This window comes from Solea solea, chromosome 12, assembly GCF_958295425.1.
Source record: "Solea solea chromosome 12, fSolSol10.1, whole genome shotgun sequence".
NCBI lineage: Eukaryota > Metazoa > Chordata > Actinopteri > Pleuronectiformes > Soleidae > Solea > Solea solea.
In genome coordinates, this window is record NC_081145.1 from 21841076 (window position 1) to 21966203 (window position 125128).

The 125128-nt window shown below is 40.7% G+C and overlaps 3 protein-coding genes across 6 annotated transcripts in view; all 3 read left to right on the forward strand.

Annotated features, from left to right (window-relative positions):
- Nucleotides 1-1401, forward strand: part of LOC131470118 (zinc finger protein 232-like) — a 2292-nt gene extending 891 nt beyond the window's left edge. For 2 of the 4 annotated variants that reach the window (XM_058645687.1, XM_058645689.1), the window contains exon 2: nt 555-1401. In XM_058645687.1, the coding sequence (XP_058501670.1) occupies nt 555-1213 (659 nt within the window). In that variant the 3' untranslated portion in view covers nt 1214-1401. Of the gene's footprint in view, nt 153-260; nt 354-554 lie in introns of all 4 variants that reach the window. The other 2 variants (XM_058645688.1, XM_058645686.1) reach the window with 2 other exon arrangements.
- A 7337-nt stretch (nt 1402-8738) lies between these two features.
- Nucleotides 8739-45697, forward strand: si:dkey-106n21.1 (solute carrier family 23 member 2). Its single transcript, XM_058644330.1, has 12 exons — nt 8739-9066; nt 19024-19176; nt 23427-23584; nt 25256-25439; nt 26094-26275; nt 28745-28862; nt 32180-32336; nt 34701-34954; nt 37039-37203; nt 39668-39776; nt 43650-43745; nt 43827-45697. The coding sequence occupies exons 1-12, from the start codon at nt 8995-8997 to the stop codon at nt 44003-44005; spliced, it is 1827 nt and encodes a 608-aa protein (XP_058500313.1). The 5' UTR covers nt 8739-8994; the 3' UTR covers nt 44006-45697.
- A 22192-nt stretch (nt 45698-67889) lies between these two features.
- Nucleotides 67890-92168, forward strand: kitlga (kit ligand a). Its single transcript, XM_058646394.1, has 10 exons — nt 67890-68196; nt 87059-87169; nt 87344-87400; nt 87486-87638; nt 88265-88436; nt 89044-89100; nt 89407-89504; nt 89722-89825; nt 90394-90456; nt 90579-92168. Exons 1-9 carry the CDS (start codon nt 68182-68184, stop codon nt 90422-90424), a joined length of 798 nt encoding a protein of 265 aa, XP_058502377.1. The 5' UTR covers nt 67890-68181; the 3' UTR covers nt 90425-90456; nt 90579-92168.
- The last annotated feature ends 32960 nt before the right edge of the window (nt 92169-125128 follow it).

Here is a 125128-nt window from a genome sequence, read left to right on the forward strand (position 1 = left end):
TGAGCATGCACCAAAATTGCCTCTCCGGTCTTTGACCCGGAAGTAGAAGGTGACCATCATATGGCAGTGGTGGCATCTTTGTTCGGACAACACAGCAACCCCAAGAGTCATGCTCCATCTAATATTTGTATCACGATTAACATGTACAGCAGGTAGGAAACACACAGGACCACAGTACGATCCATCTCACCGTCCTTCTCGCTGTTCACTGTTTGTTTTTCTGTGATGTAAAGGTCAACAGGAAATTCTATATGCATTAGTTTATAGGGAGATACAGCGCCACCCATGGAAGTGGAGTCGGGCGTACACGGCAGATAAATCGATTTTCTCCTCCACATGTATACTCGGAATTGGCAAGTTGTCTGATCACCTTTCTTAGTAGGACTACAGCCTTTGTGTTATTCTGCCATAATTCTGTAATTATGGCATAATGGCAAATATCTTTTGTCACACTAAAGTTTCGGATTTTCCATTCCTAATGCATGACAACCAAACCAAAATGTAATTTAAATTTGTATTTGAAAACACATGACTGATGTTTTTTTGTCTTGTAGAATTTGCACCAGTGTTGGCAATTAAACAAGAGCAACTGCAGGAGCCAGAGCCTCTACACATTAAAGAGGAACAGGAGGAAGTGTGGAGCATTCAGAAAGGAGAGCAGTATGAAGGACTTGTGGAGGATAACAAAGCTGACATCACCAACATTCCATTTGTTACCGTCTCAGTGGAGAGTGAAGATGACAAAGAGGAAGCAAAGTCCCCCGAGGTTCATCAGAGACCCACGGTGGAGAACACAGAGGAAGAGTCTGCAGAACAGCAGATGTTTGCAGGCTCAGAAAATGAGACCGATAATAGTGACGATGAGTTAAAGAGGGAAAGCACAACCCAGCAAGGTTCAACTTATACGAAACCCAAAGAAATCCACATAATTGTGGAAAAATCAATTTTTGGCAAGAAAAAGTTTAGTTGCTCAAAGTGTGGTAAACACTTTACCTCAAAGGGGACTCTGCAGAGACACATTAGGGCTCATAATGGAGACCGGCCATTCAGTTGTTCCCACTGTGGAAAGAGATTTTCCCGGAAACAACATCTACAAGAACACGTGCTAATTCATACAGGAGAGCAGCCGTTTAGTTGTTCAGTCTGTGGAAAAAAGTTTCGCTTTAGTGCCGGCATGAGGAAGCACAGGAGAACACACAAATATAATTGCTGAGGTAACGTATGCCTTTGCAAAGACACAGTTAGTCTGGGATTTTCTTGAATCTTGACTCAGAGGATTTTATATTGACATATTGTCTGTGGTCTCCCATGTTTTTAAAATCAAGTCATATTTGGAAATCCTGTGTAACAAATTCCTTCCGAAAGGAAGAAATAAACAGCCTAAACATGACTGAACTAAAATGCTTTTGCTGATTTTTATTTCCATTTTAACATATAGGATTTTTGGATATTATTGTTTTTTTACATTTTTATCTATCAAATTTTGACCAGTATCAGACCGATACCATCCCTGCAAAGAAGAAGAACGTGCTGTAGTAAACAAAGAGCAACAATGGAGGACATCCACCACTTTGTTTAGTTTCTTCGAAGGATGTGGCACTTTTTGGCACTTTTCCCTCAATGGCTTTTTAGCTCCGTCGTTTAGGAGCCAGACCTTTGTGCTTGGTACCCCACCAGAAGGGTGCCAAAAGATAGTATGTGGATCAGTTTTTTGGGTACAATTCTCAATGTTTGACAATGGAAAAGCTATTTATTTTGTGACCTACAGAAGTGAACTGTGCTGCGTGGTGGAAATGGTGTAATGATTGCTACTCCAGAGCTGATGATGTGTAGGTAACGATTACAACCACATGTTTTTTGGGGGTAATATTTTTTACCTTATATGCTCAAGACATTGATCATATAGAACTTTAAATGTTTACTTTTCTTTTTACATTTATTTCTATAATTGTCTAAATGCCAGTTTTTTTGTCCAAAATGTATCCTTGACGATGAGTTTTACCTCCTGATTTTTCTGTTTTCTGTGTTAAAAGCGTCTGAAAGTTTGAAGTGACACAAGGGAGTTGCTACTGCACTGATATGTGCTGTCCAATAAATTCATCACCATCAATTCATTCTTAAAATGGCGTTTTTGTAATTTCTATTTTGACAAATAACGGTTTCTTAAGATGAAGATTTATTCTGAACATTGCTGGCAGCAAAAGGAAGCTTCAATTTTTATTAACATTAAAATATTATTAATCATGACAATAACATGCATTATGTATTTTATTGAAATGGCACCAAGACAAACGCAAATGCAGGATTAGGACCACACACAAGAAAAACACAAAGGCAAAGCTACGAAAACATCACACAAAAGCGAAAGTAAGGGTAAATAAAAGAATAAAAAATACATTTCCAAGTTGAGGGACAGTCACTCTTAGATGTGTAGAACAGACAGAAGGGCCCCATCTGAAGATCTAAAGCTGTGAACTGGTTCATATGGTGGTCAACGTTCATGCTGGGCCTTTTTTTATTTATTTATTAAATATTGTTGGACTTTTATCACAGCAAAGGAGGAGGTTATCCTTTAAACATGAGCCATAACTAGACACTTGTGTCCCCAGACGCCAAGGCGTAACAGATATACAGTACCTCATTGGTATGTTCAGCAGAATACTGTCACTTGTAGGCTTATGATATACTGCCACCTTGTGGATAAATTATGTTTTCAGTTCAATTTCGAGTGAGCAGCATCGACAACTAAACACACTGACTTCATGCTCGATAAAAACAATTAGTTGTCAGGACACGTAATGTGGTGTGACTGTTTTATTAATTGTAATTACCTATAGATTCACGCTGATAATGTTGTTACATGCAGTATATTATTGTTCAAGCACTTTTTCCACTCTGCTCTGCTTTGGATGACTAAGGACGCCCTGTTAGATACAACAAGACTGAAAATAGAGTATTGATGGATGTTTAGATCGGGTTAAAGCGAATGCAGATTTGATGGTTTTGTTATTTATATTTTTTTGCTATTTTTTTGTGGAGATCACAATCTGTTGACGGCAGTGTACTGTACACACCATACAAAGTAAATGTTCGCAGACAGATTTTGGTCATTATAGATCAACAAATCATCAGACTTTAGAAGCCCATTTGAATAATTATAATAGGTCATTTTAATTGTTGCCGGCAACCAAAGGGAAAATATAAAGGAGTGACCGTCCATTTTCACATGAAGGATGCAGCAAATACTGTGATGAGAGATGAAGCAGCTCAAATAATTAATGTAGTTTCATGTAATGAGTTACACTCAGGGTCACATGTAGCCTTATATTGCTCTAAAATTTTGATTTTCCAACCATCAAGTAAAGAAGTATAAAGTATCAGCTGCTCCAAGAGCAGCAGGGCTCTGCCTGAGTCACTGTGACACTCATGACACGTCTGGTTAAATTACCATGAGAAAGGAGTGAAACAGTTTCTCCTTCACTGGACAGGAACAAGGATTCCCTTTGAGAATGTGGGACAGTGATGATAAACTAAATATTCCTTGCTTGTTTCACAAGCAGGGCATCTCAAATTACAGAGTTGAACTCCATATGAATAAATAAAACTGGCCACAAGGTAATGTCACATCTTCACAAGGTTCTTTTGACATTTTATTACATGTTTCTGGCTTCATTTGCTTATTTGTCTGTGAGCAATATTTAAATTGTTGTGGTTACTGTGACAGCCAACTCAATGTAAACACTACTTTATCCCATGACCCAATATTTACATATTTACAGTATTTTGTACAATGTTCTCAATGTTCTCAGTACAACACAAAAATAGGTCTGGCTTTAAACACGACCATTACCGTCCTGGATTAAACTGCTGTTCTTCGTCCTTATATGTATTTAAGGATTTATTTAGGTTAGAAATGTAGGTCAAACAAGAAGGTACATATGAATCATTAGCATAGCAGTAGATGGACACACCATGTTTGTTTAAAAATATGCTCAATTGGTATGATAAGGTATGATGAAAATAAAATTGGTCCCAGGTGTGATCCTTGGGGTACACCATACCTAAAGCACTCTGTTTTTTAAATGCTGCTACAACAAGTCCCAGGAGTAAAGGAACTGAGAACATGTTGGTTTCAGTGGTCATTAAAAAGTCATTAATGGGGTGATAAAATAAATCTTAAGGTCTGCAGTCACATATCCATTAGAGATCAGTAAATCAACACCACATTCACAGTGCAAACCATTTCATTTATGTCATTTAACTTTATACAACATTCAATTACGGTATGTCTTTTACTTTTAACTCTATTTGTCATTTGTCAAAAAATTGGAAAAAGGAAATGTGAATTAATCCAATTTCTAAATAAAGTTTCTTTGATGATATTTGAAGAATGAGCAACAAAATATTCATGTGTCATGTCAGGTCTTTAATTTGCTTTTTCCACAATCCCGTGGCCACAAGGTCCAGTGTCTCACATTTAGCCGAGTTTGTTGACAAAAATGAAATAAACTACCCTCAATTGTGTTTGTATACGTGTATAAATGATTTAATAATGTTTGGTGGTTGTATGTACTGTAGACAAGGGTCTTGTTTTACAGAGACACTGAATTGCACTGTGTTTGAGTCGCACCGCATTGTGAGAGAGTGTGGGGTGACGGTAGCTCAGTGGCAGAGTGAGTTGTGGGTTGTGTGAGTTGTGGGTTGTGGGTTAGATTCCCGGCTCCGCTAGTCTACATGCCGACGTGTCCTTGGGCATGACACTTAGACACCCCATGTGCTGTACATTGCAGCAGTCTCTGTGGAGCTGTCACAGGTCAGCAGCTTCTGTTCCTTTTGTTCTTAATGTCACAGCGTCACAAGGGTCCACGGCTCATCTTGCAAGACTTGATTTATTTTCAATTGACTCACATGTTTCATTAGTCACTGTCAATCAGATCTGACTGTTATAGTGATTAGTAACACAATTTGCTGTTGAGCTTCATTTTACCATAAAGCAACTTTTGTTGCCAACTCCTCTAACTATAGATGTGAAAAAGGTTGTATTTCACGGGACACAAGTTGTTCGTTCTCTTCAACTTTCAGAGAATGATGGTTCAAAGTACAAGTTGTACCGTGCACAGTAATAACGTTGACCCACACACATATTGATTTTGTACTGTTTTATACTATTTAAAGTGGGAAAAATCTTGTTTTACTGTAGAGCTGCACACACGGCATTGATTTCTCACACACTACATGCAGATTTTTGTCTTCTTAATCCATGTACATCCACAATTAATCAGCAGTTTATAGAGATAGTGTTGTTTTTTTGTCACGCCTCTTTGATATTTTGTGTCAATCCCCTCGAATCGCCTTGCTGGTAAAATGAACGACACAAATAAATGCACCTTGTCTTGCCATAGTACAGTAAACCCCTCCCCCCAAAAAAGAAAAGAAGGATTAAGGAGAACAGAACAGAATACAAGCTCACCTTTGTGTCACAGAAGAGATTTCTATCTTTCTATATATACAGTAAGTGTGTACAATGAATTCATGTGACAGCACAATACTTACTTACAGCAAAATAAAAGGTTAACAACTAAAGTCAAGGTCTGGTGACCCAACATAAAGTCAGTAATGTCAAATTGGAATGAAAGGGGACAAAAATAAATAAACCAGTGAGTTAGGAAACACATTTCATGCAGTCACATTGACCATGCTGTTACGTTGAATGAATTAAGGTCAAGAGAGCTCAAGTGATTGTTGTTGAAAATACCCTATACAAAACTATTATAACCTAAGCATGTGAGAAGTTGCCATTCTACGCATGAATTACTGGCAGATTTCATGGGTCTTTGTTATGTGTCACAAAGGTTTTAATGGTTGGTTAAATGTCTGACGGGATTGTATTTCCTCCACATACAATCAAAAAGTTACAGAGTGACTCAAACATCAGAGTCCTGTTGGAAAAGGCTTTCTAATTGTGAGACAATTTCAATGAGAGGAGTCTTTTAACTGGCTATAAAATGACCACTGTTGTCACTGTTGGCAGCCATGTTTTCACTATGAACTATGAACTATCCCTTAAACCTCACAGATTTCACTTTTAAATGGTACTGCGTAAAGTACCTTGATACAAATTGAACTTAATAAAATTATTAAGTTACTTATGTAAAAGGAATATAAGGTGACATAATATGTAAAGAGATTAAAATGGTTAGTGCAATCCAAATCAGAATACTGCATGAGCGTGGTCCGAGTAGGTTCCCAGGTTTGACAAACCACATAAATCTATACCCAGCCTTACACTGTCTCTTCCCAGTATCCACTTTGGCATGTCTGTTGTCGGTTCCTCTCCAGTATCAGCTGCCATTGTTTTAACACATCTCCACTACAGATCCTCATTATTCTTCTCTCTGGTCGAGACATTTTTGAGAGAGGTACCAAGATTTTCTAACTCAATATTTTCAACCTTAAGCAGCTAACTGCTCTGTTTTGTTTTGTTTTTTTATCAGTGGAGCCAGTATTTTTGTATTTATGTCTTAATAATACACATTCATTTCACATTAACAGCTTTGAGACGTTAAGACTTTGCATTATAGGTACTGTCTAAATATTTAAAGATTTTTTTTTACTCTCTCCATTTCTCGAATTTAGTTCAGCACAATAATTTCACTTTTACACTCAAAAATCTGACCATGGTTAGATTCTTTCTTTAAGGTCACATGAAGCATGTGAGCTGATATTAAGGTCCACATAGAATTTAAATTTTCCAAATATCAGGTTGAGAAAAGAATCATGCAACGCTCAGCTGCTCTGTAGCCCAATAGAACCTTTTCTCAGTCACCGTGGCTCTCATGACAAGTTTCCCCCTTCAGACACCGCAGAGAATCGATTTGTCCGTCAAATGGATTCAGCATGTGGCACATTGATGTTTAACATAGTATTCAGGTTCCAAAGCATCTCCAATTGCTAAGTATGCATGGAGAGGGGAGCAGGAAACTTAAGTTCTTAAAAGATTGACACCTTCAACTTCTCAGATCTCAGATATTTAATTATTTCCATTTTTGTATTTAGTTAAACAACAAAGAGAAACTCCAGTGGCTTTACACACCACTGACAGCACTGCAGTCTATATTCCCGGGTCAACTGGCCCTCTCTTCATTCTCGCAGACAAACACATTGGTTTCTGTTAATTTACAAAACCTTCTTATCTTCGTTCATTATTCAACATCCATAACAGCAGTCGTGCTCTTCGTTCCAGAAGCTTTATTAACTTATTTATTAACTCATCCCAAAAGTCCGCACTTTCCGTCGTTCATCATTTTAGTTTTCTGCTGCACATGACTGCAATCATGTGCAACAGACACTAAAACTCAGTTCATTCATTCCACAATTTGCCACTATTGCACCTGCTTTTAACCATTTGTATTCACCACGTGACTGTTATGACTTATTTAATATCGTTTGTTGTTGATGTCCCATTGTTGTGCATGCTTCTTGCCCAGGTCGTCATTGTAAATGAGAATTGGTTCTCAACTGACTTACCTGATTAAATAAAGCTATATTAAAAACATGTCTTTTCTAAATGATGTGTGAAGAACATCAGTATCCAAATCAAGTTCCCATTTAGAGTGAAAATATAGACAAAGCACAAGCATGTATGAGTCCAGAAGCTTTGTGGTTGCAGGCGCACCAGTCAAATCACAAATCTTGACGCTTGAGGCACAACAGGAGTTTGTTTTGCAAGCTACGTCCACACGAGTCACACTCAGTCGTCAGACCTTGTCATTTGTAGAGAAAAGGGTTGTGATTAGACAGGATTATGAAATGTTCCTCTCATAAGCAGACATTATTCAGATGACTCTTATAATCACTGATTATATCAGTCTTTTAATTTACCCTAAAGGTCACATGATGAACCTTGGTTTCATGCTTGGCGTAAATGGTCACCTCCAGGCGTGACGGGGGCATAACACTGACAAGGAATGTGTTTAATTCAACCCGTCTTTTTAATACTGACTTTTTTTCTTATATTGTCTATGCCTGGGTTTATGCCAGACCACTTGGCATTATACCCACAGTATATCAAAGCCACCCTGTGACTGCACACATTTTTTTTGTAATCTGGTTTCCCTCAGAAGCCAGCCACCATTAAGTGAAACGTCTTTTCTCAGAATGAATAAAAATGACACAATGATGTGATTTTTTTGGTGTGTGTGTGGATCATATCTGAAATATCTGAGATAGCTAGATCCTACAGTTTACTGTTATCCTAAACAATTTATTGCTGTAAAAGGTATTACAGTACGGTATAATATGGTCTTCAGTATCACACTGCTAAGTTGTTTTAGATCATTTAAAAAAGATAAACTATATATTTATTCCAAAATGAAAATTGCTAGCATTAAAAAGGCCTGGATTGCACAGAGTTAAATATTAGGTTGTGATTACTGACACTCAATATTGAACCTTATCAAATCAATCTGATAGATTCACACCATGGAATATAAAGTGATACTAACAATGGCGTCATCGTCCCATGTCCAGTTCAGGTGAGAAGATGAAGACACACTCATAAATCAAAAAACTTCTCAAATCCGACTCATTTTCAAAATATCAGAGTAAGATGTGATAAGAGGAGGCCGTCCTTATATAAAGTGTGACAAAAGTAATTCACGTGACAAGTGTGCTTGTCAACTCTCATAGAATCCAGTCGTCACACAACAGCAGGCACATGACTGTAAGTCAGGGTAACTAAAGCCTACGTTCACTCAGCAGCAGACCAGAAACAATTGAGAGTCAGAGAGGAGATTACAAAGTAACTGAGCCTCACTCTTTTTTTTTTCCCGAGTGTGATACTTGGTGACGTGAGGCGGTCGCTCGTATTATCCCCCTTAGGTCTGTGGTCAGTCAGACTTTCACTCACACTGTGTGTGTGTGTGTGCTTGTATACTCGTGTTTAGTCCACTTAGTTCTTCAGAAACAACTACACGTCTTCCCATCTTCTCCAGGATGCAGCTCACTACAGAGGAGAAAATAGAGCTCGGACTCAAAGTGGAGGGATCAGACAATCCTGCATTTGTGGTAAGTGAAGTATAATTTCAGTTCTATTGGACTTTGTGACACAGACAGACATTCAAGTTTCAAATGATGGCTGTGTTTGCACTGAGAGTTGAAACAGGTCACATGAAAATCTTTTGATATGGAAGGTTTTTTTTGTCATAATTATTATTATTTTTGATTCATTTTTGTCTTTAACAACCAAGAGAAAGTTAACTACAGTCGTTTTCACTCTCAGCACTAAGAGCTATTGTAAATGTAAGCCACTGTGGAATGTGAACCAACCAACGTGTGCATGATTTCTTTGAAAAACAAGCTATTTATTTGAGTCAAATCGATTGCACGGTGTGTGTGTGTGTGTGTGTGTTAGTGTGTAAAAGTCAGCCTTGAGTGTGGTCCGAATGGTTCCAAAATCCTTGATAGACAAACTGAATAAAGACTACTCACAATGCACGTGTTTTTTTCACCTGTGTGTGTGTGTGTGTGTGCGTGTGTGTGTGTGTGTGTGTTAGTGTGTAAAAGTCAGCCTTGAGTGTGGTCCGGATGGTTCCAAAATCCTTGATAGACAAACTGAATAAAGACTACTCACAATGCACGTGTGTTTTTCACCTGTGTGTGTGTGTGTGTGTGTGTGTGTGCGTGTGTGTGTGTGTGTGTGTGCAAGTGTACACAGCTGAATCCGTGGTTGACGTTTTCCTCCACATTCCAATTAATGGAAGGATTTGGAGAAATGGGAAAACCAAACAAACAGCACACCATGGACTTGCAGATGTGTGAACGTGTCAGTGTGTCAACAAAGGGGCTCACAGCATCATTTGTTATTGCCATCGAGGTGGATACTGTATAAAATCAAAAGGTGTTGTGTTAGGGTTTATGTAGTTCATAAATCTGTTGGAATTCACAAGAATCCAGATTAAGTTTTCATAATTCATGTTAAGGCTTTGATGTGAAAAATTCCTTAAGAGGCCTCTAAGACTAAATCTCTTCGAGTTGCCTAGTCTGTTTGGACGATGTTGTCACAAAGACACCTGGACTCCACAGGGTTGTAGAGCATGCTGAATGGAATTTTCCCCAAACTCCACTGTTGCACCTGTTGGAAAAGCCTATATTGCATTTCAAACAAATCATATTTGAATTAAACGGCAAAATGTTCATATTTAAAAGCTGAACGCATTGATATTGATGAAAACACTGTTCTAAATGATGTTAAGTTTGAAGCAAATACACATGTGGAGTAGACAATTCAATACTTTAGTGTTGTACTGTTGTTTGGGGTTTTATGTATGGGTGTATGAAGCTCTGACACATAATCACCATGCACTGACTGATAAAATGAGTAATGAGCGTTTCCCTGGCTGTGTGAGTACTCAGCGTGACCACACTTTGAAAAGCCAGAACTATCCCTTTAACGTGTCACATAACAATGAGGTTGCATTTAAAACAAATAAGTGTTGAGTCATCATTGGTAGATTTGCCTTTTTTATTTAACATCCCCTTCCCCTTAATAAACTGCAGTTTATTGTTTAATGTCACAATTTCAGTCTGTTTTTCTTTTAAAGATGTTTTAAACATTTATTTTTTTCTTTGAATGAATTGTGATGCAACACACAGCTCACACTGTAGAAGCCTGGATTACATTTTGTAAATGGGACACAGGGCACATTTTAATGTGGTAAACATGATACAGGCTATATCTCTGACATAATTGTCATGTCCGGAGATTACCAGTGTACAGCCATTGAACCGGAAAGCACTTTTTGTATTTTCTTGCAATTTGGGACAAGAAGGGCTTTTGTCATGGCAGCTCCAACTCTAAGGTAGTCAGGTAGTTCCGATACGGTTGGGGTTTCAAATAACAGGATGGAGACTAAAACAAACTTCATGTAACCTGTAATTGAGGCGAAAAGTAGCTCATTCTGGTCATGGTGCACTACACTCTGACCCATGAGCTCCTCATTGCTTAGTGTAAATGATAATTAACTGAACAAGCGTGAAGCTGGTGAATAAATGGAGTGCAAAAGTTTGGCTCCTCTGATAAATTAAGCTGAATTTGGGAAAGATGTCAAACATTTTTTTTATCAAAATTCCACATGTCACAGATTCAATGTCAATATCAAACAGGATGCTGAAAAAAGCAAATCTCTTTACTGGGTGAAAAGCCAAAGTCAGTACAAAGTAAATCAGTCCACAAACCCAGAGGCAAAACCCAGAATTCAAAAACAAAAGGCACAAAGATCATACACTAGAAACACTTAAGAGGAAAACACTGGCAAATATAAAAGGAACTGAAAAACTGCCAGGGATCAAATCAAGCAGGGGGGGTATATATATATAGTAGAAAAGGGCTGGGGATAATAAGCAACAGGTGCAACCAATAAGGGGCGGGGTTAGAAATCAAGCCACAGGAACGAGAAGACAAAAATGACTATCAAAATAAAACAGGAAATGAATGTTGTAAGTATGACTAGAATAAACAAAAACAGCACCTTAACAGATAATAAGCATTTGTGTTGCGGGATAACAAAATAAAGTTATTCATGAATTTTGTGTATATTGTGTGAGCAAAGTATCTGGAAATCCCAGTAGGATGCATCTGGTGTTTTTTCCTCCACACTTCAGAGTTCATTCTGTCACAACATACCACAACCAGTATGGTGGTTACCGCAAGTAAAATAAAAGAAGGGGCATCCCACAGTGCAGGTGTGTGCAAGCTCTTTCTCACAGCCACTTTCCGTAAGTTTGTATTTATACAGACATTTCCTGCACAGTTCATATTATGGGAATAACAAACCAATCAATAAAAATTTACCCTGGCAACGTAAAAAAAAAAAAAAGTCTAAGGAAAGGTTGACCCATAACAAGAGTGAGGTCAGAATGACTTTTCTGCCTTAAAAAGTACATTTTCATAATCCCTCATCCACTCTTAAGTAAAAGTCCCACATTCACCAAAATAAGACAAGGTTTTAGAATGAGAGACCCGTTTTTGGCACAACATAGGTGACATAATATGATGCATAAAGCCGTTCCTGCAGTGACGTTGAGCCCTGAGCATGAGTTCAGTAGGACATTGGAATGGGGTTGTGTTTTAACATCACTGAAGCACCTCTTTTGTTTTCCTTGTTTGACTGTGCATAAAGCGAACCAATGTGTGTTCTCACGCTTAACTCATTTATCTGTGTCATCGCAGTCGTGACACGGAAGTAGCGCATTTCTTTAGCACATGACACCGTGTGCTTCATACTGTAATTGCTGTGGCCACATTCAGTGGCAATTAGCCACACGTTAATCACCATCAAACAATAAAACCTGCTTGTTGTGTATTGTTTGTCTGTCATCCACTTTGTAGATTAGAATGTTGGAAGATTTTCATTGATTACGTAATGGCATAATGAAGCAGTCGGACCTGTATGTGGAATGAGAAGAACACTGTCTGTTACAGTAAAGGATGAGAAGAGAGGAGGGGGAGATAATCAGACCGTAGTTACTTGGTAGTAGCTCTTATGGCTGTGCTACTGACACACCCATCTCAGAAATGTCTTTTTTGGGCATTTAAGGCTTTCAGTATAAAGGTGTGGGTGCCTTATAGTGGCAGCAGATAAACATTTTCCCAGGTGCACTATGACTTGGGGGCATGGGGAGTTTGCAGCATCGTCAGGACTCAAATGCCTGGGGCCACACAGCATACCCCACCAATAAATACCTGGTGGGAGCACCCCAGGCAACCCCCCACCCCCCCAAGATGATTATCATGCAATCAAATGGCTAATCCTCCTTCCAGATTATTATCTGGAGTTTCAATTGTAGTTTGTTTATTTGCTTAAATTCAAAGTGTCTGAAAAAAAGAAAAAAAGTGGGCAACTTTTTTAAAATGATATCACAATAAAGATATTCATCAATAGACATATATATTATATACTGTATATATACATATACAAATATATATACATATATTGAACTGATTTTTTAAACTAACAGTGCTTGTTATGATGTAGAACAACACTAATGACATATTGATGATGCAAAATGAATCTAATGATATCAAAAACAAGTAAATAACTCTAAAACTAAGTAAATAATAGTGTGGACAACTGTGATTTAATGTTGAATGTAATGCATTTAATAGTGTGACAATTATAACTGAATGTCTTATTACTATTACAAAAAAACTTTGTTGGACCATGTTTTAATTTTAGCAAGATATTAAGTGGTGGGCCGCATGTCATCGATTGGGGGGCTACATGTGGCCCGCGGGCCGCCAGTTTGACACCTCTGCCTTGGAGTCATACAAATTGGTGGTGACACTATTTCTCCTGTATTGGGTGAAGCGCAGCTACATGACCACTAGATGGAAGCAAATTGTCATGTGATCCATGGGACAAACGTCTGCACGCTCTACCAGCTGAGGACTTGGTAACATGAGAGTAAATCAAAGACAGAGGAAATGTGGTGCAGATGTGCCCACATCTGCAGTGTCTGTCTCTGTTGTGCGACTCTGGTGAGACAGATGCAACACAACAAGGTGTTTTCCTTTGAAGTGTTGACTTGAATGCTCGACTCACCCTGTGAGACACAGCAGGTTCCGGAGTGAAGGCTGCAGCATGTGGCGGTTTCCCTTGTCACATGGGACTTTGATGTGACATCTTTAAAATGGAGTCTGGATGTAATCTAATGTGTAATATGTCAGGCATCCAGAGAGAAGGATGGTGCAATAGTCAATCCGCTGTTAAGTATTTGTGATATGATGCAGCATCCTGACACATATGGCTCGGAGTTAGTTAGTTGAGTAACATTTATGAGTCAAAGCACTGGGGCAGCTGTGGCAGAGATATGTCAGAGCGGTGGGTTTTCATGTACTTCTCTGCTAGTCTTCGTTATCACTCTAAGTGCTGTACACTTTGGTCTAGAGAACTGGGTCTGGACATTGTCCACAGCTTGCTGTGTTCATGCATGGCAAATGCGTTGGCAGAGTGTCAAAGTGAGATGTGTTCACAATCTCCAGAGGATCAAAACAAGGCTGGTGCCTGGCTTAAGGATGAAGGAGACAGGACACTTGCCCATTAACCTCGCTGTGGATTATCTGGACTCTCTCCTGCTGACTTCTCACATGAGCTCACTTGGAAATTAGACTTAAATAGGGAGGTAGCAAGGGGAATTTCTGGAAAATGTTTGGAGCAACTTTTGCAGATATTTGTGACATTCTTCACAGTCTTTGAAGAATGTCTGAACTTCAGTGCATGTCTTAAAGCAGGGGGCCCCGCTGGTAATTTAGGAGGGCCACACAGGGTTTCTCTTGTAGATTTCTTTTTTCTGTCCTGGCATTTTCCCTGCAATTATCAGGTTTCCATCTTTTTTGGTTCATATTTGCAACCAAAAAAAATAGATATGCTCTCTGTGGGACCTCTTTGTCAGTGCTGGGCAATAAGAATCATCCTAACACCCCTGTTATGCCATTAAGTCTGACAGTAGAGGACCTTCTGGTAAGCTTAACAGTTACTGGTCAGAGAGATATTAACTCTGTTCTTTGACTTTAGAGCTGCTGGTTGAAAGGCGCAACTACAACGTCTTCTTATTCCGTGTTTGTACTGATCGGCTCGGCACAACAAAAGTGCAACATTCCCACTTTACAACTGGTTGTCTCATATCTTTCAACAGGATCACAGCCATAACTTAAAACACTACATTTCATCATCTTCCTCAGTTCACTGTCCCCCCCCCCCTGCTCCTCAGTGGACTAGATAGCAGCGTTCTCAAGCAAAACATGCAGACAGGGTCCCAGGGGATTTATAAAAAATGATATGTGTTCCATCAGCAGCTATCCACAGGTCTTTTCTATTCCTCTACAGAGGAAGCCCCTTTAATATCAGTTTTCAGTCAGTCTTTCAGCTCAGCTCCTTCTACACGACAATGATGACTGCAGCAATCAACGGAAATGTAACACAATAGCAAGCAAAGTGAAAATCCACTTCAACACCAGTTTTTTTTGTGACTGAAAAGTAGCATTTGACCAGAAATGTCAGTTTTAAATGCCGCATGAAGGAATTATGTGTAGTAGCTACTTCATACTAAGTAATAATGTTTAATATATTATATGTGCTAGTGCTGTGTGAACTTACTAAACTATAAATGTGGTAGTCAAAATGAGCTGACCTATACACAAGACAGAAATATAACCCGGTTTGGAATTGGGTGAAATCTGTTGAAATCCTGTGGGATTTTTATTGTATTTCGTCAAAGGTGTTAAAACCATGGCATCATATAACTTTTTCTTCTTCACACTGTTGTCCCTAAAATCATAAAACTAGCACACAGCAATGTAGTTTCCACAAATTTGACATTTCTTGATTTACTCTCATAATGCGTCACAATTGAGAAAAAAAAAAAAACCCAACATGAATGGTTTTGACTGACTATTGGACAGTTTCACATACATATTTAAGTTTAAATAGGTGGTAAACACACTACAGTTACATTGTTGAAAGCAATAGACTACACACATGTAGGGATAAGTTGCATAATTCATTAAATAGCTTACAAAGTGAGCTACATAAAACAATTGCCTGATCAGCCTGTTAGCATGGTTGCTATAACTATTTCAGCAGTTCCATGTCACCACAACATATGGAGACCAGCTTATATAAAGAATAACATGCTTGATGTGTGCTATAAAGTTGGCCCTTTTTTATTTTACTACTTACTCTTGAGTAATCTAATTGGATACTTTACAAATTACATGTAACATTAACAATTTCACAATGCAATGTAACCGCCACAACACTCCCAGTGAATACCTCCATCACATTTCAAACACTGGTGTTGTCCTTATGACTCACACCCCCAACAAGGCTCGTACAAATACGTTGGAAACTGATCTGTCCCATGTGGACTGTGTTAAGTGGGAAATGACCTGTTTGCGTTCAAAGACAACTCACGGAAAAAAACATTCCACAATACACTTGTTTTTTTATGCATATTGACCAAATGTCTTACTCATGTCACCGCAAAAGCCGGAATATTTACAGGCACATCAAAAGGCTTTATACAGACCGCAAAGAAAACTGATCTGTCCTATGTGACCTGCTTTAAAAGGGAGCTGACCTCTTGGTCTCAGGTATCTGGTGACCTTTAAGGATTACCTGGTCTTAATAGTCACCAGTCACATCTGCCATCGACAGCTATCACTTGTTTCCCAAAGGATGTGCTTGGAAAAAAGCATAGACAGCTGCCTGTCCATCACAGGGATGACACACTAGAGGTCTGGAGCTATTTGTTCACACACACTGCAGAGAATCTGTGTGCGTGCAAGTTGTGGTGGGGTTTCCAAGGTTATGTAACCACTGTTACTACACTGTGACGATTCACATACATAATCCAAAGCACACAATCTAAAATTAGGCTGAATAGTTTATTAATATTGAGAGTATTACACAGGAGTAAGGCTCGTTAAGTAGCATTAAAAATAACGTAATGTTGTCTTTAACTGATTTTACACCAAAAATAATGGATATATGTTAATTGTTTAAACACATGTAAACTTGCTAGGAAATCACAAATGTGCAGTTAACCAAAGTGGGAGAGCAGAAGTAGCACATGCAGTGCGCTTACTTGCACGTTAAAAGTCCAATTTTAGTCAGACTAAGACAGTAATTCAGTTTTCTTAATGCAATGTAAACACATTAGCTCGACTAAAATCTGGCTTGTCTTAGTCAGACTAACATACCTGGTATATGTGATTCATAGTCCGATTACTCCTGTACACCAAAATTTCCTCACCAGTCTTTGACCTGGAAGTAGAAGGAGACAACATCACCGCCCATCTCAACGTTCGGTGTTTGTTTTCTTTCAACGTAAAAGTCAACAGGGAACTGATTCAATAGGCCCTAGCTTATAGAGAGACACAGCGCCACCTACGGAGGCGGAGTGAGGCGAACACGGTCAATGAAGCTGCATGTAAAGTCAGACTCTGCACTTTGTCCAATTGTCTGACTTAGTCAGACAGTCTCTTGAAGTCTCTTTGAAAAATCCCTGCTGCTTGGAACTCACGGTCCCAAACCCACGGTTTGGTGGTGTTTTTGTTGTATTCACATTTATATGTTCTGTTATTTTTTTCTTTACTTTTTTGTACATGGTTAAATGTTTTATCTTGTTCCATCAACGTGCCGTCTATAGGGTATGATTTAAATTAGCCAATGGCTATGATCTGACATATTTAAATGTAAATGTTCTTTAAAATGCAATGTGGGCAGCCCATGGCCAAGAGTAAAGGAACTGGGCTTGTAACCCAGAGGAATTCAGATTCACAGATAGGTGCAGCTGACTGCTCCTGTGCCTGCTAAGTCGTAAGTAGTAATTACGTAACTAATTATAATGTCCCTAAATCATAAACAAATAAAGTTGCAGACTGAGACTGCCATCACCATTCTGTGGTCATAATGACATCACTGCAGGGTATCACCGGGGTGAAAACCCCCCCAAAACAACTGGGAGTGAATGCCAATAGGATCCATTTGCATCGCAGACAAAAGCCAGATGTTTGTGGGTGTTCCTTTTTTTTTTTCTTCTCTTGACCACTGGAAAAGATGATTTTGTGCTATTATGTAAGATGGGTCAAGTAACACAAGTCGGCTGTGTTGACAGATATGAAGTTATGGATGAAAACGTCCATTCTGAGGTGGCGCCAAGCTGACACTGAGTAGTAGGCAGCGTCCACACTGGGAAGCTCAGCAGCCTATTATAGGAGCATGATACAGTGAGGAACAATCACACACAGTCAATCTAGTCTCCTAACGGGGAGGAGGGCAAACAAAACAAACAGTACGAACTAAACAAACAACTGTCCATAATCACAACTCACTGAAATGTGCAATAACCACAACAATAACAACATAATAACATGTGCAATAAAACCTTAAAGACATGTGCAATAAAACCCTGGGCAATACGGGGTAACTGTAGGTGTGTGTGTGTGTACCTATGTGTGTGTATGTATATGTATGTGCATATATGTATATATGTGTGTATATGTATGTATATATATATATATATATATATATGTATGTATGTATACATACATACATACATACATACATATATATAGCATGGGTCATTTACGTTTGTATTTTATCCTTTTTTAGATTTTTATTTTTATTTTATCTTTATTTTTAGCTTATTTTATTCTATTCTAGATTTGATGGTGTTTGGTACCTGGGGTGTTTCTCTTTCCAGTCTCCTGTAAAGTGTGACTCTAATCTTAACAGTGCTGTGTGTTGATGTTGGAGGTGTTAATTTCCCCGAGGGAACCTCCCAAAGGGATCAATAAAGTCGTTTGTCTGTCAACAAGTTAACCCTGGGGGTGAAAAATACGCAAGCACACAGAAAGGTCTCAGTCAAACCAGGGGACATAACTGACCCTCAGAAACTCCATGCACATCTTTGGTAGCGCCTCCAACCTCAGTAAACACTGGGAGTGACTGATACTGAAAAGAGGGAAAACATATCATAGTCCAACATGAGTAACATTGTCTCCTCACAAACAAACATGACATGTGTGGGAGGACCTGAACACAAGCACCACCACCACCACCACCGCCATCAGCATTATCACACACCTCTCCACACTCTATAACTCCTAATTCCACTTCTGTATACTTAATCTTTCTGTCTCTTATCTGAACTACTCTAAATCACCAGCTTTGGAATACACTGAAAATGGAGGGCTTTCTTTGGAAAATACTCAGTTTCAAAGGCACAGGGAAAAAAATAAACATAAAACATTTAGAAACCTTTAGCCCTATAAGAATCTCTGGTATGCTTGTAGAAACATCCAGTGACTGGTTAGAGGTGTGCTGATAGAGAATGTAAATCTGGGAGTCGGTGTGAAAATATGTCTGGACGGAATTCAATCAGGGAATATTGTTTTCTCTTATTTGATCCGACATTGCTGAACTGATGTGTTGTTTGCGTTCGCTGTGCTTCTTCCCAAAGGGTAAAGAGAGTGATGAACAGCCACAGCTGACAGTGGATGTCGAGGAGCCACACACAGAGACTCCCGAGGAGAATGCGGACAAAGGAGTAGATCTGGTTTACTCCCTCAATGACAGGCCCCCATGGTACCTCTGCATCCTGCTTGGCTTCCAGGTAATATTTACGTATCTTGAAAGTTTTTAGATGAATGTTTTTTATTTATGGTTGCACCATGGATTGCATTCCAAAAAAATCTAATCATCTAATCTAATCTTATCATGGCCTGCTTGCTCCACACTGGGCAAAAGTCTCAGGTCTATCAAACAACGTCATCATTTGCATTTGGATTGGAATGATGTGACTGACAGGCGGTCTTATATATCATTAAGCTGCCAATGAGTTTAACTCGTACATCACGCCACACGGCCCGCATACACGGTGGCTAGCGCTATTGCCTCACAGCAAGAAGGTCACCGGTTCAAATCCTGGTTCGACCGGGGGCCCTGTGTGCGTAGGATTTCTCCAGGTTCTCCGGTTTCCTCCCACAGTCCAAAAACATGCAGAGGTTAATTGGACACTCAATATTGACTGTATGTTTGAATGTGAGAGCAAAATGGCCTTTCACCCTATGTCATTAGGCGTTGAGTCAGTTTTCACAGCAGACATTTATCGCCATGAAATAGTAGGACGAACACAGGTTTTAGCAGGAACATTAATTAGGGTTCCACTTTATTTTCTGGATAGAACTATGATAAAATTGCTAAAACAACAATGCTTATGTCCACATCGAGCAGATTCAGGGCAACACTATTATTCATTTGGAGTCATGTCTCTGTCAGCCCCGATGAAAGCAGTGCAACACCGCTCCGTTTTTGACTCCAGGGACTCGCACTTCAACTTACCTGCCAAGCATTTCAGCAGCAGCACGTTGTCTCCTCATTTTTCTTGGGCAGACAGGTAACATTACAGTGATATGTATCAAGACTGAACAGACCGCCAACAGTAGACTAAACAGCAAATATATTGCCAAAAGTTCACAGTAATTCACAGTACAACAATGCTGAAAAATAAAAACTTCAACTGCAAAAGGAAGAACCTTTTCGTGGTAACTCATTTTATATGTTACAAGTGGACACCTTAGTTGAGGGTAGGTGTTCTACACAGACAAAGCACAGACCTACAGTAGGGGAAAAAGACAAGGAAAAAGGGACAGAGTGTAAAAGGTCCCACGCTCCGGTGCTTGTGCGTACATTAGAAAATCAGAAGACCAGAGAGTCATTGATTTCATAAATTCAATACTTATTTTTAATGTAATATTTTCCAAGGCCCTTGGTTAAACAGACAAAGAAAGAAAAACCAGAATGTGTTTGAAGTGTACACTGTATAATACTTCTAACATATTTTAAAGCAAAGTTAATCCCTTCCAGCTGGGACTATGAAACAAGACATATGTCTGTGGAGAGACCACAGCCATACTTATAATTATGGCTGCTTGTTTTCTCTGGTGTCTTATCATTTATGTGCATTTCTTTGAAGTCAACAGACATTGCGGACTGCACCAGAGGTGAGAACAACACCTTAAAATCATAAAGACAATGTGTTTTCGCAGTGACACTGACACTCTTCTGTGTGTTTCTTTCCTTTGTGAGTCCACGGTTGCCCTTGGTTTTTTCGGGCAGTATTTGTGTTATGGTTTGTTGGGTGACATTTGACATGTGGCAATGTGTAGAAACAACATCACAGAATAGTTTGCTGGTAAAATATTCAGAAGCATGCGCAGGTCTTGAAGTTGAAATCATAAAAATGGAGGGAGGAGAGAAGAGGACGGTATATTTACCCCAAAGAAAATAGTCTTTTTTCTCCTCCACCAGTTGGATCCCTTTACTTTTACAACCGCAGCAACTCTCTTTTTTTTTTTGTTCCCCCAGAGGGATGCTCACACCTCCTTGTGTCACCTCACTATTTTTTTATGAGAATAAACTGCATCCGTTTTCCATGTATCAGTGTCATGAATTCTGAGAACAGGGTCATGTAGCACCCAGCTGCATTTATGGTCCTTTGACTGATTATGTTGTTGGCCATGGAGGAAAATATCAGTCATTGGGTCATTTTCAGGAAAACTCTCTGGGTCTTCTTTGATTTTACACTAATACAGATCATTTTATTTTATTATATAAATGTATACCACTGGGGTTGCTGTGCCATTTTAATAATGCTGTTTGAGTGATTCATATACAGTACTTAGATTCCATTTACTGAAAACTATCCACATAGACTTGAAGTTGAAAAGAAGATCCAACTGTAAACCTGTCCTCCAATGAAACGTACATATAGGTCGTATTCAGGAGCGCCCCTAGCGGTTGTATACATGACAGCAACCACTTCCGCCTTAGACACGGTATCTAGTAGCTTCGCTAATGTCGGCACCAGCAGTCGGCTCAGTGCTCTCGCCACTGAGCCTCTTGTATACAACCGGAGCGCGGTGGACAATGGTTTGATTCCTAACTATACCATTTTTTAATATTTTTTTATATTTTTACTACCTACCCCTGCCTTTTTTGCCCTAACCCTACCCTCAGTAACATCGGTGCATATTCGAGTTGGAAAATACTAGTAAAAACATACCTTTACGTCGCATTCAGGGGTTTGAAAAAACGACCCACAGTCACGTTTTCAGAAAACGACCTATATGTACGTAACAGAAATGGTGTGCTTAAAAAGGTTAAGAAGGTTACACTTATTAACTTGCTGGGTTAATAAGTGTGTTAATAACTTGTGGTATGTTTTATTGGGGGCTTGAAGGAGAAGAGTCTCACAGAGTTATTTAACTCTCTCTCTACGGGTACTCCAGTTTTCTCCCACAAAACTTGAGTCCTATGGCGATCTGTCCAGGGTGTGATCCCTAAATCAGCTGGGATTGGCTCCAGCTCCCTTGTTACCCTGTGGAGGATAAAGTGGTAGACAATGAATGAGTTTAGTGTTTTTTAAATCAATAAAAGTTCTTCATCTGTTCTTCATCTAGGACCAGTTTGGGACAGGTGGAGTGGCGTCCTAGCTCCCCTCCTATTGACAAGCTGGTTAAACTGTTAAAAACACCAGAAGCCAAGTTTGAAAAACAATGGATTAATCTAAGCTTATCATGATCCCTGTTGAAGAAAAAACTTCATATTTAATTTAACCACTGACTGAAGCTTTCAAATAGATGTGATGTAATAATCATGTTGAAATGCTTGTCTTTCTTTTGATGCAACTGTACATCGAGATTTATTTCAAGGGTTAACCAGTTCAAGCATCTGGTCATATCTACATTATCTCACACCCTGACCCTGTACTGTTCACTGCTCCCTGGACTCCAGCAGTTGCCATTCACTTCATAAATCACTGTAAACCTGCAACAACAGTGAGCCGGTGGTTATCATTATTTCTCAGCTCAACACCGTCATTAACAGAGATAGTAATGCCTCATCATTTAAAAAAAGAAAGAAAGAAAAAGTACAAATGGTGATGTAAAACATCGATCATAAGGCAAAACCACAGTATGTAGGTCAATCAGTATAGATAACATAACCCCAAACGTACAGTTGAGTTGAACATTGTGTTTTCCTCTTGGCCACCGTGTGAGGGACCGAGCTGGAAGGAATGAGGAGAAACTGATGGATTTTCAATTACCCAAAAAACAACATACAACAGGGGTATAATATTAACCTGCTAACATTAACTAATCAAAATAAGATTCTTAAAATAAGCACGCAGTAAAACACAAGGTCATTTTCTTCCCCACCAAATTTTTTTCCAGACAGTGACCCTTTGGTCACATTTATTGCTTGGCTATCACTTACATGATCACTTTGCAAACACACCGGGGTTTTTTACTGCAGTTTGGACAGTTCACGTAGCTCCTGTCAGTCTGAAATGCAAAAGAATTCTCTCAACAAGGCCTTCATCCTGAAGGAATCCTCCCCGCTTTCCTTTTTGTCATGAAACTGACCTGAGGCATCCCCCCGCTGAGTTATGAGAGTTGAAGGTTTAAAAATACTCCCATAAATCTTGTGTGAGGCCCATCAACATCTGTCCTCATTTTAATGGCCCAGGGTGAGGAGCAAATGTCAGACTACCAAGAAGATGGCAAACAATTTTAAAGCCAGCTACTGACCAGGTCAGGCTGGTTTAAAGACAGATTGACTAATAATTTAACCAATGTGATAAATCATGCATCTTATATCCCTCGGAATCTGTCACTACCTTTGCTGGCCATGAGTCTTATGCTTATTAGCTACTGCTGTGGTTGTCCATTTCATTCTTTTGTATTGTATTGGCTGATGGGAGTGTTTCCCTCTTGTGAAGCCCCTTGAGTTGCATTGCTTTGTATGAAAATTGCTCTACAAATAAAGTGTGAGTGTAACCTTTTTTATTCTCCTCCACAGCATTACATCCTTGCTTTCGGTGGCATCATTGCTATCCCTCTCATCCTGGCTGAGCCCCTCTGCATTAAGGACAACAACTCTGCCAAAAGCCAGCTCATTTCCACCATATTCTTTGTGTCGGGGTTGTGTACACTGCTGCAGACCACTGTCGGTGTCAGGTAAAGTATTTTGACTCTTTACTTTGCCACTGTAAAACTTTCACAGCTTTCTGTAGTGTGGTTTTATGAGGCACTGACACTTCAGCACTGACTAAACGAAGGGTGCCCAAGCATGACATGATGTCAGTAATAACATGATTATCAGTGAGGACACTGAGGGAAAACTGCCTGGAGATTTCACATCACGACATTTCAGATTGAATCCGAAATTGAACGATGTGGTAATGTGAATAAAATTAAACTTGAGTTTCATGATGGAAAAGACAAGATAGAATGGCGAAATATTCTTAAGATATCTTAGAATGAATAGATTTTATGAAGTGAGACCTTTTTAAGTAGCTAAAATCTGTTGCTGACACCTATGTTTTCAGTGCGGGCCATGCATCCCCGCCTCAGCTGCTTGTGTCAGCATCTCATACAACCCCATTTAAAAAAACAACAACAACCCAACAACAATATCCCTTAATTCTAATCCACTGTGCTGTATTCACAACTGTTCAAAGTCACAGCTGAACTCCTGGAGACCCATGTGGACATTCACATAGAGTAGAGGACTATGGGTCAGTCTGAAGCCAAAACCACTAAAAGTGAAAATTAGATTTACCCTTTAGCATAAGTGGAAACAGCACTTGAGTCCAAGACTAATTTCAGTTCTAAAATGGTTTTACTACTATGTCTTATGTCTTGATTCTCCTTCTATAATGAAGTTTTGAAATCCCATTAGAAACATCATGCTATAACCACCTCTATGCTGTGCTTCAGTGCAGCTGCCTCCCACACATATAACAGCAACAATACAGCGCTCCACACCTACTTCTCTGCCCCTACGCACCACTGTATCACTATGCCTGAGCAAATAGCTATAGGGCTTTTGTTTGAGTTTTCCTCCTACGCAGTTTGGCAAAAGCTTAAAGGAACAAAAATGGGATCCCTGCAAATACTTTGACACTGCATAATAACTAAGTCAATAACTGCCTTTGTCGAGCCTTTCAGAGCTGTGGGATGAGGTGCTTTGTACGACAAGATAATAGGAGGATAAAAACTCAAAAGGAATAGAGCCATAGAAAACACCGCAAACACCTACAAAGAAAAGAAAGTGATTCCCACATGCACGAGCCACATTATTTAATGCAGGGTCATGGTAGTCCCAAGTTGAATATAAGTTGAAACAGGGTCTGAGGTATTGTCCGACCTTTGTGTCTAACATATCAATAGGGTGGGGTGGGGCACAATTATATCAAGTAATCAAGCAACAAGAAATAAGGTTATCTAATTTAAATATGAACAAAAATAATGTGTATTTTCACTTTCACAATCCTGAACCCTATGATGAGGAACTCCATTGGCAGCAGTGGCTGTTGTTACTGTGGCATAAGAGCTCGATCATAACAGTTGGCCCTAGGCCTTAACTTCCAAGTGTGTTCACGCTCGTTCGCACTCACGAGGCAAAGTTTGTGAACTAATCGACAGTGCTCATAGTTGCTTAGTACTAAAGTGCAGTAGTTGTGGGGCAGTGAGAGAATTTGGTGTCTGAACTGAGAGAGGTACTCATTAAAACGCTCATCTGTTCCTTCAGGAATTGCTGAAGATCTTCTTAGTCCACAGAGACTGAATACAGTTTGGCCCACTGTCTGAATTCTGACTGAATGTTGACTCCTTTTTAACCTGTAGGTTACCGATCCTCCAGGGAGGGACCTTCAGCTTCATCACTCCGACCCTGGCCATTCTAGCTCTGCCCAAGTGGCAATGTCCAGACCCAAAGGCGCCTGTGATGCTGTCTGTGCATTTACAAAATGCCACCAGATCACAGCTTATGGAGAACTCTGACGAAGTCTGGATGTCACGATTGCGAGAGGTACGTTACGTATTCAGAGAGAGAGATTCTTACCCTTAGCAGGACTCATTTATAACTAACAAATTATAAAATGGAAGTTTGCGGTCAAACATGAAATTGCAAGTGGAAAAGAAACAGACCTCATTGCACTAATGAGTCACAAGTCTTAATACAATGGCACAATAATACAATGGATTTTTGAACCAAGAGTATCCCCATGATGGGATCAGCAGATAATATATGAATCACTCTGACTCAGCATGAAATGTAAGTTTCGCGCTTCAGTGATCATGTTCCCTCAGATATCTCCTCCTCGTCAGGAGGGTGTTACACAGGATTATCTTTCACTGTTGCAATACTTACTGTGTTTCAGTCTCAGATGTCGGGTTTAGAGGTCTTGTCCTACAGTACATTTGCCACAAATATGCAGTTTTACTGCTTTGCCATGCACTGTCAAATACTAATCAGTTTGACAAGACAAGACATCTGTGAGGTTTTTCCCCCTTTTCAACCTCAGCAACCACTCGGTCTAAATAAGGATGCCATAATGAATGACATGGCAAATACATGTACTATACTGTGTGATTTAATTCAGCTTTTTCTCCATCCTCTCAAACTGTAAGCCTCCAGGAACACTACTGACCTAATGGACTTCTTTTACTTTGCCATCTACAGATCCAGGGGGCCATACTGATGTCGTCGCTGATCCAGCTCGTCCTTGGCTTTTCCGGGCTTGTGGGCTTAGTGCTAAAATACATCGGACCTCTGGCTATCGCTCCCACCATCAACCTGATTGGCCTGTCACTCTTTATCGAAGCTGGAAAGAAGTCTGGAGGTCACTGGGGTATAGCTGCTCTGTGAGTAGAAGATGTCTTTACTATGATGTATCTCCTCCACTCTCACAAGTGATTAAAAACAAAAGAACAAATAAAAATCTAGATATACAGTGTGTTGTTCCCAAAGGCTTTGATAAAGAACAAGGTTTTTAGACAAGATTTAAGTAAGATGTACGGTAAGATGTAATTTACCGTACATGAGGTCACTAGGGAGAGAGTTCCAAAGTGTTGGGGCTCTTATAGCAACGGCTCGTTCCCCGTCTTGGGTTAACAAGAAGGGCTCCATCAGCTGATCTCAGTATGTGATATATTATATTTTAAACGTTGGTTGTAGGTTGTGGTCTCAACAAAACCCAAACAAAAAAATACTGTGCTTCATAAAACTGGACAGACAAACAGCAACATCATCAATCTCATCAATCCGATCAGGGCTTTGTAACAGACACGAAAGCCCTGTGGGACTTTCTGACCTGAAGCAAGTCATTTGTTCAGGGTTCGGTTAATTAGTCGCCCTCCCCATCTGTGTTACGCAGTGCTCGTCATGACTCTGTTCGAAAGAAATCAATAATCAATTAATAGCATGTGTAATTCCCGGGTCAAACGTTCTCTGCTCAATCAGCAATAAACCTGCAATAATATGTATCTCTTTTTTCAGGTATAGCTTCATTGGCATCAACGATGGGTTCATACATATTTCATATTCCTAGGAAAACATACGGCACATAATATCTAAATTCATTTAATGTGTATAATTTGTAACTATATACAGAAAATTGTTGTCTGCCATCAGTTTTTACTGAATTTTTTGTTTCATTATCACGGATCTAAATTCACCCGATCTCCACAGCTGCTATTACTGTAACTCAGCGCACTCCATCATCTCTCCTTTCATTTACCTTTGCCCCAGCGCAGGTCAATGAAATGTGTCATCATTTCCCCACTGCCCGTCTCCAGATAATGCAGACTAAAGTCATTACACAGAGTGATTCTAGTGGGTTTTAAAAGGTTCAGCCCATCCACCTCTTGGTGGTAATCAGTCACATCCGTATTAGCCCCCGGTGCTCCCACCCCTCAACCCCGAGCTATCCGGCAGCTTACTGGAGAAAAGGCACAGATCTTATCATCTTAATCCGACCCTCGTAGCCCACTGCAAATAATAAAGACCCTGCCAGTCTTCAAGTGGTCAAACAAATCTTCTCAGTGGCAGCTTTCACTTATGTCAAGAAATAAACTACTTGTATTTGAAGTAGGCTTAGAAATGCTGCCACCCACTGGTGGTGGTGAGATTGCAGAGTGACACAGACACTGCACAGAAGTAATGCTCACAAAGACTTGGCCACTGTGTAAAGTTATGAGATGGTATAAGTACACTGACCCAATGTCAAATTGTATATAAAGCATTGAATTTATGGATTCATACCTTTATATCTCAGTGTATAATATTACCGTACACTATGTCAAAGTATAAATAACATAGGACTGACTCTTTTTGTTGAAAACACCTGGGACAGAGGTTCTTGGAATTCCAGATTCTCACAGCAAAGAAAGTCACAAAGGGACGGCAAACCCATGGATTGAGTGATATCACATTGTCATGTCCTGTCCCTCCACCCCGTCATCACGATGTTGTTTCTGCCCTCATTGGTCATACATCATCGATTCAAAATTCCGTGGAATTAGATCTTTTATTTTTATCCGTCCGTCATGTCATAATGGCCAAAGCAGATGTTTAGAATGATTTTGTGGTCATAAGTTTAATCGGTAAAATTGGTCCAGCAACGCTGCTAAGTGTTTGAATTGGATTTGAATGACCTGCTCATTGTGTTTCATGCACAGCGCGCAGTCTTCGCATGCAACGTGAAGCGTGAAATCCCATTCAAGGGCTGGAAGCTGTGAAGTATCGTGTCCACACATTGTTTTTCTCTGGAAGATGGGCAGGGCGTCCCATCCCACTACAAGTACTCACTTGCAACTTTCACATTTGGATAGATCTGTGTGCTTTGAGTGTGATTGTTTCTGAAGGACAGGTACAGTTCTGGATAAACAGACACTGTCAGAAGAAGCTTTTCCACTTTCTTGGTTTGTCAGGTTGGCTACAGTGGACCCTGACCTTCAAGAACAAGTGCTTTAACTACTACTTGAAGATGCCGCCTGAAAAAATGTTGAGACATTCTGTGCAACGCTGTTTTCTATAGGCATCCTAATACAACTTATACAACGTCTATACACTCATTAAGTTTTTTTTAAAGTGTGGTTTTCGCAGTTTTCGCGCTTGAGTTTCAAATCTGGAAAGTCATGCTGTGTCGCTTACTTCAAGGTGTCAATATAGTCTGTATGTGTATGTATGGACTGGTACAAGCTGCAGACACATTGCCCTCAGGATTAATAAAAAATGACTGTATGCCATGCGGAAGCACATTTAAAGTGCCCAGGACTTAATCTTTAGAACTGTGAATGACACATGTTGCTCTGTCTTCTCATCCCCCACAGGACTGTGTGCCTGATCCTCCTCTTCTCCCAGTATCTCAGCAAAGTCAACGTTCCAATGATTGCATACAAGGACAAGAAGTGGAAGGTTTTCCAGTATCCACTCTTCAAGCTCTTCTCTGTAAGTTTTAGGACCATAAAACCTGTTTATAACCTCCTGTAAAACTATAAAGCTGAATGAAAAAGACATTACAAAGTGAATCCAGTAACAAAGTCAAAAAAGTACTTAAAACAGTCGTAAAAAAAATAAAATAAAGCAAAACCAGAAATAGACTTTTGAAAAAAGACAAGGCAATTCATTTAAATCAGATGTATTACTGACAGTATGTTTCTTTCCATCTCATGTTTTCTACCTCAACATAGATTTTTGCAAAGGAAGTGTTTGTATATCTGTTCTTGAAGCCGCAGTGCAGGAGATGTTGCTTCCATCTTTCTCTACACCATACTATAAAAATACATTGTTCAACAGCAATTGATCCACAGGCTCAGCAGGGACTGAACAACTTGAAAAGAAAAAAAGGAAAGAAAAGAAAATGTACTGTATCCTCGTGTTTGGGAGGCCTGGAAGAGGAAATAATACTCAATTTGATGTTGGGGATAAATGGTGTTTTACAGGCCTTTTGACATGAAACAGCCAGTTCAAATGTATTATTAATCACATCCCTTAAGGCTCTTTACCAAAATAAAACATACTCTTCCTTGAGGTGACAAGTAACACCTGTGTAAAGCTAGTGTTTTATGTCAAAATGGTTGTTGGGATAAGTCTATATACTTATCAACACATGATATAGGTGATTGTTAGGTACATGCCCTACCCCCCGACTCAGAAAGTACCTTACCTCACAAACACAAAGTGAGCACTGACACGAGGAATAACAGATTGTATCCACTTCACAAAAGGCTCATTTACTGAAATATGTACCTGCTTAAGTCTCTCGTGGCACAAAAGTATGTGAGGGTGGCGCAGGACAGTGAGGACAGTGGTGAGGTGTGCAGTTGGAGTGATGGATGGGTTCAAAGTGAAGGTGGGATTACGTCAAGGATCAGCTCACAGGCGAGGTCAGGCAAGAGTCTTCTTTGCAAGTGACATCGTAAGATCGTGAGAGTTAAGGGAAAGGCACAAGACCGCCTGGAGGGGTGGAGGTATTCACTTTGTGAGAAGAGGTATGAAAGTTAGAGGGAGTGCTTGTTGTGTGGATGAGTTTGAATACCTGGCGTCAACCATCCAAAGCAATGGACAGTGCACAAGACAGGCGGAAAGGAGAATGCAGGCAGGGTGGAGCGGGTGGAGACGAGTGTCAGGGGTGATGTGTAACAGAAGGACCAGGATGGAAAGGATTAGAAATTTGAGGGACAGCTCAGGTTGAACAGTTTAGAAATAAGGTAAGAGAGGCAAAGGTTTGGTCACGTGCAGAGGAGGGGTAGTCATTATATTGAACAAAGGAGGTGCTGGGGCAGGCGGAAAAGAGGAAGACGGTGTTGTGAAGGAGGACATGAGGGCAGTGGTGTAACAGATGGACACTGATGTAGGCAGATGATCTGCTGTGGCAACCTCTAAAGGGACAAGTCGAAGGCTGGCACATGATTGACCAGTGTTTCATTTGACTCCTGGTACCGAAGTCCATCAGTAAGTGTATTATTTTGCAACTTCAGTGTTTAAAACCCTTCATTTTGGATTTCCCTATATGACACAAACTTGCTAAACAAGGCAGCATTAGAGCAGCAGCTCCTGTGTCCCCCTGAGCTTAAAATGCAAAAGTTCTCTATGGACTTTGGTGTGATTGATTGACTGGTTTAAATCCCCTGTCAGAAAAGGCTGTCCAATTTAGAGAATACCTGAAAACCGGTTCTCAAGATATATATTTTGTTAAGAGGCTAAAATTCTTTAATCCTTGTGTCCCCAGTAGCAGTCAAATTATCAATGATAGCGAGTGACCATGTCTAAAACTGGTTTCCAGCGAGGTGGTGTGCAGAGGGGCACAGTCAATGCAGACTATGTGTCAGTTGGATAAAAATTAAATGTCAATCTTAGTTATGTCTGGGCAATGGCTATAGGATCACGGGAGCACGCCCCAACACCCGACCTAAAGTGTGTCCTTCTTACCGACTTACTTTGAAAAAGAAACTGAGAACACCAGCTTTGTATCTAATCCCTTAACCACAGGAGTCTTATGATTAGAGATTATAACGTTCAGGTAGAGTTTGGCTGAGGTGATGGCTCAACACAAGAGAGTGTTTTTTTAACCTCTGTTTAACTGCAGATGGGTTTAAGTTAAGTCCACACACACACTCTCACTCTTTTTAACATCCTCCCTGCTTCACAGTCATGCTGTCACATGCTCGATGAGTGTGAGTGTGAGAGTACAACCACAACCCTTGCTGCTCTGTCAAGATCCAAACAAGCACACTGGATGTTTTTCATGGATCGATGATCAATGCAGATTACATTTCTCCCATCAATAAGCAGGGCGCATGCTTCATTCCTCTTTAACAGCAGCCAAAATAAATAAGGTTGGTGGTTTTAAATGAATCTGTTAATCCCGTGATTAAAGCAATGACTCAAAAAAAAAACATTTATACGAATGAAATGCCGGCTCCATTGATAAAAGTATGACAACATGTCAGAAACCTCAAACTGAAGGCAGAGGCCATCATCAACAGCTCTGTGTCAGTTTGGCTTCAGGGTTCAGTCTTCAAAAAAAATGCTTTATGAATGAAACACATTTTAGCAGAATGACTCACCTCTCGTCAAAACTTAAGGAGGGACAACAGAATAGTTATTAAAAGAAAACTATACTCAACTTTTCACGGGATTACGTGTAAATATGGTTTGTGCAAATGTTGCACAATATTCCACAGAGCATGTTGCACTGACTGAGAGTCAAGCTCAATGCAGGTGAATCGCAAATTAAAATAGACTAGACTAATAGGCATTATGTGTTAATAACGTATAATCATGACATTATTATAATAAGTGACGCATTTACAGACGCCAGTGCTCCTCACAATAATGTAAAATGCTGTCAGTGTTCGCTCAGTGACATTGTCTCTCAGTTTCGAGGCTCTGACAGTACATTTTTGAGACACACTTCCAGTGTCTTATTGTGCTTTAATTAAGTCAGGACTCCACAGAGACGGTGTCTCCACCTACAACCAACAGCTATGGTGAACTTTGCTCAGTAACAGTGCTATTTTGTGTGTTTTGCAGGTTTCCACAGTAGTCTATGATTGTCTAACTCATACATGCACCGTACTTCTCAGCATGTAGACACTTTTTTTGTGTTGACTTGCTTGTGTGCTGTGCATTTTACCAGTATTACAAACAGGCGTTCAAGTGAACGACGACCAGACATTCAGGCGTAACCTACGTGCGCGCGCGTTGGCTGAGGTTTCGCTGTTGTAACTGTGTGGTTGTCTCTATGTGATCACATGTTCCAGGCTTTGTTTGGGATGTGTGGAGGATGGCTGGTCTGTTTTCTGCTCACCGTCTTTGACGTCTTGCCTTCCAAGCCCACCGAGTACGGCTACTCGGCCAGGACTGACATCAGCCTGGATGCTGTGACCAATTCTCCGTGGATCAACGTGCCTTACCCAGGTAAGTGCAGAAAGATCCTCCTCCTCTGGATACATAGTTTGTTAAACCTATATCAACCACAAACTTTGAGATATGGTTCAGGAAAGAGAATGTGTGTACTATACGAAAATTCTACAGCTTTTGGACGAGTATGCTCAACCGATTACAGAGACCACGTTTTCAATTTAGCGTTTTCATCATTAGAAGGGTAATATATGGACATGCGGAGTTCAGAGATGCTCGTTTTGATGGTCTGTTTGATGTCAATTTTGGAGTTGTGAATAGTTAAGTCAGTTTTGTGGCTTTTTGATTATTTGCACATGGCGCTTACTGTTTACAGATGGCACATTCATTCATTCATTCATTCATTCAGTCTAGTCCACAGTGATAACAGGAACCAACAGCAGAAACACCACAGTCTTTGATTAAAGAGAATATGCGCAGAACCTTTTTGACAGACTGTGTATTACTCAATGTTTGGGGACTGACAAAAACTACAGCGACAGTACATCCACAGTAAATGTGAATGTTTGCTAGCAAGAGCTTTGTTCTCGAGCAACTATTGCACAAGGCATTTGAAAAGTATTTATTTATTGGCTGATTTATATGCCGCATTTTATTCTGAGTTATTGAATGACTTATGTCATCATGAGTGCGGCTCTCTCTTTTTTGGAGCTGTAAGACAGAAAATAACTACATGTAGAAACAGGCACAAATAAAGTGACTAAACTTTAGCTTGACTTGGCTTGAAAGATTGCAGATACAATCACAACCACCTTGGCAAAGGTAACTAAACATAATACTGGCACCATTACTTCCAAACAGGATTAGCAGTTCTTTGTTTTTTGTTTTTCCCCCTGGCTGCTTTGACTGGAGGACATGAAGCAATGTTGGGCGATCTGTGACTGCCAGACTGCAAGACTGAGTGTTGGTTAACTATTAGAGACATTGGTGTGTGTATCTAAAAGTGAAGCTATATAATATTATTATAATAACAATAATAATAATAATAATATTATTTTCATTATTATTATTATTATTATTATTATTAATAATAAATAATAATAATAATAATAATAATAATAATATTATTGTTATTATTATTAATAATAATAATGATAATAATAATAATAATAATAATAATACTTAAATGCTTGGCATCAAGAGTAGTAGGAGCATCATCAGTCAGCATCATTACCCAAGATGATGTTGAATGATGACATGTGATGACAAGAATGTGGCTGAATACAAAGGGATTTTGTTCCTCCATCAACGAGGACAGTTAAGAATGTTAGTCTCTCTCTCTCTCTCATCAAATCATTATTTTTTTATTCATCAAATCTTTATTTTTAATAATTATTTTGGGTCAAAAGACACATTATTTTGGGTCTAAAAAAAGTAACAATTTATTAAATCAAATAACAAAATCAATTAAGCTATTTGGCTCACTGAAGCTAAATACCACAGAGTTAATTGAGTGATCTAAATCAATGAACGTCAAAAGCATAATGAACATTTTGTAATTTTAACCAATAAAGTTCGGTCTGTCTTTCTTTTATTGTCCCTGCGCGTCAGCTCCCGCTAACACGAGGTGGAGGGGTGAAGAGGTGAAGCCAGCGTAAAGGGCAAAAAGAGGAGCAACAAGAAGAGTGCGCCTTGTAGTTCTATATACTCAGCCAGCAGGGGGCCATTGTAAAACAGAGACAAGGAATGTTAGAAAAGGGGTCGTTAATTCAGTTCTCTATTGAAAATGGGGATACTCTGTTTTAAAACTCTCCATGTGGAGTTCAGGCTTTGTGTCTGCATATAGGCCAGGCCCATGAAGAACAGTGAGAGTACAGGCACAAGCCTAGCCCCCAGCACAGCCGATCACCGATCCCCACTATATTCGCTCAATTGCCCGCCCAAATTATTTTTTGGAATTCAGATCCAGGCTGGATTGGAAGCTTTGGGGGGCCAAATTTGGCCCAAAGACCGCCAGCTGATCCATGCGATATACCTTTCACCACATGTCAAAAATGTACGACCCAGATGGGATAAGTGGTTGCATCTGGAAAACTTCTGGGCCAAGTTTCCATTATGTTTCCATATTTTTAGTTTGTACACATTGTCAAAGTGTGTCAAGAATGGGTAAAAAGGGTAAGTTGTATGTGCTAAGAAATCCAACAATCCATCAACTAGGAAGATTGTATAAATATTAAGGGATAAACCTTAGTCTGTGAATGTTAAGGGAGTAAAGCTAAGTTGTGGTTGGACAGGTGAGGTTTCACTTACATTAAAACAAATATGTACTGTCTTCTCTCGTTACAAGAAAGAACATTCATACAGAGCTATTTTGAAGTTGTATTATGTGGAACCTTAAAAATGCCAACTATGTGCCCACAGGTCAGTGGGGCATGCCCACATTGAGTGTTTCTTCGGTGCTGGGCATGATGGCAGGCGTCTTGGCATCGACCATGGAATCAATTGGTGACTACTATGCTTGTGCTCGTTTGTCCGGCGCCCCTCCACCACCGACTCACGCCATTAACAGGGGAATAGCTATCGAGGGCATTGGCTGCATCATCGCCGCACTGTGGGGAACTGGAAACGGTACCACCTCCTATAGCCAGAACATTGCTGCACTAGGCATTACCAAGGTATGTTTTTTTAATCTTCATGGCTGCACTAATTCATTTGATAGTGTTTATTTCCTTCCCATGCCTACCTGACCAACAGATGTCCAATACTTCCTCTCCTTGAAAAAATACATTTTACATTCATTTAGTCATTTTAGTTTTCTGCAGACCCTGAAAGTCAAAAGCCACCATCCATCCATCTTCTACCGCTTGATCCTCCACAGTCCAATCCCCTGTGTTGTGTGGCCCCAATTAACTTATGCCAATTAATTTAATTTAGTTATGGATTTATATGGTCTATATGCAGTATTATATTTCTGTTTTTCAAATCAGGAAAACAGACTTTGTAGTTGTCATGTTGGCCACAAGAGGCTAGCTTGTATGGGACTAAAAGTCTTCTTTCAGGTCCAAGGTACATGTATTATTTATTGGTTTATGTAACATAAGTCTTTCTTTCACCAAGGGCTGTCTTTTCATCTGTGAAGGTCTTCTGCCAGAGAGGCTTTAGAAAATGAAGTGTAAAGAGTAGAAAACAAAGCAGGTTGTGGTGGATGAATGTGGCTCAACTATATTGTCTGACCTTAGTTTGTCAGAGTTTTTTTTGACTGATAATATAATTGGGTTGCATTACAAACAAGAGGATAATCTTTACAGAAAATCTTTTGCTCTAATCTCAAATATAAACACACAAGGTTTGGGAACAAGCACAGCGCCTCACTCACTTTGTTTTGTCTTGGGTTGTCTGTTCACTGAGGCACAGATCTGTTTGGTTTGGTTTATCATATTTTTATTCACGTGCCTCTTCATGCCTCAGTCTTGACACTTTAAAGGTCAGAGCAAACTCAGGGTTAACTTCACCTCAGCAATTCCCACTGAAAGAATTCCCAAGGCACTTTTTACTGCTGGTGCTTCAACATGGGAAGTCAAATGGACTTTTATGGCCTGAACCTTAAGGGGCCTAGAGCTAGTGTGAGGTATATTCAGCCTCAAATTCTTCCCACATTCATTTATACAAAACATACACATTCATACAAAATGAGTAAATGAGTCTAATCAATTAATTATTTCTGTGACAAGATAAAAAAATAACCTAAATTAAATTAATTAAAATCATATTTACAGGACAGTGACTACTTTGTGTTTTAATTATGAGCTAACAAAAGTCACATGTGAGGTTCCTCAAAGGTCCATTCTTGGGCCTCTTGTTTTTGTCATCTGTCATTCTTTGTCATCTGTCCAATGCGATTCAATCTTACTTGACCCGTTCATAACATCCATTATCAATAACTTTATTATAGAGAAACCTTTATGGAACACAATGAGCAAGCACTTGGCAACAGTGGGGAGAAACAAAAAAACTCTGAGATTTAAATGATATAATATTATAACATCACATACCATAACTATGCAGATAATTCAGTCTAATACACTCTCAGTGCATGGCTACACCCCTCTTTAAACCAATCATAATTTGATAATACCTGGAAGCCTATGTGCATTTTTCAAATGTGGTCTATGGGTTAATGTACATGAATGTGTATATTAATGTAGTCATTACAAAATGCTCTATTATATTTTTTTTTTCAAAGCTAGTCGCCAGAGCAAAGCCACTCAAGTTTGCTGTTCATAAATAGAGCAGAGAGCCCTTCCTTACACATCCTTCCGTACATCCTATAATTTATAATCTTTCAGCATACTGTGTCAGTGAGGGTGCACTGGATCCCAAACTGAATTCTATAGACTGTTCTCACCAAGCCAAGGTGATAATGCTCTTACCTTGTGTATATGCATTTATATTTTATTAGGCTGTTTCACAAGAATGGCATTTCAAAATTATATAGCGCTGTGCCAAGGTGTGTCAGTGCAACATCGTCAAACTTGTATTAAATAAGGGCCTGTCAGACCGCCTCACTTCAAAGCCTATGCACTCTGCAGCCTGAGAATTGTTTTTTTCGCCGGCCATTATGTCTTTACTGTCAAGTTTGATTCATCGCAATCATCACTCTCGGAATTCATTTTATCCCATGTGCCATTTTGGTAAGAAAAATAAAGCTGGCTTCTAAAAATGATCAAACTAATGAATAATCCACTTTTGTTTTCGCCAGGTTGGCAGCAGACTGGTCCTCCAGACAACTGGCATTCTCATGATCTTCCTGGGAATCTTTGGGAAGTTTGGCGCAGTTTTTATTACCATCCCCGACCCAGTCATTGGAGGCATGTTCCTTGTTATGTTTGGAATGATTGCAGCAGTGGGGATTTCAAATCTTCAGGTAGAATCATTTAAATATTTCATCATTTGTATTATGCAACATCATGTCTTTTTTTTTTGGTCTTTTTTTTGGTGGACACATCTGAAGCACATTATAGAAACGTACTCACCCAAGACCCCGTGACGCAAAACATGCTCTACTAAAAAGGTCCTCAAAGGGAAAGTTTTTTTTTGTTTTGTTGTATAAGATACTGACATAATGAAAAAAAGATTGTAGCCACTAAACAAAAGGCTCACCTAATAAAATCTATGCGTGCCTATGTCTACAATTCAGAAAAACTAAACTGTTTTATCTTGCCAGTCGACACCCTTTTTTGCCTGTAAACGAGAATTTGTGCTGCTCTTTAAACCATTCAATGCACCAAAGTCCATAAAGAAATTCAGCATTTTTTTTAATGAAACACAGGAACTGTCAAATTGCCTCCATCAGTCAGTTGAAATGTGTTATTTTGTGACTTGAGTGGTCGATATCCAGCAAAAGACTGTGTCCCCGGTTTACAAACTCCCATTTCCAGTGGCTAAAATGATTTTTTCCTTCCTTTTACCACCACACTTGAAAAAAAACCTGAACTATTCTTTTCATGGCATCTATGGCTGTACGTCAGCTATTAAATACCATACCATTGCTTAAAGTTCCAGTTACTGTCCCTCAGGAGGCTGACTGTTTGAGGCTTACTTGGATGTCTCCCAAGGGTGAGGACACACGGATCATAGTTGTGAAAAAAGTGTAGAAAAAGTTAGCTCAGTGTTTTGTCACAATATATTTATGTATGATTAAAGCAGGAAGTGTGTTACGCAAAATTACCCCATAAAATCATAGATACCAGATGGGAAAAAAACTCCTCTATCACAGCTTTGAGTGGTGGAAAGTGATTTATCGACTACAGTATTACCCTCATATATGTTGTCACAATAGACCTTGGCAAATGATACAGTTTATCAGAAATTAGACAGGATTTTGATTGATGTGATTTAGTTTTGGCTTCAGACAGTAAGAATGTACTGGTAGTGGAGATTATAAACTGTTTTTTAATGAGCATGTAAAACCAAATAAACAAAACCCACACAGCGGGTACTTTGACGTCAATAATAGCTGGAAATCAAAGGTACTTCCAAGATAAATATACTGGAAACAGTGACTCGAAGCCAAAGTTTCACCCAGTGTTTTTGTCTTGTAACAGGTTTCTTTCAACTGTGCCTGTATAAAAAAATGAAACGCGATACTGGGCTTTTTATCCTTTTTCTAATAACTATTGTGTTTGTGCTGAATAACTTCAGCTCCACCGAGTCTAAGTCACTGGTGTCAAAACTTGAAGAAAGGAGGTTTTACATAATGAAGTAACTGTCACTTCAGACGGGAAATGTTAGTATCAGTTGCGACATGCAGAACAAAGTGGGCCTCCCTGGGTGCATGGATGCTTATGAATCTTTGAAGTGCTGTTGTGTACATTATGTACTTGCACCGTCTTACGCACAGGTGCACTCTATGTTGAGAAGCACTTAAGGGCAGATTTGAACAACGTAAAATAAGATAAGGCAATTAAAATCAGCTATCTGAAGAATATATTTGTTGTTTGCTGTGCAACTGGAAACTGAGGTTTGAGGTCTGTTTGAAATAATGAATTCAGATTTACCTAAGAAAGGTTGAGCCACAGAGGATGCACGAGCAGCTTACTTTTCATTTCAATAGAGGATTATATTGTTTATTTCACAATAAAAGCCATGATTCCTGGCATATAGTTGAGTACAGGTATGTTATTTTATTAGTTTACTATTTACAGCAAAGGGAAACACTATATAACACAGTGGCAGCCTCACAGCAGACAACAACACCTGCGTTCTGTGGAGTAAAATGAGTGATTTTGAAAATGGTGCATGAGAGCTAGATGTTAGATGAAGAGAAGAACAGACAGCTTTCTGTTGAAATAAAGTGGCAACCATATTATTAATATAGCATATACTTGAGCTGGCAAAGCTTTTCAGATCAGATGAGCCTTTTGTTAAGTCGTCAAATCTGTTTTTCCTGTTCCTGTCCCCCAGTTGCAAGCATGTTTTCACTGAGCTTGCACCTTCCCACCCCCGACTGCTTTTCAGCACAGGGCTTGCACAGAGCACAGGGAGATGTACGGACTATACGTACAGTATGTCTCACAAACCGATTTAATAATCCCCCCCCTCAGTTTCACAGGACTTCTCCAGCTGAATCAACAAATGGTCAAAACATATTCATTGACTTAGTTGTCCTCATTCTGCCCTGTGTTATCCTATCATGACCAAATGCATGCGAATTCTCCACCAAAATAATTCCCAGGTCCTTTTGGAGTGCAAGATTATTTATAATCACATTTCAGTCAATTTCAAATCACGGACCAACAAAATAATGGTTTGCAACTGAGAGTCAGTTAACCAATTTAGATGAATTATATAACAACTCTCCCCCCTCCCTGTTCCCTTTTTTTCTCCAGTATGTGGACCTGAATTCATCACGTAACCTTCTCATCCTTGGCGTCTCTACCTTCAGTGGACTCGTCTTACCTACCTGGTTTCACTCCAATCCAGGTGTCATTGATACAGGTGATTTTTACACAGACAACGCGTGTGTGTGTGTGTCCGTGCTTTTCACTGTGTACATTGTGATTCAATCTTTTCTGGGCCTCCCGTTGGTAACCAGTAAACTCTCTCCTTCACATAAATGCATGTAAGATCTTGCCATTGACCATTTTGATTTAAGATGCTGGTGCTCTACTGTAGCATCTGGTGGCAGTTGCATGTTCTTAATACAGTATGGCTTTCGAACTATCTCGAAAATTTGATTTTAAAAATCATACACGTGGCTTTTTAATCCGGCGGAATACACAGACTGACTGATACAGAAGAATCAACGTTCGGTGATGCAGATCCGCTGTTAATGATCAGGAATGATTGAATTAGTGAGGACAACAGAATGGAGACTCGTGGCAACATCGGATATGTCCTCGTACCAAAATAAACAGTTTGCCTTGCTAATTAATGCTGCGTGAGAAGGACACAGAGGACATTCGCTGAGAATCTCCGTTGAGACGATTATGTGGAGGGATGGGACATTTCAGGTGGGCTTGAATCTCAGGTTCAGGCTTTTGAAGGTACAGACACATAATCACATACAGGTGCCATGTGAGTATGATCTAAATTATACACACACATACGCACACACATTCTCAAATTTCTATCCATTTCAAGACATTTGGACAGCATACCCAAGGTCTTATCCCTAACCTTAACCATGACCAATCAATGCCTAACCCTAACCTTAATTTGACCACAATTCAAATGCTAGCCCTAAACTGAAACAGTTCCTCCGAAAGTTGCCATATAAGGACCAGTTTTTGGTCTCTATTAGGACTACTGGTCTGGACAAGGTCAGTGTTTATGCCAGACAAGGTTGTACAATCGAGTGGACGCTTGTCATCTTTGTTATTGATAAAACAAAGATATAATCCACGACAGTGCTGGAAAACAGATGCAGACATCCAGATTGTTAATCCTTTTTTCAGAGGAACACCATGGCCCTCTGACAGTGACAGGCAGGTTGTGCTCCCACTGCTCCATTTACAGATTACACTTGAAAAGATTGCAGTGCTTTTGCCAGCCTAAGCTCCTCAGGTCAATGTGTTCCCAAATCCCAGAGGCCCATATGGCAAACATTTGGTTACCTTAAGTCTTTAGCCTAGATTTGAAAGTGGTAAGGAGAGCATTTTTAATTGTCTTACCGGAGCCTGAGTCCTAATAAGGATTTTGATGGTGTTTGCTGAATAGAAATGTGAGTTTTTTCTTAGTCATGTGGCCAGACCTACAGGTCACATGGGTTCAATAGGCTGTTCGGTCTTTAGAGAATACTCAGTGAGGCTTTTCACAGACACACAAGACAGTGTAAAGTGAATTCATTCTGCCCCCAGTGGTTCTCAAACTGGGGGTCTGGGGTACATTGAAAGGAGTGCTTTCTAATAGAATTATTAATTGTCAAATGAATCCAATGGAAATACATGGATTTCTTATTTTTTATATTTACGACTTTATTTTATAACAGCTAACACTGACTTCCATTCATTTCTGTAAAATCTGTAATGTGGTATAAAAACAAGTTGAAAGTTGGTTATTTCGTCAAAGGAGGAAACAGTGGTGTAGAAAAAATGTAAATGACACTAAACAATTCTGGAAAGGATCCCTTTTACATGACAATAATATAAACACACACGTATAAACACTAATAATAGAACCGATAATGCTAATCCAGCTATAAAATTTGAGCAGATTAAGTTAGACCAAGTGAACTTTGACAGAGAAAGTCAGACCAATCAGAGAAATCAATCCCAGGCTATCAGCTAATGATTCCCTGCTTTTGATGACACTGATTGTCTTGGCCACTTCCTATGAAGCCCCATCAAAAGAGCAATCCTAAAGATTAAACATCTCATCCCTGCAGACATTAGACCTTGATCCCAGGAGTCATGTGATGCAAGTGTGTTTTAGGGAAGTGCTAATCCAAAGTTCAACACTGGCATCAGGGCTTGTCTGGTTCTCTTGGGTCTAGGCTGCTTACCTCCCAATCCTCTTGGCTGGAACCCAAGTCAGTGGCTGTAATCTGCCTGGCTGAGATAAATACTGTTGCCCACGAGTCTCTCCACAGTTTATAGCGTCTCATAGCGACACCAAAGAGGAAGCCTGTCAGTGCTCTTTGTAAATAAACTGCTGCTCATCCAGACGTCTTTAGATGTACAGATTGTGAGACTTAAACTCAACCCAGCAGGTGCCTTGAACTTTTGACTGCTACCTATCTTGGCAGAAAGTGTGTGTGTGTGTGTGTACATGTGCATCAATGCATGTCTGCATGTGTCCGTTTGAGTTTTGGGATGACATGTTCAGGGACAAACTACGTCAGCGCTGTTTGCTATTCTTGATTCAATTTTATTCAACTTTATTAGGCCATTTATTACCTAGAGGGCATTATGAAAGCAGGGCACACAAGCATTCACAGAATATTCAATGTGTGGGTATTCAAAGGCCAACTCTGACTGTGGAGACTGAAGTGCCACAGTGGTCCAGTGATTACAGAGGCAGCTCCTCAGACACTAAGCAATTCTCATAAGTCCAAATATCTGGACTCTCCTTTGAAGCCTGTGGCTTAATGTTTTCCATTATCCGAATGGGTGAACACTGCCAGGCCTGACATTTGACCTTTAGGGGAGATCAATCAAAACTACCTTTTTGACTCATGTTAAATGTTACCCTTATCTACCCTTTTTCACTTTGACAAGGAAAGCGAAATATACCACACTGAGCTGCAAGTCCTTGATGTGATGGAAGCATAAGGTCATTTCACACCTAACAGTCCGCCAGACTCGGTACGATTGGGGACTTTGTTCGGTTGGGGGTTGCGACACTCAGCCGGTCTGAGTGTTCCCCTCCTCGCCTGAGGGGGCGCTGCAACAAGAATTACTGAAGGAGAAGACAAGACAAACCATGAACAAAGAAAACTGCATCCTATCGGTCTCGGTTTTTTTTGTTTGTTTTATGCAGAACATACGACACATTTCTCCTGGCTATCGTTCTACGCACGCGCATGTTTTGGTTGTGTTGTACCCACAATGCCCTGCGTTGTAGTCCGCGTCCTGCGTTTGTTTCACAGTTCGGTTGCGCATTCACACCTCCCCAAACAAACCACATTTTCCAAGCAAACGAACTAAATGTCAGGTACATGCTGTATTCTCCCTGCCTGCTGAGGATGGTAAAATCTCCACCAAACAAATGGAGCAGTGAGATTTGTACTGGTGCTCCTGATGGCCAGCTCAACTGTGACAGATGGGCTAATGTATTTGGGTAAAAGAGAGTGAGAGGAGAGAGAAAGTGACAAAAAGAGAGAGTGTTGGTGGGACAGCAGTGCTGCAAACAGTTATAAAATTAAGTAATTGCAAAGATGGAAACACTGCTGTTAGTGTCTGGTTTGTATTTTCTTTCCTTACAAATCTATTGTCTGCAAACTCTCCAGAGTGCATATTTTAAAGAAATATCTGAGACATAAGACATACGAAATTCTTGTGTCTCCATGACATTTTCATGTTGAGGACTTGTTAGACATGTTTTAAATACATGGCTCAGGGATGCAGACAGAAACATTTTGTTATCTGGCCAAGAAATCCAGAAAGCATGTGTGAGACCCATCCAACAGACAGATCGGAGCCGGGCTGGGTATAAATCAGCTGTTATTCTATCCTACTTCTTGGGCCCGGTTGCTGTTAGTTTTAATTTAAGGGAGACTGTATTTCTTTTCCGTTTTAATTGGCTACACTAAAACCTGATCTCTGACATCCATGTGGAAGAGACAAGAGCAAAGAAAAGAGGACACTTCGTCACATGGTAAATGAAAGGTAACACATGACGTTGATTCGATTTGTTTCATTTAATTTGTAGGAATAAAAGAACTGGACCAAGTGATCGTGGTGCTCTTCACAACACACATGTTCATTGGAGGATTCCTAGGGTTCGTTCTGGACAACACTATTCCAGGTCGGTGTCATGCAGAATGCAACTATTAGACGAGCTATTAATCACTTATCAGTCTTATTAAATTTGTTTGTCTTTTTTCAGGTACTGACAAAGAGAGGGGCATCAACAGTTGGCAGGAAAAGGTGCAAGATGGTGGCAAAATGGCTTGTGACCTGTCTTGCTATGATATCCCTTTCTGTAATGGGATTTTTAAAAGGTTCAGATGTTTCCAGTACCTGCCATTCCTCCCTTCTTACAAGACCACCCAGCAGTCTAAGTAACCAGATGCAAACTTCGACTGAAGGATTGATGCTGGCCCTTTGGCTCTTTTAAGCCAAACCGTAGTTACCTAGTTAGGATTAAAACAACATTTTATGTTCAGGTATACAAAAATGTCAGTGTGGGGCTATTGCATTTTTTTTTTATTATTTATTTATCAAATTTCCCAAATGTCAAAATGAAAGTGTAAATCTTTTAAAATTGACACAGCAATTTATTGTTTGCCTTCTTCGTGTATACCTGGGCAATTCAGGCTGAGGTGATGTCTGACCCTCTTTATTACTGTACTGTAAGACGTATTTAATGGCTAAACTAGCAAAGAGCAGTATGATTCACCGAGAAAGGTCCAGTGCATAAAATTTGGGGGTTTCTGAATATGATATCTTGACTATCTGCATTGATGTATTATCTCCAGAAAATTGGTAGAACTGTTGTGTTTTCCTCACCTAAGAATAATACGTTTTAATTACATGGGGAGCAGGTCCTCTTCCATGGAGTCTGCCATGTTGTACCTCCATATTTGTACAGTAGCACACAATGGACATATCGGACTCTGGCTTTACGGGGGAGCTTTTGCATGTTTTTGTGCAGTGGTCTCTCATACACATTTGGATAGGGAGTCTATAGCTAAAGGAAATCATTTGGTTGCACATCCTACACACTGATCCTTTGATAAGAGGCTAAAATGAAGTTAATGTGACTGTAAATGCATGCAGATTTGGCGATTAGGCACAATTGGACACTCTAAATTGACCGTAGGTGTGTGTGAGAGTGGACAGTTGTCTCTATGTGGCCCTGTGATGTCCAGGGTGTACCCCACCTTTAACCCTATCAGCTGGGATTGGCACCAGCACCCTCCGTGACCCTCATGTGGAGGATAAAGTGGTAGAAGATGAGTGTGATTGAGTGAGTGAGTGAGTGAGTGAGTGAACTTGTAAATGATAGATACATACGCACACAACCGCAAACCTGTGGTTCCATTCCATACTATCAGGGTCCACATACTTAGAGTATTCTATTTCAATATCATTTCCTACACAGAACCCAAACCCAGCAGTGTATTTGTGCAAAAGTTAATGTAAGCTGCACGTAGATGTGTAAAAAAAGAACAAACTGGTAATTCATTTTAAAATAAAAGTTACAAATACAGCAATAAGTGGAAAGCTATAATGTGCTATACACCAACCTATGTCCTGTCTTTTGATGCATGAATCGTTTTAATGAAGGCGCCATGCTGTTACTTTTTCAGAAAGGCTCACAATGTCTGTGAGACAAAGTTTAACCTGTATATTACTGTGGTATATTACTTCTCAGCTTGAAATACTTTGTCTAATGCACTTAAGCCATGATGAGAAATAAGAAAAACACATTTCTGTCCAAACGTGTAAGAGTTAACACAGTATCGGTTGTTATGGTTATGGAATGATTTGTGTCCTGTGACCACTGCACCGTGCCCCCAAACCCCCACACATGCTGTACACACAAACATGTGTTTTTCTTATTGTATTCATTTTGCACCAATATTCAGTGGCACAGAACCCGAGTGAGAAATGTATTTAAGTGTCATGAAGTTAAGCCACTGTTGAGGTGTTACAAAAGTGTTGAAACTAACAAGATGTTTTTTTTCCCTCAGTTGTCTAATTACTACCTCAGCAGCAACACTGGCTACATAAACAACATGTTTTTAAAAATGACTTATTTCCTGTCATGTTTTTCAAAGAGCTGTTTTTATTAACACAACTGCTTTGTACCTTTCATTTCATTTCAATAATGTATAATTTTAATCTTTTTTTTTAACTATAACTTTAATTCAGTTGTTGTTAAGTCATTTTGAACTTAATAAAGACTTTCTCTCTCATTTTTACATGGGTTGCTAATATATACTATACTGTATACACTTTTTTATCATATCTGTATAATTGTTTTTACTTGACTATATGTGTTTGCACACCCAATACGAATGCAATGAGAGCAATGAAGTGTAAGTGTGATATGTTTATTTAATCTATATGAAAAGGGACTGCAAAAGGTCCACAGGGTGGAAGTGGACTTGCTTTAGCTACTTCAGTGTTTCCTAGTCCTACTACATGGGGGGACCAGCTCTACCAGGTAATGTACCTGGCGCTTATGCTCATGCTTACATTTTTAATGCAAAATTTGGAGTTAATGCGATTATATTGTGCTTCCATCCAGAATTTATTGTACAAATACTCAAAATTTGAATCAATGTATAGGTGGATAGAGCTAGTAATTAAGGTTTGTCACATACAAGGTTATATCCCGACGGTCAGTGAATTGGATGTAAGATTTAAAGAGGTAGCTACAAATGTTCTATTGTTTTTTGGGGTTCTTTAAATAAGCATTGGATAGTTATCATAGATTTTGTGTGAAAACGTGTCAAGTAAAGCTCATGTTTCGATGTACCTCTATGCTCATGTGACACAGTGTGGAAATTTCATTATAAGCATCCTCCTCTTAGCCCGTTGAACTATTCACATAACAGCGGAGCAGGAGGTTAATTGGGTTAACGCAAATGCTAAGACTAGACTTCTTAGGGTTAAGGGTTAAAGTAAGGTTAAGGAAGTGCAGAGGAAACGATTCCACCCAGGTGTAGCAATAAACAGGTGTGTAACTGTCTAGGTTTGGATGTGAATTAGCTCCTGGGGCTGAGGAGGAGCCTAGGTTTGCAGAGGCCCACCCTGACATGAGGAAGGTGTTTGGGGTTAGTGAGTTTAAAGGAGCATGCGCTTATTGGAGTCTCCATATAAGATCATGCTTGCATTATTTGGTCTTGCTCTTCGTTTCTTCAATCCTTCTTCCTTCCTTCTCCTTCTTTCTATAGTATGATATATCTGGTTGTGCGTTAGCCTTTTATCAGACAGTTATTTGATCTCTAAAAGAAAGATCTGGGAGATCAAACGGTCTTCTCCGCTGATCTCTTCATCTGATCATCTCGCAACGAACTAGAACATTTAATCCCCAGTGGTATTCGATGTCTATCTGCACATACCTTTTCATGAAATGAAGACACACACTTCAGATAAAAAAACAGACTATGCAAAACACTGATATCTCCAGATGAACTTGCTCCCCCACTAATTTTAGTGTGTGGCTGTAAGCGAATATGGCCAGAAAACCAAGAGCCAAAAGTACGGGGTTTTTGATTTCATACACACATGAATGATCATTCTACCACAATTTAAGTAAGTGTCTAGGCTATTTTCAGTGTGGTCTGTATAGTAAAAACCTAACTAAGAGGCTATTTTCACCGATATATATTTAAGATAGTCGTCTAGACTTCCAACTTGGTTGGCATGGCATCTAACTTGATCACTAAATCCTAATCAGGATTGAAATGGATGGACAGATGCGCCTGCTCATCAAGTTCAGAGACACCTTTGGCCTCGAAGAAGTCTCTCAGGGCATTACCTGATTACTGATTTATTTGTCACTAGAAACGTGACTAATCGTTGATGTGTGCAAGTGTTAATTGAAATTCACTGCCATATTTAACTGAGACCCGCAGATCACGGATTACAGCAAAAGATGGTACATGTGTGTTTCCTCATGCTTAAGCTACTTTATGCAGCTTTACTCCAAGGTACACCATATTGAATTAGTCTGCCAGGCCCAGAAGGCTGGAGGCTATTATGTATCAGTCAACTGGGTCATGATGGAGTGTTTTCTTTTCCCTCGCATTTACATTTATGAACATGTTATTGCACCTCCCACAAAAGTATTCACTTCGGTGTTCACTTCTGAGAATATTAAGTACTCAACGGAGCACAAACATATTTTTAGAGGTTGCCAGGTTACATTTACACATGGTCAACTCTCATTTCATCATGTGAAAAATATGCATTGCATTGCATTCAGTGTGGACACACCATTTCATTTATAGGGTTTGGGTTTTTTTAAGGTTTTTTGTTGTTGTTAGTTTTTTAATAGCATTGTCTCAACACTGACACAGTCAGTACAGGACCATGGACAGGGCCACATTGGACTATGAATAACCGACGTTTAAAGGGGGGATATTATGCAAAATCTACTTTTTAACCATTTCAATACTTATATTTGGGACTCTGGAGGCCCTACCAGTCGCCAAAGTGTGGAAAAAGAATACTCAGTGATGTTTTCGTCGTTTTATATATGAAGCTAATGTGCCGGATAAAGTCAGCAAACGTGTGTTCGTGTGTTCGCACCTCTTCACATCAGACTGCGGCCAGCGGTCGCCGTATTTAGTCAACGACCGTATTTCACCGACGTACAAACACACACATTTTTAAGAAAAGGTCACATAGAGCTCATAACTGACCATTCTGACACGTCCTAATTCAAAATATTTGTTCAGTACGTCCTCCACGACCGGAGCACAGACAAATCAACAAATCATTTCGTCCCACCGCTGGCTGACAGTTACACAATATCTTATCAAGTTACGGTGCAGCATAAACAACCTGCAAATTACATTCATAAACATACCTCACCTACGTTGCATTCGCATTTTTGCCGACAATTATTTGATTCGATTCTGTTTTCAGAACAGCACTGACAGTCCCCTCTTTACGCTGGAAAAATAAACTGCCAAGTGTGTTTCTCGAGGAAGCGATGCTGGATATGCAAGTAGGCCACCATTAGCTAACACGTGAGCCATAAAATGTATGCGCCTGTGTCTGGTATTTGGCCTGGTTGTAAACTTTACAATACAAAATGCTATAAAAGGTGTCGCCCATTCACATGTGTTTTACTGCATTTATTGACTCTTTACAAAGTATTTTCTAAGAGTTTCCTAGCTGGGGTTATTCATGTGAATAATAGGAGTAAACACAAGCAGTGGCGGCTTGTTTGGGGCTAATACTACAGATGTGTTAATTACATTGTCTCTACAGCCAACAGCTTGAATCAAGCGCATAAGACATATATTTTCAAAACCCGGCTCCTTGCTTGTGGCCAGATCCTCTACTTCTCACTTTGGACAGAGGACAGAAATCTAATACTCAGCATAGCCAAAACAATTTTGAGGGTGATAAGTGTTTACCATTCTACCGGTTAGACACTGTGTAAAGCACTGCTACTCTAAGTCTGAAGCTGCACGAGTGGAAAAGGTACATGCTAGGCTTAGATCACTGTGAAGTAAACTCATCGACCCAGAGTTGAAAAGTGTCCAACAAGGGATCATCTGTTCCAAGCCACCTGTCCCTAAGGCGACATGCTGATCAGCCTGATCTTATAGGTGGAAAGCAACATTTAAACAGGTAGATGCTTTTACTGTGTTCATGTAGCGGTCCTGTCTAGCCACATTTCTTGGAAACAAATTCGTTTTTATCAATTGCCCAAAGTTACACCTGCAATTGTTGATTATGTTTCATTAAAATTGTCATCAAATAGCTCTGTATTTAACTTTTACGCATTAAGCAGACATTTGTTTTATCCAAAGCGAATAACAAAAGAGGAATAAGCTACAAAGAAGAAGTCTTGGAAAGAAATCCACTTTCTAGTAACAGTGGACGGATAGAGGTGAGAGTGCAAGTGCAGAAGGAGATTGTGCAAGGGGAGGGGGGGAGGGTAAGTGCTAGGACAGAAGATGCTCTTGGAAGAGCTGGGTTTTCAAGAGCCTCTTGAAGATAGACAGGTTCTGTATTCTGACACCTATCACTGATCTGCTGTGTTTGCTCCACAGTGATCTGACGGTAAATCTAGGAGGAACTAGTATCACAAAACACTTAATCCAGAACTCCACAAAGACGTGGTTCACTCTCTTGTGAGGTAAGGCTGTTCATCTGTGTGGATGTGCCAGAATCTTCTTCAGCTACACAAAGAGAAAACAGAATTTATTTTTGGAGCTAAGCAGGAAAGAGTCAAAGTTGAGTCACTCTGTTTAAAACCCAAACATCAAGGAAGAAATCCTGGCTAATATCAGCAATGTCCAAACGTCAACATTACTCATGGAAGCTTTGAAAACACATTTTAGATTTCACGTTCAGTTGTCAATCTTTTTATTTCATCTAAACATCACAATGGTAGGTTGTTAAAGTGGCGTTAAAATTCCCTAATTCCTTTGCCAACCTGGGTCACCATGAAAATTAAAAACATCCTGCCTGCTGAAAAGGAGTCGCTGTGACGCCTCAACAACTCAATCAAGTGTGTACTTACAGTAAAAGGAGGCCAGCTTTCTCCCATGGCAGATTCTTGACATTTGCACCCTTTCAAAGCTTTATAGATTTTTAAAACATTCACTTTCATCTTTGCTGAAGCCTATAGACAGGGCTAGCCCAGGCTTGCCTTGAGCCACCCCCTAATTACATTGCTATTGATCCAGTCTGCCTGGGGTCGGATCATTTTGGTCTGAGAAAATGCATGAATTCATATCCCGTTATTATATCACACGGAAAATCTTTGGTGGTACTTTTCCCCCCATGTTGTTCCTCTTTTCTCTCCTCTAAGTTTTTTGTTGCAGACTGACACTCTTCATGGACTAGATCTTGGTTCTGGTTCCTTTTTCAATTTTTCTTCCCAGTAACTTGCTCATCTTGATGCTCAGGGAACATTGTAATGAGATGTGTCAAGACCTCTACATTACAGGGAAATGGAGATATCTCCTTTTAGGATTTCTGCAGAATGTTTTTACTGGAGGAACGAAATCTGCTCATCAGTGAATGAATTGAATTCCAAAATGCAGTCAACTGTGCCGCCATAACCTGCTATAAGCACCAGACATGTCACAACGACTGTCTAGCAGTGTTACATCTTGTTTGTTAGGAGAAAACTTTTTCCAGGAATCGAGAGCGCTCATCTTTCCGGGAGTTTATGCATTGGCATCCTTTTTTCACCCCTTTTTCCTTTTCTTTTTTTTTTTACAGTTTTATTGGGAGGTCTTTGTGTGAGGCTCCCAGACACACATATAACATCAAAAATAGTTTATTCAGTGTGTGGTAAGAAGAAGCCAGAGTGTGATTCAAAGACTGGATGTGGTAAATGTCAGGATAATAGTGGTGGATTTGCAATGAAGAAAACATGGCAAGGGTAATCTGTTTTCAACACATTTTATACAATTTTAACGCTAATCTTCAAATCGGTGTTCTGAAGACATATTGGAGGTCATGCTTTTCACTATTTCTTTTTATGTATGCATGTGTGAACAGTTTGAGAGCACATCTGTGCACTGTTATGTACACGGTCCTTTTAGGCTTTATGATAAAAAATAAAAGTATCCGGCGGTTCCCTTAGATGAAAGGAAAACAGTGTCAATGCTTATATTGCACTGTGTGCATATTAAGTGGCCTCGTGTGAGGGTTTGGAGTTTGAGTTAGAGTTAAATTCACAGCCTGAATTATTATCCCACACCAGCCCTGAACTGTGTCAAAAGCAGTCTGAGCAAATGTGTAGGAAAAGAAACAGTCTCCCTTTAAAAGTAAAGACACAAGACAGCCTACTTTACTAACCCTGTCGTTTCTCCCTTTTCATCCCATTACAACCTCCCAAGTGCACTTGCAGCCAAAGACTGAAGATCTTCGACAAAGTCCAAGTTACTAGAATTTAGAGTTAAATGGAATTAACACTGAAGTAGTGATGCAGTTTTTGATGCCCCCTAATGGCACTAATTTCTCTTGCGGGTCCTGGGACACTTGCACTGGTTATCAGAGATAATACACAATCAACTGTAAATCTCATTGATTCATTGTCTACCGCTTTTGTCCTCCATGTGAGGGTCGGGATGGCAGCGCTGGAGCCAATCCCAGATGACATACGGCGAAAGGTGGGGCACACCCTGGTCAGGTCGCCGGTCCATGTCAGGGCAGACACATACAGTACAACCATTCACTCTCACACTCACACCTAGGGTCAGGGTTAGGTCTTTTTGCTGCAAGACAATAGTGCTAGCCACTCCCCCGCCATGTGGTCCCACTTTAAATTTCTTTCATACACTCACTATCAGTCCCTGATCTCTTGGTTATATATCCTGCCATCGAGGTCACTAAGGTCACCCTCTCATCTTCTTTCTGCCCTCACTTAGGCTGTAAAAGCAAAGGTGACAGGGTTTGTTCCTGTTGTTGCCTCCAGGCTTAAGGACTGATCTTAGACTTGCTTACAAGTCAGTCAGTGAGTGTCCGTAAGTTGTTTTTTTTGACAGGACAGAGGGGAAGTATCAGTTGCATTGCATTGCACTGCATTGCATTGTGCAGGCTGCACAAGTAAAACCTGTATTAAAAGCTTTTCCAGTCTTATATTTTGAATTTTGACTCTGGCATTCCTCCCATCTTAGACCCAGAGACCCCTCACATTTTGTATCGACTATTACAATTATTTAGTATTCTGCAATCATCTAATCACCTCAACAGAGGTCAATGGTTTTGTCTTGTGTTGCCAAATTCTGACAAGACAACAGTCTGGCACCATTTCACTATAGAATTAACCTTTAACCGTGAACCACACACAGCCTTGCGTTCATGTCATCTTCATTAATATTAATATTAATATGATAACAATATTAATACTAATTATGTGTAAACTGTGTATGTGATGTTGGGCCATATAAATAAAATTGACTTTGGGTCTTTCGAAAGGGTATGAGACACTAATGTAAGGCTGGTCAGTGTGTCAGATACAATAGACGGTGTTTCTACAGCAATCAGGGACAGCAGAGAAAATTCAGCTCCAATGCAGAAATGCAGAGACTTTCATCATGTGCAAGATAATGAGACAGGAAGGAGACACCATCGCTACTGTCATTAAAGCTACGTTTGAGTTAGTCCATGTTTCTCATCAGTGGGGGTGGGCGTCAGGGTACAGGGTCCTTTTTATTTTGTGTTTACTCTGGCTTGTCTATCTGAGCTTCTGAGGCTTGATTATGGTGATGAGATGCAGCTGGTGGCTCTGCCCCGACTCCAACACATCTGCAGGCAATCATAAACAAACACATGGGGAGAGAGGCAACAAGCCTCTCAGGGAGCGCCATCAGGTTAGGGAGCCACCCCACTCAAGGGAATGACAGACAACGTCTCAGGGGAGATGTGATATGTCGTTTTGCAAGAATGGCAATACCTGAAAAAGAGGGTAAATGTCCAGCTGACGCTGAAGAAACAATGAGCTGAGGCATGATCTTGCAAATACGGGAGGAAAAACCATAATGCTTAAGGTGGCAATCTCAAAGATTTCTGCACTGGTTAGTTCATGACACCGATAATTACCCTTGTTAAAGAAGTCAGACAACTTTCTTGTGAGCATCTGTGATCTGATTTCATGATGGATGAGTGTCTGGGGTGTGTGAGCAGCAGAGCAAAAAGCCAGGGAGAAGTTAAAGAAGTGCAGCTTGTTGTCTTGACTTTCCACTCCCTTGCAGCCTGATCAGTACAACAAGTGAGTCCTCGCTGGAGCAGCTCAACCAATTCTTCGGCCATTTTGAGGCTGAGTCCACATCCACCATTGTACCAGTTCCTTATCAGGCTGCACTGCCCTCCACACCACACAGTACGACTGGACTAGGTTAAATTGGGGATTGCAGCATTCGGTCTGAGTTTGCTTTCACTTTGCTTTGTAGTCCGCTTTCTGCGTTTGGTTCACTTGAAGTGAACCGAGACCTACATAAACCTACGCAAACAAACTAGGGTTCCCATTAAGAAGGGCTGGTGTGAATGAAACCCTAAAGATCTGCTTTCAATAGCATCCTACCCAGCAGGCTGCTCTTCAAGATGTCCAACCTGGGCATACAGCACAGCATTTGTCTGTGGATAAAGGACTTTTGACAAACAGGCCACAGCCGGTCAAAATGGGCCCCCTCCACCCTGACACTGAGCACAGGAGCCCCACAAGGTCGTGTGCTGAGCTGATCCCTTTACTTTACTGCCTGTATACACACAACTGCATTCCATCACATCACACCAATGCAATTATCAAATTTGCAGATGACACGACAGTGGTGGGGCTGATCAGCAAGAACAATGAGTCTGCCTACAGGGAGGACGTGCAAGGGCAGACAGTGTGCTGACACCAATCAACGAAATAACTCATAATTGATTTCAGGAAAATGGAGGACGTACACACGATGCAATGGCGAGGAAGTAGGGAGGCTTGCATGGTTTAAATTCCAGGGCACCCACATCACAGAGGACCTCCAATGGACACTTAATACCATCATGCTGGTGGAAAAAAGCCCAGAAGCGGTGATACTTCCTGAGAACACTCAGGAGGATTAACCCATCACAGCAGCTGCTCGTGTCCGTCCACCGCTGCACCGTCGGGAGTGTCCTGACACACAGCATCAACATCTGTCTGCAGCAGATAGACAAGGCTCTGCAGAGATGAATGAAAACAGCACGGAACCATCACCAGCTCCCCACCACACCATCCCTGAACGATATCTTCACCTCATATAGCATCCTCAACGACTCTTTCCATCCTATCCATCACATTTTTGAACCACTGCCCATTGGCAAAAGTTACTGATCCATTACAACACAAACCTCATGATTCCTGAACAGTTTTTACTCAAGAGCCTCAAGAACCTCCCAATACAAGTCAATATAATATATGGTTATTTTAAAGTGAATAGGATAAGCACTTTTTTTCTTTCAAGCTGGGATGGGAGACTCAAACCAATCCCTTATCATTTACCACAACGAGTCAATTTAAATGTTTCTCTTGCAGCTTTCCTGTGCCACTGGCACAATACCAGGTGAAATCCACTGTGGGATGTGCAAGGGTTGGGCTGGGTTATAATTCACTGACAACAAACGTCACAGTAAAAGAAAACCGACAAATGTTTATACATTATTGTGCAACCAAGCTTGTAAATCACATAATGGCTTTTAAACGTTTTACCTCAGATTGGAGAAATGTTTTCAAAGTATTTGTAAAGATGTTCCCAGTTATTTATTTTTTTGGACTACCAAATATCAGTCACTGTATTTAGTTACAGGAGTTAAAATCGGTGGTCATCGTGTTGCAGTTACGTTTTGCTGTCCCTTGCAGTTTTTGTTTGTATGAGAAAAATAATGTGATAAAACTTTGAATGGTAATAGAAAGACAAGCATGAAACAGTGAGTGCATAATGTCCATGGAGCAGGCAAATATCTTAATGTTGATCATCAATAACATTTCAGGCATCTCATTATTATTCTCTTTTTTGTGTGTTAAAAATGTGGCGTTAAATGCAGTGATTGGAGGAATGGGTATTCATGATCAGGACTGATGTTAGGTAGATTAAAATTGGAGACGAATGTGTGTTTTATAGCAGTGCTAGTAGTGGTAGGGAAGCTAAGGTAAACTAAGATGTACTCTTTCTGATTCCCCATAGGGGATATTCAAAGGGCCTCAAGGCACTGAGGGTGAGTTCTTTTAAAGAAGCTCTAATCAAAAGGTGAAGGGATTATTTGCATTTTTGTTGGCTGTTTGCAGGGCAGATTATCCACCAGGCAAAATACCTAATTAACAAAATTGCTAGCTAAGTGTGCCTCATCCTGTTAGCATTATCGGTGTTGTACATTTCCTGCTAAACAGGTCTCACCTAACAACCGCGGGCAAGAGACCAGGGTATGCTGGCCAGCAGCGGATATACATTTTTTTTAACACTTTTTGAGTGTTAAAACGTGTATTTATGCAGTGCATTTTTAAAAAAAAAAACTAGTGTGTGTAAAATAAACCCCAACATTTATTGATGAAGTTTCACGTTGCAGTTGATTATCCCTCACCACATACTTCCCTTCCAAGTGTGTTGGACAACCTATAGGCTTCAGTTAGCAGCAACATTCAAGATTTTTAATTGGTCCATTGTGGGCTATTGTAAAAACATGGTGGTCCAAAATGGTGGCCTCTGTGACTCCCTCTATAAAGATGGCTCATTATGGAGTCATGAAAAACCGCAATTCATACAACCAGGTAATTGTACACTTATAAAAACTTAGCACAAAAAGTATAGGCAAAATTTGTGTTTGGTGGATTATTTCTTTGTTGTAACAATGCTTCTTGGCAATAAATCTTATACCGTTGGAAAACCTGTTTATTTCCCTTTTAAATGGTGCCACATTTGTAAGGAAAATTGAGCAGCAGAGTTAAATATGTGGGTTGCGCCTATAATGAACTTTCCAAATCTTCTCTGCAAATGCCCAACGGCTTTCTACTATTGATTCTTGTTTGGTTTCATTAATTTACTGGATTTGATGAATGACGTCTGAACAAATAAGACATATTGGCAATTTAACAATTTATTCATTTAACAAACAGGGACCTCAGTAGCATGTGGAAAAAAAAAAACACACAGCGAGAACAGCCTGGCACCTCCTCCTCATGCTGGTAATCCAATTCTTCAACCAGCATTTGTCTCAGATCAGCCAACGTGGTTGCGTTGCTCACTCTGACACAAACAGCACAGCTGATCCCACAAATGGTGAATGGGGTTGAGGTCAGGATTGCAGGCAGGCCATTCCATCCTCATCAGGTCATCTTGATCAGTCCCAAACTGTGGAGATATGGGTTTGCTACTGGTTGAAGATTCTCTGCTGCCCCACACCATCCCACTGAATCCACCAAAAGCTGTTACCCTTTCAGTGTTACCCCTCAGATCCACCTGCCATAGGCATAATCTAGACTCATCACTGCACATAACGTTCCTCCACCTGTTCAGGTTAAGTTCCATTGTCTACACCTGGGGTAACAGAAGCTCAAAACAGAAGTCAATAGCTGAATAGATAAGACAAGATTTGCGCCATGGGCACAACCCACACACTCAACTCTTCTGCTTAACCCACAAATGCATTTTCCTTACAAATGTGGCACCGTTTAAAAGGAAAACATGTAGGGGGTTTCCTTTAAAATTAGAGACACTTCCCAAATCTTAATGTGCCAATGAGAAATATTTTTAGTGTGTGGTTATTATAACACAGTTTTGCGCAGTACTTTATACCCAAACTAAAATTGTAACTCTACCAATGATCTTGCATCAAGTCTTGATCCTGTCCCAACAGGGTTTTAACTTTAAGCGCTTCAGGCTCACACTGTTCCATTTTAGTAGTGTTTTACTGCACTTTGTATTCCTAGGTTAAACAAAAACACTGTTATTCATCTTCAAATATTACGACCACATGTCATCAAATAACCTGTCATCACTGGTATAGTCAATATTATTTACTACTGATAGCATTAAACACACCCTTAGGAGGTAAATGACAGGTTTAAAACAGCTGAGCTTCTGCCAAAGTGTAGAGCAAAACTGAGCAACCTATTTATTTTCCAAAACGTGTTTTTCTTGGCTATGAAATATCAAACACACTGCAAATTGTAGTGGCATGAAGTGGCATGTTGTTAAGGACACCGATACAGGGCTGTACAGCACAATTGAGTACATGGGCTGAGGTTCGGAATAAACTGCAACCTGATCAGTTCAGAATTTCACAATAAAACTTTATGACAGGTGTGCCAAGGAGTGCCTTCCGGAACAGATTGTTGACAGCAAACTTTAATCATGCAATTTCAAATTGTTATTAGAAATTGATTTACAAAAATACATTCATACATTAAATAAGCTACAACTGAGATAACTCAAATGTCCCTCATTTTCAACAAATTCATTCAATTGGAAATTTGAACTCATCATTTTAACTTCTCTTTCATACGTATTCAACACAAGTCGTCAGATTGCTTGGAGGCAGCAATATGCATTTTTATGAATGAGTTTTACTGTCCCATCATTTTTTATATACTCTTTTTTATAGAAAAGAAGGGAGAGTTTATCATTCTAAATAAAAAAAACAAAAGCTTGATTTTCAGTTGAACAAAGATTCTTTGATTTCAACAGAAATCCGGTCATGTTGATGCTCCTATTGATCCATTTATTCTGTCACGGTCCATTAGAATAACACAGGAGGCTTTGTGATGACTGCTGAAAATAAAAAAAACTAAACCATCTGATGTCCTTTTATTAGAAAAAAAATAAATCCTGTTTGACATTATTATGAATGAAACTTTTCAGGTCAGATTGACTTTTATGGATATGAACTACTTCTCTGCTTTCACGCTTACAATTTCACATTGTTTTCCTTTTTGTCATCCAGTACATTTTTTCACTCTGTTATCTTGAGATACAATAATCAATTCAGTCAGAGTTATCCCGTGATAGCGAGGTAAGGTAATGGGTTATCTCGGTATAACAAAACTTTTTCTTGTGATAACCAGATCATTAATCTGCGCAACATCCTGCAGTAGAGGGTTCACCCTCAGCAAACCATTATGTATATGTATATATATATACATACATATACATATAAGTACACACACACGTACATATATATTATTACTCGGAAACTTGCCGTTTCCCTGCACCAAGAATCAGGGACATGGATGCTTGTCAGTGAAAGCATGGCTGCAAAATTTTTAACTCATGACCGGAAAAACTGAGACAACGGTTCACTTAGTAAAAAAATGAAAAATTAAACATCCCTCCATGAAAGAGGAAAAAGTATGACAACTGAACAAAACTGTGTCTGTCTGACAATGCAGTTTATTGTACTTCACGACTGAATACGTCTTTTATAAAATAAATTTTAATCTTGACAATGATCTTTTGAAGTCGGTCTGAAGGGACATTTTTAAACTGCCATAAAGTCCCTGGTCTAAATTTAAATGTGAGGCCATGAAGTGCACATCAAGCAAATATACTGCGTGTCAATCAGGAGAAAGAAACCTCAGTTAAATATTTGAATAGATTTTATTGTTAGAGATTGGGGGAAATCAGCTGATTAGAAGACGTGTTTGGAACTCTCACAAAGCTCGGACCCAAATGCACAAGACCAGAAACAGGAAAAGGGTGTAAAGAGCTTTATTGACTCCTTAATTCAGCAAAACAAAAGGTGAGATGGAACTGCTCTGAAACAAAGGCTAAACGCTAAGCTAAACTTGACTTGTACTGAGAAACAAACACAAACCTTAGCTAGACTATAACAACAAAAGATCTCTCTCTTTATTCGTAACATGAAGTGGCACGGACGCTGACAACAAACGCAAGACACTGTGGTAACGGAGAAGGGAGTATATGTAGGGAGTGAGGGTAATGAGCACCAGGTGAACACAATCAGGAAATCAGGCGACAAAGAACAAGACAGACAAGGTGCTCACAGGAAGTAGAGAAACCCCTTACCAAAATAAAACAGGTGTCACTGAACTAAAACTAAATAACACAAAATAAAACAGGAAGTGACACTGAACTAAAACCAAATGACACAAAATAAAACAGGAAGTGACACTGAACTAAAACCAAATGACACAAAATAAAACAGGAAGTGACACTGAACTAAAACTAACTAACACAACTGCCGGTGCATGACAAGACGTGCAAACAGGGACAAAGCTTTCCCTTGCTTGTGGAGGTCCTGTGGTGTTCCCAGGCCAAATGGGAACACCAGTCTCCATATCAACAGAAATTGTTTTGCCAATTGTATCCACAATCCCAGGCTTTTGGTCAAATAGCTATATGACCAAAGATGGGAACAGGAATGTAGATTGATTGTTGTTTTAATACTACGTATTAACAACATCATTAAGTGCATTGTGATTGTCAATCACTTTTGGTGAACAAATAGGCAGGACGAAGCTACATTTTCAACTTTCAACTGGCTGTGACAAGTCTATCTCTGTCTGGTACCTGGTTAGTGCCACGACCAGCTTACTCAGGCAGACTTGATCACACTTCTCTGGTCTTCTCGAACAGAGGAGGTCCAACGTGCCAAACAAGCACTCAGTCTTTCGATGTTCGGATTTAAAAGGGGAAATCTTGTAACCAGTAACCAATAATGTCACCTCAGTGTCTCTACCGTCTCCAGTGTCTTTGCTTCTTGGGTGTCTTCCTTACGGCAGACAAAATGGCTTCTAACAGCTGCTAAAGGCTGATGAGTCTTTTTAAGAGGAAGTAACCTCTGGAACAAACAGAATCAATGATGTGCTGCTAGACGAAGGCCACATCAAAATCAAAGAAGCCCTATTCACCCTTGAACCGATAGGTCACACTCTTGCCGCCTGATCATTTCCCTATGTACAAGCACCTACCTTTCATGTAATTACATCTGAAACAGAAAAAAAAGAGTGAGTCACAAGTGAGGGGTCCCTGTCCACAGAGGAACAGATGTGCTACAGATTTACACATGTCCTACTATTTCCTGTACAAGAAAGATATAAGAAATTGGACTAATTCTGAGGTCAGCTGGCAGGGTGGCAGAGATATTGATGCATGCACATGAAATTAGGAAACATGATAGATAGTAACAGGAAACAGGCCACATTGACTGGCAAACTTCAAACAGCTTGTGTAATAACGGCTGCTTAGAAACTGACCTGCAAAAGGTCCTTGATAAAGGAAGTGGAGACAGCTGAGCAGGTGAGTAGTGTTTCTCTCCTGAGAAAAACACAGAGGACAGATGTGACAACATTTCATTGTACAACATATATTGTAATTTACAGCAGAATAATGAATGTAAATTCAATAATACTTTGCAACATTTGGCTTTTTGTACATTTATATATATTTATTTGTATTTTATATTATACTAAAATAAAATTAAATACCATTCATATTCCAATACAAACATATTTGTTCTCATTTCATTTAACTCAAAAATACTTTAGTTAAAAATTAATAAAAGAAAATAAAAGAAATATTGAACATCTTTATACATTATTACTATTATATTGTCATTGTTGTCATTGTTGCCTTTTGTTGTGCTGATTGTGCTTTCAATTGTGTCCATACCTGGTTGCTCCTGTTGTATAACTGTCTGGCATTGGCTGCAGCAATAAATTGGATTATTCATTAACCTGTCCAAATAAGCTTTCCTAAAACCGTTCTAAGTATTCACACAATCGGTCATAAGCACGTCTCTAACTTTCCTCAAGGTATGAAGGGCTAACAAATTGTTATTGCTGCCTTGAGCCTGCAATACTCAACAGGTAACACAGCATCACAATGAGTACAAATGTATTACACGACTGTTAGAACAACTATGATTATTCTTATATTCAGTGTCATTAAAGATAATCCAGGCACACTAACAACAGTGGAGCATTTAACTAGGCACAGTGGACTGTGACTCCTTCATCTGGCTAATTAACAATCTATTTTCACTTTGGAAGAGTCATTGTGGACCTAAATTCCCCCCACCTAACCCTCAGGTGGGCTATTATGGGTTTGCACTGAGGTGGAATTTCAGGACCTATGGTGCCCTGAAGGTAGTGTGGGTTATTTTTATGCAGCTAATCCTGTTGCCTGTCCAAGGGACAGTCCTTCTTCCTGCTGACCACACAAAGCAGTTTATCATCTGGTATAATTACAAACATTTAAATATATGGCTTCAATCATTTGTATATGTGTAATTCACCAAGTAATGTTTTAACTGAGTATGAGTGAATGAATAGTAGGGTCATGATTTAGGAGGGCTAATTTGAACTAAAGTTGGTAACTGCAAACATGCAACAAAGCAGACTTAAGGGAGATTTGTATTGATACTTCAAATTCAGGTGCTGTTCTTGCCCCCAGGTCGCCACCTGCTCACCCCTGATGACCGGAACCAGCTTTAGCACACACTTGCTCTCACTGAAAGGACAGCTGTCAGCTGGCATATAAAGAAAAACTCATTTTAGCCTCAAAATAAAAGCTCACTGAATGGAGTTTACCTTGTGGCACTTTACGTCAGGTAAGCATTTATTCATTAACAAACAGCCTAAACTCATAAGCAGAGGACTGCCTCTGACTGCATCCTGATTGGATAAAGTGTTGTGGGATACATGCAAACGTTTCTTTGACATTTATTGTCAGAGACCTGAGACTGAGTGACCCAAGTCACTGAGCAAACACCCAAGATCAGCGAGAGCTGCCAGAATATAGAGTTGTTTTACATTTGACTCTCCTCCATTTATCCTCAATGTGTGCTGCTGTTTAACTCCCACCTGACCTTAAGGCCCACTTGCACATCTGCTCCCCATCTCTTGTGTTACAGTGCATTGAGACTAGCTTTCACTTTGTAAAATGCATTTATGCCGGGCACGAAAAAAAGCATAGTTCAGGTCGTAAGCACAAACTGCAGCGGTTCCTGGGGCCCCGACAGAGTGTCAAATGATGAAAGCCACAAGGGTGGAACTCTTTCTGTGTCTGTCTACATCAGTTTTGTGAACATAAATAGATGAATAGACATTTATGCATGGTTCTCTTCAAAACCACCCAAAGTCCCATTCACACAGGCAATCGTGTAGCACGTCGTTATCACATATTCTTCATCTTACACTGTCAGCACAGGTATAAGGAGCAAACTGGGGTTCAGAGGTAGAGGCATCAAAAAGAAGAAGGAGACACTGATGATCATAAGAAAGCTCCTCACAAGAGAAGGGCTAAAAGGCAAGATGCAGTTTGGGTCATAACTTCAGTTTGGAACACTCTTAAACTATTAATTGCGACAAATGGAAATAGAATAGAAGAAGCTTTATTTTCATTGTCAGCACAACAAAATCACTTAGTGCATCAGTCACACATTTACATAAATCAATCAAACACTTATTCATCCATAAAATCCAGTTGATTTAATGTTGAGGAGTCCACTCTTTAGATTCTTCTGGAGGTGCAAAGCAGGAAGCCCTTTATTCCATAGTGAGCTCATTCAAGCAAGACGTTGAATAACTTCAATAAACTTTTGAGCCTAGATTCTGTGATGTGAGGCAGCATTGGTGTAGCAAGAATTGAGTTAGGAAGGAGCCTTATTTAAATTGGCCACCCTGGTGTGAGAATGGCTGAGATCGGAGTGAGGCTGGTAGACTGCGGTCAGCTGTCAGCTACCTGACACCTCCTCACCTCCTCTAATGTCCCCACTTCCCTCTTACAGGCACCCCCTTCATCGCTACCCATAGCAAGTCAACCTCTACTTCATATTAACTCCATCCCCTCCCTTTCTCCATCTATCTCTTGATAATGATATGTTTACAGACACCCACTGATATACATTCAGATAGCACCTTGATAGCAGATCCCCCTGCAGGCAGTTATTTTACCATTCAGACTTATTACTAACATCTGCCCCGGGTGATCCAATCACATGCTGACAGCTCTAATTACAGGTCTGAACACACCCAATGTGTCCTGAATGCATCTTAAGTTTATCCAACCAAACAAAAGCACATTTGGAAGTTGTGTTTAGCCACATTCCTGGGCATGCATAAGCGCAATATGTCCTTAGGACAGGGCTGATGTCCTTGGGACTGACTACAGTTTCACTTCTTAGTGTTTCATAAATGATTTAAAGTCAAAACTGGTTTTATTCACTAAGCTCCTTCTGACTCAAGACAGTCACACTCATTTAAAACATTATTTTGTTCTTGTGAACAGACATGATGCCAGTGTCTATATGACCCGATCTCATGTCGTCCGGAGAGACATTTTAATATCAGATATGTGCAGTCTTACTAGATCACTCAGGATGGACGTTAATGTAAATCAGGTCTGACCAGGGCCTTTAAAGTGCTTATGGCACACAGGGGTTTCACCACAAACAGATGGAGATAGAGGAGAATCCCAGGCATCGCTGAGAACAAATGTCACGGTGTCTGTGATTCTGGAACCCCCGCAAACCCCTGTGTTGTTCAGTGTGGGATGCGAATGGAAGGGAGGGGCCAGTCTTGTTCGGCAAGAATTGTGTAACTCATGCCCTATTCATATTTGGGCCTTAGCAGGGTTTCAGGATGTGGCTGTGTTCATGATCTGGATCTAGGTAAAAGAAAAAAGCTCAAAAGTCTCTCTTATTAATTACCTGGAGCTCTAACTCTTCATGCAGTGAAAGCTTCTGGTCTTGCTGTCACAGCATAACCCACAGTCATCTAGTCCTGGTATACTTCCACGCACACAGTGTCTCTCTCCGCTGCGCGACGGGCCTTTCAGCTGTGAGCCGCTCGAACCAGACGTGCCTGAGGGAGCTGTAGCATTGTTCTCTTCTTCTTTAGTAGGGAATGCGTCCTATTCCCTGCGTCCAGACTTGGATTGTGGAGTGGGATACTACAGGACCCTGACGCGATCCTGTCTACGCCACAGATTCAATGCACTGCCAAGCTGTTTCAACTGCATCAATAATTGTAAAACATTTAGGAATCAGCTAAGTTATTGACACTTTCAAGTGTGCAGGAGCAGAAAGCCCCTGTGCACTGACGCTTGATAATGACTGTGACATTTGACAGCCTGCATTTGAATTTCACCTGAAGAATTCTGGGAACTGTATCTTCTGACAAAACATGCACTTTGAATGCAGATGAATATCTATGTCAGGGATGTCCGTCCATGTATTCGCTCGAGTGTTTGTCTGGCTCTAATGGCCAAAAATCAATAAATGTGGATATAGTCGCCAGAGTCTGTGCGGAACTTGCACCTAAGTACTGGAAATCCTGTTTCTTGCAAGACTGGACTGCTTTCATTGATACACGTCTGCAGAAGTACAGATTTGCCTGATAAGCACATGATGCAAGTATGATGAATCTATGTGATAGGCTTTAGTTTTCAAGTTCTCTACAAGGAGTCCAAAGTGCTACCCAAATTCTGCTTTCATATCACAGAACTGTGTTAGAGTCGAGTGTAAAATGCAACATTTCTGAAAAAACAGAGATACCTGTATGTGGGTATGTGGGGGGTCACGTTACTTTAGCCCCTTCGCTATCAAAAAAAACCAAACACCTACTTACTTCTGGCTTCTATCTGCTCCTTTTCCAACGTGACATTACGATGTGTGTCGTTTAGGCAGCTGTTTAAAATGATTCAGTTGCTGCTGAGTTTGAAGGTGCAGAAGTAAAGTGAACAGTGTGACATGTTTCTCTTCAAGGTGCATTCTTCTCTCTCTCCCTTGTGTGTGTTGCACTTCTGCTCTCTTTTTTTTTTTTTTGTTTTTTTAAAAAACACATGTAGATTTTGATTTAAAAGTGGAAATATATTTGTGTCCACAAACATTTGGTGCTTCTGGGCACAATGTGGAAATGACGGTGATGATTCACATTGAGTGGTCGTGAACACGGTTATGTTTAGGTACAAAAAGCATCTGCTATGTGCTGCCAGCAAAAGGTCACGGTTCTTCCTCACGGCGTCAACATCATCTTCCTTGAAAGACAACATGTCACAGCATTGCAGAAAAGCAACATTTACAGAAAAGTAAAAAGAAAAAGCAACATTCTCCTGCATGGGAGACTGCGCTGGTTAAATAATGTGCAATGTACACTCACTCACTCACACATACACAGACAGACACACGCACAAGCCAAGCTACAGGTGTTTTTAAGCCCGGGCAAACATGCTCAGACCACCGTGAAGTTACACACATCAATTAACCCCTTAACCAAAAATATGCTGTGCAATATTATTTTACAAGCACCTTTCTTTTCTTTTTTTACATAGGTGCAATAACTCTTAACTGTGCGCACGCAATGATTAAACGGCTGCAACAGCAAGACCCCATTCCTTTTCCACTTTGCTTCTTATTTTTTTTGTGTGTTTGTTGTCGTTAGTTTGTGTGCACTTTCAGGGAAGCTCTCCAACTTTCGCGGTATTCAACGACTAAACAGGAATCTTCAGGACACACTCACAGATCACTCTGAGCCGCTAATGAGCAGGTGGTGACAAGACGACGCTTGAGGTTCATACATCGTACGCTTCGACAAACGTTATGAAAACAAAACCAGTTTGGCCCTCAGGTACTCCCCAGCCAGAAACTGTTCATCAAAAGTCAAAGTTTTGTTTGTTTTTTACCTCAGGCACAGTTGACAGAGTCTGCCCCAATCAAACGTCAACAGAAGAAAACTCAAACAGAGAGAGACAAGTCATTAATTCAATAAAATGCAATGTAATGTAATAATGAAATTACAATATGAACTGTGACTTGCGTTTATATGGCTGTTCACAGAAGGGACCACATGTACAGACTGTGCAATGTCCTAGATTTGATTGCGGTTCTGAACAACATGCTTTCTTGACCCAATAGTTCAGCTCCTGCTTTAGGCTGCTGGGGCAAATTTTGTGGTGCACTCACTCTCACTATTTCACATGAATGAATGAATGAATGAATGAATGTGTGAATATGACTTTATTACATATCATTAACCTTGTTCTTTCTCTCCCTAGTTTGTGCCTTTCCTTCCTGTCCTCTCTCTCTCTCTCTCTCTCTCTCTCTCTCTCTCTCTGTGTCCTCATTTTACAGGCTGCAGGATCCAGGTCCAGTTTCAAGGCCATTATTATTATCAGTAGCAGTAGTAAATAGTATTTTTTTTTTGCTCCTGGTCTCTTTCTTCTGTCTCCACCTCACCTCTCTCTTTCACTTTCTGTCCTGCACCTCTCCTCTGTCCCCCATTTTGCCTTTCACCCCAACCAAGCAAGGCAGGTGGCCACACACTTTGAACTGGAGATTTCTTCCTGTTAAAAGGGAGGTTTTTTTTCTCTCCACTGATGCCATGTGCTTTGCTCACTGTGTGAAATGTTGGCTTTCTCTTCTCTGTATAATATTGTAAGGGTTTCTGGCTTGCTATACACGGCGCCTTAAGATAATGTATGTTGTGATTTGGTGCTATCCAAATAAATTGAATGGAATTGCTCTTTTTGAATGTGAGGGACAACAGCCACAAGCAGTTGCTTGTTAAAATAAATCAAATTGTTAGCAATTTTAGGAAAACAAGCAAGGGATACTTTGAGTTTGTCTCTATTGCAGTCAAGTCTCAACAGCCGCATCGTGTAAAAACATTATCTAGCTTGCACTCAAAGGAAAATACTGCATATCATTCTTTGCATTGCTTCACCGTGGTGACTGAAAATCATTTATCATCATCAGTGTTTTCTGGAGATGGTACAGATAAGTGGTGCACTGACAAAACTCTGATTGATTTTTGAGAACAAAAAGAACATTTTAACACAGTGCATACATGAGACCTTTGACACCCATCATATTTTATTCCCGGACCTACATGACTGCTGTGAAGAGCATCTGTCTCTGGACCTTTTAAAGCAGCCTCTGGATGTTTTACTGGCAGAAAAAGACCATTAGCATGTGCTGTTGAACATCCTCCACAATAATGGACAATAATGTGTCTTCTTTTTCATATTTCTATACCCATTATTGCCAACCTGTGGCGGACATATTCAACAGCACATAGAAGGAATTTAACCACGTCAGTGCTACACTTGCTTATAATATCATTACTTTGGTATTTTATTTTAGAATTCCTCTCCAAAATGTGTCATTCATCTGTGCTTGAATCTTCATAACGTTTGCTGTGATCATTTAGCTCATCATGCCAGACCAGAATGTATAGGCATTAAGAGTATCCTGCAAAAAAGTGAACTTTATCAACTATTTATGTGATTTTGAACTGAGCATTTAAATGATATATTCCATAGTATTAGACTACATGTTTTCTAGATTCTGGACTTATCCTCTAAACTGATCATGATATGCACTACAGTTTATGATTGTTGTTGTTGTTTTTATTTTGTAACCTGAAATGTGTTATAATCTCGAATTAAACAATAATTAGTCCAAATATTCCCAGTAAAATACACACACGTCTTTGGAATATTTCTTAAATTGTGGTAAATTCTCCTTCTGAATGTACTGTAATTGAATATGATATATAAAAATGCATGACAATAATAATGTTTTCATTGTGAACTGATGGTAAAAATGAAGTGACGGTCATAACAGGCGTATAAACCTATAGGTAACAAACGAAGTGAGCGGTGAACCTCTGACTCATGTGTTTATATGGTTAGACTGTAGTAGTAGTGGCGGTGATTGTGGTGTTCAAGTGAACCTCTGCTTACTACGCCTCGTCAGAGGGCGGCACTTTGACTGCATTTTACGCATCATTAAAATAAAGGCTTAACTCCCTCCCTCTTCGAGCTGCCCCTCTCCGAGCTGCCCCTCTCCGCGAGCCCTCAGTGTCTGGATTTATGTTGTAGATAGATGGGCTAGATGCCACACGTCATAAGTTTACGGGCTGCAAAGTTAATAGTCTGAATTCTTTTGCCGTTTTGCTTCATTTTAGGTGTTTTTTTCCCCGCCCTCTTCTGCTTGGATACTACTGACTTAGGCATTGGATATGTGCACACAAGATGATGACAGCCCCTTTCCTCCCCGTAGAAGTAAAATAAAATAGGCTTTCGCACTCACTGGATTTACTCCTGTCGTTCCATATGAAGAAGTCAAAAGTAAGTGCCTTGTTTTGTTTTCTCTTGTTTTGCACAATAAGTTAAGTTTGCGCCGTGGCGTGACGCAGGGAAGAGGGACACGCTCTTGCTGCTCGGAGTCGTCCAACTTGAGCGGAGAAGCCTTGTGGAAGTGGCACGTTGTGGTTTGGAGTCCTCGCTTGTGAATGGAGTCAACGGGGAGAGAGAGTGAGACAGTGAGACAGTGAGAGGGGACTTGATTTGTAAGTGCGAGTTGGACATCTTTTCCAGAATGCTCCACCTGTGCACACGTTGTGCCGCTGCAGCAAGTTTTCCTTATACCACTTGGAACAGCGTCACCCGGTCAAAACGCCTTCGTGCACCACTCTCTCTCTGCCGCGCAACTGTTCATTTATTGAATTCTTCTTCTGAGTCGGAGACATGTCGTGGATGAAGTTGTGCCGAACTCACTCTGTCCAAGCTGAAACGGTGAACTTTCTGCGGGATTTATAATTCGACTAAACACACGTGTACATTCGCCTTCTTTTGCGCGCGCGTAATTCCTGGTGCTCTAAACTCTCGTGTATCCACCTGTGCAGGGTGACACTCGCATTTCGCATGTAAAAGAATCTGTTTAATGTGAGCTCAGGGCCTGATCACAGTGTGTGTGTTTCACCCTTTCTCACAAACCACCCACCGGCGGTGGCTCAGGACAGGAAACAGGCAGCAGCCGCCTGCTCTGCGCACAGACCGGCTGCGCTGCGCTGCACTGCGTGCTTTAATTAATCGCGCTACGCGGACAGTTTCTTTACCAGCGGCGGTTACTGTTTTCCCTGTATGTGTGTGTGTGTGTCCATATGGAGACAGATACGAGAGAAAGGAAGAAGATACTGTTAAAATAAGTGTAACAATTCAAATTAAATGTCACTTAATTGATTACGTGTGTGTCAGAGAGAGAAAAAGAGAGAATGAGAAAAAATGTTTTTAAACAATATTAGTGTGTGTTTGTGTGTGTGTGCGCGCGCGCGTTAATGCCATGTGCGCGTGTTCCTGGAAACACACACACTATGGAACCACCACAGACGTGGTTGTGACAACCTTGGCTTCTGTCTGACAGATTTCCCTCTCATCACATTGAAGGCCGAGTTCTGAGCTGGGTGTGGTCCCGCTGACCCACGAGCACCGAGCACGCAGGTACAATAACGCAGGAATAATTGGAAATGGAATGGAGCCTGTGATCCCATCATAAGGAGACACAGAATGTCACACATTTGGCTGCAGGACATCATGATGCTGTATAGGAAATATGTGGGAAACTGGTTTGCATATAATTTATGCACGTGTGTGGGTTTGTGCATATGTGTGTGCGGGAGGCTAACTAAATTTAGACAGGTTTAACCCACATTACATCCCACAGGATGTTTAACTGATCCCTGTGTATTGTGGTTGGACTAACCACTATCTCATTCTGCTTTGCAACCTAAGCTCTTTTTAATCACTGTGTCAGATAAAGAAACAAATTAAAAGTATGGGAGTTCTATAAATACAGACACAGCTTTGTGTTTGTGTGTCTGTGTGTCTGTGTGCGTTTGCATCGGGGGAATATAAGTCTTTGAAGTTTTCTGGAGGACGGGTGGGTATATTTCTGGTAATCATATTCTGAGCAGAATTTCCATTTATGCTTTCTTAATGAAGTTATACAGTAAGCGGGGCTGCATGCCTGACTGGATTATCTGACACCTTTCATCTTTCATTTACTGTCTGTGCCACAGCTATCTGTGCTTTCACCTAATCACATTTAAAATATATACAAGGGACGCGCCCCTGCTTCTCCATAGTAGTCATATGGGGTTTGTTGTAAAACTTTATAGTGAAAATTGTGATATTATTTCCCCAAGGATGCTGCTGCATATTTAGTGCTGCATATTTAGTCCCCATTGAGGCTTTTAACCGTGTGAAATTGTGGTGCTATTATCTCGGGTGTCGACGCCGGTGATTGATCTTCACACAGGATTCCTACACACACGCCCTTGTATGTGCAACAGTTTGTGAGAGGGAGAAAGTGGTCGAGCATGTCTAGAGTATCGCACCCTTTCTCCAGATCTTTTGACACCAGTAGGGAGCGCTAGGTTTCTGATGCCTGTGTTGGAGGAAGCAGCAGCCTGGCTCTGTGAGAAGTTTAGGAAGACATCACATGTACTCTCCCCCCCCCCCCCCCCCCCCCTCCCCCCCCCCCACACACACACACACCCCCGCCCTTGCCCATGTCCCTCCTGAGGCACACAGAGACACACAGCCTCCTCAAGGTAGGAATGTTGCGCCTTCACTTCACCTCACTGCTCTGCATGGAGGGCACAATCAGGGGGTCTTGGTAAAGTCACCACAGTGGGATCACTGTTTGAAAGGGTCAGCTAACTAACCATGATTTACTGCGGCAGCAGTAAATGAGTTTTCAAGCCAGGCAAGCCAGGTGACATTTGAGAAATCCTCTCATCAACCGTTTGCTTCCTTGGGCCAGATCTCTATGATGATATATAGCTCGCAGGTTACTGACTGGCTGAGCTATTTGTCCATTTCCATGAGGCAGGTGAAGTGAATACGGACCCAGGATGATTTAGATGCACACATGGTCGGGACTCAAACCGAGGCTGTAAATCCACAGGCTTACTGCTCGCTCAGTTTGCCGCTCCTGTGTTGCTTGCGGCATCTGGCCCGCCGAGAACGTCCACAGTCCCCCTGAGTGCAATACATCCTGATTTTATTGGTGCTCCTCAAAATGGATTTGTTGTTTGATTTCTTCAACCAAAAAAAAAGCCAAGCACGAAGAGAGAAACGAGATCATTCATTTCCGTCACAGTGGAAGGGGAGGGGTTGTAAGCTTGATTTGTCACTCTTCAGACGGTAATTACAGCTGAATTTATTCGTGGAAGGAAATGTGATTGTAAAGAAAATGGGCTGAACAAATGATCGTTTCCAAATAGAAATTACAACGTACATAAGCTTGAGATAATGTATGTTGTCATTGAATAAATCACTTTTTAACGCGTTACACGGTCAAGACTGTAGTTGTAATTGTAAAAAAGCACATGTGACAAATCAGAAGTAACAACATATTGAATAGATTACACCGGTTACAAGTTTGAATAGAAGTCTATTTAGAATGTCAGTCAACTTTTCCCCGGTATTCTTCACTAGCACAGGATGTTGAATTTGTAAACGACGTTCCCACGTGATGGGCGATGCCTCAACGCCTCGCATCTCTCTCCACTCACGAGGAAAAAGAAAACTGTTTTGGTGAAGTGTACAACATTGCTATTTTTGCTATGAGAGTTGTTCTTTAAAATCCCAATCCTCGCGCCTGGCTGATAGTATCCCAAAATATCACCATACATTGTGTCCCTGTGCTGCCAGATTCTTGCCAAAACACAGCCGTAGTTTCTTAAAGGAGACACAAACTGTGACGTTGGAGCCAAAACGTGTGCTACTGTGCTGGATATCTAATGCAGACAGAGGATCTGCTGCTGCTGCTGCTGTGAATCAAGTTATTAGCTCATGTAAAGTGGATCATCTCATATTAAAACATTCTTCACTTAACGTAGTTTGCATTCATCCATTTAATACTTTGTCGCATTTCTGTAAACATCGTCTCCCCAGCGGGGATTTATGTTACTTTGTCGAGTCAGTGAACCTCCGACAGTTACTAACGTAACTCTTTGTATCAACCGACATTTTAAACCAGGGATTGATGTTTATTTATCAATGCTGCACATTGGCACATATGTATATGACTCATGTTTCACTCATTCACTCGATTACAAACTCACGCTTGCCTCCATGTCTTTCCCCTGAGCCAAACAGTCTGTGTTTAATGAGATCCATCGCTGCCACATTATTGTGGTCGCCTGCTAATGTGCTGTTGCTGCATTAAATACTTTTCTCCAGTTTGATTTTGTACCGAAGATGTCGTCTTCATGGCTACAACATGTAGGGAAATGATAAACACATGTTTTTGGGGGGGCGGCGGTTTACACATTTCTGTCTATAAAACCGTTGGAGATCCTGTAATTTAGATAATACGCCGACAATAGGTCAACATCTGTGACTCTGACAGAGCTTATTAACAAAGGAAGCATTAGCCATGTGATTACTGCATGATGATCAGTTCACCGGTTCAACGTTGTGTGAGTTGAGGAGGTTCAGTCCCATTGATCTCCTAGGTCACATGTTATTGCTAAACCTATAATCAATTTGGTTTGAGTTAAGCTATTTTATTTTGATTCATTGTAGGCAGGCAGCATTTGAGTATGTTATTGTCTAAACCCTTAAATTAAATAATTGCTTTAACAGTGGAGATGTTTAAGGTCTTGTCTCGAGAGAAGGATAGAAAGTAGCCAGCTGTGTGACAAGACTTCTTTTACACCATCCTGCTGTAGATGTGAACATGAGGAGAGAGAAGGTCTTTTAAGTTGATTCCTGCAGTGACATCCATCCATCCATCCATCCATCCGCCGTCTACCACCTTCAAATGAGGGTCGCGGGGGCCACCGCTGGTGCCTATTCCAGCTGACATAGGGCAAAAGGTGGGGTTCACCCACCATGCACAGGTCTGAATTGATCTCATTTCCCCCCCATACTGTGTGTAAATACACACGCAAATTGTCTCCGTTTGCCGAGAAATGAGGAGTATAAGCAGTCTTTATAATTTTAACCATCTATTGTTAACACACCACAAGACGTGAGACTATGAGACTATGAGTTTGTCTGATTTCACCTGCATGTTCAGAAATGTATAAGGAGAAATGCTTCACTCCCCACAGTCCTCGGGCATAGTGGCGACATGTCTGCTCGGCTGAGCTTGCTGTTAACGTTTGTCAAACATCTTGTTAGCTCGTTAGCCCGCCATGCTCAAGCTGTTCGGCATTATATTCAATTTACCACAAGTGCAGCCTTTTTTTCGAACAAGCTGTAAACATCATACACATGCCTGCAAGACACAAACTGCTATATACTGCAACGTTATACGAACAAAAAAGGCACTTTCAAGAAGAAATCTCTGGAAAGGGGTCGTCCGCAATGGCCAAATGGCCGTGTACTTCTTCCACTCTTTATGTGCTGAGTATTGCAACTTAGCCTTTTGCACCACTTTCATTTATTTTTCAGTTATTAAAGTCACATTTGTTTACAATCTAGATTCACTTCTTTTGGACAGCCTTGTCTCAAGCCACAACGCTCTTTTTATAAGGACCCTCTGAAAGACAATTTGGAAATGTACTGATGTGAAATTTAATTCTGGAACCAGAGCCTCGGGAAAAGTTGCTGATTATGGCTGTCTACGGCTCTATTTTGAAGCAATTTCCCTGAATAAATCAACCTATGGAACCTGAGAGGTGTAAAACCACTGCAGTATATCGGAGGCAATGAGCTGAGCAGGTGGTGTTGATTTCATCCCGAGGACAAATTTGTGTCCACACGTGCAAAATCGTGTGTGCACATGTTTCCCACAGAAAGACCACATTTGGGTTCATTTTTGCGCTGAGCCCCTTGGGATCACATCACTCAGGAGTAATCCATCCATATACCGATGTATCCTCCACATGAGGGTCGTGGGGGGGGGGGAGCTGTGCCAATCTCAGCTGACATAGGGCGATAGACGGGGTACATCCAGGACAGATCGCCAGTCCATCACAGTGCCACATAGACAAACAAGAATTCACAGTGTCCAATTTACCTAATCCCCAAATTGCATGTTTTTGGACTGTGGGAGGAAACCAGAGAACAAGGAGAATACCCATGCACACACGGGGAGAACATGCAAACTCACGCAGAAAGGCCTCAGGAGTAATGATGGGATGATTATGAATCTAGAAAAGTTATATTCTCTGTAAAACTTGCACTTCTTCACCATGAATATTCCATACTCCCTAGTCAGGATGCATGTTAATGCGTGGTCTTAAGCGCCTTGAAGTCATCCTCTGAAACGTGTCAGATTAGGTTAAGTGTTTTCTTTTTTTTTTTTTTCTTGGCATAAAGAGTCAAATTGACACTATATTGCTGTTAGAACCATACAGGAAACATACTTGAGTAATGTCGAGGGTTTGAAAAACAATGTTTACAGATGTCGATCTGTCACTACACTCTGAGGTCTGTCAATGAGGGAATTCCTGCAGGCCTTTCTGAAGCTGGCACGCAAAGCTTGAAATTACTGGCTGGGGTGGCTTAAAGATTTATTAGACTTTGGGTTTCGGGCTTGTTTCTGCACCAAGCAGACAGCATGGTAAGTATCACATGAATGACACAGTGCCGGAGCCAGGCGGATGGGTGTGTTCTAGGGTTTGGGTGCTAGGGTTCTAGCGTTGTGTGAAGTGTGAAGCAGAAGCCAACGTGATACATTTGTCAGTCCCTGTTTGCTTTTAGACAATGCTGAAATGCCTCTATAGTTATAGTATAGCTATAGTTTGCAGGATCACTAAAAACAAAAGTTGATTTGTTGAGTGTCATCTTAGGAGCTTAGGACAGGTGTGCCCCTTCTAAAGATAAGCATGGTTCCCACATGAAAGATGACTCGAGGCTGAAACGGTCACATCATCAGTGTTTTGGTGTGTTTATTGTCTGCTTCCGCTTTCTTGTCTCGCTGTGATTATTTGATTATAGCACAGACAGATAAAAGGATATTATTAGAATCTAAATATTTAGATTTGCGTCATCCCGTGCCAAGTTGTTACCAATGCTGTCATAGCGATTGAGTGATTATGCTTCTGTCAGGTTCTCTCTCAGATCACTCGATTATCCTACTGCTGAAAAGCTGAAAAATGATCAATAAACATCCTGCCTCTTCCCTAAATATTGTTTCACTGTAATAGTGAAAATGTGTGATTTCAAGACAGGTAATCTAAGAAAATGGTCTTTACCTAGATGAAACCTTCCCTGAATCAGTTTATTCCTTCAACTGCAACAATTGACAGAAGTTTTTTTCCAGCTCACGTCGTGTGAATCGGGTCCAATTTACTGCTCTCCCCTGTGTGGTGTGCTCCTCGTCTGCCCTAAGGGAATACGACTGACTCACTGAGAGTGCAGAAAGTGCAGCCACTAATGTTAGAAACCAAGGCAACCACTTCGGCAGAAGCATCAAGTGTGCATTTGAATATTCTCCTCCACAGTATCCTCGAGTGGCGCATCACAGATCACAGGAAAAAAAACCTTGTGCTTTGTCGTGTGAAGCCGCTCTGGACCCTCCGAACTCTGTCCTTGTTTGGCTCTCTCTCTCTCTCTCTCTCTGCCTTGGGAGTATTTGAAAACATCAAATCACATGAGGAGTAATTGAGTGGAACAGTTTATTGCTCTCCTATACATGCAGGATGAAGATGATTTACCGTTTCCCTTTCTGCGACAAAACATTTAATAAGCACAGTCGTCATCCTGTGGTTTATGAGTCTCATTCAATTGTGTATTCAGGTTCCGTTTAAGGCCTCTGGTTTGTGTAATTGGCATATTGCCTCAAACTCGTGCTATTATTCGAAGCATGGGGTTCCTTGAGCATGTGGACCTGTGGATATTTTTATTAGTGCCATGTCATTTCAACTGAATATTCTGCCTGTCTAAGCATGACTTCAATTTGAATCATTAGAATCACGATCATATAATGTCAAAAAGTCTTTCCACATTTCCACATCGTATGGTCATTATAGCGTTACTAATAAAAACAAATGTAATTATGGCCTAATGGTGCACAGTACTGCAGCAGTGCTAATACAAAGTACAAAATGCTATGTTAGAGAGTAGAGACCTTTATATGTTATTATGAGTGTATGAAACTGCAGGGAGACAAATTCAATTAAGGCTGGCTGCCAGACTCTATATAAGTAAAAGGTAAAACGTTTAAGTATGTTTTAAGGACCTGCTTTGCATTAAAAGTTACAGTGAGGTTGACTCATGTTTTGGAACAGCCCCACATAGGCCCACACAGATGTGGCCAAATGAAAATGATGATTCATTTAAATGGATATTAGTTGGATAAGTGATATTTTTTTATTGTGTTAGTAAAACTAGTATCCATCAGTTATAGGCCTCTGCTGACCAAAAGTTTCAGTCTATACATATATATTGACAAACTGTATTGAAAGGAATTTCAATTTCAGCCGCACCTGTCCCTGGCTTGGCAGTGGCTTTCATAGGCTTGGTGGCATGCCATGCAGGCAAGCAAGTTTACCTGCAGGTGTTCCAGGCAGGGTTCTGTCATGTGAATTTGGAATTATGCTAATCTCAACTGTGTTGCAATTTAGCTGTAAACTCTAATCTTGTATAATGCTTCAAATGGGAAGGCCCTGGTGTACCTCCGGGCACAGCGCACGCGTACCCAACGCGCATCGTAGGTGGAGTAGCCACCCCCGCTCACCAAGCAGAAAAAAACATTTAGAAAACAGAAGAAGCAGTCGCCAAGGATAGTCATCTGAGCCTCGAACCGGCCGACACCCCGACGGACCTTTCAGCTGATGAGCCGCTCCAACCAGACGTGTCCAAGGGAGCTATACAGTAGCATTGTTTTCTTCTTCTTTGGTAGGAATGTGTCCTATTCCCTTTGCTTTTACCGCGCCCCGATGGTGAAGTCAGATACTACAGGACCCTGACGTGTATAGTATAGTATAGTATACAAGGGTCCGCGATATGCGACGCGTACTTTGGTGTGGGAGGCATGTGCGTGGAAGTATACCAGGGCCTCTATTGTTTTATCTACACACTGTCCCCTTTAAATAAAGTAGCTTAATTTAAATCTAAATGTAACTCTTAAATTTAAACATATAGCCTATAAACTCTGTGCGAGTCTCTGGGTTGGCGGTGTTCGGCTCCTGTGTGTCCCTGCGACATTCCCACACTGTGCACAGGAAGTGATTACAGATAACAGATGGAGGCGGTCAGCAACATTGTGCTAGTAAAAGTAAAAGTAACTGCAAACAGGTTGAGAGGTTGTATCGGACTGATGTGACCGGTCCACACCCTGAGGCAGATTCAGGCAACATTCACTGTGTCGATGCTTTCATGAATTAATACTGGACCTCTGTGTTCACGTGGTTAAAACAAGGTTCTTGTTTTAGCCACAAAAAAAAACAAAACTAAAGAATTTGGAGATAGTCGCTGCAGATGGGACATCACCAGCTGTCAATCTGCATTAAGGACCTTTTGCTTCTCTTAGGTTGTGCTGCATGTAAGTTCTGTGTAGCAGCACTGGCATTAATCCTATTAAGCATATATTAAAGCACAAGCTCTTAGTAATCAAATCACCTTACATAAATATTCCAGCACAAGTGCATGCCAAGATAAATCACATTATGTAAAAAGAAACCGAGCCACCTGCGCCAGTACATGTGAGTGCTCTGTAACACGTGCCATTAACAGTGTCAGTAAAAAAAAAAAAAAAAAGCATCTTTGTATAAACAGATTGGAATTAGACCAGGGCTGCAAAAGGCGGTGCATCTGTACACTAAAATAGAAAATGTCAAATTAAACAATAGATAGAATTTGCTACAACACATTTGTGTCAATACCAAATGGTTTTATATCCCTCTGACAAGGATCTCAACGTTGAATCTGAATCTGAATGACTGGGGAGTAAGATGAGGTTAAAATGTAGTTGAACTTGTTTCAGTAAAAAAAAGAAAAAAAAAAGAATCTTTTAAAGCTGTTGTGCAACTCAACTTTCTTCCTTGTTGTCTAGGCCAAGTTCCCTTCCTGCACTTAGTGCATAAAAACCACATCTATGTTTGCAACTCTTTGTTGACATAGTAAGGGAAGCTACTGTGTGGGCCACTGAGGGGATCATAAAAAAAAATGCTTTTCCTTTTGAAGGAAAACACCATTGGGTATTGGTCTCCAAGGGCATTTGTTCTAGATCCTTCCTCTTTTCAAATTTGCTCGTAGCACTAAGAGATTCGAGGCACACAAATCATAAGCAATGAAGCAAGTTAATGCATTCTCTAGAAAATGCAGCTGCACAACCTTAACATCTGTGTCTCAGTCTTCAGCAGGCTGAAAGTTCACAGTGAGAAAGGCAGTTTCTGCCGACTAAGTGGATGCAACGCAATTCATTCTTTACAACACAGCGAGACTCTCAAGACAAGTCTCACAGACAGTAATCTGATTACGCAACCGTTCCATTTATAACAACATGTATGGAGGAGTTTCTTCACTGGGAATATGGGACGACTAAATCTCATTGAGCCAAAGGACACTTTCTTGGCCCAAATTTGGATAAGGAATCTAGTGTATGTGCCCTGGGATTATTTTCCCTCTCTGTTCCCATTGTTTTCTTTGCAAGATTTTTGTGATTATATTCTCGCCATTAAACCCTCTAATCTTCCGCGGCTCCCTGACACTTTGATAATATTTGGTTAGAAGGCTGCGACATTTGGTTGGCGCTAATCCTTCAATCTCTTTGTGTAGCACAGTGGGTGTTTTTCTCTGGGTGTTCACTAAAGCCATTGTGATGTCTGGTCTCATTAGCGATTTCTGGAAATGTGCTTATTTCCTGTTTTTCCCCGCAACACATGCCTTATCACAAACACGACAAAATCTTTTCGCGTTCGTAGTAAATGAGCCATTGACTCCCAGCCAGCGAAAAAAGCATGTACAGCCTTTAGCGCTGAACATGTGGCCGTTTAATTAACGTCGAGATCTTGACCTTCTGTCTGTTCAGCTGTTGATCGTTTCTTCAGATCTGCACGGCTTTACACAGAGGACAGAGGAGTCACCAGCAGACACCAGCTTTCCGTGTCATGCCATTTTATTAAAAGATCCTTGTAACACTGCCACACTTTTTTGTTTCATTGAATTAGGCAGAAACAGAACACCAACAGAGCAGGCATCAGTCGACACAGTCCTCATTAATGTTGAACGTATACTTCCCTAGTGTGAATTTCTCTGTGAGATGAATAAAGTATCTATCTATCTATCTAGTTCTTTTTTTGGAACCAGCGTCGACCTGCTTTGCATATAAGGAAGCACCAATCCAGTCTCAGGCTTGATCAGATCAGGTTTGGCCAGATAAGGTCAGCACCACGTCCAAAACGGTCACGTCAGGTCACAAACCCTGTTGGATAATGTTGACGTACTGTATGTCCCACAAACATGCGGTGAGGTATAATTATGTTACCTTTTTTTTTAAAAAAAAGGCATTCATAATTTCATACATTCATTCATTCATCCCCTTTCTGCCTGTGGGAAAAATAACTAGAGTGTCACAGTTCTTTAGCATCAACATCAAGTGTTTTATGAAAACAGTGTAAAAATAGATTAGGGGAAAAACAAGATATAACTCAGGCTGCTTGGCTGTAAGGCTGTGGCACTTTTGGAATGTTTGGAATCCAAACTCGTTCCATAGAAAGATGTTTCTGCATATTTCAGCCATTTTTACCACTTTATCTTATTAAAGACCATTTCTTCTCCATCACAACTCACATAAAATTGATGCTGTTGCTCAGGGTTGCGCAACTATCAGAAAAACATCCTGACATTAATAAAAGCAATGAACACGCTTTAAGGCATAAGATTCCAATGGGTCAAATAATTAACAACTGCTTTTCGATTGGAACCAGTTCTCAATTCCCACCCCCATTTTCACAACAGACACAGGCCTAATTTTTCATGGAAATGGGCTAATTTTACGATCCAGGCATTGTGTTTGCTGCCTCACTGCCGTCTTCCTGAAAGTGGGACACTTATTGGAACTTAGCTTTGGTTAACTAAATTTGCTTCAAACAAGTCATAAGGTCTTCCATCCTAAAGGTTCATTCTGGATCATTAGAAAGATAGCAATGGTTTCGAATTAGTTCTAAGTAATGGAGTTTAGTTATCAGAGTTGGAATGTAGAGAGGAGAAAAAACATCAGTGCCTCCAAAGCCTTTCAAGTTGACCTGCTATATAGTGGTTTGTTACATTGCTGTTAATGTCAATACACTCTTGACTGTTAGAAGCTTTCACTTGCTTGGACATCTAAAAAAAACTCAGTTTTTATGGAGTAACTTGTTTAAAAAAACTTGTTTAAAAAACTGTTAAAATTGCTCTAAAATGTACTGAAATCCCCATACTTTATATTGTGGTAATAAATAAATATATATATTTAGATTTGTAAACAAACTCTACCCTTTTTGACTCGTAATCGTCCCGGAAAATGTGAATAAATATGGATAAATCTTTACCAGTAACTAATGTTACTACACTGTTATCGGTAGCTTTTTATAAAAGTTCCATGTTAGATCTCAAACAGTGGAATCATTTAGGATACGTTTTGGCGAGAAACAAATAGATTTTTTTTATTACAATGTACAATAAAACCATGTACCGTTCCATGCCTAGTTATTACTGCTGGACTTTCAAACAGGTTCATTTGTCCCAGTCTGTTTGAATTGATATAAAACACCATAACTGCCTCACTCCATTATGGTGATACTGGTTCTCTTAGTTGCCAGCTGCTATAAAGAAGCCTCAGCAGACAGAATGTCCAATACTAATATGATTTACTCTTAAAGTGAGCTCTAGCCGCTTGACGATCAAAGCTTTCTTGTACCATTTGAAGGCCTCATAATACGTTTAACAAGTCATATTTTAATTGCTGTATTATATTTCAAGGTAATGGGTTTGCCGATGACTACCGTCCTCATCCTGGCAATGTTTAACAAGATGTTTTGCAAGATCACAATAGAAGTCTTGAAAGTCCTTCAAGATAAGAAATGCTTTCTTTAGAGTCTTATCTTCAGGTCCTTTCTCTTTTTACGATGGCCTCTATCTGCAGTTTGTTTATTAACATGTTAAATATTGACATTCGAATGCAAGATCCAGCTCAGGGAACATTTTTTTCTCGTCAGTTAACAATGTGAAGGTGGAAATGTTGACAAAAAGTACAGAGTGTTGCAAATAATGTTATTAATAGATTATTTTTTTTTTTTTAAACCAAATCCCCACAACACCCAAAAAACACTTGGACAAAAAGCATGGATGAGCTCTACGACATCTGACACATCACATGGTCTAATGACTCAAAACTCCGTCTCTCTGACAAGCTGCATGTTGCCAGGGCAGGCTAATGTCATGCAAGGTCGCGTGGTCCTCTTTTATGAGATTATGTGGCTGACAGGACCATGAGGCCGGTGGTCTGGAGAGTCTGTTCAAGCTAATGATCCCTTGAGTTCAAAGTGGCGGTGAAAAATGAGATGAGGGAGGGCGGGCTCGCAGGCATTCTATCTTCATTCAATACATTGTCTCTGTGTTGTTCATTGTGTTATAATAGTTTAGTCAAAGAGCTGTGGAAACTACAATCACAACTGATATACTGTATTCTACTTTTGCATGCTCCAAGAATGAAGACCGAGCAAATTACTTAATTGCATGCTTTAATGTCACTATAATTGAAGTAAAACGTAAAAAATAAATAGACTATGGAACAATTGATGCATCACCTCGGTTTTTCCTTTGTATTTCTTTGTTATTAGCAAACTCAGGACGCAGTTGTTTTTCTCGCCAATACCTCGCATAGCATTTAGACCTTGAAGAAAGAAAATTACAAGCAAAGTTGTGCTTTGAGCCGCTCTGATGCAATGGATAACAATCACTGGGAATTATCCAGAAATGTTGTGCTTTTCTTGTTTTTCGCATGAACTGGTTTAACAAATAAAACTGGACTTTGGAAAGTTGTTTCTCCACTGTCTACTAGCGACTCTTCACAAGTCAGTGACGACTCTTGCCCGGAGCTTGAAACAGGATTTAACAGCAGCGGAAAACAATTTTTGAAAAATGCATTTTAAAGCACATGAAACACTTTCATGCAGTTGAACATTCTATCCAGTATCCAGAAACACGCTTCACATGTATCAAGCAAAACTCATTCATGACATTCTTACACGAAACCTTTGCATGTCACTTATTCTGTGGCTTAAGTAGCTTAAGTAAGCAAATTTCTTCTTTTGCCTAAGAAAGATTTGCCTCTGCAGACAGTTCATTCAAATCAAAAGTTCATTAGTTCCAGGTTATAAGGCACCAATTAACGCATAATTATGACAATTATATTTCATTTCTACTACAGCTCTCCCGTAGACCCTATAGAGTGTGGTCCTTTAAATAGCAGCCGCGGTAATTACAGAGCCATTAGTGTCGCATGTGCCGACAGAGTGGTATGAAAGTAAGGACGCGGCGAGCACGCACGTGGAGAAAGTTCAACATGAGCGGTGCGAGCAAATCAACGCTGTGGCTTTGCAGAAGAGGATGCTGAGTCAGCAGTTGCACTTTTTAAAAAAGAAATGTGAAAAAGATTGTGTAATGTCACAGTATATGCATGATTAAGAAGGATCTCGTTAGGGAGTGGCAGCTCCTCTAAAACCACAGACCCAGCTTTCAGAAGAACTACCTTGCTTGCTTTGACTGTGTTTCCAAACGACTGAAATTCCTTTGTCGCACGAGATGCAGTTTCCCGATATTGTAATTATGCCACTGTTTTGTCTGTCAACTCCTGGCAGGCTGTTCATTGTATTTCAAGTTTGACATTTGATGTGACGAGAAGATGAAGTCGCGACTGTCCACACCCACCCTGAAACACCAAATACTATTAAAATTTCATATTCAATATAGTGTATATATGCATGACCTGCCATTTCATGTTTAGCTCCCGGTTTATTTTCCTGATCATTCTTTCCATAACTGCCCAATTGTCATTGGTGACTGTTTATTATCAAGCACTTGCATACCTCCATTTTGTGTGATTGGCTGGTTTTGTTGCCTTGTGGCTGGAAAAACTCAACATCATTGACTACATGTTGCTTTGGGGTTTGAGTCTCTCAAAAAGATCACAACAAATGTCGAAAAGCTGGACTGTCTGGTGCTCTAAACACAAACGGCTGAGCTGCTGAGAGACAGATCTAAGAAACTAGTACTAGATACACAAATGGAATTGTTTAATTTTGTCCCGAGCCCTTCTGGTGTATCCATAAAAAGCTTTGCTGCACAATTAGCTTTGATGCCGCACTGTCAGTTCCCCTTGAAGCAGTAAACAGGGTCAGGGTCTGGAAGTTCTCAAAATGACATAATTTTCACTTTAAATTAGACAAAGATGCAGTTGTGACTTGTCTGTTCTACATTACATTGGCCTTTCATTTTCTTAAAATCTTTCATTTGGACACGTGCCGAGGTTTGCCTGTTGTACGTGGGGTACCTTTGATTTTCTGAACCGCTATTATCCGTCCATGACCGGAGGAGGCCAAGGCAGAAATGATGAATCACAAGACACACACATTGCTTGCTTATTGTTTTCTGTTTGCCAGTGGAAGATGTTTTTGTAAACAGTGAATTCGCATGTGTAGCAATCATGGATCACTAATTCAGTAAGCACTTCTCAGTAGAACGACATGTCGCTGTGACCTATGCCTAAATAAACAGGATTATAAAATCCTGTTGTACTGGTTCAAATGCCAGAACACATGACACCCACTGAGTTCCATGTGTTGATTTATATTAAGCTTAGGGGACGGGCACTGACTGGTTTTTAAATCAATCGCATAATAGAGACAGATTAGAGAGGAGATGGTGTTCATTCTTATGTCCGTAAAAAGGCTTACAGTATATCCACACTGCTGCAGCATGTGTAATAGCAAGAACTAGACAAAGAGGCCATATTGGGGCTGAACAATTCGATTTAAATCGTGCTTCATAACAACGTTTATTTATAGAACTACAGAATTTAAATCAAGGTGGAGGAAGTGCCAGCAAAATATGAAATACTACACTGTAATGCAAGGATAATGCAATTGCTGCCTTTGTCGATTTGCTAATTGTGTTGTTTTAAGTTGCAATTTTGATTTGTAAACAGTCCAACTGTATTATTCGAGTGTTACTTTCCTCTTTCACATGTAAATGAGTCTCCCCCCCCCCCCGCCCCAGAACTGATAGTACTATGACTGATCATTCAAACAGATCACTTTGCTCCCAAAATACAGGTTCACCCCCCCACCCATCAGGCATTTCCATGAGAATGGAATCAATATTGGAACTTCTCTTTTTATCAACCGGCAGTGTGTTTATCAACAGTGACAACTGGAAGCATGCTGCCTGCAAACTTGTGCAATTCCGTCCCTTTAATGCGTGTGAGTAAAAAACAAGAACCCAGTTCTAACAGTGCTGCATTTTTTTTTTTTAATCCTCTGCATGTCAAAACATGTCGGTTGCAGATTACGTTTTCCTCTACAGTAGCACGCGTGTCCAGGTCCAAGGAAAACAGAAATGAAAGCAGAGTGAAGGAAATCAGAGTCAGGTTCCTTTTGCTTCAAAAATGACTCGTTACTTGTTAACTACTGTTTCAGTTCGCCTTTGTCACCTCACAAAAAGTTGATATTTGGTCAAACTTCCTTCTATGAAAAAACCCTTAAAATCCTTAACTGTTATTTTCACAATCGCACGTCGACATTTAAACGGTCTAAAGATTCCCTCTTATCAGTACGTTGGCATCATTGTCCTTGCTTTTTCATGTGTCATGTGTCCCATTTCGATTGAATGACTGTACACGAGGTTTTGAGATTAAACCAGAAAATAACAGAAATTCCAGTCAGGCATGACGTGCATCCACAACCATGTCCATAGCCATGATATTACTGATAATTTACCTTCATTTGTCTAGACAGGTGGCTGTGTGTCTACTTATCTACCTTTTCTAGCGTTCTTCTGTCACCAAAGTCACATAGGCATGAGGTTACACGGAAGCTGTGGAGGAGGAACATAACATTTTCAGACATGAAGTGTGGAAGGTGTGGCTACAGGAACACATGCTCCAGATCTGACATGAATAGATAACCGTGAAAAAAGAAGAAACAGGCAGTGGTCTTGCCTCACGCAGCAAGAAGGTCACTAAGTCCCGGTTCGCCCCGGGTTCGCCTCTCTGTGTGGTGCTTTGGTTAATTTAAACTCATCAACCATGAGTGTGAGAGTGACTGGTTGTTTGTCTCTGTTATGTTGGCCCTGTGATTGTCTGGCAACCTGTCCACGGTGCACCTGTGCCCCTCATGTGGAGGACAGAGCAGTAGACAGTGAGTCAGAGTGGTGACACCATTAACCACAAAGCAGGGTGAGGAAACCCTTTATCCATCGAAAGTCATTTTCATATCTTCCCCCAAGGTGTATACTTAACGTAGGAATGCATAGACATTTTTGCCGTCAACCGTGCATGTCGCAGCATGGAATTTGTCTTTGCTTTGCCGGTCTGTGATTTTCGTGTTGCAGGTTTTGGGCAACAGTAAGTAATGAACACTCAGTTTTGTGTCTACTTTTCAACCTCTCCACTGATGCCTGAAGGAGATTTACAAACCAGCTATGTAAGAGCTGTCAGTAACCTGACTGTAATCCCATTCACTGGAATAACTGGTTGTAATGTTTGTTTGATCCTCGTCTGGTTTCCTGCAGTGCCCTCTCTTATTTACAGGGCTGAAACCATTACTCGATTAATCGACTATAATTCGATCACTAAATAAATCATCAACTATTGAGTGTTTTTAAGGAATTAAAACCAGTTTTCTGATTTCCTCAGCTTCTTAAATGTGAATATGATCTGGTTATTAAAACTGAATCACAAAACCAGACACGTGAGAACGTCGTCCTTTCCAGGTTTGAGGGACACTGATTAAGATTTTCTGACATTTATCGAGTCATCGAGAAAGTAATCAACAGATTAATCGATTATTAAAATAATCGTTAGTTGCAGCCGTGGTAAGTTACGCGATCCTTGAAAACAAACCAACACATCTCGCTGCAGCAGCTCTGCAGGTGTTATAGTTCAAATATGTTTGTATGTAGAGGAAAGTCATGGCAGGTGGTTTCCCTGGAACCAGGGATGCTCAAGGATGAGGAAACTGAAGCCTCACACAAGACAGTACATGGTACTCAGTACGTGTCACATTACAAAAACTAGTCTGGATAAACAGGAAGTTAACGAGATATCATCTGCTTCTTCCCTGTGTTCCTTTGGTTATTACTCCATAACAAAACTCACCTCCAAGACTCTAGAAGCATGAGATTTTCTCTCTGGTCTATTGAACTGCTTTTATATACAAATCTGTTCAGGCGCTTGTCCGTTTATGTTAGCGTAAGGATATCAGCCAAAAAAATCTGAGCGCCGGATGTGTTGCGGCAAGTATAAACCAGGCTTTATCTGAAGAAATGGACACTCTCTGCCAAAAAAGAGGCTTTTGCATGAAAATAATCCAATTCAAAGACGGCTCTTGAGTTAAAATGCCTTCATTTTTTTAGGGTTTAAGGTTCTAAATACACACGTGACACACTATTGTCGCAATCCTTGATATCCATGATATATTATTGTATTGTTATCCAGTTATTGCCAGTTATTATTTTTATTTTATTTCCACACTGTAAATCTTTCTCCTCGCTCGTTATATATTCACGTGTCGAGCAACTGGAGCAAAGCAAATCTGTTATGTATTGATGTTATGGACGTCAAATCACATCAAACATCATTTGCTTTGCCGTACGCGTCGGGCCCTGGCGGCGTACAGAATCCCTGACCTCACGTATTGCGTCAGCACATCACCAATTTGCTGATGCAAAACAGTAAAGGCTGCTTTATGTACGCCGAGTCATCCTGTGTCAGTGCGGTCGGTGGTTAGACACGGTTTATGAGCTTATGACTGTGGATCTTTTGAATTCACCTGACTCCTGCCGACTCTGTTCTTTCTGTGATATTTGCCGTTCTGTTGTCTGCAGACGAGCCCTTATCTCGTTGCTGTGATACTGGTTACAATGAGCTTGTCGTTGTTTATTGATTGAAATATGGTCGGTTATTTTGTTTATTGTTCACGACACGAAAACAAAAAAAAATGCTATAAATTGCCTAAGTATTTCTTTTTGTTTCCTTTCGATGTTGCAGATTTGGATACGTGTCTGTGTCTATTTACTGCTGTTCATCACGCTGGGGGTACATTCAAGTCAATTTGACGTCAACACAGTGACAGATGACATCTCTAAACTCGCTATTTTGGTAAGTAGAATATTCAGCTCTTGCATATCTGATAGAAGTGCAGCACATGAGAAAATCATTTCAAACTGGAAACTTCGAATTAGGACCGCCAACCTTGACATTAGTGTGTGACTGTGATGTTGTTCATTGTTCACTGTCGAGTGATTTTCCACTTTTGTCTCTTTTCTTTTTCAGAGACATAATATTCCTAAAGATTACAGAATTCCAGTTAATTTCGTTCCAAAAGAAGAGGTAAGATACCAGGCTTTTCTCGGAAATGAAATACTTCATGTATTTTTATGGCCCGTCTCATGCCTTCTTTCTTTCTTTTTTCCAGGGTGGGATGTGTTGGGTAAAACTCAATATCTACTACTTGGAGGAGAGTTTAGACCTTTTAGCGAATAAGTTTGGAAACATTTCGTCCAACAGTAAAGATATTAACATTTTCATCCAAATGCTCCAAGAACTGCGACTCAAAATGGGCTCTCTGGTAAGTTGTGGCGCAATAATCAATAGACCTGTCCTCACGTGTTTAATGAGGTGGCATATGCCACTTTCTCTCTTGGGTAGTTTTGTGCACTAGTCAGATTTCACTCAGTCCTGTCTGGGCCTGCCTGAGTCATAGAGGACTTGGGATTTTAAATCAAGACCACAACGGATTTATTTGTACAAATTGTTGTTGTGATTAGATTAGAACATGATATGACTGAAAACAGCCCTGGTACTGCTGGCAATAGTCCAATAGCTTTAACATGAACCAAGCCTGCATTATAATGCACATGGTTCACATGTTTATAATGGTGTAGATATTTTTTGATCCAATATTTTTTTTCCCCCTTGGTTTTTGAAGAAATCCCACCCTGACTCTTCCAGATTTGTGGTTTCAAATAACAAAAAACTTGAAATACTAAGACTTGTGGCTTCAGAATGGGCATTTCACAAACCAATGGGTGGTGTCATGGTGGGTTGCCACTTGTGACATCACTACACCGCAAACACTTTCAATCTGTGAAATGTATTTTGACTAAAAACACAGACGGGGGGAAAGTCTGCATCAGTGTGGACAATGTTACGCAACATTCACGGAGTGTTTGTCCTGTGTTTGTGTCTCTGCAGGACTCCATCATGTATGATTTTGAGTGCCACTATAGGGAAGAGAAGTGGGAGACAGCACATTACTTTGAATTTGTCAAACAGTTCCTTATAGCAGCAGAGCATAGAGGAGATTCAGATGCCTGTGATCCTCCTCCTTGTCCGTCTACACCATACACAGAAACAACACAAGAAGGTAAGATCGAACGCCATTGAATTTCCTCCGCTATTCATGTGTTGCTTGCTTGTGTTGCCATTAACCCGGCGGTTGGATGTTGGATTGGATGTTTCATTTTGTTCCTCTGGATTGAACGACCCTGTCTACAATTTTTAGTGTTTTATTGTCGTGGGCGCTTGGAAAACGTCGCCACTCTCCTTGGACTATTGTGAACAGGCTTTATTTGGGTCAGATCTCTTGTGGTGTTTTGGGGAATCTTTAACCATTATGTCTTCACAAGGACTTTACAAGATAAAAACCATCTCAGTGCTTAGAAAGGCCGCCCGTGGAGACACGGCTGAGTCACAGGACTGAGGGAAGATGTCCCCAGGCAGTGCCTGTGAAAAGAAAGAAAAGGGCCGAAACCTGACTGTATACGTGTTGATTACAGAGCAATCTTCCAATCTTCCCAAGCGCTTGGCTTTTCTTTGAGTGGTCACATCAGATCTTTTGTGAGAGTGTGTTTGTCTGTGGGGAGTGAGTGTGTGTGGGGGGGTGATGATGATGTTTTTCATCATCAAGGAGTAAATGCCCGCCCTACCGCTCTTCCAAATTGACCCTTTTTTTTATTCCTCCATCCTCCCAGTATCATCCATGTCCAGCACTGAAGGCCCAGTGTGTTCAACGCCAGGCTGCAGTACATGTACGTGCACAATTTTTATATCATTTTTAAAAATGTGTTGAGTCTTTTGCTGACATTCAGACACCCGTCAGATTTCCCCCACTTCAGAAAGGGTTTTTGTTGAGGGGTGGGTCAGCTTGTATGAGGCACTGGACCTCGAGCTCACCAAAAACATGGCTTCACTGTGTTTTATCCCACTTAAAGTACTGTTTGATAAAAATGTATGATTTCATTCATTAAGTTACTAAAATAACAGGTTAACAATTTGGGCTCAAAATCTCTGACTGAAAATCACAATATGTCATTTTTGTGCTTTCGTCCCTGTAGCCACGGAACAAAGATCCATATCTGAGATGGTGGAGCGAAGCCTTCTCTCCTTACTGCTAATTCCACTTCTAGGCATCGTATTCTTGATTGTGTGGAAGGTGAGTTGACCTTTGACCTCTGCCACTAATCTGTTTAATTTCCTGTGGTGCTCCAGGGATAATTGCTGTTTGTTAATGCTGGGAGAAAGCTCTTGGATCTGTGGAATTTATGACAGCCAGAGGCAAGCCTGGCATAATCATGCAGATCAGAGCTGCAACCATTCAGCCAGGGACAGTGGACGTCATAAAAGTGATTTTTTTCTACCCCCTGAAACAGATCCGATCACGGAGGAATAATGAGGATCCTCAGCAGGACCCAGCAGGTGGACTTTACTCAGACCCAGAATGGACTGCGCCTCCACTGGACGAAACGACAGAAAAGTAAGCCGTTCTTTCACTTTCTCGTCTCTTTTCGTCACTCATCAGCTCATTGTTGCAAACAGAATCAGAGGTTTGGACCATTTTCAGCAGTCATCAGTTTTGGCTTCAGGGTTAATCACATCTTAGCTTAAGCTGCGTCACAAAGCAATTTGTGGGTTATGAAATAGGTTGTTATTTTTTTAAGTTTTAACTGTGTTGTAATAAGGTATTTGTTGGGCTTCCTGTGCGACTTTCACAAGAAAATGAAGCACTGAAATGCAATCAGCTGTTCTGACATCTTCCAAGCCCTGACACATAGATAATCCTTCAACAGTTATTGGCACACAGATCAGCTATCAGCACTCATCACTGATTGACAGCTTTTTTCATATTAAAAACTGTATCAGATACTGGTTCACTTTGTCTCTAGAAACTAAGATCTTCTCATGTGTAGCTGCCACGTGACGAAGCACTGAATGTGCCGCTGGACTCTTGTCATGTGAAAGCTCTTTCAGCCTCCCATTCAATTAGCTGCTCCTGCTGTTGTCGTTGGACAGTGTCTAATGCCTTTATTTCTGCTCAATTACAGAAACAAGTTGAACGTCATCGCGACAGTGTAATACTAAACCTTCAATGTTCCTCGGCGTACTTGGTGAGATTTTCTCGGAAAAGTAACAGTTATTGGTTGTGAACTTTTGCCCGTCACTGAGCTCTGAACCCTCTCCCCCCTCCCTCGTCTCTCTCTCTCTCTCTCTCTCTCTGTCACACACACAGGGCTCCACACTTTTCTCCTGGTGGCGTCCAACGGTGGTGAAAAAGCAGCAGGAGGCTGAATTTCATAGCGAGATCTCAGAAGTGAAAGGCCTGTTATTGACTGCTCTCCAGACTCACAACAGCAGACTCACAACTGCCAGGACTGAGATTTTCTCTGGTTAAATCATGCCTGCTACATATGGACAAGCTTGCCTTTCTTGTAAGACTGCATTAACCAACCGCATGCTTTTGAATAAAAACACTGTGTGAGATTTTGGCAGAGACAAACCCCCTGTATCACACCTCCACTGGATTCTCTGGCTTCTGCGAATCATCCATCAGACCCTTCTGTGTCGCGAATTCTTTAGGGGAAAGACAATGGATGATGGATATGGAGACCACTGATGATAATCACGGAAGCGCTAGCAGTGTGAACAGGGCACGCTGGCTGTGACCTTTTCCCATTAGGCCGACAGAGGTGGCAGGACGCAAACATCTGTTTCTGTATGTAGTTTATTGTGTCGCTATCATGTCTGTGGTCTTACATTGTACCATGTCCATTCTTGGTTTTGTGCCTTGTTTCATTAGTGTGATTAAGTCTGTGTGTAAATTTAAAAAAGGCCTGTCAGCGTGTCTATGTGGTAGCAGACAGCGGAGAGATTGTTACATGGCAGATTAGACCAATCTCATCACAGTAACACAACAAATTTGATCTCCAAATCCCTCCCCCCTCCCTCTCTCGCTCCCTCTCTCTCCCTGTCAAATAAACTTACACGATGACCGATTAGTTGGCTTGACCTGTACCTAGTTAGGATTTGGAAAACAGTATGTTCAGTACGTACAATAAAAAAAAGAAAAAAAAAAGAAGTCATATCAGAACAATCTGCTGTGGATGTAACTTGTGACATGTGTGGCCACATGTCACGAGTACATATTACATGTAACCTTTAGGAAACAGATCAGCTGGTAACTATGTTTGTTTCATGTGTATATGGGAGTATATGTTGGGACTTTTTTCTTAGGAGATGAGAGTATATTATGCTAAATAATTAAATCTGTGTTTGAAAAAAAAAAAAAAACGTATACCACATTGGTGTTCATATAAGCAGCAGTGACGTCCAGCATCAATACCTGGAATTCTTTGGTGTGGTCAAGTATTGTCTGTTGTATTGAACTGCGAATGACTTTATTCTTCCCAAAATGCATCTTTGAGGAGCGCTCAACGTGTGACCGTCGCCATCATTTCTATGGCATCCTAGATCTGAAGCTCGGTGTTCATGGAGTTCATAGTGACGGTACCTCCCACAGGAACGCGTCTGAGTGTAGTGGTGTCGTAAAAAAACATGCTGTTATATTAAAGCCTGAAGCTGATAACGTACACTCAAAAATGCATTTTGGATTGATCAAAATATTAGATCCTACTATCTATGGCAGTTTAGACGCGAGACTTACTCTTCAGTCATCTTTAGGATGTACTCTTTTACATGAAGACTATTACATGCAGTGCTCAGTATTCTGATGGAGATACAGTTCTAGTAAAGTCAAAATCAAGCTATCAGGCATGTCGAATGTCGCTCTTTTAAATAAATAAATAAATATTATGAGCCGCAACGGGTCTGAGGTGTGAAATACTGTATGTGGTCCCCCCCGTTTTCCTGTCCTATGTGAGGACCACGTGTCTCTGCATGACTGGTGCATGATGGAAGCCAGAAAATCGATCAAATTAGCAATTTCATGCATTGTCAAGAGAATGACTGTCCTTAAGTACTGTCCCTGTGTAGGTTTTGTTGTTGAGTGGTCTGAGAAGAGTGAGAAAACAGTGTTTTCGGGCTCAAGCATCCCAATCCATCCCACTTCAGTGCGTGAATCAACTGGCTCTAGGCAGGAAATAAGTCTGGGTGCCAAAAAAAAAAAAGCAAATATAATTATTGCCCGGTTGGTATACTGGGTGAAAACTCTACTGTATTCTGTATTTTTGTATAAATGTAAACAAACATAAATAAGATATGAATAAAGTACACGTATCCAAACTGTTCATTTATTGAGTTGTCTGTCCTTTTTGTCAGGCTGCACTGAAACATGGCTACCAGTAGGGATATAAAGAAAATCCGATTTTCTCTCATAATTTGTCAAAGTTTTGTCAGGGCATCGCAATTAACTCCAAGGATAACTTGGGAGAAAGCTATGCTAAAATAATCAGAAAAATGTCCTCTCAAATCTGGTGGGTCCCATGTCTTGTCTAGATGATTTCAGCACTCCAATAACAAACAAACCTCCCTCCTGATCATATTTGTTAAAAAGAAATCACACCACAGGGAGCACTTGGCCTCAGGCCTCACGACTACTGCCACTTCAAAATGGTGCCAATATCGCACGCTTCGTTAGAACCTTGAGACTGTTATTGCTTTTATGCAACACTTAGCACATTAGACAAATGAAAACAGACGCTTTACTGAATTATGACAGGCTATGTTTCATTCCCTGTCTGGAAAGAATGTCTAACACCTCCATAATAGTACAAGCGCTGAAACATCAGGCTTTCATCCGGTCTTTTACTGCTCTATTTCACCCACGTGAACGATCAAGCTGCATTTACTGTTTTGTTAAAGTTATAACTCGGTTGTTAAAACTCGGCTTTCTTGGGGGGGGGATGCCAGCAACCAGAGCCAAAGCAATAGGCTATAATATCTACATCTATTCCTATAGCTGTATCTATATCTATATCATACATAAACTGTTTAGAAACAGAATGTGGCAAACTGATAAAAAAAAAAGCTTTTCTTCCAAGATTTTTTTTGCTGTGTTCTGTGTTGCTGTGGGGTCCACATAATATGGGTCATGGGAGATGTATTTTGGATCACCAAATAACATTGCGGAATTTTTTTTCTCACCTTCCAATTAAAGGTAGGGTCGGAGATCATTTTGTGGAGCATTTTTTAGTGTATTGCTCGTGAATCTGTGTGAAACCAATGCTCTTCATGAAAAAAGCATTGTGCGTTCCCATGCTCTGGAGGGCGGAGCTTCAGAGGAAGTCTGAAGAAAGAAAGGGGCTTGGACGTTAAAATTCAAAATGTAGCCTGCTCAAACTGGTTTTCCAGGATCTCCAACTCTACCTTTAAGATTTATTGAATGGCACTTGCACTTTTGATTATGATTTACCTTAGGTTAGGTGTTATAACAAGGTACTTCAATGTACCCTCTCTGGGTGTGCACTCAAGCCAAGAGTGAGTGCGCATTCAGGGTAAAATTGCAGGCATACTTTATACAAGGTTTTTAGACAGTGCTGTGTCCTTCTAACACACACACGCTAAATCACAATATCTCCACCATGCACCAACTCAACTATATATAATTAATGTATAATTATAATAATGTATCTCCAAGGTTCAACTTTTGGTCCACTTCTTTTTTTCCGTTTTTCAAAATGATCGTCCCTCATTCTGCTCTCGTGTTTAGTTCAGCCGTATGCAGACGACACCCTAACATACACCTCCAAACCCACAGATCACAGATAGAATCAGTTTTGCAGTCTGATTTTGGTCATGTACCACACTGGCTTTCATTTATTACTACTCAATAATTCAAAATCACACGTCATGATTTTTGAAACTTGATCAAATTGTTAAGAGAATAACTTTAACAAGAATAATAAAGTTGGAAAGAAAGTTCTCTTTCCAACTTTGGACTATGGTGACATTGTTTATCAGGTTGCAACCGATATTAATCTCTCGTCTTGTCATAGCACCATGTATGAACATTTTGACATACCATCGCCCTCTGGAAGAAGACAGCGTCCTTGGTTGAATTTTTGTCTTTAAATGTCTTCAGTTCTTTCTTGTACTTAGGCAGCACATTGCACCATTTATTTTGGAATTATCATTTGAGACACTGCTCCACTCGAGCACTTCTCTTTACTCCATAAATCAACAGCTAAGAAAGCCTTTGTGTTTAAAGCACCGTCTGATTAGAATATCTTACCTGCCAACATCTACTTAATAGGCCCTGTCTTCATTTTACAAAATCAGCTGCACTTTACAATGACACCTACTCTGCTTTGAGTATAATCTCCTGGTCTTCAATGCCTTATTGATTGATAAACACTTTGTGTTCTGTTCAGCGTTCTGTTCTGTTAATTATCTTGTCTAACTGTGATGAAAACGAGATGCTACATCTCAATAAAATCTAATAAAGTTTATTATCATTAAGAGGTCTCACTGTCCTCCTCGTTATGTATGAACCAGTATGAGACATTGGAAATGTCAGTCCTCTAACAGAGCGAACATATGACACACATGTGATTGTGTTCATTTTGTCTTCCACTCGTGTTGTCTTTATTTTGACAACCTTGTCTTGTGTGAGTTTGCTTCTTTTGTTGTTCTTTTTTTGGAGTGATGATATGATTGCTGCTGTTAAAAATGTTTCTGTGTGACAGAGGGACTGAAGGGAAAGTCATAAAAGTTTCAACATGTTCTCCACCAATATGGTTGTTTTCATGCTGTCAAGAGAAAAAAAACGAAAGGCAAACTCTATGAGAAAGAAGTTAATCTTCCTATTTTTTTTTTTAATTACTTTCATGCAGGGTTACCCACTCACTAACTCACTCATTCATCTTCTTTCTACTGCTTTATCCTCCACATGTTGGAGATGGTGCCAACCCCAGCTGACCATGACATAGAGACAAACAACTCTCACACTCACACCTACAGTCAATTCTGAGTGTCCAATTTGCCTAATCCCCAAATCTGGACTTCAGTGTGCCATATACTGCAGAGGAAGGCTGATTAATGGCCGGCTAAGGCTACAAACCTAACCCTTCTTAAAACAGTATATGTTTTTGGACTGTGGGAGAAAACACACACACACGGGAAGAGCATGCAAACTCCACGCAGAAAGGCCGCAGGGTTATATTTCAAAATATAGGTTTGCTACTTTTTAGCGTAAAAGAGATATTCAGAGATTTTCATGAATCTAAAATGCAATCTGCAAGTCATTGGACTGAGGGAAAAAGCCCCCAAGACACGAAGAAACCCGGGCACACATGGAGAGTTAACTCGACACAGCAACCTTGTCACTTTAATTAAATTGTGCTGACAGTATGCGCAAGTCCATAAGTGTGTATAAGTAAAGCACTCACGTGTTTGTTTAGCTTGGCCAGAGCTGTGGGAATTTATTTATCTGCCGTTAAGCCGACGACAAGGACATACATCATAGTTTTGCCATCAGTAAACAGGAAGGCTGGCTCCATTGTTCATGGACATTACCAGACAATGAATGTGCAACTGTGTCACTGAGAATAGGCATTCTGAAGCCTGACTTTCAGTGAACTGACCTCAGCTAGTAGTATGTCGCCTATAATGTAGAGCACATGTGGCCCAGCTGTTTTCCCACGTCACACAGTTCTCTTCCAGTTTAAGGATCCTCACAGGATTCATGTTTGGTTCAGAGGGCATTCTCATGACTATGAAAGATTTGATTAATTACGTCCTGGCACCAATTACACTGCGATTTCAAGCACTGATTTTTTTAAAACGAAGTGGATTATAGACTCTGAATAAGGGTTAGAATTCCATCGAAAAGGACAATAAGATAAAAAAAGAATAAAAAGAGATATCATCGTCATCAGATAAAATGCTCACTTGATCAGTAAAAGGGTCAGAACAGATGCAGACATGATGTCTGTATTTGTACAATGTGTCACAAACAAAACACTTAAAAGCACGCCGGCAGGTCTGTTACCTCAAGCCATTGATTTCTTTTTCAACACGGCTTGTAAAACATTTGCAGGATGAGCAGACGTCTGTGCATTCCTGGCACTTTATGTACATTTCAAATGCAATGTACAAAGGCAAACCCTATAATATAGCGTATAGCAGCAGACACATTCCCTGTGTTCACACTTCTGTGTGAACAATCTGCAGGTCAGCTGTCACACGTTGCACATGCATCGAGTTTGCAGTGTTTGAATCCGGTGGAACCCCGTGAATCTGGGGACTGTAAGGGTCATATCATAGCTAAAGCTTGCTGACGGAGGGTACCACCTCTGTGCAGGAAATGATAGTCCCCAAACAGCATCTGTAGAAGTTCTCACATTTTCGTATAGAGGGGATCTCTCCCGACACTAAATTATAAAAGCACTCTGGTTTTCACCTCACAGCCAGGAGCTTCTGCTTTCCCATCCTTCTCTCCAGACTGCTCCCAGCTGCACAAACTCATGTAGCCTCCTTTTGTTTTTGTGACTGTAAGCCAGCTGAACTTGGACCACAGTGGGCTGTCTCTTTGTGTGAGTGCACTTGATGGATCAGTCCCTGAAGAACCCATGAATGTGACTAGGACATTTGTTCTTATAGTTGCAAAAAAAAAAAAACTTGTTTTCATTTGTGTTTTGACTCAGTCAAAGACAAATGAGCCCCAGTGTTTCTCCAAACCAATTCTCCTTCAGATAAGAGTTCACAAAAATAATTGGGAGCAAACGCCGTGTCTGACAGAGAGCAGTTCAAGTGGAGTCACTTTGGTAAGGGATGTAACTGCGAGTTGTAGCTATAAATAACAATGCCTGCAACTGTAGAGTGGTAGCGACAGCTTGAAAGCCTGAATTGCACGTCAGTGTGTAATAAACACAAAGGGACTACCCAAACAATGGCTCAAATATGAAAGTGTTTGTGAAATAATCTTGTGTAACACAGAAATGAGTGATACTTTCAGAGCAACTACATCATATGTTGGGGAATACAGACAAATACAGATAAAGATACAGATAAAACACATGCCAATGAAAGTTCGTTTAATGCCAAGAAAGAGGCCAAGAGATGAATTACTTATACTAATGTGTCAGCATGAGTCAGAATTAGAATATTACACGCTTCTGCTGATATTTGGCATGTAGGTGTTTTCAGGTATGCACTTACATGCCTGCGTGGGGGGGACAGGTGGTCATGGAGTCATTACGGGGAGAAACAGTGAAAGGGCATCACAAAGACAGGGTTGTGAATGCCCTGATCTCCACTCTCCTCTGTTGGAGTATACATTAACACACACACACACACACACATATGCATTATCTCCTCTCTTGAATACATAACAAAGCGCTCTGTCGTCATCAAACTGTCTTTTTTTGTGTATGTCCCCTCCCACTCTGTCTGTAAGTGTGTGTGTGGGAATCAGCACAGGACCCTAGTCACAGGTCAGAGACTCTAAGGTTACTAATAGCCCACACCAATAGACTTGTGATCCAAGTCTTGCCCTTTATGGCACTCTTCCCCGCGGCCAGAGGAGAATGCCTTCCCCCCCCAGGTGGGGAGCGCAGGCTTGGCCAGCCTCGTCCCGAGAGGACGTAACAGGAGGCTTATCGGAGCGCTGGGCTGTGCTGTAATACTCCTGTGAAAGGTCTTTCAGGCCGCCTCCCAATATTGATTTTTCTGGGCAGGAGGAAAATCGAGAAGGCCCCCCTCAGAAGAGCTGGGTAGGCAGTGGAGGAGGAAGAGACAGGTAAAGAGCTTTGTGTCTATTTACATCAACTGCACACTGAGGACCATTCATGGCAGATAAAACTACATGTATGTTGCCGAATATAAAAGTCGACTGTTTTTGGGACTTACAATTCTGCAATAAAGACAGAACGATCTAGCAGCGACTGGTGTGGTCTGGATTCCACAGTTGTTTGACTTTGATTCCCCAATCGCACAGGGGAGCAGCACCGCTGTGGCTTTTAACTTTTGCATTGTTAACACTCGACACTTTTAGTATGCTGATCATAAACAGCAAATGAAGTGGCGCCCATTTAGCACCTTTCCAGCCCTATCAATGATTCACATTCAAACACATTCAGACAGCGCTTATATAAGCAGCATATGCTGTACCACGTTTTCTGAACTCTGGATTTTATCCGTGCACTTTATAAAGCTTGGTCACTTCAGTTCCATACACTTTGCCAAGGACATGTCTTTGGTACGTTTTAATAAAGATTTCTCAAGCAATTTTTTTCACTTACATGCGTCAAAAAAGATTCATTTCATAATCTCATGGTTTCTGGGTTCGAGAAGTATATATTTGGTAGGATTTAAACAGCCCTGCTATATATAATTATTTCTGATGTCAATTGTTGTTAACATTTTTGTCGATTTCAATGTGTTATGCGACTAATAGACTAATCTGTGTGTGTGTGTGTGCTTGTACAGTATATGGCTCCTCTGTTTCCCACTTGGTTGCGAACAAATTTTGCATCTCACAGCTAATTGCCTCAAATCTGCATGTGTTCTTCAGCCGCTCAGAGAAATAGAGAGAGAGAGTGACTGAAGCACACAGAAACAGACAGACAGTGATAGAGAAGGATCATCAGTGTGGGAGGAGGTGACTCGGGGAAGGAGAGGGGGTGGTGTGAGGATGAAATGGTCAGACAAGGAGGCCTTGAGAGCTCTTGTTCTGTGTCACCTCAGTGCAAAGTGAGAGTATGTAGCGACCGACTCCAGCCCCCGTCATCTGATCTAAGGTCACCCTTCCACAGTGTGACTCAGTGGCTCCTGAATGCTGCTTTCAGGCCCGCTTGGCTCCGCTTGAGGATGAATCACTTAACTTCAGCCTTTTCTTCCTGGAGAGGATCCCATTTCTCTGTGGCTGTGACGCCGCTCTGAAGGGAACATTGGTCAGCGCCTCGCCCCCACACAAGCGCTGCCATGTGGGGGCGACACAGTTTGGTGGGACCATCTGGTGAGCTGTTATTTTAATCGGAGATGGACAAATTAACAACGCGGGAGCTTCCACACAGTTGTGTATTGTGCTTCATGAAGGCGTTATTATTGTCTTACAATGTTATGAATCTAACATTGAATCACCAATTGTTTTCTTTGGTTTTAAACTTCTAAGAGTAATAGTTGGACCCCATGTCTCTCCCAAGGCACTTGATTTGCAAATTGACAAAGGGACTTGAATGGGTGTTGCCATATTATCTGAACTTGAATAACGTGGCACTTCTCCATTCAGCCTGCCTTTGAGCGATTTCAAAGGGGAAACATGATAATAATGAAAGCTAGCTGACAAAACACGCAAAACAAAGGCTACCTCCGTCTTTTAGTTTTATGACATGAAAGACACCTGTTCTTTCTCAGATGTGGCACAAAAAATGTGTAATGAATACTGGAGATAAGCACATCATCTGGCAGATTGACTCAGATATGTTCACGTCTCCAACGTCTGATGTGAAGTACAGTGTGTCTGGCTTCAGTTGGACTCTTAAGTAACCGACAAGTCTAATGAAATGTACATATATTTTATTTACTGTATGTGTATTTAAAGCTGGACAAAGCAGGATCAGTGTAAATATGGGTGAATGTTTTATTTATAGATTTTTTTTGCGTCTCTACGTCCTGAGCTCCTCTCATCAGATCATCATCTGAAACTCTCTGCTCATATTGACACATTTTATTATGTTTCTTCAAAGCTCAGCGGAGGAGGAGGTTGTTGCCGGTGGTGGTGGTGGTGGAGATCTGATCTTCACACCGCAGGAATCTTTATGTCGGGAAACAGCACATGCTCTCTCGCTCTTCAAACTGCCCCGTGATTGGCCGAGGCTGCTTCAATGCTACATATTTAGTTGTGAGGCTGTAAACAGAACCGAGAGGAGGCGCAGGAGTGTCTCTGTCTCTCTATGAAATGATGGGTCAGTGATGAGAAAGACAGCATGCCTCCTGCACCTTTGATCTATCGCGACTTCAGATTTTAAAACTCGTCCCTTTTATCATCAAAAGCAGTCTTGAAAGGAAAGCAACGCCAATATGACTTTTTTGTAGCATCAAAACCAATTATTTCATGAATACAGTATTTAAAAAGAACAAAGCATATACATAAAAATTAGAATACAATACACGTGTAAACATGCTGGACTTTGTAGTCTTTATAAGAATATGATGAATATATTCTCCAATTAATAGCTGGCCCACATATGTCCACAGAATGACTTTGGTACACACCAGATTAAAACATCTGTTCCACTTACTTCACCTCAATTTGACCCAGGAAGTTTTACATTTCACTTTGGATGTTTAAATGTCATAGGCTTTTTTTTTGTTTTTTTTTCAAATCACTAAACAAATCAGTAATTACGATAGATAAGGGTAGAGAAATGACGAGGTTTTAAAATATTCGTGTTTTGCGTGACATGCGCCAGTGAAAAATGAAATCTACATGGTTGTTTGGCAATCATTAAAATGATTGTATTAAATAAAGGAAGAGTCAATCAAAAAGAGGGTTCACAGACTTTGTACTATAATTAAGTTGTCATGATTCTCTGATCAAAGAGGAGCTTTGGGAAAAATTGGTATTTGTGTCAGAGTTTCAAGTCCGAAACCTCCGCTCCCAAAAACAAAAAAAGCATGCATGAATGTTTGTCGGATATGGGCCAAAAAGCACATGATGATTCCCAGCAGCTTTGGAACAATGCTCAATGGGGAGATTATTGAAAAATGGTATTTGGAAAAAACCCATCACCGCATTCCTCAGACTCATACAAGGGGTCAAATAAGTTGGCGTTAAGGTTTCTGTGGCCAGGGTTGAACTGAATGAGGTTCTGCTGCATCACCACCTGAACAGCGTTCCACAATTCTTTTTTAAATGATGATTATTTCTTTTTCATACCACACATCACATGGAACAAATACAATTACATACATTAGTCAGGTGATAGAGAAAAGAAGGAATAGAAAAAGAAAGAAAGTAAGAAAGAAAGAAAGAAAAGGCCAACTGTCTTCCTCCACATGATGTGGTAGCTTTACTTGTGGGTGTGCTACCATACGTCACTCTCAACTTCCACATGATCCCAACTCACCCTTCTTGCCCATACATATTATGAAACCATATCACTGGTAACAAATAATGTAATTTACAGTTTGTGCGATGCATTCATAATGTTAGGGAACGTCTAAAAGATATTTTACATGTGTGTGACATGTCACTGAGGTGCATTCAAGATCATAGATCATATTTACAGCAGCTCTCTCTACAATTTCCCCTTTGGCGTCGTTTCCAGATGCAAAAGAATGTTCTAATAGTTGTTGGTGATGAAATGAAGCTATCCATTCGTTGACTGATAAGGAATGAGGCGGTTTCCAACTAGAGAAAAGAATTAAGCCAGCAAAGAGAACTCTCTCTCTCTCTCTCTGCTGGTTTGATAAATTGAGTGATCATTTAGTCAAACAATGTTTTGGAACACATAGAATTTGGATCGCGATAATATCAGATAATGTGTCGACCACTTGACCCCAAAACAAACTTAACTGAAGTGCATAGTACCCTGGCTTTTGCCCTATGTCAGCTGAGATTGGCGACAGCGCCCCCACCCCCACCCTCATGTGGAGGATAAAGCAGGAGAAGATGAGAGAGAGTGAGAGAGAGGTACCAACCAGTCCGTGAAGGGGGAAATAAACAAGTGTCAGTACTCCCCTTATCCATATGAAGCAAGTATGTTGGTATTACTATATCATTAAACACTAAACTATGAAAATCCTCAGTCAGTGCCAACATCTTGTGAGAAATAAAAGTGTCGGTACTCAAAATAATAAATGAAGAATTCAAGCACTGGTACCAACAGTGTTCTGATCATAGGGATTAAAATCATCTTCAGTTGACAGCATTTCCTGTTTGAGCGATACCATATGTGTATCATACATATACTGTATAATTTGGTGATTGGTATTTCTATATGTTAGGGAGATATTGTTCCATACTTGTTTCCAAACGATTATTTGACCAGGTCTAGTAGTTTTCTCCTGTATCAGGAGAGGGGGGTCTGTAACACACGACGAGCTGAATGAAGTTAAAGAATTTATTTGTTCAACTGATCAGGATAGCGTGGCGTGGAAGCAACTGGCAGCGAATGAAGCTGGGGAGGAAATGGCGATGACTGGCAGCTGAACAGGCAGAGGGAGCTGGGTGGTGAGGCAGGTGGAGCTGGTGGAGAGCAGGCAGGCAGATGGCAGGTCAGGAACACTGAGCAGAGGATAACGAGAGTTAACAGGATCAAAACTTTAACAAGAGTCTTTAAGAGTAGTTTAACTGAAGGAGCCCGGAGGTGTTACCACATGAAGTGAAACAACAACCTGGCCTCGAGTGGGAGGAGAGCTGGTGTAGATATAGGGAGCCAGGTGTGTAGAGGGTGAAGACCAGGTGAACAGCTGATTGACACACACAAACACAGGCAAAACGGGGACAAGACAGACAGCAAAGGGGAGGGACAGGATTAACCTGGCTATGACACCACGTTTGCCGAGTAGAACTTTGACCATTGGATGAGTTGGCAAAGGATGATTTCAGGGTACCCCATATAATATATATGCATTGTGGAGAATAGTTATAAGTAAGAAAAAACAGAAAGATTTCCAATATTAAAAGTAATTTTCTGATGTTTTTTTTTTGTAGTGTGTGAGTATGAGATATAACTGCATTCCCAGTGAGCCTAAAGAAATCAGCCTGAGAAACTGTCTGCTAGCGGGAAACTATTTCAACTATTCCTTAAAAATGACGGTATGCAGAATCACGGGGAGAAAAAAAATTTATCATTGCCAAGTTTCATCTACAAAACTTGCGGTGCTCTGTACTGAGCTCCACTCATCAGACGAGCAGATGACAGATGCAATCACTTCATACACGGCATTTTACCCGAGGCAGTCTCCTCACCTCTGAAACTCTTTTGCAATTCTTTTTTTTTTCCGTCTTGTTCCTTTTTTAGGTGTTTTTCTGCAGCAGAGTTATTTGCTTCCAGTGCTAGACGAGCAATCTGTCCTTTCAAAGGAACCTGTATATGGTAGCTGTAGCAGTAGTAGTAATACAGAATGCTTTCACAGACTCTTGTAACCCTAAATCCCACATCCTAAATGGTTACTGTGGAACTATTAATAAATAATAAGTAACCATATGGTTATGCTTAGAGGATATTGCTTTCCACTGATGTCTACAAGGTTCTAAATACACACACATGTGAAAATAACTGATAGTGGTAACATTTCATGTCCAACTTGTTGAAATTGGAATGAGAACATTATTGTCAGCAGTGACTGATAATAAACAGTTTTTTCGTTGTTGTTTTTTAAAAAAAAACAGGCCCTCTGATCATGTTCCCTCCCAATGAATTCCACAGATTTCTCCAGTCAGCCAGATGGTTGTCTGTCTCTCACTTTGCATCCAGTGATGTTTCATTACAGTCCACACATCCCTCACATTACTCGGCTGAAGTTTGGCCTCAAGTTACCTCCTGCAGCTGTCTTTACATCTCCTCGAGTTCATGGTGCACTCTCCTCGGGTCTTCTCTGTCCCCTGACCTGAAAGGTCCTCTTTATCTTGTTAAGAAGTGCTTTCAGGTCACTTGGTAATCCAGGGATTATTATTGGGGAAGCCGCGTACAGTCTGGGTCGGTACGGTGGCGTGTTCACAGAATCTGATGTATTCTGGAAAGTAGTCTGTCGTGCTGTCAATGTCCTCCCCGTGTGGCTCACAGAGTGGCTCATAGAGTACGCCCCTGAGTCCACTTCCTCACTGTCCTTGTGTGAACAGGCTGTCCCTGAACAAGAGGGATATACTCTGGGGTTAAACAGACCAGATTGTGGTCAGATATGCCAAGGGGAGGGAGGGCTGTGACACTGTACGCATTGTCAGTGTTTGCATACAACAGATATCTTAGAAATACATATGTTAGATGCTTTATCTGACTGGAAACTGAAGTTTCCATGTCCAGAAAATCAGCATTTTAGGAGCTGCTTGTATGCTGCAGTCACCTAGTTCAATCTGAAAAAAAAATGCCACTAAGGTCACAAACTAACACATTTAAACTTAATGTTAGAAAAAGCAGTGAATTAACAACTTATATGCACTGGGTGCCGCTATGTTTTGAGTGAAAGCAAGCCTTTGTCTCAGGCTGCCATTCTCACACACAGCTCATAACCACCGGCTGTGCCTCAGCACTGCACACAACCACACTTCCAGAGTTGGTCATGTGAATCGATTGAGTTTGGCATCCTTAGTCTGACGTGTGGTCCCATTTCAGTTTCAGAACTGAACACACATGCAGTTTGAAAACGTCAAATGTCTCGCCCCAAGACAACAGCATCATTATATCCATCCCTGTCGGACATTTATGGCCATCAAAGGCCCACATTCAACTGTGGTCATGAAAATAGTTCACAGAGGCTGAGGTGGTATGACATATGATGTTGTTGGATTGAATGTAGCACACATTTTCAATACTGTGGCACCAGGCTGTTCTTTGAAATGAGTTATTCAGACATTTAAAGATGTGTATGAAATGAAATGAAAAATTATTTCCCAGATTGTATTCAGTCATCCAGAACCGGCCCACCAGAGTGTCCAATCCAGCCCGCAGGATGATTTCTTTTCTTTTATTATTTCATAAAATACTTACTCAGTTAGTGCCTTTTGTAGATCCAGTGTTGTAACAAATACTTAGTACACAATTCATGTATCTGTACTTTACTTTGGTATTTATAGTTCTAGCTACTTTTACTCCACTGTGTTACGAAATCTCACAAGGCTTGGACCCAAATGCACAAGGCCAGAAACAGGAGACGGGGTTTAAAGAGCTTTATTGCCTCCTTTAACAAGAAAACAAAAGGGGAGCTGGAATGGCTCAGAAAAAAGGCTAAACTCTAAGCTAAACTTGTCTTTTAATAACTGAGAAACAAACAAAACATAAGCTAGACTAACACAACAAAAGATCTCTTACTTGGTCCAAAACTTGAAGTGGCACGGACGCTGACTACACACGTAAGGCACACTGGCAACAGAAAATGGGAGAAGGGAGTATATATAGAGAGTGAGGGTAAGGAGCACAAGGTGAAAACAATCACGGAATCAGAGGAGACACCGAACAAGGCAGACATGTTGTGCACAGGAAGTAGAGAAAACCCCTTAAAAAAATAAACAGGAAGTGACACTGAACTAAAACTAACTAACACAACTGACGGTGCCCCCACCCAGGGACAGCTCCTGACAGACCAGGTTGCTGCCAGTTTTGTGGTTCGAAGTCCCGGATGAGATCGTCATCCAGGATGAAACTGGCAGGTACCCATGAGCGCTCTTCTGGACGGTACCCTTCCCAGTTCACCATTGACAACCCCATATTCTTTTCCTGACCGCTAGGAGCTTTTTCACTGCGTAAACCGGCTCACCATCAATCATCCTGGGGGACGGACAGGTCTGGATGGGGGAACCAGAGGACTCTCAGTGACCGGCTTAAGTCTACTGACGTGGAATGTTTCGTGCACTCGGAGAGATCTGGGCAAACGGAGACAGACAGACACAGGATTAATGACTTTTGACACATGAAAAGGACCAACAAACCGTGGAGCGAGCTTCTTGGAGTCGACATGGAGGGGGAGGTCCTTAGTTAATAGCGACACCCTCTGCCCTGGCCTGTACTCCAGTGCCACCCGTCGGCGGTGATCAGCCGCTGTTTTCATGCGGGCAGCGCTCCTCAGGAGAATTCGTCGAGTGGCTGCCCACACCTGACGGCATCTCCTCACCAAGGCATGTGTGGAGGGCACGACCACCTCCTTTTCTGTACCTGGGAACAGATGAGGTTGATAGCCATAGACACACTGAAAAGGAGACAGACCAGTAGTAGTTCCAGGTTCATCCTTTCCATCTGTCCATTGGACTGGGGATGGTATCCTGATGTGAGGCTGACTGTGGCGCCCAGCAGGGTGCAGAATTCCTTCAAAACCTGGATGTGAACTGGGGTCCCCGGTCCGACACGATATCCCTGGGAATTCCATGAATCCTCACGATCTGGTTCATGACCACGAGGGCTGTCTCTTTGGCCGTGGGCAATTGGCAGGGCCACGAAGTGAACCATCTTCAAGAACTGGTCTACCACCGTGAGGATGGTGGTGTTCCCACTGGAGGCTGGCAGACCGGTAACAAAGTCCAAGGAGATGTCGGACCAGGAACGACTCGGAACTGGAAGTGGCTGTAAAAGTCCCTCCTGGATCCTTGAGGAAGTCTTGTTCCATGCACACACCATGCACTCTACGATGTATTCCCTCACGTCCTGGTCCAAGCCAGGCCACCAGAGCCCTTGCCAGATCACAAAGTTGGTCCATCTGGCCCCCGGATGACAGGTACAGTAAGTAGTGAGGTGTGAGCCCAATGAATGACCTGAGACCGCATGGTTTCAGGGACATACAGCCTATTAGGTGGACAGCCACTAGGTGCCGGGTTCACACCAAGTTCACTTTTTACCTGGTTTTCTATAGGCCAAGTCATCGCTCCAACCACACGGTTCAGTGGTAGGATTGGTTCAGGATCCTTGGCCATAGGCTCTGGGTCATGGAGGTGAGAGAGGGTGTCAGGCTTCCCATTTTTGGACCCAGGTCTGTAAGAGAGAACAAAGTTAAAGCGGTTGAAAAACAAGGCCCACCGGGCTTGCCATGAATTGAGTCTTTTTGCTTTACGTATGTATTCCAGATTCTTGTAGTCGGTGCACACCAAAAAAGGAAGCTGAGCCCCCTCCAGCCAATGTCTCCACTCTTCCAGAGCCACCTTCACTTCCAGGAGCTCCTTGTTTCCCACGTCGTATTTCTGCTCTGCTGAGGTGAGTTTCCTGGACAAGAAAGAACAGGGGTGGAGTCTGTTGTCCTGAGCCGCCCTCTGGGACAGGACCGCCCCTACCCCCTCATTAGATGCGTCCACCTCTAACACAAATTGGTGTTATTGGTCCGGGACGAGGAGGCCCAGTGCTGAGGAGAATGACATCTTGAGGCATTGGAATGCCTTCTCTGCCTGTGGGTTCCACACAAACTGAGAACTAGGCGAGGTCAGTGCATGTAAAGGAGCGGCGACTGAGCTAAAGTTCCTGATAAATTTGTGATAAAAGTTGGCAAATCCCAAAAACAGCTGTACCTTTTTCCAGTTGGTAGGTGTAGGGTGTAGGCCAGTCCCTCACTGCGCGGACCTTCGCCGGGTTAATTTCCATCTTCCTATTCCTACAATGACCTCATACATGATCAAACTACAGCTACACTACAAGGTAAAGCCTATGGAGAGGGAGTATATAGATTAATTCATTCCTTGTCAGAAGTAAAGATTTCACCCACTCGAATCTCCAAAAAAGAAATGTCTGAAGGCATTTTGTGTTTACACACGAAGCCTCGCCACACATGTGGAGTTCAGTCAGTGTACGTCTGAAAACAGCCACAGTGAGCGAAAGTGAAGTGACATGCGCCGCGCAGCAGACCACAGTTCAAGATCTGCGGTGACACCCTGGTGTGGTTTAGTGCTGTAACTCAGTGTGTTATGTTAATGTTGTGCTATGAGGACAAACCATGATCTTTTCTCACCAGATGCCTTCCGTGCCTAAACCTAACCACCCAGAGACCTTATCATGTTGATATGTACTGTATGTCTGTCTGTAGACATGTAAATATGTTTAGTTTTTGGCAGAGTGGGTTATAAAAGTCTCAGAGCAGCATTATTGAGCGACAAAATCCCCCGATACATGACAAAGGTAACAGCACCAGCATCTGTCTTTACCAGCAATTACCACCAATTTGGCGCTGTCTATTGTTAACCACTTGACCACCTTATCTTTTCAGTCTTGCCTGTTTTGGAGTTGGGTTAGGTTTCCAAATTCCTGAGACAGCGATATGTTGAGGAACAGCAAAGTTACATCACAATGTGTCATTATCACCAGGCAACAATTAGCAAAGTGAGGGGAGAGTGACTGAGGTCATCTTCCGCATTGCGAGTGGAATTTGACAGTAATGGATATTCGCCTCAGGCATCAGGAGATCAAAGAGCTAACTGAAATGCAACGTAAAACTCCCACAGTGCCTCTTACCTGTGTTTGGCATTAGAATGAAAAAGGCTGCCTTTGCCTTGAGGTTGGATTAATTAAACATTTTTCCATAAACATGTTTTGTTGAAGGGGGAGAAAAAAAAAGTAAGTCATCAAATTCTGTGTGCTGTGATGTAAAGTTGCCGATTTGATTTCCTCCATGGACGTTGGTGGAGGCAGTGAGTGGTTTATAGTGCAACACAAACTTCAGTTTTCAGTCTTAAAGTGAGGAAAAAGTGGTAGATTTAAGAGTGTGGATTTAAGCAGGTGTACATCTTCCCAGGTTAATGCCCCAGGCCTGCAGTAAACTGAGTGGTTCCTTTCTAGAAATGTTTTCACGCGAGCTGAAATTTTTTACTGTTTTTTTTACAGTTTTCCCTCGAGCAGGGAGCTCCAGAGTGTCGGGGGTTTCTTCAAATGCCCTCAAACTTAAACATTCTGCTGTGATATTGTACTTATTTTTATTTATTATTATTTTTTTTTTAATCCTCCAATTAGGCACTGAAAGATGAAACAAGATGAGCCATTCATGCCAGATTGTAGTTTTATATAATGCTGCTTTTGTTGTGTCTTCTGAGCTACATAACACATTTCGGGATTAAAGGAGTGGATTTTGTGCTTCTACATTTTATCTGGGATTAAGATAAATATCTGCCCAGCAGATTACATGCCACCTAGAGTACACACACTCATGCTGACTAATAAAAAGAATCTGACCCAAATTGTCATTCCAGGAAGGAAGTGAGGAAAAATAATGGCTTGATTCATAAAGTTGTAATACTTGTGATCATGAAATCATGAGAATCTCATTTGAAGTTTAATTTTATCTTCATAGTCACAGTTCAAAATTTTGAAAAGAAAAAAAAAATCACCCGTAAAAATCCAGAGACACAGTGGTTACTTTTATATTCGGAGATGTGGACGGGATTCTTTAATTTGCATTCAAATTTCAAAAAAACTATTTGACACATTTGTTTGACACATCATTAAACGTTACGCTTCTAAATATTACTTCTCCGACAGATAATAAATGCATTGAAATCCAAAAAGAATTTGTATGATCATAGGTTGAACTTTTTCATTACAGTTTTTGGAGATGATGACTTTTCAGAGAAGATCTTGATGTTTTATAGTTGCCATTTACCAAGGTGATTTATTAGTAAAAGTGTGTTTCAATGCAAAATCCCATAACATATAGATCAGTCTGGTGACCTCATGCATACAGCACAACCACATCCAGAAATGTGGGCCAGGCTTAAGGGCCTGACATCATTGGCTTTGACTGAATGGGAGCATATCTCTGCAGCCTGCTTCCAAGCTGTTGATATGTGTCTGACTCTATAAATCTATAAGGAAAACATTTCGAGAAATTCAAAAAAGACACGGTCCAAATCTGAGCACCAGCGGCCTTAAATCAGGGAGTTGAAAACCAACTAATTGCTGAGACCTGCGCAGAGGACTTCCTCCACATTGTCAATGAGTGGAATGTAAGTGGAAAACTAACCCCCCCAGGCACCGATAGTGCCCGTACTATGCTGGCAGCTGCCCAGCGACTTCCAGTTGCACACTTCCCCTGCGTGCTTTTGTGAGATTAATTGTTTTTTTATTTTTTTTTTAATAGTTATTATTGAATAGTTGAATAATTATTTGAAGACCAAAACATATCCGAATTACAACATTTGAGTACTTGAATTAATGTGTCTGGATGGCCCCGTTTCCTTAGCATCTGCCTTTAAACCAAACTATTTGCAGTGTCAGTATCAAAATGTCATGCACATTTAATTCTGCGGTTGCCATACTGTTCAATTACAATTACAGTCTTGGCAGTTTCTTCTGTGCAGTCACAGCTTGTTTTTAATTTAATGTGAACATCAGCGAGTGTCAAATGTGTTTACCTTTTATCGTCAAGGGCCTCAGAACATTGTGACTGACACTAAAAGACCCTTTTTCTCTCGTCCAAACATCTCTCCCATGATGGAGACTCCTCACTGTGCCAGCATCGTAACTCACCCTCCTGCACGCAGCGCACAATTTCTGTCATGTGAAATTGCTTTCATGGATGTTTTGTCAAAGCTTTTAAGTCAGTTGAGGAGCCTTGTGTTCCTGGAAATAAACGTTGTCAAAGTGATTGAATTAAAGGTCCAGCTGATGAGTGACAAAACAACATGCCTTCCAAATGACTTCAATCAAATGATTGTCTGCTGATGTTGTAATGTCTTGGACTGGCTCAGATCCTGCAGGTCCTTGTAGATGAAAGGAGCAGAATGAATCTGTGAAGAATGTCACCGATTTTGCACTTTCACTTTCATATACCATGTACGAAAATGCATAATAATGAGGTGAGTGAAAGCAGTTATCACTTCATGTGGTGTTTGGCAACAAACTTTGCCCCAGACAAAATCTTAGATATGGTCAGTGGTGGAGTATTCAGTATACTGAGGTGAGACTTTACAGTTAATAAATGCTGTAGTCTTAATCTACCTTAATTACATATAGTCCTGTCCTTACACTAACCAACATTCACACATTTTTGAATACTTTTATTTTGATAAATGTTGTAGATTTTGTTAAATATACTTATGTGATGAGCCCAAGTAAATGAATAGAATTTGCATTTTGCATCTTAGCCTTTTACACAGACGTAGTCAGTACTTTTAATACTTACTTCATTGGGTTTAGTGCACACATATGTGAACATGATATGATTATTTAATGACTTATTTATTCATAAAATATGTGACAAATGCGACAGAAGAGACAGGACATGGAAATGATGATATGATGCAGGGTAGGGTATGTTTTGGTGAGATACAATATTGTTATATAATGGTAAAATATGTTGTATTATATATTCCATGTCATTATAATAGTATTCTTCATAACAGCACTGTTATAAAAATCAATCAATAAATGAATTAATCATCATTTAAATACCAATTTCCATACAAATAAAGCAACAATCTAATTGTAATAATAATAATAATGAGTGTACAATAATGAGGTGCAAGGGCATTGAGGACCTCCACAGAGACTAAGAAGAGCTACTGTCAGGGACAGAGACAGGCAGGGCACATTCTCCTGGACCTAAGTCACTGTCCAGCCCCACAGTAAGAGAAAGAAGTGGTCATGCTTTAACTTCCCCTTCCAATTACCTCCCTGTGTGCTGTGAGAAAAGCTATATTTAGCCACGTGGTCACCGATACACCCTTAAAAAAAAAGAAAAGAAGAGAGAATAGGAAAAAATAAAGGAAATCACTGAGAGTCCCAGAGCAGAAAGACAGCGGGGATTTGGGGGCGTGTACTCTTAACTCCCTGTTGTTAGCAACAATGGCACAGGACACACTATATTTACATATATATATAAATAAAAACATGTTTAGGTTTTCCTTAAGATAACATATGGGTCACACGGCGGACTAGTGGCTAGCGTTGTAGCCAGAAAGGCCAGGGTTCGCGAACCAGTCCAACTGAGGGTCTTTCTGTATGTGCATGTACTTCCTGTGAGCGTGTGCCTCTCCTCCCACAGGCCAGAACATGCAGAGGTTAACTAGACAGTCTAAATTCGTCTTGCATGTCAGTGGGATTGGCCCCAGTGACCCTGTGACCCCTGAGGGTGAAGCAGTCGACAATGAATGAATGAATGAATGAATGAATGAAGGAAATATTTAATTAAACATTTAGACATTTTGTCAAAAATCCTGAACATGTCACTTTGATGACTTTCTCCATTAGAACAAGACGTTTTGCTGAAATGAGATGACAAAGACCATCACTTGACAACTTCCTGCTATTAGACGGACTTATAGTCATTTGCAACATACTGAGTCCAGTGACTCCCTTGATAATGTGATTATGACAAACCCAGACATACTGTATAATGTAAGGCGTGTATGTATTACATTTAGAATGATCTAGATATGGAATATAGCTCTGGGTCAAGTAATCAACTCTTCTAGTCTGTGGTAAAGAACTCTTTAAATGACCTTTCGAGTTTCCTCCGTCACTCCTCCTTCCTCCATCTCATGTGCATCACATACCAACCTCCATTCAACAACTTCATCACTTTGCCTCGGGAAATGAAATCAATCTCCACCCTAACTGAATCAAACGAGTGCTCCTCTTCCTTCGATGAGCAGAGATGAACGTTGATATTGTTGGGATGGGATGGGAATCAATCAGCTCAATCGATAACTGGCCGCGGTAAAGAGATTCTAATTTGCTCTCTCTCTTCTTGCTGGAGACTGATTGGCTGTGTGTTGAAGGAGTTGCGATATAGATAAAGGATGTTTTTGTTATACTCTGACCAAGCAATTTTTTTAAATCTAATCCTTATTCAACCTGGAATAGAATCCATCCATACAGTTTCTACCATCTTTATCTGCCACATGAGGGTCGTGGGGGGAGCTGTAGGTAATACGAGCTGCCTTTTACTCTTTTACCAGAGTGTCCTGGCCAAGAAAGTGTGAAGAAAGAAATCTAATACTATAAATAAAACGTACAGGACACAGTATAAAACTGCCTTCAAGTCATTTAAAACACTTTGAAAACGTCCAAGGAGACCAGATTCTTCAGTTACAGACAATTGGTTCCCTTGACCTGGAACAATGTACATTGTCCCACTGTACGAGCCTCATATTTAAACACCGATTTCCCCTCTTCAGTATGGACCTTTGTCCTGGGACCAAAGACTGTAAAAGCAGTCTGAGTACGAACAACCTGCATTTTTCATGAGGGTTACAGTGGAATAACCTTTGACTGGTGTGTAGTCTGAAAACACACCCCAGGGAGAGAAGTCTGTGATTTGTGTCATGTTTTCTCCTCTGCTTCTCTCTCCTGTTTGACTGTTCAGTAAACAGTAATGGTCTCCGATGGTCGAGGTGGCGTGATGGCATGAGTATCACAGACCATTATCAAATTTCCTTCATGGTGGGAATGAAACGTGGGTCTTGCGGCACATCTGGGAGCTGTCAGCAGCGACTGCCGATCATGTGCGGATTAGGGGCAATTAGCTGTGAATTGCAAAGCTCCCAATGAGTGGTGGCTAAATGCAACTGCAGCTTATACCTATGAGCCACTGCACTAAAGGTCCAGTTTGAAAGAATCAGTGACATCGAATGGCTGCAACGTGCAACAATTGGAGAACTTCCCTCACCCATATTTTTCCCAAGCATGTAAGGCAGCTACACATTTCAGGAATTCATTTTCAACAAACTGAGATCTGTGTTTGAGTAAGCTCCTGCTCTAAGACATCAAACACATGCCCTGGCTGTTTTTTTTTTTTTATTTCTGGGCTGCTGTAGAAACATGCTGGTGCAAGATGTCAGTCTTAAAGTACGACCTCTGTCTAAAATACATAAAGGCCTATTTCAAGGCCATAAAAACCCAAAGATTTCTATTATAAAGTCATCATGCACTACATATTTATGGGAAGTATATTTAATTCCTGCCGACAAATTCTCCTAAATGTTACCCTCTAGACCTTCAATGATAGGCATTGATAATAATTAACTTAAATATTATACACTGAAGGGATGATGCAAAGATTATAGTCAAAGAGGGCACATAATTTGAGGAACACGTCATGACCGTATTCAGCACAAGGACAAAATGTTTCTTTTTTAATACAAAACATCTATGCGGGCAACAGCAGTAATTGCATGTGACTCATGCAGCAGCGAAGCAGCTGGCAGCCATTAGTCAGCCATTATTCAAGACACCTGTGGATGAAGTGAAGATGGCATCTATAATTCAGCGGTGAGTTACGGCCTGTTGCAGGCAAGTCATTTGATTGGACGAGAGGCTTTACAGGAATGCTGATATTGGGCATAATCACACTGAGACGTAAAATCAACGCTTTTACGTCTGATTCAGGGGAAAACACATTGCCTTTAATCCTTATCTTCTCGAGAGTGTGCGGAACAAATTTGAAGAGCTCTCGAGGGAGGCTTTCAAACGCCACATGTACAAAATCGCCCCAACTTCCTGTTGGGTTTGAGTCATGGTTTGTCTTGACTTGATGCACATGTGTACCGATTTTTGTCCATGTACATGAAACATTAACCATGACTGGCACGGGTGCTAAATATTATGGGTTTTCGTGCATGTTTAGGCCCTAAAAAATCAATTTATTTGGGGGAATAATAATAAAAACTCCCATAGCAACTATTTTTCCTACCTAAAAAAAGGAAACAATAAAGAGCAGTTGCTGTATTACCGGTTATCAGGGTAATCTACGTGTAGATACAAGCTTTTTAATTACAGGTGTAAAGAATTGGACAGGACTTTAAAAATGTAATTAAATTGTGAAAAGTAAATCCTGCTGCCAACTCATGCAGATTATTTGCTGCCATTGTTTATGGAAGCCACAGATACATGTGTGGTCATGTTTCTGAACCAAAATGCCTGTGTTTATTTTGCATGTCTACAAACAAGCATATCAGACTAATATTGTTGAAACTGCTCGTGGCATTTGGCAGAAATACAGGACTGAAGGTGTTTGTGAATGTGGTTTGATTTGAGAGACCTGTGGTTTAAGTGGGTTTAAGCACCAAAAGAAAGAATAAAAAAACAATTTCCTCAGAGCATTCTCTCCATGAAAAGTGTTAAAACACATCATGATGCCACATTTTGGTCTAAACCTGGTGTAGAACTGTGATTTGCTGCTTTGTCACCATAAAACTCACGTGACCCGTCAGTTTTATTCAAACACTTCTTTTGGTCATGATCGTGCAAATCAAAAGCACACACACAATAAAAACATTTATGGCCAGCTCTCTTTATTTACCCGACAAGCGTGCATGTGAGTGTTAAAATGAATGTGAATTTTCCTCATCAGAGCAGAACATAAAATCAAACAAAACCAGATTTTTATCTTAATTAATTTGGGTTGTCTCACCACTCCATGAATTTATAAAATGTTTTCCCAGCTCTGGGTGAGTTGCTCTTGCATTTGACATTTCCTTTGCACTACAAGATGCTTTGGCAAAATGGTACCAAAAAAAAAAGGACAGCATGTGACTGCGGTCCATATTTGACAAAAGCACATTTCTTCAGCAAAACTTTAACGATACTGTATGTGAAGCGTGTGAAATGCTTTTTTGTGTGCATGGTGTCAATAAATGAACTCTTTGTATGTTCCACAAATGAGTCTATTATATTTTTCAAACTGCTACAGTGTATAAACACCATGCAAAAATTACATGGTGATAGCGGTGGATATACCAAAGTTAACACAAGGATAGTTATTCTTAAAAAACAATGTTTTGACGTAAAGGATGACAGTGCAGAGTAATAAGGGGGACTTTGCAAAGAAAGAAGAGAGTCTTTCATTTCCAAGTGAAGCGAGAACACATTTGAGTCTGTTGCTACATTGGCGTTGTTTTTAATGGCGACATAGAGACGTGTCATGCTCTCAGCTCTGTTGCAGTTGCGGGTCAGGAGATAGATTGGCCTGTTTTACGACTGGAGGGTTGGTGGAGGCACGAAATGGGATTGCACGAGGTGATGGTGATGTGCCAGCTAACCGTCCTGAGACCGTCAAGAGGCTCACCCTCTCTCTGAAAACATGGCTGCCAGCAGGGCACACAAGTACAAAAGATGTTGAGCAATAAACAAAGTCCCCGCTCATGCCTTTAAAGGTGACATCGAATGCTTGTATCACACATATATGTTAGTTATGGAGGTCTACTTACACATATTAACTTGTTTTCATGGTTAAAAACCTCCTAATCGCTGCAAACGAGCCGATCAAAATATCTCCTCACTGATTCAGACCAAAACCACACCCCCAGAACGTGGACTGTGTTGTGATTGGCCAGCCAACGAGAGCTTTCCCACTGTCCTGTGATTGGCCAGGTACCTGGAAGTGACGTAATTGGTAGGCCAGCTCTCAGATACACAGCTCCCCCTCTGGCATGGTGGATGCTCTGCATCTCAGCAGCTACAACGAGAGTAGTTCTTCTTCTTCTGCGGTTGAATGTACTCAATACAATATGTTTTACTCACGATTCACAGTTGGCCACAAGTCTGCACCACTCGGCACTAGTTGGGGACAGTCAGCACTGGCTTGTTGGCACAGAAATCTGTTATCTGTTGTGTGTGAGGGGTAAAGGCTCCAATCGACCTCAGTCGCAGTCAACCGTTTGAATTTTCGGAGCCAACTCTGGACACAATCAGGTAGTGTTTGCTGCAAGCACATGTTGCAGTTCCAAGTTTTTCCGTTGTCGTTTCTGTCGGCCGAGAGGGGCAAACGCAAATGTTTTGAACCTTGCTGGCATTTTTGGACTTGCCGGTGTTTTGGGACTTGCCGGTGTTTTGGGACTTGCTGGCGTCTTGGGACTTGCTGGTATTTTTGGACTTGCCGGTGTTTTGGGACTTGCCGGTGTTTTGGGAATCCGCAGCGTTTGTGAATATGCAGCTCGTTTCTCCTCCTGCATGTGTTTTGGGTCGCTGCAGTGCGTTTGCCCCTGTCGAGCCCTGCAACAACAAAATCACTGCAAACCAGAAGCACCACCAAACAATCTAACAAATCAATTGTTATAACAGTGTAGCTAAACTCCGTGGCATTCCACAATCGTCTCACTACAACAGAATATCGGTGCATTGCTCTCACATGTGGACGATCTCACTGGAATCGGTTGCCCCGTGAACTTTGCCGGCTAATGAGTTCCTTTTTCTCACTCACGAGACTTTGATGTCCAGAGTCATTTACTGAAATCACTTCTCAACAGCTGTTTGCAGCTGCTAATTAAGTTCAGAAATATGCCCTTCAAAGTAAAGGCCTACACTTCAGAAAAGTGACGGAGAATATAGGTTCAAGCTGTTTTTAAAAATGTCAGTGAAATATTCCATCACGGCCTGGCTGTAGGGCCTGTTCAAGAGGAAGGGCAAAGGTTATCAGGGGCAGACGCAGGCGACATCGAACAACGACAGGCAAGTAGTTACAGAAACTTTCATTCAATCTTTCTGCAGCTTTTGTCATCGAGATCATCAATAATCGTCACTACTCACTTAGATAATGACCTGCTAATCGCATTCATTTACACCTTTTCAAAACAAAAGTGACGTTTTTGTCACTTCTGACTGCTGACAGCTGTGTCAAGACAGGTCAGAAGTCTGATTAATTGTATGTGGCAGGCACATAGAAGACCACAACAAGCAAAGATACGGGAAACTGACTATATGCACAGAGCATCCCTTGCACCAAAATGAAGGCAGCTCCTTTACTTCCAGTCAATTATCTTTATGTTTGAGATTAAAATGTCAATGTTAGCTCGAAGGGATGCAAAATGGCTTTTTAATTTAAGCGGCGTGGGGGGACAAAAGGCTGCATCTCTGCTAAATTCTGTAACACACTTGGTAACTGGACACAGACTGAAGACTGTTGGCTGACAGCTCACCGGAAAAAGTGGGACTGACTTATTGAAAACCAGAAAGAGATCATAAATACAGTCTATGCGTTTCCAACGCTGCCGCTGGAGTTAAGGCAACCTCATTCAAATGAATTAATTATAAGCATGTAACTGTCAAATTATGTTTATTTCAACATATGTTTAATGTGCTCCTCAGATCTGTATGTATAAATGTAGTCAAAACCAAACCCCCTACAGGATTAGTATTTATTTTCATTCTTTTTCTTAGTTAAATGACCTTGCTTGTTCTGCCTGATTTTGTTTTTGTTTTATTTTGTATTGATTTGCTCTAATTATCACTTCACATTACAGGTCTTGTGTTTACGTGTGAGCTTAACACTAAATTCACACTAAATTGGTGAATAAAGGGTTCGAAATATGATTTATGTTGCATTTGTTTTGCTACTTACTGTATGCACTTTTATTGCTGCAGCCAATTTTGTGTGATATCAAACCCTGAGAAGTCAGATTGGACAGATTTTCTGAAAATGTTAAGTAAGAAGATATATCCATATAATTTATATCAAATAGGACATCAGAAATATTCTTATTCCAAGTTGTCTGCTTTAGATCTGAATCAGATCAGTAACTCAGAAACATAAGATCACATGTTTAAAAAAAATATATAACTTTTCACAGAAACATTTGTTTTCTCTGGAAACCAAAATGACTTAGTTGCGTTGCCGTGACGAGACAGCAGAAATGAACGATGAACAGAGATGCCCTAGACTTAAGGATAAGGTAAGAAATTGCCCCCACACTCTCACAGCATAGTGCTGCCTGAGCCTCTGAGGCCCTACATGAATTCTAAATGCCTGCTGTGCTGTGTAAACATGAGCCCTGCATGTCTCCTGGCAGGAACGGCAGTTTTATCGACCGTTGTCTACACATATACACAAACACAGCGGGGACCGGGCCGCGCAGGGCATCTGAGTGAGTTTGGAATCTCAGCAATCCTGCTCCTCACAGCAGTCGAGGTTCCTGTAGTTAATGGGAGATTTACGGCTGTGCCGGAACATTGGCCTCTCTACATGGTCAGTTTTCTTTTGTCTCCATGTATCCGCCACTGTGTGCTCAGTCCTGAATACAATGCTTTGTTGGACCCGTTTTGCAGTTGTTTTACGTCGTTCATGTAAGAGCTGCTGAGCGTCTGTAACGCTGATGAGCCACAAACAGTAAAACCAGCAATTGGTTTTTATGTTGCAGCAAAGCAGCTCTTGTATGTGCCTTGTTTTACAAAGTGAATTGTTCGCTGTTGTGTCATCTTGAGCCCATTTTGAACACTCAGTTGACTTCACGGCGCTGTTAAGTCACAATATTAAAACCACTCACTGTGGCTGACTGACGTTGACAATAACTCGCTTTAACAACAAAGGAAACAGAATTTACGCCGCAGTACTTCGTACCCTACTTCGTCCGATGACCTTTCATGACCCTTCATGAAAGTCGCATGCACACCTGCATGTTCCCTGTTGTTTTAAAAGACTTCCCACTGTGGCAAAAAGAAATTATAGGGAAACACTTGCAGAGTGATTAATTCACTGACCACAGACGGCGAACATGAGCCCTGAGTGATAGCAGACTTCTGGAATCAGGCCAGGCAGCGGCAAAAGTGACAGGGAACGTGTTTCACTGTTCTAAACTGAACCATAATCAAACACGTAAACACAAAATGCCATATTTGCAGAGAGCAGCAGCCTCCGTCGGAAATGCTTATGTCTCCGTGGACAAACCGAGTGTTTTCACGGACATTCCACTGTGTGACACAAGCTCTTTAGTCAGGAAAAACAAAAGAAAAGTAATTCCCCCCCCCCAGCTTTTTCTCTCTACTAAGTGTTAAATGACATGGTGTGACTGAGGAGGTAATGACAGCAGAGAGATTTTGCTGAGTGTTCCCTGTCATTACATTTTATGAGATGAAAGACTTAAGTGAAAAGAAGACTTTGGTACTTGGTCTTTAAGGGTCATTATTAGTGTATTAGGAATGGGGAATACACGGCTTGGACCCAAATGCACGAGACAGGAGGCACGATGACTGATTTCAAGGGTCTTCTCCTCTTGAAAAGGCAGGCAAAAACAAAATCACTTCTTTACAGAAGGAGCACAAACAAGACTTGACTTGGGCCTGACGTGAACTGCATAACGACACACAGGCAAAAGACAAAGGAGCTGGGGACACTATATAAGGAAGAGGGAATCAAGGGCAGGGGCGAGTGATTGCTTAAGGATCACCAGGTGAAGTGCATGAGGGAATGAGGGGAGATGTGTCAAAAGAACTGAGGAAACTACGAGACATTTACCAAAATAAAAGGGGAAGTGAAACTCAAACCCACACCAAACGTGACATGAACTTAACGTGACTTTAAACCTAAACTCACACGATAACTCTAAAGCAACACAATGAAGGGTTCCGACTTTTTTAAATGATATCTCCAAGATCAGTTTGACCGTACGTCAACTTAGAACGGCACGATGGCGACGCAAAACCAACTACAGAATTCTGCTCTACAGCATTCATGTAACATTTAGCTGAATTGTAAAAAAATAAAAGCACAAATACTGAAAGGAATAACTGAATGGAAAATGCTGGTGTCCATCTCCTGCCCCACACAGCATATTCAAAGAGCTGTATCTTTTACGTTGCAGTGTGAAGTTTACCACCTAGGGTCAGACGGAGCCAAGCACCCAGGTGGTAAACTGGCCCTAAAAGAGGACGAGGTGAAGAGTCACATTTGTTGGGGATCATCAGTCATTTCGGTTTGCTGGCTTCCCTCACATTGTCTGGGGTACCAAAATACACTTAAAAGCCCTCACACCTCATCAAAGAATTACAAATGCGGCCGGGTCAAAGGTGCCAAGCCAAGCAAAGAAACACTGCTGAACTATGGCCTTTTGGAATACAATCATTATCTCTGTTTGGTTGCTTGGATACTGGACACCTTCATCTAAAAAGCACAGAGTATTCTGTGTTTCTTAATCCTTGGAAACCAAGTTTCCCAGTATACCACTTCCAAAACGTGTTCCAGTTTGAAAGTGAAAACCAGATAAATAAAGAGAGTGATACAAAATAGATATTATTCTTACCATTATTATTATTCTTGTCCTAGACATAGCATGACTGTTTGAGTAGAATATGTCATTTTGGAGCAGCGAGGGCCAATCCTACACAGCAGGACTGACAGTGAGCTGTTAGCCCCCCTGTAAACTGTATTGTGTTTACAACTGTGTATTAAAAACAAACCAGCCCCCGTCCTCTCCACAGGTGCATCTGTCAGTGCTGGAGACTGAGTCCAAATTCGATAATATAAAGCTTTTGAAGGCGATGTGTGTTACGCATGTACGATGGCGTACTAACATGGTAGACAAATATTGATATAGATTGTCAGTGGCAATTCACATACAAGTACAGCTTCTTTTTGGAGGTTTTGGAATGGTGAGTCCAATTCTTTTATTCTTGCCGAGTTTGGATATAGCAGTTTTTTAGCATTTATATCCAGGTATTTACGTGGAATATCTCACACAAAACCAAAAACAATATGATATGGCAGCAAAAGTCACGCACTGCAACTTTAAGGATTAAAGGTTGTTGTTTTGGACTCTGCATGCGACGGCGTCACAAGTCCTGACATTGTTACATGTTTAGTTTGGTCCCTATACCTTTAATTACATGTGAGTGACACCACTGTCACAGCGATGCACTGTGTAATTGTTGGTGTGTGTGTGTGTGTGACGTAACATGCTATAGTTTGTGTGTGACTACCCTGTAATCAGAGGTTTCAAGCAGTATGGTTGGGTGGCCTATGAACTTTCCCACAGCTCCACCACTATTTGAACAATGTTTCCTCTCGTGTAAACAAATCCAACGTCCATTACTGAGCATTTTGGTACCACGTTTTTAAACGGTACTTTTTATTTTATGTCACGATTATTATTTTGTAGGACAGGGTTTTTTTTTTGCATGTGCTCCCCGTGTGTGTCTGTGCGTCTGGGTTTCTTCCCACGGTCCAAAAACATGCAGAGGTTAATTAGACACCATAAATTAACCTCCGGTGTGACTGCGAGAGTAAACGGTTGATCGTCTATAACAGTGATTCAGATGAGCAGCTCGTTATCAGGCTTCTGTAGAGATTGATGACGAGCTGACCATTTGAATTAGGTGTGTTGGAGCGGGGCAGCATCTAAAGCGTGCAGGGCAGTGTTCCCTGAGGACCAGGGTTGGGAAACACTGATCTATAACAACCTGTCCTGACAAACCTGTGAAAAGCAATGATAATCTTTATTTATTTATGAAGATTTTAACAGTAATTGCATGAACATATACACGTCAATGATAAACACATTGAAATGAATGATATGTCAAGATAATATAAACATCTTAATTGATGCCCTTGGACCTATTTTACCACAATATTTCATTTTACCTGCCAGAAACTTATTATAACGTATATGACTAATTTGATCGTGCTGAGTAATGCTAATTGCCCCCTAAGGCTTTGTAAATATTTGCTTTGTTTTTCCTCTCTAAATCTTCCTAATCTGTTTCATCAAACATTCCTTGAAATGCACGTACATGTTTTTAGCGTGGGATTAATACATCCATTGTGCGACATCTGTTTCATTCATTTCCTTTTTTTTTTTCAGCGTACAGTGTGAGGGGACAGTCAACATCCAGCCTCAAGGTATTGTAGCCTATGTTCTGTTTTGTTTAAATGTCCTTGAAAAGGCCTGCTGCTTCTTTTACGTTTTACTATACATATTGACTGTTAATGTTACAGTTAAGAACTTTTTAAGTTTCTTTGCAGCTTAGAAAATTGTTGTTGGTGCTGCACTAGCAAGGAAGGACCTGTAGCGTCGATGAAGTGGAGCAGTAAATAGGATTACCCACTCTCATTCTGAACTGTCCTGTACGTGATAAGTGCTGGCTCAGGGAAACCCGACCCATCTCTTAGTTCCATTGCTATAGACCTAGACTGCTGGGGAACTCCTGTGGTGCACTCACACTCACTCCCTCACCCTGAATATGACTTCATTACATTTCATTAACCTTGCTCTTTCCCTCCCTAGCTTGTGCCTTTCCTTCCCCTCTCCCTCTCTCTTTCTCGTACTCATCTTGCATTTAACCCCTGGGCTGCAGGATCCAGATCCAGTTCCAATGCTATTATCATTAGCAGTAATAGTATTGCCATCATTACTATGCTATGATTAAAAACTGATAACAGTATGATTTATTTTCAACAATCCATGCTACTGTGTGTATAAATGACTTTTATAGTATTATAAACATGTCTTGTTTCAACCTACTATACCTACATTAATATTGTAAAGGTTTATGCCTTACTGCATACAGTGCCTTGAGATAATGTGTGTCGGGATTTGGCGCTATGCAAATAAAATTGAATTGAATTCATCATTAATCAAAGAAGACAAAATCCACTGTAAATATTTCTTTTAATATCGCTCAGCTCTGAAAAGCTCTTTTCTTGTTTCTTCTTATGGGATGCCGCACAACCTCCCTGTTTGGTGTTAGTTCTGCCTTCTAAAATGTTCTCCAAACGCATCCATGGTGTTACTAATGAGAGCACTCTGCACACGCTAAAGTCACAGAAATGGCAAGGCGAAAGACGAGTGATAAAATGACCTCAGGTTCTCTTTAAAGGAATTCAGGGTCCAACCTGTGCCCTTCTTGCAAACGTGTAAGAATGTGTGTCAACTGGCAATTCTTCAGCAACAGCACATGATTCCAGATCCCGTTTTATGGAAATTGATTTGCTTTGTTGATGCTTTGATTTTCAAACCCTAGGGAAGCCCATCTGAATGCGGTGGTGGAGGTGCATGATTGCAGGTGCAGGTGGACGTACAGCGGCTGAGCTTAGGCTCAACCCCGCCCTTCCATATATGTTTACTTCTGGTTTAAAAAGGAGTTACATGATTTATGTGCTGTAAATATTTAAATATGACACTTTTAGCCCCTCAAAATACCAAAAGCCTTTAATTCATATAAAATACAAAGAGTTTGATCACTGAGGTCCATATGGAAGCCCATTTCTGCCAGAAAAAAACAAACAAAAAAAGGGGTAAAACTTAGCCTTAATAATAAAAATTCTGAGATAAAAAGTCATAATTATGAAATAAAAAGTCGAAATTATGAGATAAGTGTTATAGATAGTGATAGTTACCACATTTAAGATTGCACATTGTGAGCTTGGTTAGGCCAGCGAGACAATGGATGAAGGGGCCATTACAAACATTGCACTCATCTCAGAATTTGACTTTTCATCTCAGAATTGTTTCTTTTTAGCATTTATCTTGCTGATTCTAGAATTGACGATATATTATATATATATTTAAAGAGGCACAAAACTTTGGAAGACTGTAATTGTCTTCGCGTGTGATCACCATGAGCTGACATACAAATATGTGCTTGAAAGTCGTGCCTTGTAAACAGAAGAAACTGACTTAAAGCAATAAGCTCGCTGATAGACAGGTGCAATCATTTAATAATTTAAGAGTGATTTCGTGTATGATTTTAGTGTGACTATTTGTCATGCCCGTTTAATGTTACTCAATACTGCTTTTGGAGAGCTGCTAAAATATTGTATTTTTATACCTATCAACTATCTATCTATCTTGGTATACAGTATATATATATATATATATATACATATATATATATATATATATATATATATATATATATATATTTATATATAAATATATATATACATATATATATATATTTATATATAAATAATGTGCCTCGTGTGTGTGTGTGTGTGTGTGTGTGTGTGTTAAACTCTAGCGTCTAGCCTCTGCTATGATTAACTGCCTTTATCTCAAAGTTTCAGGAATGCAGACCTGCAGTAACGCTGTTGAAACACACACATTGCTGAAGGGGGTCTGTCCATCACTCATAAGCCACTAGGTCTCCTCTCAGCAGTTTAGAAAAACTAATAATAGTCCAACTTCAGCTTTGTACTTTATGTTTTATGTTTTTTTTTTTTTTTTTTAAATGAATGTTGGAATGAAATGAGCAAGATCGGATGCTGGAGCGAATACAGAAACAATACAAATAGGTTGAGCCAACTTTTATAAACGGGTACAACTCGTTTATTCATCTTCTGCTTTATCACAGGGCCACATCGAGACAAACAACCGTCCAATGTCACACTTACACCACTTTGCCTAATTCCTAAAAATGTAGACGTTTTGTGGTTATTGGGTACAGCCTGTGTGGTGCCTGTCTAGCCTTGAGCTAGTCAACAGACAGACAGTCTCTCGCTGGTGTCATTTATAAGTGACTGTTTCTGTTTAGCCTCAAAACAGACAAC

Bases quoted from the DNA above. Each gene is read 5' to 3' on its own strand.
- si:dkey-106n21.1 (XM_058644330.1), top strand. From the start codon at position 8,995: ATGCAGCTCACTACAGAGGAGAAAATAGAGCTCGGACTCAAAGTGGAG. The intron at 23,585-25,255 runs GTAAAGTATTTT...TTTAACCTGTAG, and splicing joins CAGACCACTGTCGGTGTCAG to GTTACCGATCCTCCAGGGAG. The intron at 34,955-37,038 runs GTATGTTTTTTT...TGTTTTCGCCAG, and splicing joins CTGCACTAGGCATTACCAAG to GTTGGCAGCAGACTGGTCCT.
- kitlga (XM_058646394.1), top strand. The intron at 87,401-87,485 runs GTAAGATACCAG...TCTTTTTTCCAG, and splicing joins ATTTCGTTCCAAAAGAAGAG to GGTGGGATGTGTTGGGTAAA. The intron at 87,639-88,264 runs GTAAGTTGTGGC...GTGTCTCTGCAG, and splicing joins GACTCAAAATGGGCTCTCTG to GACTCCATCATGTATGATTT.